Genomic DNA, 107483 nt, shown 5'->3' with positions numbered 1-107483 from the left:
TACATTGGGTATGCAAAAAAGTAGAGAAAAAAAGTAAATAAAGTACATGGAAAAAAATTTACATGGAAAAGTTAAATTTGCACAAATATATATTATAGCAAATTGGAGAGAATATTGGTAAAAAATTAATATAAATGGTACTTGGAAAAAGAAAATGAGACTATCCTTTAGGGACTTAAAATTGATCATAAAGGACGGAGGGAGTATATACAAAGATTGATATTTTGAAATACAAGTTCGTTTTTTGTTTATTTATTAAGGCCCTTTTTTGTTGAAGGAATAATTTGGCTGGAAAAGAAAAGAAAGGAAAAGGTTTTAATTTGTTCCTATGTTAGTTTGGTTTGATGAATGACATGAGAATTTAAAGGAAAGGAAGGAAAGTGTAAGGAAAACCTCTTTACAAATTTTCAGTTTTCCCTTCCTCTCAAATTTAGAGGAATTCGACTGGAAAGAGAAAATAAAAGCATATTTCCTTTCTCTTCTCTTCATTTCCTTTCATTAACCAAACATTGGAAATAAAATCTCCTTCTTTTCCTTTCTCTTACTTTCTTTTCCCCTCCTTTCCTTTCCTTTCCTTTCCTTTCTCTTCTTTTCCTTTACTAACAATGACCAAACAAAGCCTAAAGGTTTTAATGTAATTATAAATACGTATTTAGAGGTATTAAATTCAAAATAAGGCTTTTAGTACTTAATCCGTTCTTTTTTTATTGCCCCATGAGGAATTTCCCGCTTGTCAATGCACTACTTAAGTTATTAATATCTTCAATTGTACTTTTGTAAAAATTATACTCTATAAAAAGTTGATATTTTAAAAGTATATTTCGAGACGAATCTAACTAGATCGCACATGAGTACATGACTATGTTTTTTCCTATATAATAGATAAATCACATATGATAGTCAAAGAAGATTAAGTGAATAGTGTAAGTAGCAAACTGACTAAGGGCCTGTTCACTTCAGCTTAATTTCAATTAGTTCAGTCCAGTTCTGCTCCAATCAGTTCAGTTCAATTCAGCTTCAATCAGTTCAGTTCATCTCCTAATTTCCCTCTTTCATAAAATATTCATTTTCAGCTCAGCTCAGTTCAGTTTAGCTCCAATCAGTTCAGTTAAGTTCAGTTTAGTTCAACTCAGTTTAGTAAATGTGAACAAACCCTAAAACTACTCTATAGGAAATAGGGATTTGATCACTTTCAACTAGATGATCTAAACATTCAACCGTTCAACCCAAAAACTCTTAAATAGGAATAAAAAATGTGTAAAAAAAAATAACATTGATAAGATATATAGTAATATAGTTAGATGATGAATAGGTTAAGGGGTAAAAAATTGAACTACTCCCGATCTGGAGCACTTTCAATTATAAAGTAGCTAGGGTTTTGAAAGAGGTTAAAAGGGAAGGATATGTGGGATATTTTACTAGTATATTGAGTGTTAGTAATTACTACTCTCTCTGTCACTAAATTAAAAGTCTTTTTCTCCTTAATCCTTATTATGTGAGTAATAAATTAAGGAATGGAGGGAGTATTGTAGTATATATACGGAGCAAAACATTCTGAATCCAATTAGATTTATTGAGTCTTAGATATTAAACAAATTGAGCCATTTAATATTTAGGCCCTGTTCTTTTCATCTTAAAAAAATAATATTAAGTAAAATTAATTTCAGTTCAGTAAAATTAATTTCAGTTCAGTAAAAATAAATTCAATTCAGTTCAGTAAAATTCAATTTTCTTAAAGAAGAATTATAATAGAAAATCAGTAAAAATAATTTTAGTTCAGCAAAAATAATTTCAGTTCAGTAAAAATAATTTAAGTTCAGCAAAAATAATTTCAGTTCAGTAAAAATAATTTCAGTTCAGCAAAATTAAGGTGAAGAGAACGGGGCCTTAGTCTTACTTATAATAAATGTTGAAACCCACAAGGTTTTTTTTTGGACGGATTTTATGGAAGGTCGTTGACAATCTGTGATTTATACAAATTATTACTCGTATTAAATATAAATTGTCACTCTTCACCGGTATATATATATGTATAATGTAATTAAAGTTCATATTTGGTTTAATGCATAGTTGGAAATATCAACGATTATATGTATCATTGATAAATTATTTATGAGAGAGAATAGCTTGAATTGTATTGATGATCTTGGCTAATATTTATAGCCTACATAAGATAACCTACACAATATAAACTCTATCATATAAACTTCCATAAATCTATCTTTGAATATCACTAAGATATATTATTATCCTAAATATAATATCATAAGATATATATGGAAAATATATCACAATAATATATTTTCCTATATTCCTAACACCCTCCCGCAATCGTAACGGCAGTAACACGAACGTTATGATTGGAAATTCGCACTTTGTTGAAGTCGATCAAGTTGCACCTCTCTATTGATGTCACCTTCAATTTTTTTTTTATTTAAAAAAAAAACGAACTTTTGCTACCACGGCCCTTTGCTGGTGTCCATGGTCTTTTGTCACGACCCTTTGCTGGTGTCCGTGGTCTTTTGTCACGGCCCTTTGCTGGTGTCCGTAATCTTCTTTGCCACGGCCCTTTGCTGGTGTCCGTAATCTTCTTTGCCAGGCCCTTCGCTGGTGTCCGTGGTCTTTTGCAATTTTTTTTTTTTAAATAATAAATAATACGCCAAACGTGGCTTTTCTTCATCTCCTTGGAGATGCAATAATGGAGGAAGCACACTCAAACACTACAACCTAACCAAATCACATATGACCATTCATATTGATCACATACACCAATAATAACCCACGTATCACATGGTTATTCCAAAAAAAAAAAGATTAAATAAAAAAATAGAAATTTCAAAGAGCAATACTATTGCATAGCGGAAGCAAATTTATGAATCCTACCGGTGGGTTTAATATTCTAACCCACCGGCAGGGGGGGTATTTGTGTGAACGGTCCCAAGATTTAACCTGCTCTTGATACCATGATAAATTATTTATGAGAGAGAATAGCTTGAATTGTATTGATGATCTTGGCTAATATTTATAGCCTACATAAGATAACCTACACAATATAAACTCTATCATATAAACTTCCATAAATCTATCTTAGAATATCACTAAGATATATTATTATCCTAAATATAATATCATAAGATATATATGGAAAATATATCACAATAATATATTTTCCTATATTCCTAACAATCATGTAATTAAAGTTCTTCAAAAAAAATTTAAGTTCTTTACTTTTAACTTTTTGAGTACCTTATTAAGAAATCCATTATTCTCGAGAAATACTTGGGTTATATTAGCATTTGTTTTATGATACTTCTATTAGAAACTTATCACATTTTTCGCTACTTTTTCTTGGATTTTCTCAGTGGTAAAGTTCTCAAACACCATGTAATTGATGAGGGAATGTTTTGAGAGATTTTGAGTTCGATAACTAATAGACGACCTCATCCACAAAACTCCAAATGTGAAAGGTTAACATATCATTCATGAAACTAAAATTGTTGGTAAGATTATAGATCTAAATAGTACTCGTATTAAAGATATGTGTTGTTTGAATAAATTTTGCACTATTGTCCTATAAATTTATATAACCCTGTAAAGAATAGACAAAGAAATAAAGAAAGTTTGGTACCGATGAAAAAAAAAAAAAAAAAAGAAGGTTTTGCTTAGAAATAGCGAGGTTGGTAACAGGTCAGGCAATTGAATTGAAGAAAAAATTAAAAAGATTGCTCCATATAGTTCCTTTCAACCATTTAATTAGCAATTAATTGAATTTACTAGTAGACATGGAGTACTATTGAATGGATGTTAATAGCTCTGCCATTCCCCTGCTTTAATTTATAGCATTGCATCTTAAATTCATACTATCATAACATTAATATCATCATTTACTTTGTGACCCCTTCTTCAATTTTCAATCTTCTCTCTCTTACAGCTGCAATTTGTACCCACCCTTCCCTTTTTAATTATCCTTATTAAATATTACTACCCACTTAGCCTTTCATTAGCACTTTCAACATATATTAGCACTTTCAACATATATAGCTGCTTTCAAGCTCCAACCAAGATTATTATTAGTCATATTCTATGTTTTACTTTTTCTTTCATTTTAATTCGATTTAATTCAAAAAAAAGAAAAAAAAAAAAGAGTATTTTGCGTACTACTCCCTCCGTCCCTAAATTACATTCCTCTTTCTAATATTTATTCCTAAATTACATTCCTCAATAACACAATAGAGAGAAAGAGGAATGTAATTTAGGGACGGAGGGAGTACTTAACACTCTGTTCAATTTCCATATTTGCATGACATAAGAAATTACGAGTGATACACTTACATAAAATAGATGATGCGATGTAGTTTAATTACGAGGGAGAGCACATGTTTGTTTTAATGAGCCCAACAATTAAAAGAAGCAGCTCCCAAGCTGTACCCATTTGGCCATTTATAATCATGATGACTAACTAGAACAATTTATCAGAGTTATTACTACTACTCGTCACCACTTTGTTTTAATTAATCCGCGCTTTCCCTAGCTCTATAAAATCTAGCAACTTCAATTCATAATAATGTTCTAGTACTATACTTTCGTTTTCCTAACAATTTATTTATATTTATTAAATAATTAAGGAAGGCCTTTCTTAATAAATAATATTCTGATCGATATCAATAAACCATGCAAAAAGGCAAGGCTAAGGCATGTTATTTAAAGTTAATTAGAAGAAATAAAGCTCCCCGTTGACCTTGCTTTTCTAGTGTATACTTGCGTCCTACTCGTAATTAAAACTCAATAACACAACATAACTTAAAATAAATTAAAGTACATTATGAGGTTCGACTTTCCCACTTTCAGGATTTACGATTGTCGCATGTTGGCCTTTCTTTCTGCTTGCTTACAACTTACGACAATAGTACATAATATTGGTACCTTTTCGCCTTTTGCTACTCTGTTGGTTAGATTTCTCCGTTTTATAAAGTACTATCGCCTTTCTTTTGACTTAATTATACTCTCTTGCCTTAAATAATTGCAATATTATAGTCTGGTATAGAGCTGTCAATCCGGGTAACGAGTCGGTTTTGGGTCGGGTAAGACTGGGTCGGGTCAATTCGGATTAATTCCATAAACTATGTGGGTCGGGTTTGGATTGGGTCATGCTTGAGTCAGATCACGTCGAGTCATACTTCTTATCGGGTTTGGGTCGGGTTAATAACAGGTCGGGTTACATTCGGGTCGCGTGAACAATAGGTCGGGTTTAATTCGGGTTTTCACGGGTTAAAACGGGTTAGGGTAATTCTCAGGTTCGAGTCGGGTTCGGTTCAAGTCAATAATTTGCGGGTTAGAATCAAGTCGGGTCATTCTCGAGTTTGAGTTGGGTTTGGTTCAAGTCAATAATTTGCAAATTATAATCAGGTCGGGTCATTCTCGGGTTTAAGTCAGGTTCGGTTCAAGTCAATAATTTTCGGGTTATAATCAGTTTGGGTCATTTCCAAGTCGGGTCATTCTCGGATTCAAGTCGGATTATGTTCAAGGTAATAATTTGCTGGTTACAATCAGGTCGGGTCATTTCCAAGTCAGGTCATTCGGGTTCAACTAACTATAAATAGATAATTATCATTTTTATCAAGCTAATTATTTCATTTGACTATAATATATGACAATATACTACAGAGTAGGGAACTATAGTCTATAACTTAGGAAGATAATTATCTCCTTTGACCCTACAACAAATATATATTATATGTAAATCTTAAATTTGAGGATGATGCTCCTTTCTTTTGCTGGCTTGGACCGACTTGGTCCCCCTGGACAAAATGCTTTAATAAACAATAACAAGGTGGTCTAAATTGCATTTAAGGTGATTTGAAATCGGGTAAGGAACAATTTGGATTGAATTTAGGTCGGGTCAATAACAAGTCATTCGTGTCGGGTTAGTAACAAATCAAGTTGAATTTTTGGGTCGGGTAAGTAATAGGTCTGGTAAAAATCAGGTCAGGTCAATAACAAGTCGGGTTAATTTCAGGTATGGATTTTAACAGTTTGGGTTAGGAACGGGTCGGGTTGAATTCAGATCAGGTTACTACAAGTCGGGTTAAATTCAGGTTTTGGCGGGTTAAAACAAGTTAGGGTAAATTTCGTTTCAAGTCGGGTTCGGTGCAAGTTAATTAAATTGGCCATTGTAAACCGATAAATCGGTGCAAGTTGTAAACCGGTAATTGGGCGTTTAACAACAAATTGGATGGTTCCACACACCCAATTGGACTCTCGTAGGGTATTAAGGACCATAGTAAACATTTTGCCAAATTTTATTTTCGGGCAAAAAAAATTCCAAAATTGAAGGCTAATATCCACGCTTTTTGAGAAATTTTGGAGGTTTCGGTGCCCGGTGTAGAAAAGTCTTAAAAATCTATGGGATACATCTCGGGGTCATATAATGACGTTTGGAACCATATATGATAATTTATTTGTTGTCATAAATGTTCGTGGTAGGCTTGAATTAATGAAATCGGTGCAAGTTGTAAACCGGTAAATTGGTCGTTTAAATGCAAATTGGATGGTTCCACCCACCGAATTGGACTCCCGGAGGGTATTAAAGACCATGGTAAAAATTTTGGCAATTTTGATTTCCTTGCGGAAAAAAGTCAAAAAATTCCAAAATTGAAGGCTTATATCCACGTTTTTTGAAAATTTTTGAAGGTTTCGGGGACAGTGTAGAAAAGTCTTGATATTGTAAGGGATACAACTCGGGGACATATAATGCCATTTGGAACAATATATGATCATTATATGTTGTCATAATTGTTCGTAGTATGCTTTAGTTAAAAAATCCGTGCAAGTGATAAATCGGTAAATTGGCCATTTAAAGACAAATTGGATGGTTCCACCACCCCAATTGGACTCCCGGAGGGTATTAGGGACCATGGTAAAAATTTCGGCAATTTTTATTTTCGGTCAAAAAAGTCAAAAAATTCCAAAATTGAAAACTAATATCCACCTTTTTTGAGAAAATTTGGAGGTGTCGGGGCTCGGTGTCAAAAAGTCTTTAAATTCTACGATATACATCTCGGGGTCATATAATTCCATTTGGAACCATTTGTGATCATTATATGTTGTCATAAATGTTCGTAGTATGCTTGAGTGAATGAAATACTTGCAAGTTGTAAACCGGTAAATTGGCCATTTTAAATGCAAATTGGATGGTTCCATCAAGCCAATTAGACTCCCGGAGGTTATTAGCGACCATGGTAAACATTTCAAAAATTTTTGTTTTCGGGCGAAAAAAGTAAAAAAAAAATCCAAATTTGAAGGCTAGTATCCATGCTTTTTGAGAAATTTTGGAGGTTTCGGGGCCTTGCATTGAAAAAGCCTTTAGATTATATGGGATATATCTCGGGGTCATATAATGCCGTTTGAAACCATATATGATCATTATATGTTGTCATAATTGTTCGTAGTATGCTTGACTTAAAAAATCCGTGCAAGTGATAAATCGGTAAATTGGCCATTTAAAGGCAAATTGGATGGTTCCACCACCCCAATTGGACTCCCGGAGGATATTAGGGATCATGGTAAAAATTTCGGCAATTTTTATTTCTGGGCGAAAAAAGTCAAAAAATTCCAAGATTGAAGACTAATATCCACGTTTTTTGAGAAAATTTGGAGGTTTCGGGGCCCTGCGTCGAAAAGTCTTTAAATTCCAGGAGATACATCTCGAGGTCATATAATTCCATTTGGAACCATTTATGATCATTATATGTTGTCATAAATGTGCATAGTATGCTTGAGTGAATGAAATCCGTGCAAGTTGTAAACCGGTAAATTGACCATTTTAAATGTAAATTGGATGATTCGACCATTCCAATTAGACTCTCGGAGGTTATTAGGGACCATGGTTAACATTTTGAAATTTTTTGTTTCCGGACGAAAAAATGTCAAAAAATTCCAAATTTGAAGGCTAATATCCACACTTTTTCAGAAACTTTGAAGGTTTTGGGGCCCGGTGTTGAAAATCCTTTAGATTATATGGGATATATCTCGGGGTCATATAATGCCGTTTGAAACCATATATGATCATTATATGTTTTCATAAATGTGTGTGGTAGACTTGAATTAATGAAATCAACGAAAGTTTTAAACTGGTAGATTGGCCGTTTAAAGGAAAATTGGATGATTCCACCCACCCAATTGGACACCCGGAGGGTATTAGGGACCATGATAAACATTTCGACAATTTTTATTTCCTTGTGGAAAAAAGTCAAAAAATTCCAAAATTGAAGGCTAATATCCACGTTTTTTGAAAAATTTTGGAGGTTTCGGGGCCAGTGTAGAAAAGTCTTGATATTTTAGGGGATACATCTCGGTGTCATATAATGCCGTTTGGAACAATATATGATCATTATATGTTGTCATAATTGTTCGTGATGAGTTATCTGCTAGAAGAATAGAGGACCTAGAACTCACATTTTTAAGCCAAATATGAAAAAACCCTCTGCTTCTCCTATTAATTTAAGCATGAATATATATAGTACAATAGTGGAAGCAATAATATCCTAAACTAACTAGGAGACCTAGTTTGCAGATTTAACATCTGACTCCTAACCCAAATTAAACTAGGAAATACAACTTTATCACACGCATAAACTGCAGGTGAATTAGACTACTTTGACACTTATTCTGACCTACTTAAGCTTACACTCATGGACTCCAAACTACGCTTATAACTAAATTACTTCGCAAATAATCGTTCTAAACTAAAATAACATAACTACAACTTGAATTAGAGTATTAGACCACTCGATTGTGCCCGGAAACTGGGCAGCAAGCATGTCTACTCAAACTAATCCTCATCACATACCATTTCACATATACATGAACAGAATAGAAGGAGATAAAATGGAAAATTTTAAGTGATTCATATAAATAAGCGTAGATGTACACTCATCATTCACAATTGAAATGGACATAAGCATTTTCACATAGATCTTAACCTTATAGTCATAGAATTTATCCTCGAAAAATCTAGCTCTTTCTTTGCAGTCTTCCGCAGTGATACAAGTTCTATCAATTTTCGAGCAAAAGAGAACAACAAAGTCCCTCCAAAATGGATTCTTGAAAGATCTGCCAATCGATCTCTCACGCTCTAGATGAAGAGAGAGAAAGTGTACTGACAGAAGAACCCTAAGAACAATTGATCTATGTGTACCAACCAACTATTGGAAGCAATCCCTATATCGAAGATTAAAGAACTTCTGGGTTGGCAATATGAACAACCCTCCATACTTTTCTTTTTATTTTCCTTTTTCTATAATTTGCATGACTTACATCAATAACAAAAATGAGAAAGAAAAAAATCCAAATTCTTCCAACCTTACTACATACATAAATACATAAATAACACATACATACATACATACATACATTCATACATACATACATACATACATACATACATACATACATACATACATACATACATACATACATACATACATACATACATACATTCATACACACACACACACACATACGACTACACACTTAGATGCATAATCTCGCCGAGTGAAAAAATGATGTACGGAAGCCAAATATGAAGGCTATAAAACACGAAATCGAAACAATTTAGGATGTGTCGGGACCTGGTGTGGGAATTTCATGGAAAATTACGGATGCATCCCGGGGACATATAATATTGTTTCGACCCATATATGACCATTATTCGACTACGTACAAGCCCCGTGAAAGCTTATGGCCAATATAGGAGGAGTGTACGAAAACGTGTAAATTGATCGTTTTAAGGCAAATTGGATGGTTCCACCAACCCAATTGGACTCCCGGAGAGTATTAGAGACCATTATAAACATCTCGGTAATTTTTATTTTCGGGCGAAAAAATGTCAAAAATTTCCAAAATTGAAGCTATCCACGCTTTTTAAGGAATTTTTGAAGTTATGGGGCCAGGTGTCAAAAAGTGTTGAGACCCTAGGGGATACATCTTAGGGTCATATAATGCCGTTAGGAACAATATATAACCATTAAATGATGTCATAAATGTCCGTGGTAGGCTTGAGTTCACAAAATCGGTGCAAGTTGCGAATTAATAGCCTTCAATTTTGGAATTTTTTAACCTTTTTTGCCCGAAAATAAAAATTGCCAAGATGTTTACCATGGTCCCTAATACCCTCCGGGAGTCCAATTAGGTGGGTAGAACCATCCAATTTGCATTAAAACAGTTAATTTACCAATTCGCAACTTGCACCGATTTTGTGAACTGAAGCCTACCACGGACATTAATGACATCATTTAATGGTCATATATGGTTCCAAACGACATTATATGACCCTAACATGTATCCCCTAGGGTCTCAACACTGTTCACCACCGGCCCCAAGAACTTCAAAAATTCCTCAAAAAGCGTGGATAATAGCCTTCAATTTTGGAATTTTTTAACCTTTTTTTGCCCGGAAATAAAAATTGTCGAGATGTTTACTATGGTCCCTAATACCCTCTGGGAGTTTAATTAGGTGGGTGGAACCATCCAATTTGCCTTAAAACAGTTAATTTACCAATTCGCAACTTGTACCGATTTTGTGAACTGAAGCCTACCACGGACATTTATGACATCATTTAATGGTCATATATGGTTCCAAACGACATTATTTGACCTTAACATGTATCCCCTAGGGTCTCAGCACTTTACACCACCGGCCCCAATAACCTCTAAAATTCCTCAAAAAGCGTGGATAATAGCCTTCAATTCAATTTTGGAATTTTTTGACCTTTTTTTGCCCGGAAATAAAAATTGCCGAGATATTTACCATGGTCTTTAATACCCTTCGGGAGTTCAATTAGGTGGGTGAAACCATCAAATTTGCCTTAAAATAGATAGTTTACCAATTCGCAACTTGCACCGATTTTGTGAACTGAAGCCTACCACGGACATTTATGACATCATTTAATGGTCATATATGGTTCCAAACGGCATTATATGACCCTAACATGTATCCCCTAGGGTCTCAACACTTTTCGCCACCGGCCTCAAGAACTTCAAAAATTCCTCAAAAAACGTGGATAATAGCCTTCAATTTTGGAATTTTTTAACCTTTTTTTGCCCGAAAATAAAAATTGTCGAGATGTTTACCATGGCCCTAATACCCTCCAGTAGTCCAATTAGGTGGGTAGAACCATCCAATTTGCATTAAAAAAGTTAATTTACCAATTTGCAACTTGCACCGATTTTGTTAACTAAAGCCTACCACGGACATTTATGACATCATTTAATGGTCATATATGGTTCCAAATGGCATTATATGACCCTAACATGTATCCCCTAGGGTCTCAACACTTTTCGCCACCGGCCCCAATAACCTCTAAAATTCCTCAAAAAACGTCACTAGTAGAAAAATAGTAATAGGCACCCCCTATATGGCACCGGTTCAGGCCAAACCGGTGGCCAAAACCGGTCCAGAAATGGGCGGGATTTTAGAAGAAGAGAAAAGGCACCGGTTTGGCCTGAACCGGTGCCTAAAATTAAAAAAGGCACCGGTTTGAACCGGTGCCAATTGAACCGGACCCAATTCAAAAAAAAAAAATTCGCGGCTTACTTCTCTTCTCCTTCCTCTCTTTATCTTTCATTCCTTAATGTTTCATTAGAGCTGGGTTTTGAAAACCGGCCGCCTTCAATCCTTCCTCTCTCTCCCTCCACCACAACCGTCACCTTCACCGGCGGCCACCAGGGGTTTCGAAAACCGGCCGCCTTCAATCCTTCCTCTCTCTGTTTTCCCTTTCTTTCTCTTTCGAAAACCACCTACATAGTTCGAAAAATCCTTCCACCGCCCTGAGGTTGCTCCACCACCTAGCCGCGCCACCCCCCTGAGGCTCCTCCACCACCGAGCCACGCCACCAGCCTGAGTGTCCTCCTCCATTTGCCGTGAGTGCCAGCTAGCTGCTGCCCTAATTTTCTCCTCCACCACCTAGCTGCGCCACCCCCCTGAGGCTCCTCCACCACCGAGCCGCGCCACCGGCCTGAGGGTCACCACCGAGTCTCCTCCTAGCTGCTGCCCTAATTGTCTCAAGGTTTATTTTTAATTTGTTTTTTTTACATTATTTTCCAATTATATAATTATATATATTAATTTGTTTTGCATTTTGAACCATTGTTAGTAAATTAAAATTTAGGTTTGAATATAATTTTTCTCAATTTTAGGTTTGAATATAATTGGGAAATTGTGAAAATATTAGAGATTAGTAACCTTGTTACTCAATTAGTTGGATTTTATTATGTTTTAATGGTTAATTTAATGTGTTTTGGTGGATACTTTTGAAATAATTATAGAAAATATATTAACCTTGGTACTTAATTAAATAGGTGAAATTTGGTATTTTACTTTTAATGGTTAATTTGAAGTTGTTTTGATGGATTATTTTGAATAAGTTAGAGATTAGTTAACTTTGTTATTAAATAAGTTGAATTTTGGAATGTTTAAATGGTTAATATTAAGTTGTTTTGATGGGTATATTTGAATTAATTTGAGATTAGTAACCTTGCTTGTTACTAAAGTAGATGAATTTTGGAATGGGTGAATGGTTACTTTTAAGTTGTTTTGATGGGTAATTTTGAAAAAATTAGAGATTAGTAACCTTGTTAGTTTAGCAATTGTTAGTTCAATGAATGATGTGTTTTAGCTTATAAATAAATTAGTGAATTGACATGTTAGTTTAGCAATTGTTAGTTCAATGAATGATGTGTTTTTTTTAACAGATTTGTGAATTGAAGCACGAGTTTAATTAGCTTGAGGACTACATATTGAGCTCAAGTGGGTAGTTGCTATATTGGTATGACTTATAAACTTTACTTAGCTATATTTCTTTCTATTTATCCATTTAATAAAAGTTTATTCATGAAATTGCAACTTGTGTATTGTTTAATTGCAAATAAATACAACAATATATAGAATACTTGAATTGCATCATCATATGCCTAGATACCCGTTCAAGGCTTTCTCATTAGGAGAAAGTCTTGAATAGTCCCCGGTTGGGACTGTTCTTGAATGTGTACTCTCACTTAGGTGGTGAATGTATGTTTTCTTTTCGATTTTAAGGAACATCTTGGCTTACCATTTCCTCACTATGTTCTCTGGGTACATATGTGGGTAATTAATTATCTACATCGTGTACTTGGAGAACTAGGGGGAAATGCTGCCGGATTTTCCTTAGAATTGGAAAGTTGACATACATTCACTAGTGAGAGTAGACATTCAAGGATGGGTTAGGTTGGAGTGATAAGGACCCTTTGGAAACATGCATTTTTTCACTATATGAATGGTATATTCACGTTTTGTACTTGAATTTGATTTACATAAAATATGTAGCACTTACACATTATAATTATATGGTGCTATATATGTTTAGAGACAATTTACTAAATGGAGAAGGATCGTGGTTGGATGTATGGTAGACGCGATACATTGGAATTTTGGAATGGGGTTCAAGAGTTTTGCGAGAGGGCTTTAGCTTATCAACGCACACTGGGAGGCAAAGGCCTTTATTGTCCTTGTGTTGATTGTAATAATGTGAATGTGGTCGATAGTGTTGAAATCATTAGAGATCATGTATTATGTCGTGGGTTTAGGCAATTATACCATGTGTGGATTTGACACGGAGAAAGTGGAGAGTACAGTAGGGATCTTGATCGGAATGATGTGCGTGTTAGAAGCAATGAGATTCATGTGGACGAGGAATACGAGAATGATGAGTATATTGTTGATAATGGTGAGGATAGAGCCGATGAAGATCAGGCGGATGAGGTCGAGGATGAACAAGTGGATGAGATGTTGCATGGTGTTGAAGGTGAAGTGTTTGAATTATTATCGGAGGCTTCCAAAAAGCCTTTGTATCCCGGGTGCAAAAAATACTCCAAACTATCGGTCGTGCTAACACTTTTCAATATTAAGTCGAAGCATGGGTGGACGGACATCAGTTTTACTTCTTTGTTGACCGCATTAAGTGATATGTTGCCTGATGGGAATGAAATTCCTAAGTCTTATTATTACGCAAAGAAGCTCATGTGTCCCTTTGGTTTGGAGTATAAGAAGATACATGCATGTCCTAATGACTGTATTTTGTATCGAAATGAGTATGAAAAACTGCAGGAGTGTCCACGATGCAAGCGGTCGCAGTACAAGCGCATGAGTTGCAATCCTAGCACGGAGGGACCTCCTGCTAAGGTGTTGTGGTATCTTCCCATTATTCCAAGGTTTAAGCATCTGTTCTCAATACCAAAAGACGCTAAAAACTTGAGGTGGCATGCAGAGGGAAGAAAGAAAAACAAAATGCTGAAGCATCCAGCTGACTCTCCACAGTGGAAGAACATTGATTTGAAGTTTGAGGAATTTGGTAATGAAGTCAGAAATTTAAGGCTTGGGTTGTGCACGGACGGGATGAATCCATTTGGCACTCTTAGTACCCAACACAGCACATGGCCGGTACTTTTAGTGATTTATAATTTGCCTCCTTGGCTGTGCATGAAACGTAAGTATGTAATGCTTTCATTGCTAATAACTGGTCCTAAGCAACCTGGAAACGACATAGATGTTTACCTTGCGCCGCTTATTGACGACTTGAGAAAGATGTGGGACGAAGGGGTTTCCGTTTTCGATGCTCATCAGAACGAGATGTTCACATTGCGTGCAGCCCTTATGTGGACCGTGAATGACTTCCCTGCATATGGCAACTTGTGTGGGTACAAGGTCAAAGGGAAAAAAGCATGCCCCATATGTATTGATGACACATCAAGCGTATACCTGACTCATTCTCACAAAGATGTCTACCTACGGACTCGAAGGTTCCTTAGGCGTGATCACCCGTACCGTAGGCAGAAAAAGTCTTTCGATGGAACCGTGGAAAAGGATACTGCGCCTAGACCATTGACTGGTGCTGAGATTAGTGCTCGAGTGAAAGGGATACGAACGGTGTTTGGAAAATTAGAAAAAAATGTGGTCTCAGCTGCTCTGTTTAAGAAAGAATCAATCTTTTGGAAGCTGCCATACTGGAGAGAACATGACGTTAGGCATTGTCTTGATGTGATGCATATAGAGAAGAATGTGTGTAATGCTCTTTTGGGGACGCTTATGAATATCCCAGGCAAAACAAAGGACGGAAAGGGTGCACGGTTAGATTTGAAAGAGATGGGGATTCGTCCAGAATTGTGGCCTCAAGAAAAGGTTAGAAAGGGGAAGGAGCCGAGAATAGATGATGTAAATGTTTAGAAAAAAGGGAAGGAGAAGAGCAAGGGAAAGGGAAAGGCCAAAGATGCGTCAAAGAAGAAAGTTAAGGGTAAAGGGAAGGATGAAAAAAATTATTTACCCCCGGCTTGCTATACATTGTCAAGGGTAGAGAAACGTATGTTTTGTGCATGTTTGTACGGCATTAAGGTTCCATCAGGGTACTCATCTAACATGAAAATATTTGTAACCTTAAATGGAGAATTGAAGCTGACAAGTATGAAATCCCATGATTGTCACATTATGATGCAAGTATTCCTACCGATTGCAATCCGTGGTATTCTACCGAAACACGTGAGGGAAGCGATTACAAGCCTTTGTTCGTTTTTCAATACAATTTGTAGCAAATTTCTTGATCCTTGTACACTAGATGCTTTGCAAGCAGATGTGGTTGTGACTTTGTGCAAATTTGAGATGTATTTCCCACCCTCATTTTTTGACATAATGGTTCATCTGGTTCTTCATTTGGTGCGTGAGATTAAGTTGTGCGGTCCAGTGTTCATGAGGTGGTGCTACCCTTTTGAAAGACACATGGGTACATTACAAGATAAAGTACGGAATCGAGCTCACCCTGAAGGAAGTATAATGCAAGGGACAGTGGGTGAGGAGATAGGTAACTTTGCGGCGGACTACATAGCCCTTGCTCAACCTATTGGTCTTCCTACTTCTCGACATGAAGGTAGACTTGATGGTCATGGCACAATTGGGTCGAAACGAATGTCACCAGACCGAGATCAGTTCTTACAAGCACACCTTTATGTGTTGCACCATGTTTCAGATGTGCACCCATATTTAGACGAGCACATGGCTAGTTTGCGTGCCGAATTTCCATCCAAAGGTGAAAGGGCACTTATGCAGTTGCATAATAAGAAATTTGTTGATTGGTTTCGTGATCGAGTAATGAGTGGATTGAATGATACTAATGTGACCGATACAGTACGGTGGCTTGCGTACGGTCCTAGGGATGATGTCCGTTCATTTGAGGGATATGACATCAATGGGTACACTTTTTGGACCGAGGCTCGTGATTTGAAATCTTCCTCCACCCAAAACAGTGGTGTATCTCTTGTGGCATCGTCAAGGGAGTTTGCAAGTTCTAAGGATAAATCACCTGTCGATGCAGAGTTGTCATACTATGGTCGAATTCAAGAAATATGGGAGCTTGATTATTGTGACTTCACGGTTGCTCTTTTCAAGTGTAAGTGGGTTGATAATATCAGGCGTAACGTCAAACATGAGGACTTTACTCTTGTAGATTTTGGCCACTTGAATGATAGTGCGGAACCATTTATCCTTGCATCTCAAGCGAAGCAAGTGTTCTACGTAACTGACCCAATGGATTCAAAATGGTCTATAGTGCTAGCTGGCAAAAGAAGAATCCTAGGCATTGGAGATGTTGAGGATGAGGAAGAATATGATGCGTTTGATGATTCAGCACCTTTCACTGTTCCTAGACCTGTTGTACTAAATGACATAGACAACGAAGCAGGTTATATGCGATCAGACCACAACGAAGGAATTTCAGAATGAGGTATTTTGATTTAAAGTTAGTAATGGTTTCATTGCAAATATAGTTTAGTTATCATGTATATAGGAGCATAAGTAGGCGAAAATGATATATTTGTAGTTTGAAATTGCCTAAGTGTACTCATTATCATGCATATACAAGGTTATAGGACCATAAGTAAGTGAAATTGGCTTAAATAGCTTCTACTTAACCCAATTCTTTTGTTTTGTGTATGAACTAACATTTATTCATTCTAACAACCTATATTCCATATATTTAACATGTTTGTAGTTTGAAATTGCCTAAGTGTACTCATTATCATGCATATACAAGGTTATAGGACCATAAGTAGGTGAAACTGGCATAAATAGCTTCTATTTAACCCAACTCCTTTGTTTTGTGTATGAACTAACATTTATTCATTCTAACAACCTATTTTCCATATGTAGATTGAAATTGGCATTTTGTACTCATTATCATGCATATACAAGGTTATAGGACCATAATAAGTAGGTGAAAATGGCTTAAATAGCTTCTTCATAACCATAATAACTATCATGCATATACTTTACTATACACTAATATTGTTTTATGATTGCTTTGACAGGTGCTTATATCTCATGGCGGACGATCATGATCCTCCTTTAGTAGAGGACATTGACGATGATGAGTATGAGGACGAGTACGAGGATGACGACTCCGATGATAGTGATGTGCCTTATGATGTGAATAAGGAGGATGACTTGGGTGAGCCAGAGGATCAGGCTCAAGATGAGTTCGAGCGTAGGCTTGACGATTATGAAATTTCAGCTGAACGTGCACCGGCCATTGTAAATACAGCACGTGAGATTGTTGGTGAGAACCGACTCCTGAAAGTCAAGGCCAAGGACAAGATGAAAACAACACAGGTGGTGGAGGGGGGGAAAAGGCACCGGCTGAAAGAAAAACAAGGGGTCCGACGAGAAGCTTTAAGAAACCGGACGGTCCCATGGTCTTGGAGTATGACAACAAAGGCCAACCCGGGCCCAAATTTCGTCGACAATATGCTAATCAAGTTGGCTTATGTTCGCGGAAAATCCCCATTACACTTGTAATGCGGCAAGTACCTCCGGGTTTGATTCAAGCATTTTGGGATGATACAAGGGTAAGTGTGTTTTTGGCACATTTAGACAATTTAAGATACCTTAACCTTATGGTTGTTACTAAATAGAAACTAATAATCGGTTTAAATTTGTGCTTGCAGAGGCTGTTTTCTATTCCTAATGATCCCGAGAAGAGAAGGGTGTTTGAATCTTTATTAGGGGAAAGATTCAGAGGCTTTAAGACCAAGTTGACTAATCGGTGGATCTACAAGAAGAAGAAGGTGCAAACAAAGAAGAAGAATGCCAAAGAGGATAACCGTCTCCCGTGGCAAATATGGCCGACCGTGTCAAAAGATGATTGGGAAGAGTTCATTAGAATGAAGAGTCAAAAGAAAGCCATTGTAAGTTTGTGTAAATCAGATCTCAATTGAATAATAGCTTGACACTTTTTGTAGTAATGAGACTAACATTTTTTGTTTTGTAGGAACTTCGAGAGCAAAATCAAGCGAATGCAGAAAAGAAGGAATACGTCCATCGTATGGGTCCTAAGACTTTTGGTGAAAAGAGACCTGAGTGGGTCGGTTTGGGTTTATACCCTAAAGCGCTTCTAGTGGCATCGAAGGAACCCTCTAGTTCCACGATCACTACATTGGTGAGTCGTGCCGGTGATTTCTTTTGTTCTCTCCATTAGTTTGATAAGAAAACCGGAAAATGGGTCATCAAGGGTCCGGAAGCCAAATAACTGGCGGATAAGCTTGTAAGTTACCTATGAATTGTTGAAATTAAGTCACTTTTGCATCTAAATCACTGTACAAACCATTAACTGTTTTACTGACCTCATTTTCCTTATGCTATAGCTTGAGCACACTCAAGAGATGGTGGAGGGCAAATTTGAACCAAGTGTGGAGAATGACCCTTTCACCATGGCTTTGGGAAGGCCATACCATCCAGGACGAGTAGTAGGTTCGGGAGGGTCATTGCTTGGATGGAATAAGGTGATAGGTCCCGAATACACAAAATCGGGTAGATCTCGAGCCAGTGTTAACTCACCGGGGGAGTTGGATGCCAAGGTGGCATCAATTAAGGAACAAGTACGCAACGAGTTAGTTGGTGAATTGAATGCTTGGGCGAAGCTGATGAACTTACCGACTTTGCCGTTCCTCACGAGTACCCCGGTCGACTCATGTTTTGAACCAAAAGGACAAGGAGAAGGTGATAGACATGGAGGAGATGAGATACGTGGTGAAGATGTGCCACCTGAGGTAAAATCAATTGGGTTATTAAAAGTTTTAAAATACTGAGTTAATTGAGATTTGAGGTGCAATGATTGATGTACTGTTGCAGGTTCCTAATCCTACACATGCGGACTCGAGGGAGCTTGAAAATCAAACACCGCATGAATTTCCAGAGTTACAGGTGATTTGTAACCCTCTACCTTAATGAATTTCGTTATATTATCTATGCTGTTGTAAAAGTCCTATTTAACTATCTTCTTTTTATATATATACTTGTGTAGGAAGACACCCGGTGTGCACTTCTAGCCCCGGGGCATGCAAATAGTACGGCGTTGAGTTTGGTGGCGTATGGTAGTGCCCAACCGACGACGGGTGCTACGGCGGGGCCACATCATTACTCGGTTGGGATCGATTCAGTGGTTGTGGGGTTCGAAGACATCCCACTACCCGTACCGATAGAGGAGGTTGAGATAACAACGCTTTGGCAAGCTGTAGGTAGCTTCGTTGATTGGCCACGTGCATGGGTGAAGTTGATTAATAAGGAGGTAAATTATTTAGTTCTCAATTTTTGTCAGTGTTAAACCGTTAGACACTCTTAAAATAAAACCGCCAAATATTTATTTATTTATTTTTTTTTTTTTTTTTTTTTTTTTTTTTTTTTACAATATGCAAGGTCCGCCAAGTTGATTTTGAGCCGAAATGGCTACTCACTTGCCTATTTTCTTCATTTCTCAACTAATAAACTTATACATTCTCAAACCATATCATAATCACATATTAATAAGTGTTTGTCATTTGAAATTACATAAAAAACGCCAAGTTCTAAGTTTTTGGGTCTAATTCATCATAATAAAGCCATTTTGAGCCGAAATGGCTACTCACTTGCCTATTTTCTTCATTTCTCAACTTATAAAATCCTTGCATCTCAAAACAACTCATAATCACATATTTATAAGTGTTTTTCATTTGAAATTACATAAAAATCGCCAAGTTCTAAGTTTTTGGGTCCAATTCATCATAATAAAGCCATTTTGAGCCGAAATGGCTACTCACTTGCCTATTTTCTTCATTTCTCAACTTATAAAATCCTTGCATCTCAAAACAACTCATAATCACATATTTATAAGTGTTTGTCATTTGAAATTACATAAAAATCGCCAAGTTCTAAGTTTTTGGGTCCAATTCATCATAATAAAGCCATTTTGAGCCGAAATGGTTACTCACTTGCCTATTTTCTTCATTTCTCAACTAATAAACTTATACATTCTCAAACCATATCATAATTACATATGTATAAGTGATTGTGATTTGAAATTGCATAAAATAAGCAAAGTTCTTTTTTTTTTTTTGGCGCATTTCATCAAAATAAAGCCAATTCGAGCCGAAATGGCTACTTACTTGCCTATTTTCTTCATTTCTCAACTTATAAACTCCTTGCATCTCAAAACAACTCATAATAACATATTTATAAGTGTTTGTCATTTGAAATTACAAAAAAATCGCCAAGTTCAATTTTTTTTTTTTTAAATATGCAACTTCCGCCGCACCGGGACACCCGAGGGAGCCGCCCCCGCTGCTGGAACAGCGAAAGCAGCCCGCGCCGAGGCCACAGCAGCCCCGACAGGTGGCTGCCAAGGCTGTAGCAGCCACAGCAGGTGGCTGCCAGTCTGTTGCTGCCTCGACAGGTGGCTGCCATGGCTGTAGCAGCACAGGCAGGTGCTGCCGAGGCTGCAACAGCCATGGCAGCCACCTGTCGAGGCTGCAGCAGACTGGAAGCCACCTGCCGTGGCTGTTACAGCCTTGGCAGCCACCTGTCGGGGCTGTTGTGGCCTCGGCGCGGGCTGCCTTCGCTGTTCCGGCAGCGGGGGCGGCTCCCTGGGGTGTCCCGGTGCGGCGGAAGTTGCATATTTAAAAAAAAAAAAAAGGGAAATTCTCTTTGGTAAACCTCTATTTTTTATTATTCTCTTTGGTGAATTGTAAAAAAAGTAATTATCTTTGGTAAACCATATTTTAAAAAATTAAGCCATTGGTAAGATTGATGAGTGTAATTTGAGATTCTTTAACCATGGTTAACAATTTATAATTAAAAAATACTGTGATGCCTAAAATACCCTCACCCTCATTTACTTTTGCCCAACCACTTATGTCTAATCAGACATTAAAAATTGGAGGGGAGGGTTAATCGTTCAGGCTTCCAAGTTGATTTCAAAACCTTCACAATCGAAAATCTTCATCTTCATACCTTTAATCTGTGAAATTATTCGTGAAAAATTTAGGGTTTGTGACATCTATAATTTTGGGTACTCTTTGAAGTAGGTTGATTATTACTTGAAGACGATTTGAGTGATAATTCTTGAAGGTTTGATCGACAATTCTGGTTTGGGTGGCATTTGAGTGACGATCGACATCAAAGTTTGGACCTTTGCAAATATATCACCATTGAGTCAAAATTGCAGCGAGGTTAGTGTTTATTTTTGCTTAACATTTTTGATATGCTCTGTTTTTTCGTTTCGTGGGTTTGAAAATGAAATGCTGATGAATTTGTTTGGTATTTTGTCTGATTGATGATGTTAATTGGTAAAGTTGAAGTTTTTAGGGCAGATTCTGTGTATCTTGTTTATTGTTGGATTGGTTAGCTATTTTAGGGCAGGTTCTTATACAATTATTTGTTGGATGTTGTTTGGTTTGATTGATGCAGAATGGTTGATAAAATTGTGCTACAATTTCATTATAGGGGTGTTGATGTGTCAGTTGTGGTTGATGATGTTGATAAGGTCAACTTGATAGACCTTATTGTAGAGTAGTGGGAAAAAGCCAGGGATAGTAATATTGAAACACCAAAAAACCCCACTTTTCAGTATGTCTATAAAATGAAGCATGTTCAACTGCTAAGTGATGCTGATTTGATGAAGATGTTTTCAAATTTGCCTGAAAAAAGTGAGATATACATATGGGTTGGAGATGGGTTAAAAGATAGTAAGGTTGTTGCAGCTGCAAGATCATTAGTGGCTGGAAAGGAACCAGTAGCTAATCCTGTAGCTAAGCCAGTAGTTGAACTGAACACACTTACAAATAAGAAAAAAGCCACACCTAGGAAGCAAAAAGAAAAACAGTTGGTGGAAGCTGAAGTAGATAGCAAGGAAGAATTTGATAGACATGTTAACACAGTAGGGCAGTCAAAGAATGTGAGTCAACCTGAGGTTCTAAATTATAATCCAGATCAAACTTGGGCTGAGTTAGAAGCAGAGATGGAAGCAGAGTTGGCTGCAAACCCACAAACTAAGGGTAGAGGGAGAGGGAGAGGGAATGAAAGGAAAGGGAGAGGGAATGAAAGAGGGAGAGAGAGAGCTTCTATGAAAGGGAGAGGGGCAGGGACTAAAAGAGGGAGAGGGAGAGGGAATCAAAGAGGGAGGGGAAGAGGGAATGCCTTAGGAACATGGTTCAACATTTCCCCTACTCCATGGCAGACTGACCAGCCTAACCAAACAGATGACCAACCCCAAAGTGATGATCTAAACCAAAATGAATACCACCCTCCCCATGACATCATCACACAACAAAGTCAAGCCCAAACACAAACCCAATCTTTGATACCTCCTTTGCAAAACATAGGTGAGTTTGGGACTAGGGCTACTTCAGGTGAGGGTGATTCTTCTAAATCTTCTAGAGTGTCAACCTTTTTCCAAAAGAGATTACCTAGGACAACTGCTAAGAGAAAGGGGATTGTGATCAGCAATAGTCAAAGTGGGGGAGGGAATGAACAACAACCTGTGGAACAGAATAGGAGAAGGGGTATGGCTGTTAGTTTAAGTGAAGATGATGTGGACACTACTCTAGTGCCATTTGATGGTGAAGATGATAGTGAAGATGATGGCTACATACCTACTGGAATGTCAGATGAAGAGTTAAGTGGTGAGTCAGATACTGTGAGTTTAGATGATGAAGAAGACTTACCTAATGATGATTATGGGCCTATGATTGAAGACAGCTTTGACCCTTTTGAAGATGAACATTTTGAGTGTGAGAATGAGCAAGAAAATTATCTAACTAAGTTGTACAACAATGGAGAAGTGTATATTGATGAGGGATTTGGCAAGATAGTTTTGAAGCCTTGGCAGTTGTTCATGGATAAACAACACCTCAGGGATGTTGTGAGGGATTATTGCATTCAGTGTGGTTTTTCAGTAGTGATTGACTTTGCCAGCAACAAGAGGTACTGTGCTAGGTGCTCAGATATGAATTGTGGGTGGAGATTGCATGCTTCTGTGCTTCCAGATGGTACAACTTGGGCAATCAAAAGCATACAAAGCCCAGAGCATACTTGTGCAGGACTTGAAACAAGAAACAGCATGGTGAATGTCAAGTGGGCAATGAGGGTTTTACTTGAAGACATCAGGGAAAACAATGATGTCCCTGCAAAGGCTCTTAATCAACTGTTATGGAAAAGATATGGAGTGACCATGGCACAAAGTACCTTGTACAGGGTTAGGACAAAGGCTTTAGTGGAAATTCATGGTGGTCATGATGTTTCCTACAAAGAATTGCCAAGGTACTGTGATGTTATCAAGGAGCTAAACCCCAACTCATTATCTGTCTGTGCATGGAACAATGTGGGTCCTGACAGACCTATGGTGTTTAGTTCAATATTCATTGCATTTAAAGCTGCACTTGATGGGCTGAGTGCTGGGTGCAGAAGTCTGATTGGGGTAGATGGAGCTCATCTAAAGGGTAACTATGGTGGGGTTTTACTGTCTGCAGTTGCTCTTGATGGAAATAATGAAAATTTTCCTGTAGCATGGGCAATAGTTGGTGCAGAAGATGCAGACAGTTAGAAGTTCTTTTTATATCACTTGAAAAATGCTCTACAACCAAGTGGGAGGGGTGATGATTGGTGCATCATCAGTGATAGACAGAAGGTATATTATTTTCCCTTAAATTCTATAATTTGACCTATGATACAATATAGTGTGTTTACCAAACATATACAATTATTTGTGCAAGGTATTGATCCTGCAATTTCTGATATTTGGCCAAAAGTGGGCAGAAGGTATTGCTGCAAGCATTTGGTCAAGAATTTTAAGAAGGAATTTCCTGGGTTGTTGATGTTTCAACTGTTTTGGAAGGCTGCTGGAGCTTACAATCCATTCACATTCAAGAAAGCAATGGAGGCATTGCAAAAAGCCAATCCCTTAGCTCTAGTTTGGCTCTCAAAGCTTGGACCACAGTCAAGATGGTCAAAGCATGCCTTCAATCCAGCTGTGAAGTGTGACATCAACAAATCTAACTTTGTTGAAAGCTTCAATTCCACCATGGGCATTGATAGACACAGACCAGTGCTAACTCTGCTTGAAGGTAATTAACTAACCCTACTTACTTTGATATAGTGTTAAGATAACTCAGTTAGCACCAACTCTAATTTGATATGCCATGAACTTGTACTGCAGGTATTAGAAGACTAACTATGGTTAGAATGGCAACTAGAAGGGAAGCATGTGAGAACTGGAGAGATGATGTTTGCCCTAACATAATGAAAAGGCTTCAAGTGATTAGCCATGAATCAAGGACATGCAAGTGTTTGAAATCTGGAGATGGAGAATTTGAAGTGCTTGGTGGGAAGTCAGTGCTCCCTATCAACTTAAGGGAAAAGACATGTGTGTGTAATGTTTGGCAATTGACTGGGCTGCCATGCAAACATGCTATGAGGGCAATATTGCATGATAATCAAGACCCTAGGGCCTACATTAGTGAGTGGTACTCTGCCACCAGATACAAATTGGCTTATGCTAACTCTATCAAGGCCATACCAGATGTGGAGCAATGGCCTAACAGCAATTATCCAGACATTGCCCCACCAGCAATGAAAAGAGGTATAGGCAGGCCTGCTAGGAACAGAAGGAGGGAAGAGGGTGAGAAAGCAAAGGGGAAGAGGTCTAGGACTGTCAGGTGTAGAAAATGCCAGCAATTTGGGCATAACTCACAGACATGCCAAGGTGGCTTGACAGGAAAAGACAAGGCTGCCTTAGGTGAAAGCTCAACTGCTCAACCAAAAGAAAAGCAACCAAAAAAGCAGAAGAAGGGTGTATCAATGAGTCAACCACAACCAGCAAAAGTGCCCACATCATCACGGCCTTTAAGGGTCTCACCAAGGATAAGGAAAGCAAAGGGAGGTGTCTCAGCATCACAGCCAGCATCTTAGTTGTTTAAGGGAAATTTGTTCAAGCCACAACATGTATTTTGAGAATTTTAAAACAGTTATGTTGCTTATAAGTTAACTGTATGTGTCACACATTAATATGGTGTGTTTTTTTTGGATAACTTATGAATTAATGTAATGTTTTGCTTTTGAAAATTCTCAATGAAATGTGGGCATTATTATTAAGTAAACAGATTGCAAATAACTCAAACATTGTGCATAACAATAGTGGTACCAATTTCATTCAACCATAATAGAGTACATTAGTTTTAATTCATAGCCCTAATACATAACCTTCGACACAAACATTCTACTTCACCATACTAATCATAATCTAATTCATCATTTCGCAACAACAAATAACATTACAAAATACATAATCAAAGCCATCTTCACAATCAATTTGATGAAGTTCACCAATTCATCCAGCCTTAAATTAACAGCAACAAGAGCACATTCTCCAACCTCTAATTCGTCACCAACCTTGATTATATCCTGCTCCTTCAACCAATAGAAAAAATCGCATGCCCTGCACTTGTAAAAAAGTCTTCTAGGGTTCTTCGTGGTCTCTAAAACCATCACTGCAGCAACTTGGGGGGGTACACAATCGCAGCGCACATGCTTGACCCAAGCAATCCGATCGTCCATGGTGAATTTCTTAGATGAGGAAGATGACCGACTGTTCTTCATGAGGAAAATCGTGAAATTAGGCTATGAATAAAAAGGGGAAAATCGTGAAATTAGGGTTTGAATAAAAAGGGGGAAATGGTTTAGGGATATATAAGATGAGGAAATCAATTTGGAGGGAAATTCAGATTAGTTAATTAGGGTCAAATTTGTAATTAAGTCATAGGCTAACCACGGTTAGGCTTAAAATCCCAAATTCAATCATCAATCTTACCAATGGCTTAATTTTTTAAAATATGGTTTACCAAGGATAATTATTTTTTTTACAATTCACCAAAGAGAATAATAAAAAATAGAGGTTTACCAAAGAGAATTTCCCAAAAAAATTTAAGCAATTTTCATCATTTCATCAAAATCAAGGTCATTTGATCCGAAATGGCTACTCACTTGCCTATTTTCTTCATTTCTCAACTAATAAACTTATACATTCTCAAACCATATCATAATTACATATGTATAAGGGATTGTGAGTTGAAATTGCATAAAAGAAGCAAAGTTCTAATTTTTTTGCCACATTTCATCAAAATTAAGCCACTTCGAGCCGAAATGGCTACTTACTTGCTTATTTTCTTCATTTCTAAACTTATAAACTCCTTGCATCTCAAAACAACTCATAATCACATATTTATAAGTGTTTGTCATTTGAAATTACATAAAAACCGCCAAGTTCTAAGTTTTTGGGTCCAATTCATCAAAATCAAGGTCATTTGAGCCGAAATGGCTACTCACTAGCCTATTTTCTTCATTTCTCAACTTATAAACTCCTTTCATATCAAAACAACTCATAATCACATATTTATAAGTGTTTGTCATTTGAAATTACATAAAAATCGCCAAGTTCTAAGTTTTTGGGTCCAATTCATCATAATAAAGTCATTTTGAGCCGGAATGGCTACTCACTTGCCTATTTTCTTCATTTCTCAACTTATAAAATCCTTGCATATCAAAACAACTCATAATCACATATTTATAAGTGTTTTTCATTTTAAATTACATAAAAATCGCCAAGTTCTAAGTTTTTGGGTCCAATTCATCATAATAAAGCCATTTTGAGCCGAAATGGCTACTCACTTGCCTATTTTCTTCATTTCTCAACTAATAAACTTATACATTCTCAAACCATATCATAATTACATATGTATAAGTGATTGTGAGTTGAAATTGCATAAAAGAAGCAAAGTTCTAATTTTTTTGCCACATTTCATCAAAATTAAGCCACTTCGAGCCGAAATGGCTACTTACTTGCTTATTTTCTTCATTTCTCAACTTATAAACTCCTTGAATCTCAAAACAACTCATAATCACATATTTATAAGTTTTTGTCATTTTAAATTACATTAAAATTGCTAAGTTCTAAGGTTTTGGGTCCAATTCATCAAAATCAAGGTCATTTGAGCCGAAATGGCTACTCACTTGCCTATTTTCTTCATTTCTCAACTAATAAACTTATACATTCTCAAAACATATCATAATTACATATTTATAAGTTATTGTGAGTTGAAATTGCATAAAAGAAGCAAAGTTCTAATTTTTTTGCCACATTTCATCAAAATAAAGCCAATTCGAGCCGAAATGGCTACTCACTTGCCTATTTTCTTCATTTCTCAACTTATAAACTCCTTGCATCTCAAAAAAAACTCATAATAACATATTTATAAGTGTTTTAATTTGAAATTACATAAAAATCGCCAAGTTCTAAGTTTTTGGGTCCAATTCATCATAATAAAGCCATTTTGAGCCGAAATGGCTACTCACTTGCCTATTTTCTTCATTTCTCAACTAATAAACTTATAAATTCTCAAACCATATCATAATTACATATGTATAAGTGATTGTGAGTTGAAATTGCATAAAATAAGCAAAGTTCTAATTTTTTTGCCACATTTCATCAAAATTAAGCCACTTCGAGCTGAAATGGCTACTTACTTGCTTATTTTCTTCATTTCTCAACTTGTAAATTCCTTGCATCTCAAAACAACTCATAATCACATATTTATAAGTGTTTGTCATTTGAAATTACATTAAAATCGCTAAGTTCCAAGGTTTTGGGTCCAATTCATCAAAATCAAGGTCATTTGAGCCGAAATGGCTACTCACTTGCCTATTTTCTTCATTTCTCAACTAATAAACTTATACATTCTCAAACTATATCAGAATTACATATGTATAAGTGATTGTGAGTTGAAACTTATTATTTCTCAAACTATTTCAGATTTCAAATGGAAGCAAAACTTCAAAGAGAAAGAAGGTGGAGAAGCCTAAAAGAATTGATCAACCTAAGAAGAAGCTAAGTGAACAACGGTCCAAGAGTGAACAAGCGTCGAAGTTGCACTCTTCGAAAGGTTCACCCATGCCACCTACTCCACTTGTTGAAGACATTGTTCTTCAATCGCTCTCTGCTGACATGACCTTTCTTCACAACTGTGCTTGTCATTTGGTCGATCCCATGGAAGTTACACTTCCTAAGGAAATGTTCCACTATGATGAGGATGCAATTGCATGGATCAGCAAAGAAGATGTGAAGGAATTTCTACGTGGTGCAATGCTTAACATTTCCCTCATTCAAAAATTCATGAGGTACTTCAATGCCCACATAATCTATACTTTTTTCAAGTTATTCAAATTGATGGTGATTATCCTACATCTGATAAATTATTCAATGTTCATGCACGCAGAGCACTACAGGAGCACTTAACTGACACTGATTCTCCTTGTAAAGTTGGGTGGTTATGCCCCGAGCAGTTATACACCACTAGAATCATAGGCAACCCCCATGACGTGTTGTACAATGTTGAACAGAGTATAAGGGAATCAACGCGTGCGGGAGACAAGTTCATATTCGCCCCATGTTATAGAGAGTAAGTCTAACCATGTCAAATTCAATCGATTTGGCCTCATTATATGTTGACTCCTAAATATTAATTACCTTGTCTATTGTGAACTTATGTAGGGAGCATTGGAGCCTCATGGTGATTTGTAATTCCACTAACACAATTTATCACCTTGATTCAGCTCGATCATCAGAGAAGTGGCTCGTGAAGTCTATATTGCAAAAGTAAATATATATAGCAACCTAGTGATGATTATTGCTAATAATAACTAATTTAGTAATCATACGACTAATCAAATTTGAATGTACTTTTTTTTACTACAGTGTTATGAAGAAGCTACATTGTCGTGCTCCAAAGGGTCCAACATGGAAGACACCGTTGGTAATTTACATGATATTGTGATTATCTTGAAAATCTATGTTAGTAAATATTTGCTCATTTCCTTTGCATGTTTCACTGATGTGATTTGTTTGTCATATGCTAGTGCGCACAACAAGAGAATGGACTTGATTGTGCTTTGTATGTGATGAGATTCATGCTTGACATTGTGACTCATTGTACGGACACTCAACAACTTGATGAGGTAAGTCCTAAAACTTATTGAAATGCTATATTGATGTGATTTCTAGCCTTAGACACCTAATATTATCCAACAATGACATGTTATGAGAAACAAAAAGGCTATTTCACAAGAAAGGTAGAAAATGGGCTGAATAGAAGTCATATGGGCCATATTAGGGCCATTTTGTGTTAATATGCTCTTTTGATGTGATTTCTTTCCTTATACACCTATAACTAGATAATATTGACATGTTATGAGATAAATAAAGTTCATTTAATAAGAAATGTAGTAAATGGGCAAAGTAAAGTCATATAGGCCATATTCGGGCCATTTTGAGTAAAAAGCGTCATAAACCTTAATAAAATGCTCTCCTATACAATTTTAGGGCTTACACACATAAAACTACCCAACATTGACATGTTATGAGAAAGAAATAGTTCATTTGATAAGTAATGTAGAAAATGGGCTACATAGAAGTCATATAAGCCCTATTTGGGCCATATTGAGTAAAATGCGTTGTTAAACTTATTGAAATGCTATATTGATGTGATTTCTAGCCTTAGACACCTAATATTACCCAACAATGACATGTTATGAGAAACAAAAAGGCTATTTCACAAGAAAGGTAGAAAATGAGCTGAATAGAAGTCATATGGGCCATATTAGGGCCATTTTGTGTTAATATGCTCTTTTGATGTGATTTCTTTCCTTATACACCTATAACTAGATAATATTGACATGTTATGAGATAAATAAAGTTCATTTAATAAGAAATGTAGTAAATGGGCAAAGTAAAGTCATATAGGCCATATTCGGGCCATTTTAAGTAAAAAGCGTCATAAACCTTAATAAAATGCTCTCCTATACAATTTTAGGACTTACACACATACAACTACCCAATATTGACATGTTATGAGAAAGAAATAGTTCATTTGATAAGTAATGTAGGAAATGGGCTATATAGAAGTCATATAGGTAATATTTGATAAAATACATATTGTTTTGCCTAATTAATTATTTTTAAAATAATGTTTTTGTATTTCAATTTTTGCAAGGTCCAAAAGGATGGTCCGTTGACAATCAAGGAGTTTAATGAAGTTCGTGACATGTTGGCGTCTTTTAACACCTTCAACATGTAAATGGCATTGTAATTGTAAATTATTTATGTTAACTTTTGAACTATATAACTTATTATTCATTATATATGTACTTACTATTATTTGTATATGTAAGCAACTTTTTTTTTTTTTTTGTATTGCGTTTGGGAATATTTATATCTATATATATAATTGAATTCTTGTTTTTAATATTATTTTTATTGTATCTTATTGTAATAATTAATAATATTATTATTAGTTATTATAATAATAATATTATTAATTATTATATTTGATATAATTGCCGGAATTACAGGTTATTATTATTGCTGGAAACAGGTTTTTTTTTTTTAAATATTATTGCACGAAAATTGAAAAAAAAAAAACAAAAAAAAAAAATTTGGTGAATAGGCACCGGTTAGGCAGCAACCGGTGCCTAAAGTAACTACAACCAAAAAAAAAATTGGCGGGAGAGCAGTATTAGGCACCGGTTAACCGGTGCCTAAGTGGGCATATAGCACCGGTTAACCGGTGCCTATTATACCCTATGGCACCGGTTTTGAACCGGTGCCAAAAGCTTGGTTTTTGGCACCCCTCACATAGGCAGCGGTTCAAACCGGTGCCTTAGACCGGGTTTGAACCGCTGCCAAATGACTTTTTTCACCTAGTGCGTGGATAATAGCCTTTAATTTTGGAATTTTTTAACCTTTTTTTTCCCGGAAATAAAAAATTGCCGAGATGTTTACCATGGTCCCTAATACCCTCCGGGAGTCCAATTAGGTGGGTGGAACCATCCAATTTGCCTTAAAGCAGTCAGTTTACCAATTCGCAACTTGCACCGATTTTTTGAACTGAAGCCTACCACGGACATTTATGACATCATTTAATGATCATATATGGTTCCAAATGGCATTATATGACCCTAACATGTATCCCCTGGGGTCTCAACACTTTTCACCACCAGCCCCAAAAATCTCAAAAATTCCTGAAAAAGCGTGGATAATAAGCTTCAATTTTGGAATTTTTTAACCTTTTTTGGCCCGGAAATAAAAATTGCCGAGATATTTACCATGGTCCCTAATACTCTCCGTGAGTCCAATTAGGTGGGTAGAACAACCCAATTTGCCTTAAAACGGTCAATTTACCAATTCGCAACTTGCACCGATTTTGTGAACTGAAACATACCACGGACATTTATGACATAATTAAATGGTCATATATGGTTCCAAACGGAATTATATGACCCTAACATGTATCCCCTAGGGTCTCAACACTTTTCACCACCGGCCCCAAGAACCTGAAAAATTCCTCAAAAAGCGTGGATAATAGACTTCAATTTTGGAATTTTTTGACCTTTTTTTGCCCCAAAATAAAAATTGCCGAGATGTTAACCATGGTCCCTAATACCCTCCGGGAGTCCAATTAGTTGTGTAGAACCATCAAAATTGCATAAAACATATAATTTACCAATTCGCAACTTGCACCGATTTTGTGAACTGAAGCGTACCACGGACATTTTTGACATCATTTAATGGTCATATATGGTTCCAAATGACATTATATGACCCTAACATGTATCCCCTAATGTCTCAACATTTTTCGCCACCGGCCCCAATAACCTCTAAAATTTCTTAAAAAGCGTAGATAATAGCTTCAATTTTGGAATTTTTTGACCTTTTTTTGCCCGGAAATAAAAATTGCCGAGATGTTTACCATAGGCCTTTATACCCTCCGTGAGTCCAATTAGGTGGGAGGAACTATCCAATTTGCCTTAAAACAGTCAGTTTACCAATTCGCAACTGGCACCGATTTTGTGAACTGAAGCCTACCACGGACATTTATGACATCATTTAATGGTCATAAATGGTTCCAAACAGCATTATATGACTCTAACATGTATCCCCTTAGGTCTCAACACACTTCGCCACTGGCCCCAATAACCTCTAAAATTCCTCAAAAAGCGTGGATAATAGCTTTCAATTTTGGAATTTTTTAACCTTTTTTTGCCCGGAAAAAAAAATTGCCGAGATATTTACCATGGTCCCTAATACCCTCCGGGAGTCCAATTAGGTGTGTGGAACCATACAATTTGCCTTAAAACAGTCAGTTTACCAATTCGCAACTTGCACCGATTTTGTGAACTTAAGCCTACCACGGACATTTATGACATCATTTAATGGTCATATATGGTTCCAAACGGAATTATATGACCCTATCATGTATCCCCTATGGTCTCAACATTTTTCGCCACCGGCCTTAAGAACCTCAAAAATTCCTCAAAAAGCGTGGATAATAGCCTTCAATAATGGAATTTTTTAACCTTTTCTTGCTCGGAAATAAAAATTGACGAGATGTTTACCATGGTCCCTAATACCCTCCGGGAGTCCAATTAGGTGGGTGGAACCATCCAATTTGCCTTAAAATAGTCAGTTTACCATTTTGCAACTTGCACCGATTTTGTAAATTGAAGCCTACCACGGACATTTATGACGTCATATAATGGTCATATATGGTTCCAAACGGCATTATATGACCCTAACATGTATCCCCCAGGGTGTCAACACTTTTCGCCACAGGCCCCAAAAACCTTAAAATATCCTCAAAAAGCATGGATAATAGCCTTCAATTTTGGAATTTTTTGTCCTTTTTTTGCCTGAAAATAAAAATTGCAGAGATGTTTACCATGGTCCCTAATACCTTTCGAGAATCCAATTAGGTGGGTAGAACCATCCAATTTGCCTTAAAACGGCCAGTTTACCAATTCGCAACTTGCACCGATTTTGTGAATTGAAGCCTACCACGGACATTTATGACATCATTTAATGGTCATATATGGTTCCAAACGGCATTATATGACCCAAACATGTATCCCCTAGGGTCTCAACACTTTTCGCCACCGGCCCCAAAAACCTCAAAAATTCCTTAAAAAGCGTGGATAATAGCCATTAATTTTGGAATTTTTACCCTTTTTTTTTTCCGGAAATAAAAATCGTCGAGATGTTTACCATGGTCCCTAATACCCTCCGGGAGTCCAATTAGGTGGGTGGAACCATCCAATTTGCCTTAAATTAGTCATTTTACCAATTCGCAACTTTCACCGATTTTGTGAACAGAAGCCTACCACGGACATTTATGACATCATTTAATGGTCATATATGGTTCCAAACGGCATTAAATGACCCTAACATGTATCCCCAAGGGTCTCAACACTTTTCGCCACCGGCCCCAATAACCTCAAAAATTACTCAAAAAGCGTGGATAATAGCCTTCAATTTTGGAATTTTTTAACCGTTTTTTGGCCGGAAATAAAAATTGCCGATATGTTTACCATGGTCCCTAATACCCTTCGGAAGTCCAATTAGGTGGGTGGAACTATCCAATTTTCCTTAAAACAGTCAAGTTACTAATTCGCAACTTGCACCGATTTTGTGAACTTAAGCCTACCACGGACATTTATGACATCATTTAATGGTTATATATGGTTCCAAACAGCATTATATGACCCTAACGTGTATCCCCTAAGGTCTCAACACTTTTCTCCATCGGCCCCAATTACATATAAAATTCCTCAAAAAGCGTGGTTAATAGCCTTCAATTTTGGAATTTTTGGACCTTTTTTTGCCTGAAAATATAAATTGCCGATATGTTTACCATGATCCCTAATACCCACCGTGAGTCCAATTAGGTGGGTAGAACCATCCAATTTGCATTAAAACAGTTAATTTACCAATTCGCAACTTGCACCGATTTTGTGAACTTAAGCCTACCACGGACATTAATGACATCATTTAATGGTCATATATGGTTCCAAACGACATTATATGACCCTAACATGTATCCCCTAGGGTCTCAACACTTTTCACCACCGGCCCCAATAACCTCTAAAATTCCTTAAAAAGCGTGGATAATAGCCTTTAATTTTGGAATTTTTGGACCTTTTTTTGCCCGAAAATAAAAATTGCCGAGATGTTTACTATGGTCCCTAATACCCTCCGTGAGTCCAATTAGGTGGGTAGAACCATCCAATTTGCATTAAACAGTTAATTTAACAATTCGCAACTTGCACCGATTTTGTGAATTGAACCCTACCACGGATATTTATGACATCATTTAATGGTCATATATGGTTCCAAACGGCACTATATGACCCTAACATGTATCCCCTAGGATCTCAACACTTTTCGTCACCGGCCCCAAGGACCTCAAAAATTTCCTCAAAAAGCATGGATAATAGCCTTCAATTTTGGAATTTTTTAACCTTTTTTTGCCCGAAAATAAAAATTGGCGAGATGTATAACATGGTCCCTAATACCCTCCAGCAGTCCAATTAGGTGGGTAAAACCATCTAATTTGTATTAAAACTGTTAATTTACTAATTCGCAACTTGCACCGATTTTGTTAACTAAAGCCTACCACGGACATTTATGACATCATTTAATGGTCATATATGGTTCCAAACGGCATTATATGACCCTAACATATATCCCCTAGGGTCTCAACACTTTTCGCCACCGGCCCCAATAACCTCTAAAATTCCTCAAAAAGCGTGGATAATAGCCTTCAATTTTGGAATTTTTAAACATTTTTTTGCCCGAATATAAAAATTGCCGAGAAGTTTACCCTGGTCCCTAATACCCTCTGGGAGTCCAATTAGGTGGGTAGAACCATCCAATTTGCATTAAAACAGTTAATTTACCAATTCGCAACTTGCACAGATTTTGTGAACTTAAGCCTACCACGGACATTAATGACATCATTTAATGGTCATATATGGTTCCAAACGACATTATATGACCCTAACATGTATCCCCTAGGGTCTCAACACTGTTCACCACTGGCCCCAAGAACTTCAAAAATTCCTCAAAAAGCGTGGATAATAGCCTTCAATTTTGGAACTTTTTAACTTTTTTTTGCCCGAAAATAAAAATTGCCGAGATGTTTACCATGGTCCCTAATACCCTCCGGGAGTCCAATTAGGTGGGTAGAACCATCCAATTTGCATTAAAACAGTTAATTTACCAATTCGCAACTTGCACCGATTTTGTGAACTGAATCCTACCACGGACATTAATGACATCATTTAATGGTTATATATGGTTCCAAACGACATTATATGACCCTAACATGAATCCCCTAGGGTCTCAACACTATTCACCACCGGCCCCAATAACCTCAAAAATTCCTCAAAAAGCATGGATAATAGCCTTCAATTTTTGAATTTTTTAACCTTTTTTTGCCCGAAAATAAAAATCGCCGAGATGTAAACCATGGTCCATAATACCTTCTGGGAGTCCAATTAGGTGGGTGGAACCATCCAAATTGCTTTGAAACAGTCAGTTTACCAATTCGCAACTTGCACCGATTTTGTGAATTGAAGCCTACCACGGACATTTATGACATCATTTAATGGTCAATATGGTTCCAATCGGCATTATATGACCCTAAAATGTATCCCCTAGGGTCTCAACACTTTTCACCACCGGCCCCAGGAAACTCAAAAATTCCTCTAAAAGCGTGGATAATAGCCTTCAATTTTGGAATTTTTAAACCTTTTTTTGTCCTAAAATAAAAATTGCCGAGATGTTTACCATGGTCCCTAATACCCTCCGGGAGTCCAATTAGGTGGGTGGAACCATCCAATTAGCCTTAAAACGATCAGTTTACCAATTCGAAACTTGCACCGATTTTGTGAACTGAAGCCTACCACGGACATTTATGACATAATTTAATGGTCATATATGTTTCCAAACGGCATTATATGACCCTAACATGCATGTATCCCCTAGGGTATCAACACTTTTCGTCATCGGCCTCAGTAACCACTAAAATTCCTCAAAAAACGTGGATAATAGCCTTCAATTTTGGAATTTTTGGACCTTTTTTTGCCCGAAAATAAAAATTGCCGAGATGTTTACCATGGTTTTAAATACCCTCCAGGAGTCCAATTAGGTGGGTAGAACCATCCAATTTGCATTAAAACAGTTAATTTACCTATTCGCAACTTGCACCGATTTTGTTAACTAAAGCTTACCACGGACATTTATGACATCATTTAATGGTCATATATGGTTCCAAACGGCATTATATGACCCTAACATGTATCCCCAAGGGTATCAACACTTTTCGCCATCGGCCCCCAATAACCTCTAAAATTTCTCAAAAAACGTGGATAATAGCCTTCAATTTTGGAATTTTTGGACCTTTTTTTGCCCGAAAATAAAAATTGCCAAGATGTTTACCATGGTTCCAAACACCCTCCGTGAGTCCAATTAGGTGGGTAGAACCATCCAATTTGCATTAAAACAGTTTATTTACCAATTCGCAACTTGCACCGATTTTGTGAACTGAAGCCTACCACGAACATTTATGACATCATTTAATGTTCAATATGTTTTCAAACGGCATTATATGACCCTAACATGTATTCCCTAGGGTCTCCACACTTTTCACCACCGGCCCCAATAACCTCAAAAATTCCTCAAAAAGCAATGATAATATCCTTCAATTTTGGAATTTTTTAACCTTTTTTGCCCGAAAATAAAAATTGCCGAGATGTTTACCATGGTCCCTAATACCCTCTGGGAGTCCAATTAGGTGGGTGGAACCATCCAATTTGCCTTAAAACAGTCAGTTTACCAATTCGCAACTTGCACCGATTTTGTGAACTGAAGCCTACCACGAAAATTTATGACATCATTTAACGGTCATATATGGTTCCAAACGACATTATATGACATATTTGCCGAGATGTTTACCATGGTTCCAGATATCCTCCAGGAGTCCAATTAGGTGGGTAGAACCATCCAATTTGCATTAAAACAGTTAATTTACCAATTCGCAACTTGCACCAATTTTGTTAACTAAAGCCTACCACGGACATTTATGACATCATTTAATGGTCATATATGGTTCCAAACGACATTATATGACCCTAACATGTATCCCCTAGGGTATGAACACTTTTCGCCATCGGCCCTAGTAACCTGTAAAATTCCTTAAAAAACGTGGATAATAGCCTTCAATTTTGGAATTTTTGGACCTTTTTTTGCCTGAAAATAAAAATTGCCGAGAAGTTTACCATGGTTCCAAATACCCCCCGTGAGTCTAATTAGGTGGGTAGAACCATCCATCATGCATTAAAACAGTTTATTACCAATTCGCAACTTGCATCGATTTTGTGAACTGAAGCCTACAACGAACATTTATGAAATCATTTAACGGTCATATATGGTTTCAAACGACATTATATGACCCTAACATGTATCCCCTAGGGTCTCAACACTTTTCACCACCGGCCCTAATAACCTCAAAAATTCCTCAAAAAGCGTGGATAATAGCCTTCAATTTTGGAATTTTTTAACCTTTTTTTGCCCGGAAAGAAAAATTGCTGAGATGTTTACCATGGTCCCTAATACCATCTGGGAGTCCAATTAGGTGGGTGGAACCATCCAATTTGCCTTAAAACAGTCAGTTTACCAATTCGCAACTTGCACTAATTTTGTGAATTGAAGCCTACCACGGACATTTATGACATCATTTAATGGTTAATATGGTTCTAAACGGCATTATATGACCCTAACATGTATCCCCTAGGGTCTCAACACTTTTCACCACCGGCCTCAGGAAACTAAAAAATTCCTCTAAAAGCGTGGATAATAGCCTTAAATTTTGGAATTTTTTAACCTTTTTTTGCCCGAAAATAAAAATTGCCGAGATGTTTACCATAGTCCCTAATACCCTCCGGGAGTCCAATTAGGTGGGTGGAACCATCCAATTAGCCTTAAAACGGTCAGTTTACCAATTCGCAACTTGCACTGATTTTGTGAACTGAAGCCTACCACGGACATTTATGACATCATTTAAAGGTCATATATGGTTCCTAACGGCATTATATTACCCTAACATGTATCCCCTAGGGTCTCGACACTTTTCACCACCGGCCCCAATAACCTCAAAAATTCCTCAAAAAGCGTGGATATAGCCTTCAATTTTGGAATTTTTTAACCTTTTTTTGCCCGAAAATAAATATTGCCGAGTTGTTTACCATGGTCCATAATACCCTATGGGAGTTTAATTAGGTGGGAGGAACCATCCAATTTGCTTTAAAACAGTTAGTTTACCAATTCGCAACTTGCACCGATTTTGTGAATATGGTTCCAAACGGCATTATATGACCCTAACATGTATCCCCCATGGTCTCAACACTTTTCACCACCGGCCCCAGGAAACTCAAAAATTCCTCTAAAAGCGTGGATAATAGCCTTCAATTTTGGATTTTTTTAACCTTTTTTTGCCCTAAAATAAAAATTGCCGAGATGTTTACCACGGTCCCTAATACCCTCCGGGAGTCCAATTAGGTGGGTGAAACCATCTAATTAGCCTTAAAAAGGTCAGTTTACCAATTCGCAACTAACACCGATTTTGTGAAGTGAAGCCTACCACGGACATTTATGACATAATTTAATGGTCATATATGGTTCCAAACGGCATTATATGACCCTAACATGTATCCCCTAAGGTATTAACACTTTTCGCCATCGCCCTCAGTAACCGCTAAAATTCCTCAAAAAACGTGGATAATAGCCTTCAATTTTGGAATTTTTGGACCTTTTTTGTCAAAAAATAAAAATTGCCGAGATGTTTACCATGGTTCCAAATACCCTCCAGGAGTCCAATTAGGTGGGTAGAACCATCCAATTTGCATTAAAACAGTTAATTTACCTATTCGCCACTTGCACCGATTTTGTTAACTAAAGCCTACCACAGACATTTATGACATCATTTAATGGTCATATATGGTTCCAAACGGCATTATATGACCCTAACATGTATCCCCTAGGGTATCAACAATTTTCGCCATCGGCCCCAATAACCTCTAAAATTCCTCAAAAAAACGTGGATAATAGCCTTCAATTTTGGAATTTTTGGACCTTTTTTTGCCCGAAAATAAAAATTGTCGAGATGTTTACCATGGTTCCAAATACCCTCCAGGGGTTTAATTAGGTGGGTAGAACCATCCAATTTGCATTAAAACAGTTAATTTACTAATTCGCAACTTGCACCGATTTTGTTAACTAAAGTCTACCACGGACATTTATGACATCATTTAATGGTCATATATGGTTCCAAACGGCATTATATGACCCTAACATGTATCCCCTAGGGTATCAACACTTTTCGCCATCGGCCCCAACAACCTCTAAAATTCCTCAAAAAACGTGGATAATAGCCTTCAATTTTGGAATTTTTGGACCTTTTTTTGCCCGAAAATTAAAATTGTCGAGATGTTTACTATGGTTCCAAATACCCTCCAGGAGTCCAATTAGGTGGGTAGAACCATCCAATTTGCATTAAAACAGTTAATTTACCAATTCGCAACTTGCACCGATTTTGTTAACTAAAGCCTACCACGAACATTTATGACATTATTTAATGGTCATATATGGTTCCAAACGGCATTATATGACCCTAACATGTATCCCCCAGGGTCTCAACACTTTTCACCACCGGCCCCAGGAAACTCAAAAATTCCTCTAAAAGCGTAGATAATAGCCTTCAATTTTGGAATTTTTTAACCTTTTTTTGCCCTAAAATAAAAATTGCCGAGATGTTTACCATGTTCCCTAATACCCTCCGGGAGTCCAATTAGGTGGGTGGAACCATCCAATTAGCCTTAAAACGGTCAGTTTACCAATTCGCAACTTACACCGATTTTGTGAACTGGAGCCTACCACGGACATTTATGACATAATTTAATGGTCATATATGGTTCCAAACGGCATTATATGACCCTAACATGTATCCGCTAGGGTATCAACACTTTTCGCCATCAGCCCCAACAACCTCTAAAATTCCTCAAAAAACGTGGATAATAGCCTTCAATTTTGGAATTTTTGGACCTTTTTTTGCCCGAAAATAAAAATTGCCGAGATGTTTACCATTGTTCCAAATACCCTACAGGAGTTTAATTAGGTGGGTAGAACCATCCAATTTACATTAAAACAGTTAATTTACCAATTCGCAACTTGCACCGATTTTGTTAACTAAAGTCTACCACGGACATTTATGACATCATTTAATGGTCATATATGGTTCCAAACGGCATTATATGACCCTAACATGTATCCCCTAGGGTATCAACACTTTTCGCCATCGGCCCCAACAACCTCTAAAATTCCTTAAAAAACGTGGATAATAGCCTTCAATTTTGGAATTTTTGGACCTTTTTTTGCCCGAAAATAAATATTGCCGAGATGTTTACCATGGTTCCAAATACCCTCCAGGAGTCCAATTAGGTGGGTAGAACCATCCAATTTGCATTAAAATAGTTAATTTACCAATTCGCAACTTGCACCGATTTTGTTAACTAAAGCCTACCACGGACATTTATGACATCATTTAATGGTCATATATGGTTCCAAACGGCATTATATGACCCTAACATGTATCCCCCAGGGTCTCAACACTTTTCACCACCGGCCCCAGGAAACTCAAAAATTCCTCTAAAAGCGTGGATAATAGCCTTCAATTTTTGAATTTTTTAACCTTTTTTTGCCCGAAAATAAAAATCGCCGAGATGTTTACCATGTTCCCTAATACCCTTCAGGAGTCCAATTAGGTTGGTGAAACCATCCAAATTGCCTTGAAACAGTCAGTTTACCAATTCGCAACTTGCACCGATTTTGTGAATTGAAGCCTACCACGGACATTTATGACATCATTTAATGGTCAATATGGTTCCAATCGGCATTATATGACCCTAAAATGTATCCCCTAGTGTCTCAACACTTTTAACCACCGGCCCCAGGAAACTCAAAAATTCCTCTAAAAGCGTGGATAATAGCCTTCAATTTTGGAATTTTTAAACCTTTTTTTGTCCTAAAATAAAAATTGCCGAGATGTTTACCATGGTCCCTAATACCCTCCGAGAGTCCAATTAGGTGGGTGGCATCCAATTAGCCTTAAAACGATCAGTTTACCAATTCGAAACTTGCCCCGATTTTGTGAACTGAAGCCTACCACGGACATTTATGACATAATTTAATGGTCATATATGTTTCCAAGCGGCATTATATGACCCTAACATGCATGTATCCCCTAGGGTATCAACACTTTTCGTCATCGGCCTCAGTAACCACTAAAATTCCTCAAAAAACGTGGATAATAGCCTTCAATTTTGGAATTTTTGGACCTTTTTTTGCCCGAAAATAAAAATTGCCGAGATGTTTACCATGGTTCCAAATACCCTCCAGGAGTCCAATTAGGTGGGTAGAACCATCCAATTTGCATTAAAACAGTTTATTTACCAATTCGCAACTTGCACCGATTTTGTGAACTGAAGCCTACCACGAACATTTATGACATCATTTAATGATCATATATGGTTCCAAACGACATTATATGATCTTAACATTTATCCCCTAGGGTCTCAACACTTTTCACCACCGTCCCCAATAACCTCAAAAATTCCTCAAAAAGCAATGATAATATCCTTCAATTTTTGAATTTTTTAACCTTTATTTGCCCGAAAATAAAAATTGTCGAGATATTTACCATGGTCCCTAATACCCTCTGGGAGTCCAATTAGGTGGGTGAAACCATCCAATTTTCCTTAAAACAGTCAGTTTACCAATTCGCAACTTGCACCGATTTTGTGAACTAAAGCCTACCACGGACATTTATGACATCATTTAATGTTCAATATGTTTCCAAACGGCATTATATGACCCTAACATGTATTCCCTAGGGTCTCCACACTTTTCACCACCAGCCCAATAACCTCAAAAATTCCTCAAAAAGCAATGATAATATCCTTCAATTTTGGAATTTTTTAACCTTTTTTGCCTGAAATTAAAAATTGCCGAGATGTTTACCATGGTCCCTAATACCCTCTGGGAGTCCAATTAGTTGGGTGGAACCATCCAATTTGCCTTAAAACAGTCAGTTTACGAATTCGCAACTTGCACTGATTTTGTGAACTGAAGCCTACCACGGACATTTATGACATCATTTAATGGTCAATATGTTTCTAAACGGCATTATATGACCCTAACATGTATCCCCTAGGGTCTCAACACTTTTCACCACCGGTTCCAGGATCCTCAAAAATTACTCAAAAAGCGTGGATAATAGCCTTCAATTTTGGAAGTTTTTAACCTTTTTTTGCCCGGAAATAAAAATTGCTGAGATGGTTACCATAGTCCCGAATCACCTTCGGGAATCCAATTAGGTGGGTGGAACCATCCAATTAGCCTTAAAACGGTCAGTTTACCAATTCGCAACTTGCACCGATTTTGTGAACTGAAGCCTACCACGAACATTTATGACATCATTTAATGGTCATATATGGTTCCAAACAACATTATATGACCCTAACATGTATCCCCTAGGGGCTCAACACTTTTCACCACCGGGCCCAAGAACTTCAAAAATTCCTCAAAAAGCGTGGATAATAAATTGATCGTTTTAAGGCAAATTGGATGGTGCCACCCACTCAATTGGACTCCCGGAGAGTATTAGGGGCCATGGTAAACAACTCGGCAATTTTTATTTCCGGGCAAAAAAAGGTCAAAAAATTCCAAAATTAAAGGCTATTATCCACGCTTTTTGAGGAATTTTTTAGGTTACGGGGCCCGATGGCGAAAAGTATTAAGACCCTAGACGATACATCTTAAGATCATATAATTCTGTTTGGAACCATATATGACCATTATATAATATCATAAATGTCCGTGGTAGGTTTGAGTTCACAAAATCGGTGCAAGTTGCGAATTGGTAAATTGATCGTTTTAAGGCAAATTGGATACTTCCACCCACTCAATTAGACTCTCAGAGAATATTAGAGACCATAGTAAACATCTCGGAAATTATTATTTCTGGGCGATAAAAGGTCAAAAAATTCCAAAATTGAAGCCTATTATTACCCATGCTTTTTGAGGAATTTTTGAGGTTACGGGGCCCAGTGGCGAAAAGTGTTGAGACCCTAGGGGATACATTTTAGGGTCATATAATGCCGTTTGGAACCATATATGACCATTAAATAATGTCATAAATGTTTGTGGTAGGCTTGAGTTCACAAAATCGGTGCTAGTTGCGGATTGGTAAATTGATCATTTTAAGGCAAATTGGATGGTTCCACCCACCTAATTGGACTCCCGGAGGGTATTAGGGACCAGGGTAAACATATCGGAAATTTTTATTTACGTTAGGAAAAAAGTCAAAAAATTCCAAAATTAAAGGCTATTATCCACGCTTTTTGAGGAATTTTTTAGGTTAAGGGGCCCGGTGGTGAAAAGTGTTAAGACCCAGGGGATACATCTTAGGGTCATATAATGCCGTTTGGAACCATATATGACCATTATATGATGTCTTAAATGTCCGTGGTAGGCTTGAGTTCACAAAATCGGTGCAAGTTGCGAATTGGTAAATTAATCGTTTTAAGGCAAATTGGATGGTTGACAACAGGGTAAAGTTGTATCCCCTAATCAAAAGTAATTCCTAATCCTCTAACTAACGTAGATAGGGAAGTAGGGTCGAATCCACAGATAAACGAGTCTTTCTATTCCTAATTAATTAAAATAATCCAGATTATAAAGTAACCAATATATTGTAATTAAAGGAAACTAAACTAAGAAGATTAAGAGTAGGGAGAAAACAATGAATAAAAGGATCTAGGGTATAGGTTCACCAATAAATAATATTCTAGGGTAAAATATAATAATCATCATTGACATTGCATAAATAACACGATTAACAGGCTCTCGCAATTTATTAATCAACATAGATCTAACAGGCTCTCGCAATTTACTAGATCTAAGTTCTTATTGATAATAGCCTTTAATATCAAATTAACATCTGCTCGATTCATCAATTTAATATTGCTATACTTTTATAAGCCGCAATTGTAAAACGTTAAAACAATTCAATAAGAAATTATCATGCAATACCAATAATCAATAATAGTCAATCATCAATGCATCAATTAACCAGATTGTAAAGGGCTTTCGCTACGTATTACAATCACAGAATTAATTTACCGGTATTAAATCTCATCTGTCGAATCTCGACTTAACCATTTATAAATTAATCTGCCTATTGAAACTAGACCTAAACATTAATTCTCATCTGTCGAATCTCGAATCAATGTTGTCAAACTCATGCATAAAAGATCTGCGCAAATCTAGTCACAGAGCATTAAATCAATCAATAGGAAATTAATCTAGCATTGATAATTAACAACAACAAATTACCCCTTCATATTATTTATGGATCCCCACAAACCCTAGAAAGTAAACTACTCACACATAGTAGAAATTAAACTAATCAAAGCAATCAAGCAAGACATGATAAAAAGAATAAAGTAAATAACTAAGATTAAGAGAAGAGAAACCGTTACCAAAATAAATCTGGAATTAAGAGTAGAATTAAGAACAAAGGGTTTAGAGAGAGAATTCTAAAAGAATAATTAAGAGAGTAGAGAAAGAGTAAAAAGAGAGAAGAAGAGATTCCTAAAATCGTATTACGGAGGAGTATTTATACTCCGTACAAAATCCTAAACTAAAACAAATTAAAACGACGTTAAGCGTCAACTAATAAAACACACGCCCGATCGGGCGAGGCACCGCCTGATCGGGCGCGCCTTTTTGCTCATAATACAAATCTCGCGCCCGGCCGGGCGCGTCACCAGGCGCCAACAAAAGCTTCTCCCGCCCGGTCGGGCGCGCCTCCGGGCGCCAGCCTTTTTGGCCGGGCGGCTCATTTGTGCCACTATTTGGACTACGATTGGGCTCCAATTCTTCGGGCCAATCTGGGTTTCCTCTTCCGGTCTTGAATATTCGGTCCAAATTCCCCGGTATCACCTATACCGAGCCCTTAATCACCGGTTCGATGGCTCTAACCGGTCCTGGGCTATAGAATCTGGTCGTGCTTCTCCAATGCTCGTGATTGCTCCAAAATATCTCGGGAAAATACTCCAAAAGCATAAATCCCTGCAAAAGTCAACCAAATCTACGAAAACACTAGAAAACACCAATTAGTAATAAAAGTGGCTCTAAAGAGCCAAAAACACTACTAATTATGACCAAGGGACGGGGGTAAAATACTATATAAAACGGACACATCAAACTCCCCCAAGCCAAACCTTTGCTTGTCCCTAAGCGAAGATCTCATCAATGAATCAATAAATATGCTTCACCCCAAAAAGTAAAAATCAAGCACAAACGATCCAGGGTAAATCAAATAAACATGCTTCAGAGTCAACCAATCAAATCCATCAAATTACCTTTCTTGCCTAACAATTGTCAAACAGAACAAACCACAAGAGCATATAGAATTCAAGACTAGTGCTCACACACTCAACTCTCATTTTTGTGGCGAGTAAAAGATGTACTCGATCGCTCTCCATCCAACCCCTTTATGTGAACAATGCCCTCCCAACTCACACTCTCGTGTGTATAAAACAATGAACGCTCAATCCTACTAGTCGACTCGAAATATGCTAAATCATAACTTGCATTGATAAACAACACTTTCACATTCATACAATTCTATGCACAAAGGTCAGAAGGTCTTTAAAGCTTGTAATGTAAGGCTAGGGTAAAGGGTAGGATAAATTTGGGAATAAGTGAGAGAAAAGCTATGCTTAAAGGAGCCATATCCTAATAAAACCCATGATAAAAAATAACTAATGATCAACATCTCCTACATAACCAACTCTAACATCAACCAAATAAACTCCAATCATAATAAATAAACCCAACTCTTACAATTTCACTCATAAGATATAATAATGAAGTAATAGAGTGAATAAGCAAACTTATTTTCCAAACTTGAATTTTTTTCCATTGAGGCTCAAATTTTTTTCTTCTGATCAACCTCCAACTAGATCACTTGAACATTTCTTTTTTCTTTTGAAGTTCACTTATTTTTTCACATTTTTTTTTCTTTGAACATCTCTTTTTTTTTCATAATATCATGCTTTATTTTTTCAAGAAAATATAACTCTCAAACTCATCAAAAATAAACATGATCAACAACAAAACAAATTCTCAAATCCCACCCATATTGTGCAAATAATAAGCACACTACAAACTCCCTCACCTCACTCACTAATAGCTCCCCCAAGCCATGCTTGGGACTAGTAACCAATGGGGAAAAATAGGCTTGTAATGCAGCTAATAAACAACAAAAAGTCAAGGCAACAACATGGGTAGCAAGAAGGGAACAAATGTATCTACAATATCTGGAGGCTACCTAAAAGAACAAATGCCTTCGTCCTCCACAATGTGCATAACAATGAATCATATAAACATTACTTATAGTTGCAAACCAATACTCAAATTCATTGACATACCAGGAACTATGGAACTATCACACATTCCTTACCAAATCAACTAGTCAAGCACTATATTCACAAGTAGTTGGACAAAATTGACGAATGTAAAGGTTTCAAGGCAATCAAACATCAAATCATGATCAACTAATCCACAATGCCTATCATCAAATACCAAGAATCAAAACAATTTTCTCAAGTAAGGGGCACAGGGAAGCATAATTTATAATTCATTGGAACGTATTTTTGGATTTTTTTATTTTTCAATTTTTTTTGTATTTTTATATATAAAGAAAGCAATAAAACTAACCTAGAAAGCGAGAAATATAACCTAAGAAAACACACCAAAAAATAAAAGAGAAGAGAAAAAGAAAAATATCAAACCAAAATCTCCCCCAAGCCAGAATCAAACAATGTCCTCATTGGCTCGGGAACTAGCCCAACATAGCTAGTCCTGATCATCCTCATCCATCGAGCCGAAACCCGTAACTCCACTGCCACCTGCACTACCTGCACCAGAAGAGCTACCACCAAAATAATCAGCGTGAAAACTCCCCCCCGCCGGTCCCCCGAAAGGAATATCCTGCCCGTACCCGAAGAAAGAAGAATAGTCAGTGTAAATACCACGGGCAGTGGGATCCCTATCGTATCCCTGGGGTGGAGGCTGAAACCAGTCAGGGTGAATAGCGTCGTCGGGAATGTTGCCCCGACGAGCATAATCATCGTACATAGGGTAGAGAGCTCTACCCTGGTTCCTCTCTAGGTACCCTAACCTCTGGTCTAAGGAGCCTAACATCCTCCTAAGGTCAGTATGTGAATGCTCGATACGTCCTAGGGCCTGACCTATACTCTGAAGATCCCAAACTGGGTCAGAGTCAACATGAGGGACAGAATGGGACATACGAGGTGGAGATAAAGCCACCTCGGGCTGAGGCTGGGGTGGTGGAACTGGTGGTGGTGGTACCTGTCCCCTAGCGTTGGCAACTAAAACATCAAAAGTGTAGGAAGGTTGCCCTGGGGGAAAGAGGTCAAGTCAGGACTGGGTAGGGGAAAAATGGCAAAGGTTGCTCGTTCCCAGTCCGAATACACCAAAATGGTGTCTGCTCGCTATCCGGTCTAAACCACCCCACATCCTCAAAATACCTAGCAGTCATGTAGGTATCTGGTCCACAGTTAGTCAGCTGGTGGGGTCCGTCTACTACAAAACCGGCCTTTTTCACCGCTATTCGAGTGATAAGGCCACCTAAACGGATAGGGGACTTGGAAGTGGTGCTGGTTGTGGCATGCCTACTCAAATGGTGAACTATAAACCTACTTATGTTCAATTTCCCGTACCCGTACACATAATGTCCTATGATAGCTAGTTCGTTAGTTTGAGTGTTATGAGGCTCGACCCTACCTAAAAAACACAAACCCGCAAATCTTTGCCAGATTTTTGGGACAGGGTGGTGAATAGGTTTGGTACTAGCATGTTGGGGGTCGGGGGTAGGTAAACCAGTCAAAGCATAATATAAGTCACCTATTTTATAGTCCGCATGCCACTGGTGAGATAATTCATAATTTAATTCAAAAAATTTACAAAATTCTACAAAAGTTAAACTAATATTTATATTATTTAACCTGAAAAATAAATTTGGCCCATTTCTACTACTAACAACATGAAAAGTGGATAGGAATTCACAAGTAAGTTCTCGATATGTAGGATAGTGCATGTTAACAAATTTTCTCATGCCAATGTCATTCAAAAATCGTTTAACAAAATCATACAAACCAAATGATTCTAGGGTAGGGCGGTGTAACCACCGAGAAGGAATTACCTCACGACCGACCAAATGCTCTAGCCGTTCCTTTTGTTCCCGGCTCACAATCCGGATCGTCGGCCAGTACGGGAGTTGCAAGTCCAGGTCGTATTCCTCCCTCGAACTGGAGCTCCTACCAAAAATGGACCTAGCCCTCTTTGATGCCATGTTCAAGAAATGGGTTTGAAAATTTATTGAATTAAAACTGAAAAATTTTTATATGTAAGTGAAGAGGATGAAGAGAGGATCACAAATATGTAAAGAGTTTTGAATTTGGGTAAGAAATGGAGGAGGAATCTTAGAGAGAAGTTAGAGAGAATTTGAGTTTTAGAGAGAGAAAGTAATGGAGAAAGAAAAAGATAATGAGAAATGGTGAAGAAAGGGGAAGGAAAAGAAAAAAAAAATCCCGTATAAGGCTCGCGCCCGGTCGGGTCCCAGCTCGCCCGGCCGGGCGATCTGAATAATTTTTATGCTGAAACTCACGCCCGGTTGGGCGACAGTCGCCTGGTCGAGCGATTCTATTGCTTCGACTATCTCCAATTCTCGCGCCCGGTCGGCCGCCATTCGCCCGATCGGGCAATCTATCGACTGATTTTTAGATCTTCCCGCGCCCGGTCGGGCGCCCTTCGCCCGATCGGGCGATCTGTAGGCCAAAAATTCCGCCCTTCTCGCGCCCGATCGGGCGAGTCATGCCCGATCGGGTGGACAAATTAGTCCGTATACGACGAATTTCGCGCCCGGTCGGGCGCCACACGCCCGGTCGGGCAAAATTACTCGTTTTCAGATCCTTGCTCTCGCGCCCGATCGGGCGAGCTTCGCCCGGTCGGGCCCGAGACTAAATCGGCGAAAAATTAATTTTCGTCTTTTCTCCAAAATTTGGCTAACTCTTTTCCTTCAAACCTGTACAAACACTTATAGAACTCGTTAAATTCCCTCATCTCTCCTCTCATAAGAAAAAGAAAAGAAAAACTAGTCTAAAAAGCATTAAAAATACGGGTTGCCTCCCGCAAACCGCTGGTTTATCTAGGTCCCGCACGACCTCCTTACCAAGTACAATTTCTAGGACCCTTGGCCTAACGCTTGATCGGGTGGTTTCTCACCCGGTCTAGCGGTGTTCAGGCTGCGATGGGGCTTCCTAACATACCCTGTGGGACGCTAAATCACCTTATCTGGTGGATCCTCCTTGACTTGGAATGGTAGATCTTCAATGCTACGCACTAAAGATCCTTCTTTGATCGAGGATTGCTTCAAATTTTCCTTGCATGCAACACTTGCAACTCGATCTGACGGAACACTTACCGTAGGCTCGATTCGCATAACTTGCTCGATCGGTTCCACTTTTTCATCCTCGAAACCAAGACCAACATTATAGAGCGCTCTTTCTATTGCATCGACTTCCTTCTGCCATTTGTCTATCTCATCTAAAAAGGATGCAACACAAGATACCGCCTCCAAGGGATCTTTTTCAAGAGCTTGGGGCTTGTTAGAATAATTTACAACCACATTAACACTGAAACATTTCTCCTCAGTCATGGAGCTTTTAGGGGCATTATTCATACTAAAAACAACTTTATCATCCCCTACTGATAGTGTTAACTTACCACTTCTTACATCTATGACTGCCCCTGCAGTGTTAAGGAATGCTCTACCTAAAATAATTGGGGTTTGCGTATCCTCAGCCATATCAAGAACAACGAAATCTACAGGTATATAAAATTTACCTACTCTAACGGGAACATCCTCTAAAACACGTAAGGGGTATTTGAAAGAACGGTCGGCCATTTGTAGAGTTATATTGGTAGCTTTTAATTTACCCATATTCAACTTAGAACACACAGATAATGGCATGACACTAACACTAGCACCCAAATCACATAATGCATTATCAATCAAGAGATTGACAATATGACAAGGGATAGAAAAACTACCCGGATCTTTTAATTTAGGTGGAGACTTATTTTGAAGTACGGCACTACACTCTGCAGTGAAAGCTACTGTCTCTACCTCACTAATAGACCTTTTCTCGTCAATATTTCTTTCATAAATTTTGCATGTGAGGGGATTTGTGTGATCAATTCAGTAAAGGGAACTGTTACCTTCAAATCTTTAACCACCTCCAGGAACTTACCAAACTGCTTATCCAAGTTTGTCTTCAATTGACGATTGGGGAAAGGAAGTTTGACAATTGGCTTTGGAGCATTATTATTCTTGTCTGGAGTAGCCACCTTCTCTGGAGTTGTACCCTGCAATGTAGAATTAATTATGTTAGTATTATCCTTTAGCCCTGCAGGGCTATCAACTACATTGTTTGGTTTAACGGAATCAAGATTAGCATTATTTAATAAAACAGGTTCATCAACTCTAGGCTTAGAGGGCCCTTCATAGTTTGAACCACTCCTTAGAGTAATTGCAAATGCTTGATCCGTAGGCCTAGTCGGCTGTGCCGGCAGAGCTCCCTGTTGGCGGGCTTGTAGAGTAGCGGAGAGTTGCGCAATTTGATTATCCATAATTTTATTATGCGCTAGAATTTGATCAATTGTCGCATCTCTGCTCTCCATGTGCTTTTGCATATTAACCAACATTGCTCTAATTTCCGCCAGAGAACGGTCGGAAGATGAGGGGGTTTGTTGTGGTTGGTTCTTCTGGCTAGCATTGGGATGATAATATTTCTGCTGCTGTGGCGCCTGTGGTTCTTGTGGTGGTGGATTTTGAACATTAGTGCTCCAGTAGGAAAGGTATGGATGATTTCGATACCCAGGATTGTAAGTGTTGGAGTATGGGTTATTCTTCCTATAAGCTTGGAAGGCATTAACTTGCTCCACGGAACTCCTGCAATCCTGCTCCCAATGACCTACAATACCACAATTTTCACAGAAAGCCTCATTAGAATTATTATTAATCGCAGAAACATTGGCTACATTAGCAGTGCTCAGATTATCTAATTTTTGGCAAATAAAGGTTAGTTGAGCTTGCAAAAAGGATACAGAGTCGACACTATGCTTCCCCTTGTTAGCAAATCCTCTAGGATTCCCATATTGGGAATTGTGTATCGCCATATCTTCAATAACCTGACCTGCATCATCAACATTAAGATTCATAAATCTCCCACTAGCTGCAGAGTCTAAAATTATTCTAGAGGAATTTCCAATGCCGTTATAAAAGGCTTGGATTAACTGCCATTGCGCTAAATTATGGTGAGGGCATTATCTTTGTAAGTCCTTGAACCTCTCCCAAGCCTCATATAAAGATTCATCGGCTTCTTGGGCAAAGTTCTGGATCGCACTCCATAGTACTGCTGTTCTCTCTGCAGGATAATACTTGTTATAAAAATTCAAAACAAGAGTTTCTCAGTCAGTTATACCAAGTGTAGTTCTATTTAAGCCATTAAACCGCAATTTAGCTTTTCCAGTTAAAGAGAAGGGAAAGAGAATCTCCCTGATTTGGTCTTGAGTGACCCCTGCTTGCCTGATGGTGTTGCAATATTGACAATAGTCGGCAATGTGAAGATTCGGGTCTTCACCCTTGGCTCCACTGAATTGCTTCCTCTCTATCATCGTTATAAATTGAGGTTTGATTTCAAATTGAACCCCATCAAGAGCCGGAGTGGGGGTGAGATGTGGAAAATCCGTAAGCTTTGGTTGTGAATAATCACTAAGCTTCTTTGGAGCCGTCATCTCTAATTCTGCGTCTGATGATGTCTCTGAATCGCTAGAACCAGTTGGAGGATCTCGGTGATTATTGTTATTATCACCCGAATCCGCCAGGATTTGCTTGTAGAAATTTTTCTGTCTATGGAAGGAACGTTCAATCTCAGGATCGAATGGGATGTAACCTGATCTGGAACACCTGGGCATAAACAAAAACTAGAAGCAAATATGAGATTTGTCTCAGAGAACTAACGCTCTATGAGACAAAAGGGAAATAATCTAGACTACAAAAACAATCAGAAATAAAAATAAAACCGTCTCCCCGACAACGGCGCCAAATTTTGACAACAGGGTAAAGTCGTATCCCCTAATCAAAAGTAATTTCTAATCCTCTAACTAACGTAGATAGGGAAGTAGGGTCGAATCCACAGAGAAACGAGTCTTTCTATTCCTAATTAATTAAAATAATCCAGATTATAAAGTAACCAATATATTGTAATTAAAGGAAACTAAACTACGAAGATTAAGAGTAGGGAGAAAACAATGAATAAAAGGATCTAGGGCATAGGTTCACCAATAAATAATATTCCAGGGTAAAATATAATAATCATCATTGACATTGCATAAATAACACGATTAACAGGCTCTCGCAATTTATTAATCAACATAGATCTAACAGGCTCTCGCAATTTACTAGATCTAAGTTCTTATTGAAAATAGCCTTTAATATCAAATTAACATCTGCTCGATTCATCAATTTAATATTGTTATACTTTTACAAGCCGCAATTGTAAAACGTTAAAACAATTCAATAAGAAATTATCATGCAATACCAATAATCAATAATAGTCAATCATCAATGCATCAATTAACCAGATTGTAAAGGGCTTTCGCTACGTATTACAATCACAGAATTAATTTACCGGTATTAAATCTCATCTGTCGAATCTCGACTTAACCATTTATAAATTAATCTGCCTATTGAAACTAGACCTAAACATTAATTCTCATCTGTCGAATCTCGAATCAATGTTGTCAAACTCATGCATAAAAGATCTGCGCAAATCTAGTCACAGAGCATTAAATCAATCAATAGGAAATTAATCTAGCATTGATAATTAACAACAATAAATTACCCCTTCATATTATTTATGGATCCCCACAAACCCTAGAAAGTAAACTACTCACACATAGTAGAAATTAAACTAATCAAAGCAATCAAGCAAGACATGATAAAAAGAATAAAGCAATCAAGCAATCGTAGCTTTTGCATGTTTATTTAGTATTTCCTACTTGATTTAAATACGATTATGTTTATATTATTACTTCAGTTTTTCTTTTAATGGTTGTATGGTTGAATCGGGCCTTTGGGATATTAACTCGATCTTTTTTTTTTTTTTTCCTTTTGTAGCAGCCAAGATCCTCAATTGCAAAGCTTGTTATTATCATGAACAAGGATGGTACGCCACCATTTGCATCGCCTGCCCGAAATTGAAGTTTTTGTTTATAACCTGTAAAAACATTTATATCTTTTGAACTTTATGTAATTTACTATGTAGATCTGACATTAAATAGACTTGGGTTTGTAATATATTAAGAGTTAAGTAATGTTTATCAGCTTTTTGAATGGATTTAATTGTGGTTTAAAAGAAATCAGACTGGTTAAACAAATTAGGTTGTTTGGGTCGGGTCAACCCGGATATAACAACCTGATTCAAAACCCAAATAAAAAATCAGGTCAAATAAGGTCAATTTCGGGTTGACCCGAACCCGAAAATATCAGGTTCAGGTTGGAGTTTTCAACCCGAAAAGTTTAATGGATCAGGTTCGGGTTGGGGGGTAGCTGACCTAGGAATGGCAACGGATCGAATTCGGGTCGGATGTGGCTAAATCCGAATCCGATCCGTTTAGTAAACGGACCCTGGACTTGGATCCGAATCCGAGTCCGAATCCGAAAAATTCGAGTCCGAATCCGATCCAACTCGTAATTTTCGGATCCGAATCCAGTCCGTTTATTCGGACCTCCGAAATGGTCCGAATATTTTTTATTTTTTTTTATTTTTTGTAATGTCATATACCTATAATTGCTTGTATTGTCATACCAATTAAAGTATAAACATAACATATTTAAATTATAAACTAAGTTACATAACAAAATTTTGCTACAAAAAAAGCAAATAATTGTCCCAAATTATAGAGCATATGCTTATACTCTCGGATTCGGACTCGGATCGGACTCCGTCGGACTTTGCGTAGGGTCCAAGTCCGATCCACCTCCTATTCGGATTCGGATCTATTTTATCGGATTCGGATTCGGACTAATTTTAAACGGATTCGAATTGGATTTTTTCCTTCGGATCGGATCGGATTCGAATCGAACTCGGATTAAATTGCCATCCCTAAGCTGACCCAACACGAACCCGACCCGACCTGATCCGTTTTCCAGCCCTAGTTCCACCCACCCAATTGGACTCCAGGAGGGTATTAGGAACCATGTCAAACATCTCGGCAATTTTTATTTTCGGGCGAAAAAAAAGTCAAAAAATTCCAAAATTGAAGGCTATCTACCCTTTTTGAGGAATTTTTGAGGTTACGAGGCCCGGTGGCGAAAAGTGTGGAGACCCTAAGGGATACATTTTAGGGTCATATAATGCTTTTTGGAACCATATATGACAATTAAATGATCTCATAAATGTCTGTGGTAGGCTTGAGTTCACAAAATAAATGCAAGTTACGAATTAGTAAATTGACCGTTTCAAGACAAACTGGATGATTCCACCCACCCAATTGGACTCCCCAAGGGTATTAGGGACCATGGTAAAAAATCTCGACAATTTTTATTTCCGAAAGAAAAAAGTCAAAAAAATTCTAAAATTGAAGGCTATTATCCATGCTTTTTGAGGAATTTTTGAAGTTACGGGGCCTGGTGGCGAAAAGTGTTGAGATCCAAGGGGATACATCTTAGGGTCATATAATGCCGTTTGGAACCATATATGACCATTAAATTAAGTCATAAATGTCCGTGGTAGGCTTGAGTTCACAAATTCGGTGTAGGGTGCGAATTGGTAAATTAACTGTTTTAAGGCAAATTGGATGGTTCCACCCACTCAACTGGAATCCCGGTGGGTATTAGGTACTATGGTAAACATCTTGACAATTTTTATTTTCGGGCGAAAAAAAGTCAAAAAAATTTAAAATTGAAGGCTATTATCCACGCTTTTTGAGGAATTTTGGAGGTTACGGGGCCCGGTGGCGAAAAGTGTTGAGACCCTGGGGTATACATCTTAGGGTCATATAATGTCGTTTGGAACCATATATGACCATTAAATGATGTCATAATGTCCATGGTAGGCTTCAGTTCACAAAATCGGTGCAAGTTGCGAATTGGTAAATTAATCGTTTTATGGCAAATTGGATGGTTCCACCCACCTAATTGGACTCCCGGAGGGTATTAGGGACCATGGTAAACATCTCGGAAATTTTTATTTCCGGGCAAAAAAAGGTCAAAAAATTCCAAAATTGAAGGTTATTATCCACGCTTTTTGAGGAATTTGTATGTTACGGGGCCCGATGGCGAAAAGTGTTGAGACTTTAGGGAATAATTTTAGGGTCATATATTGTCGTTTGGAACCATATATGACCACTAAATGATGTCATAAATGTCCATGGTAGGCCTGAGTTCACAAAATCGGTGCAAGTTGCGAATTGATAAATTGACTTAAGGCAAATTGGATGATTTCACCCACCTAATTGGACTCCCAGAGGGTATTAGGGACCATGGTAAACATCGCAACAATTTTTTATTCCGGGCGAAAAAAGTAAAAAAATTCCAAAATTGAAGGTTATTATCCTTGTTTTTTGTGGAATTTTTTAGGTTACGGGCCCGGTGGCGAAAAGTTTTAAGACCCTATGGGATACATCATTGGGTCATATATTGCCGTTTGGAACCATATATGGCCATGAATTGATGTCATAAATGTCCGTGTAAGGTTAGGGAATTTTTGTAAATTAGATTTATTTCTTTAATTGAAATTTATTAAAAACAAAACAAAACAAAAAACAAAACAAAACAAAAACAAAAAAAAAAACCCGAAGGACACCCCAGCCAGAAAATGACACGTGTCATTGCTGGTGTGTCTTTTAGTATATAGTTATTGACTATAGTCATTACCTATTTTACTGTATAAAACAACAAAAAAGCTAATAGCTCTTTTAGATGAGTTTTTTAACTCTAAAAATGATTTCAAACAACTCCTAATCAGACACCATAAAGTGCTTTTTAAAATGATTAAATATTTCCTTTTTCTTTTTAAAAAAACTCCTAACACCCCCTAGTGATATTAGAGGTATCAATTCAGATGTCGGGGTCGAATATGATGAGGCTGGATTAAATCTGGTGTAATTTTAAACTTGAGTCATACTACTTTCGTTTTTTTTAGGAAGTTTTTTTTTTTAGTTGACACGTTTCCTTTTGGGGTAACTTTTTTACTTTGCATTTACAAGCTACCCCACTTGTTTTTTCACTCTCTCTCTCTCACTCTCTCTCCTCTCCTTAATAGTACTAAATTAGTGTGTCCATGCGAGTGAATATTGACCAGCTCACTTTGTTAATAGACATTTGGTTGCATACAGCGAGATTGGATACGGGTTAGGGAAAATTGGTTTAGTACCATTTGCTGGTTATAAAGATAGATAGGCTTGATATGATAATTGATTAGGTTTCATTTGGGCTACATACTCTTGGGCCTACAAGGTTATGTGCAGTTTTTTTTTTTTTTTTTTTTTTTTTTTTTTTTTTTTTTTTGGTTTTGGAATAGAGGTTATATGAAGTTTAGTAGCCCACTTGAAGTCTTGAAAGTTTTTTCGCATGTCAATATTTGTTATAGAGTAACAGAAATTAATGGTCAAAATAATTTGAATTGGGGTTTATCCCATCACACAGGTAATAGAAGTGGGTGCGGTGACGAAACCTCTGTTATTGATCATCTTGATAGGTTCCCCAAAAATGACCATCGGATCAAGCGTCGTTGGTTAGCTTCTTTATTCCTTTTGCGTTCTCTTCTCTTTGGAATTTCATCGCTTCAATTCAGCCTTTATCTGTTTACTTTTATTCAATTCACTGTATTACAGTTTGATTCATTGTTTTACTATCTTAATTCTGCAATTACTCGATCATATAACTAACCAAGTTCGCTTAGGATTTAATTGAATTCCCACTCTAGATATTTTCAACATGAATTTTGTGCTATGATGTTGCAATTTTTTTTGATCAATTATTAGATTTTTTTTTTGGACAAAATTGTTAGATTTTACTAACAACGTAACAAATCATTTTTTTTCAGTCAAAGTTGCATTAATATTAGGCACAATGTTTCAAAAAAAAAAAAAAAAAATATATATATATATAAAAAATTAGGCACAAAATTATCTATAATACTTTCCCTTTTTGGGATTTGGCTTATTTTAGAGATTGGAATGGCTGATTTCATTAGGGAAAGCTTATTTGTTACATCATCATTCATGGTTTAGTGTTACTGCCAAGTGCCAATTAATTTGATTATTATCTCAAAAAAGTGATTCGATTTATTATTTTGTCCCTATTTAATCCTTTTGCTTGGAAATTATGCTAAGGTATTCACTCACCATTTTCTCTCTTTCACAATTGTTCATCTCATATATTTGCATACATATATGTATAGTCTATCTTTATGAAGATTGAAATTCATGCTTGTCTTGTTCTAATTGCATGACCAATTGACTCTTCTTTCAAGAAGGTTGTGTGAGTAGTTCTCTGGTTATTGGCTACTTATACCTCCTTTCAGTTTAATATCATGTACAACTACAACTGAAATGCATTATGAAGTATGTATTCTCAGTTGTACTTTTGCTGATATGTTCATACAGTTCCCAGAAACTTCAGGTTGCTAGAAGAACTTGAACGTGGTGAAAAAGGGATTGGAGATGGGAGCGTCAGCTATGGGATGGATGAAGGTGATGACATCTACATGCGTTCTTGGACGGGTACTATAATTGGTCCTCACAATGTAAGTTTTGATTTGGTTATCACTGTGTTTTTTGCTGCCTTGTTCCTAATCATGTCTTATCGCAGATGCTTCAGTTATACATTTTCTCTCTGTTTTTAGGATCAGTGTTTTTTTAACTACTTGATGAAAGCAAATATTCCATAGGTAGTTTTCTGTGTAGAATATTTTCCTTTTAGCTCAAGTATTAGGGAGAAAGCTCTTGATGGAATTGTGTACCCTTGTCCTCTTCGATTGTTATAATCAATCCTAAATGTTTCATGTCCAAGGACCTTCAAGCTTCTTTCACTGTTACTTTGTACGCTCTCCAATTCCAACCTCCTTGTCTGCACATTTCTACTTGTTTCTACTGCCCTTGTTCGTGATTCTTCTTTTCATAAATGCCTGGGTAATGGGAGTATATTGTTGTTTGATGTAAATTATTGGTGTCTTCAATAGTGATTACTGATTAGAAACAGCAAATTAACTGTAATATATGGTTAATGTTTTTTGTGAAATTTAGTTGAAGGTTCATACTGATTTTGTATCAGAGTGTACATGAAGGCCGAATATATCAGTTGAAGCTCTTTTGTGACAAGGATTATCCAGAGAAACCTCCAACTGTTCGCTTCCACACACGGATTAATATGACTTGCGTGAATGCAGAGACCGGATTGGTAATCTTCTTCACTTCTGCCTGACTGACTTTAGGAAATGTGCAGTTTTGTCCCTCTATCCTATTGATAGTTTGATACTCAGTTTGCTAAGGATGCCAACTCAAGAAGCATGTTCATACTTTTATGTTGATTCGGAGATTATTGCAGCTGGTAGAATGTAGTTTTATCATATGTTTCTTATGTAGGAATTAGTTGAATGCCTGCCTGTGTTTATATGGTGTCATGTGGTGCTGTTTAGTCCACTTATTATGATTGATGGTCTAAATATATTTTAGCTAGCTCGTAGGTGAAATTGCTTGGTCATTCTATCTTCCTAGAGAAAGAAGGTAGTTAATTGTAAGTGTTAATGTGATGTGCAGGTAATCAAATAGGGGGCTGATTCATGCTGAAGTGGAGTAGTGTTATATTTAATGAGCCTTAAATTGTCATCTTTGGTCTTATGAACAGCATATGTGGGTGGCAGGTTGAACCGACAAAGTTTGGGATGCTGGCGAATTGGCAGAGAGAGTTTACTATGGAGGACATTCTGACTCAGCTGAGGAAAGAAATGGCTGCACCTCACAACCGAAAACTTGTTCAACCTGCAGAAGGAACTTGTTTCTAGCTGACCTTCCAAGCTGAAAATTCTTAAAAGGGCAGAAGTCTGAAGGGTCTTAATAGATTTATATAATCAGTATGTAGTTAAATTATTTTTGCCGTTGATATGGAATTCTTGGAAGGAAAAAGTGCTTGCATATTCATATTGTTGAATGTTGAGTAGAGTTTTACAATGTGATTATGTAAGACATATTTTTAACAATAAATTGGGACTCTAAAACATGGAAAGCCTTGTTGGCTGAACCATGGTCAATGCTATTACAACATCATATGCCCTTGGGATGTATCACCGGTTTTTTTTTTTTTTTTTTTTTTTTTTTACCGAGTCCCAAACCAACCTTCAAGTTGATATGATTTTGTGTATTATAGCCTTCAAATTTGGGTTCAATTACTCAATTTTGGACTTGACAATATTGTTGGCCATGTCATGCCTTTACACTCGGACCACCTGATCTCCCATGCATGTCTTGGCGTGGGCTGCTGTACTGCTCCAATAGGCTTGTGGATGGCCTTGAGTAACGACATCAACATCAGCGTGCTCTACACTTTGGCATTGTGCCATGGCCCTCCCTTAGTTTTTTCTCTTTAATACAAGTATGTCTCTTTAAGATTATCATTTAAGATTGTGTTTATAAACTTTATATTTGTAAGATGTTGGCTTCAGAGGTCCAAGGTTGAGCAAAAACGGAGGTAAAGGCAATAAGAACAGTATAAAATGTGCATTTAAAAGATTAGCACATGTTTAAATGATTAAAGTTCAATGCAATACTCCGTACAACAGATATTTGGAAAGGGAAAGTTGAAAAAAAAAAGGAGAAGCAAATTGGTTGTGTTTAGAGGTAGATCATGTAGTAAATGACAAGACAGAGTAAAAGGTGAAGCGAAGCAAAGGAGTGTTGAACAAGTTGGCATGATATTGTTAATTGTAAAATCAATTGGAATTGCAGTAGAATATAAATTGGGATTATGCATATTGATACTCCATGTTCTCATCAAAGGCAGGCTGGTTCAGTATCAACTTTGGTTTGATAGTGACATCATTATTTTGATAGATTAGAAAAAGATATCCTACGAGCATTTCACAAATGAAAACGTGCACCAAATCAACTGGAAAGAAATGAGGGCTAAATTCCAAATTACATAGAATAGTGTAGTTAATGAATAAAATAGAATAGTCAAGTGTGGACCAATAAGAAATTGATGAAATGGTCAAAAGTGAGGCGCGTTGAATATGGACATAAAAAAACTTATTATTACAAGTTGGCGACTGTGCTCTTCATTATTGGAAGCAACAAAGCAGCCTCTTCTCTTCTCTTCACTCACTCGCTTTGTAACTTCCATTTTTGACTTGCAACTACTAAGTCACTCACTCTAATCTATCCTGTATATATATATATCTCCCACCTCCCTTATCTCTCATCAATCATTTTTCATTCTTCTCTTCTCCTTTACCTCTTCATTCATTTCATACTGGCTATAATTGTATCTCCTCAGATCTACTACACTGTTAATCATTCATTACTTGATCTAATTTACTGTCTTGAAGATGATTCTAATCAGGGAAGTCTGGGCTTCTAATTTAGATTCTGAGTTTGAATTAATCAGAAATCTAATCGATGATTACCCTTTTATTTCTATGGATACTGAATTTCCTGGGGTCATCCATCGACCTGCCCCACTTGACACCAACAGCAACAAGAAGCATCCTCATCCTCGTCCCTCCTCCCGTGATCTGTACCGGCTCCTGAAATCCAACGTCGACGATTTAAATCTGATCCAAGTGGGCCTTACCTTGTCCGATGCTTCTGGTAATCTCCCGAATCTGGGTACTCCCAATCAGTACATCTGGGAGTTCAACTTCTCAGACTTCGACATAGAGCGTGATCCACACGCGCATGATTCCATCCACTTGCTAACCCAACAAGGTATTGACTTCGAGAGGAATAAGAAGGAAGGTATTGACTCCATTAACTTTGCCCAGCTCATCATGTCTTCTGGTCTTGTTTGCAATCACTCCGTCACCTGGATTACCTTTCACAGCGCCTACGATTTTGGTTACTTGATTAAAATCTTGACGCGCCGCAACCTGCCGTCCAATTTGGACGACTTCTTAGGACTGACCAGAGTGTTTTTCGGGTACCGTGTTTATGATATTAAGCATATGATGAAGTTCTGCAAGAGCTTGTATGGTGGTTTAGATAGGGTTGCTAAGACTCTCCAAGTCAAGCGTGCTGTTGGCAAGTGCCATCAAGCTGGCTCCGATAGTTTGCTAACTTGGCTCGCATTTCAGAAGATGGTTCAACTTTATTTTCTTAATAATCTCCCCGAATATCACGCTGGTGTTATCTATGGATTAGACCTCTAGAACATGATCAACAATACACATACAGTATTAATTATTCATTAATTCTTTCTTTACTCATTAAAGTAAATGATCAACTATCTTATCAACTTATCAATCAATATTGTAAACTTGTACATTACTCAAATATTTCAATATAATATTCATTTACTACATATTGTGTTAAGATCATATATAATCATCATTGGAGTTTCTTGTCTGATCCAATTCAAATATTACTTGTATAATAAACCCATGTATGGTATCATCAGTTTCATCTAGCCAGAGTTTGGATTCTTCATTGACCGATCAATAGCACGGCAAGGACATAACTGAAAGTAATTTTACAAAGAGGATGAAAACAACTTCATTTTACCAAGTACAAATTACATACAAAAACACGTGTCTAAATTTCTAGACAATTGAACCTTCCCGTGCATGATACACCTACTTAGTCAACTTGCATGCTATAAGAGACAATTAAACGTTCAAATTAGGCTGCTTAGCTTCTATAAGTTACTCGTCAGCTTTATTTTAAGATTGTTTCTTGGCATGCATTTGGTCCATCAGGTAGCTTTCTTGGACAAGTACAGCTTATAACAAGTGGTCTGCTGGTTTCATTATCACTTCCTTCAATAGGAAGATTGAGACGACAAAGCATACAATTACATCTACTGCACTAAGGCGATCAACAACAGAAGTTGCAACTTCAAATGAGAAGTAATAAACATGCCAATTGCCAACTCTGAACTACCGCAGCAGAGAACTTCTGACAGGGCTTCCTGTTTAAGAATGTAAGTTGGGTTCTACTTTAAATTGCTTGATTTCTACAAGGCAAGCAATGATCAGCTTATGGGCACTAGGGTCCATTAGTAAAAAATATTGGATATGCACAAGGAATTTCAGGTATTTATTTAACAATTACACTTGTATTATTTATGCTATGTAGTTAAATTAGTATAAGCCATATAAGTTAGGATTGGATACTTCTTCTGCTTGAATGAACGCTTTAATCCCATAAGTGAGGTCGCTTACATGAACCAACATGAGGACTTCTCAGGAGGTCACGCATCCTAGTATTACTCTCAATCATTGTGGCTCATTTCAAACTATGTGACAAAGTTTTGCACTGGCTGTCACTAGCCTACCGTAACGCTCATCCTTTATCCAAGTTTGGGACTGACAGCAGGAAGTCCACTAGCGAAGTTTTAGGATTGAATAGAGTGGAGGTAATTCGAAGAGTTAAGTTTTGTTTTGTTTTCAGCCACCAATTGATCGAGTTGGGCCACCATACCAATTATTATCATTGTGAATTAAAATTTTGAAGAAAGCTTAGAAAGCACTACTTTTTCCTTCAAGAGGTCATTGATTTAGGTCTGTAGCACGATGGCCGGTATCCATCAGTTGACCATCAACTATCCAACCTCTTCAATTTGACTACTGCTATATGATACTTCATATGTGATTATTTTAATGTGTTTTGAGTCTAAATTATGATTAGAGGAAGGTGGAAGTAAATAGATACATAGAACTCCAATCCATCCAAATTATTCTTTTTCTTTTCCTAATACGAACACATTTAATAGCTAACTAACAAGCACGTTGGCCAATTAAGTATTTTTGTAGGTCAAATAAAACAACTTGTGTAGTAGTAGCATCTATTATTATTGTTAAGCATCAAACCATCAATGTTTAATTTGGTATGTTGTCTTCGATCTTTTGAAAAATTATTAATTGTTTCAACTTGTGAGGTCAAATCATGATGCAAATATACCAACCCCTCATTAACAAGGCGAAAAATCTTATATTAGGTAGACCTACAATAACTTCTTGTGTACATGGCCGTATATAACAACTTTTAATAATTCACGGGTTTACAAGAAGTTATACTTCCTCCGTTTCTTTAGTCACATTTGCCAATGCACAATTTTAACCATTCATATCTTTAATTACCAATAAGCAAAAATTATGAAAAGTTGATATTTTAAAAATGTTTATCATGACGAATCTAACAAGATTCCATATAACTACATTTTTCATTACGTGGCACAAAACACGGTCAAAGTCCACCTTACTTAAGATTTATCATAACTTGTTTATATAGAAAGCTTTAATGCTGCCTTATTACCTTATATGGAGCGGAATTACTTTTGTCAACGTCGTCATGACAATCAAATACTACCTCCGTTACAGGTTATGTGCAACGATTAGACATTTTCCCTCTCTGCTTTATGTCAAATCGTTGCACATAACCTGTAACGGAGGTAATATAAATTTTATATGTTGCTTTACAAAAATACTATGCAGGGCCTACTGAAGGCCATGTTAGGAGTAGAACAGTTGCTTGCAAGAAGAATACAGCATGGATCAAAGTAGCACTTTAAATGCAAGGTTCAAATTAAAAACCAAAGACACAAAAAGATTAAAAACTAAATAAAAAAAAAATAATGAAAGAACTTATGTATGGAATAAGCTTTTATTCACATGATCGTTGTAAATCAATAGGTTAACAAGCAAAATTATTTTAGCTTATATCAACGGGCCGGTGATGACCGTGATATAAGGATAGGATGTATATACCAGTATAAGTAATTCAAGGTGTGGGATATGACATACTAGTATATATAGTATTATATATGCATTTATGACATTGGAGGATTTTTAATTTGAGGAAGAAACGATGGCATACTGGGAAACCTGGAAGAAGGCGCAAAGGATGAGATGGTGATGAGCAGGAGAATTAAGGCTTAGGAAACAATGGAGAAGTTGAAGGAGTTCTTCTGCAGAAAATATCTGATTCTCTGTTATCATTTCCAACATTGACTGTTGGAAATCATCGTAAGGATTCTCAGACTCCATCACCACTGCAGTAGTGCTAATACTATCAGTAGTTTGCCTTTTTTGATCCTCCATATTCCATCTCCTTGAAGCGGATGGGGATGCTGCTGAGGCAGAGGTCGTCGTAGTAATCATTTTCTTATCTATATTCTCATTATTGCAACTGTGCCAATTATATGAGAGCATGGAAGAGGTGGAAGGGGATATGGAGACGTAAGTCTCTTCATCATTGGAAGAGGAAACAATGGATGATCTAGGCTTCATTTTGGGTATTATGGGTTTGGGCTCGTAGACATGAGTAGCATTGGAGTTGGTGGTAGAGGCGCAGCCACAGCCTAAGCCTAGGTTCTTGAAGAGTTTCTTCCGCTTGAATGGGGACATGATGGATCAATCTCGTAGATCCGGAGATGAAAGCTTATAAAGGGGATGGATCGGTAGGAGGTGGGAAATGTTGTTGAGTTAGCTGTTGAGTGCGGAGTAAAGGGTGAAGAGTGAAATAGAATATGAGAAGAGTAAGAAATAGGAGTGAATTGGAAGACATATACTATGATGACGAACATGAGGTACATTTGACTCCTTTTTAACTTTACATGTAATATAAGGCATCTGTTATTAGTTATTACTCTCTACTATTATTAGATTTACATTTATTTTAGCCTAGAACTAGCAACTAAATTAAGCTACAGTGTACTGTATATACTATATAGTATGTCGGTATATCTTAGCTTGTTCAAGGGTTTTTGTCTTACAAGGTTTTTCCACTTTAATTTGATAATTACACCTCAAAGAGATGGACTTAAAACTCATTTATCTAAGCCATCATTATTCTTTCATATTCGACCTTTGCTCTTACACATGCATGCTCTTTTCAGTCTTTTGTATATTAATTTTAAGCTCCAGCTTGAACAAGCCTTCAATTGTCATAAAAAAGCAACTAGTTTTGTGCCCGTGCGATGCCCGGGTTCGTTGTTTATTGAATTTTAAGATAAATTTTTAATCTATATGTCAAATTTTAAAATATATCGTTGATACAAAATTAGTTAAGAATTGATGTGTTTTTGTGACAATTTTAACTATGTAGTAGACATGTAATGATTAATAATAATAATATTGGTGAAAAATATTTCTTGACCCGTAACCTGAAATAATGACCTGTTTGAAATGACTTGTGATCAGATTTGATTGACAATGACTGGTCTACACACAGTAATAAAATTATATTAAATTGTGAAGTATATATTATTTAAATTGATTAGAATATATTTTAAATAATGGATGTGGTGCATTTTGAACTAATTCCTTCTCTCTAAAAAAAATATTATGATACAAAAAATAAATTTATATGATAATTTATGAGAGTTATAATCTAATTATATTTTGAATAAAATAATAATTCAATTTGTACATATGAAATATTGGTACTTTATCGAAAATAAAACTCTAAATTAACAATTTTATCCTAAAATTCTATCGAAATTTGATTGAAAATAGAATTATAAACTATTTTTTTTATCCTATAAATTAAATTCTATATAATTCTATCCTACGTGGCGTGACACTTGGCGAAAAGTTGAAACGCCAAGTGTCGCTGTCTCGTCGCCTGGCTAAAAGTTTAGCTTTATATATTAGTTATATGATTCATGTTTTTTTTAAGTATTAGTAGTGCATCCACTTAATTTAATAAGCTTCCATTCTTTCTATAGAAGAAAAAGTAATGTTGGAGAGATACAAATATTTTGTGGTTTAAATAATTATATTAAACTAATAGACATTTTTCGAACTTACAGCGAGCTTTGACCTAGTTACAATTTATCGTGAACAAACTTATCAATGAATTCAAACAAGTTAATCAAGGGTATTATTAAGTTTAAACGAGTTATTCACGAGTATTATTGAGTCGAACATGATATTGCATGCTCGAGCTTTAATTTGTTCACTAATATTCAAGAATATTATAGTTCGTGCATATATATATCCCTCATTTACACCACTATGCTATGTACAATACATATTAAAATTCAATATTTAGAAATTAACCTAATATAATGCAGAGTAAATTATTGTCCATCTAGTGATATATAATAAAATTCACCTATTATAATAATAACTTATAACTCCTATAAAATCGAGCTACCCAAAAACCATATACAAAGTTGCCGAAAAGGGTGCGTTCAAAAGTTTTAATCTTGATGTTTTTTTTTTGGAACATAAAAGTTTTGATCTAATTAGATTATGCCCATATAATTAAAATTAATACAGATCAGAATTTAAATTAATTTACATAGAAATTGTAAATATACTTAATTCAAGATATAATAAACAACAAATAAATCAAAATAATGATCAAATTGTTAGCAATTGACGAGACAAAGAAACACTTGATTATTTATTAGATAAATTTCTATACATAAGTCTTAGAATAAAATTCAAATTGAATGGGAGACTAGCTAGGTTAAATTTGAATACTAACATACATCTAGTTGTTAGCAATTAACCTACTCTAAACAGTAACGACAGTGGTAGCGTAATTAAAGAAGATGGAGGACTACTTATCCTCGGCAGCACCGAAACACATACCTATCATTCTCTTGAAAAATTTGTTAACAAAATTCATCTTCTTTGAATTGGAAGGTGGTTTGGAGTGAGGTGTCAAAATACGATCTTGGTTAACGATCAAGTTTGTTTCAAAGTCGGGCGAAGGACGTGCCAAAAGCTTCTTCCACCATGGAGTTTTTTTAGTCGAGCGGGGTAGAATGTCTCTGAATGAGGTGTAAGTATATATCTGCGGCCTTCTTCCTCCACCTCGATTATTAAATCTACTACTTTTTCTTCTCAATCTATGAACCTTCGCAGTCGAAGAATCATATACATCTGCACTCGAAGAATCATATACATCTTGTTTGTAATCAACGAGAAGCATTACTCTACTTCTCCTACCCATCTTTATCGGCATACAATATTATCGATCGGTTTTGATGGGAAAGGGAGTGAACTAACCTCAGTGAAAAAATTCACATTGACAAGAGTTTTATAGAGAAAAGAGGAAAAAGATAAACAACCAATATTAAAAAAAATATAGGTGTAAGAGGTAAAATAGGAAACAAATATATAACTAAAACTATATACTAGAAAATTCCTTCAAAATTTATCAAAATTATAACAATTTTTTTGGTTACGTTCAATGTACTATATTTTTTTAACCTAAATTCTAGTAAGTTTATAGGAATAAACTAGATTAAACCCCGTGCAATGCACGGTTGTTAAATAATTCTAATGACAATAAATTTTACCAAAAATAATGGATATAAATATTATAAATAGACTTAGTAATAAAAAGTATGAAATATTGTGAAAGAAATTAATTAAACATATATAATAGTTATAATGGGCAATTTGATATTTAAGGACATTTATTTTAGATTTTATACAAACTAAAAGTCATAATTTAATTACAATAAGTTTTTTTTAGTAAGTGGTTTTGGAGGGAAAACATTTTACAATATTTTGCCAAGTGTTCTCTAAGTTTCGCCTTTAGTATAATGTAATAATTGATGATTTTGTACGGTAATTTTTATTATAAACAAAACAACATGAACAATAATTATCTCAAGTTACCTTGTAATTATTTTAGGTTAGTTTCACGTTCGATAGACTATACTAGAGCTGTCAAAAGTTGACTCGACCCGAAATATCAACTCAAACCCCTTTATTAACCGACCCATCTGAACCCGAAAAAAATGGTGATCCAAACCCAACATGACCCAACCTGAAACCAACCCTAGACCCGAGTTGACCCGAGTATGTGAGACCCGAACCCGAACATGAACTGACCCGGAGATGACCCGACCCGAATGTAACCCGTAAATTATTGACCTGAACTGAACCCGAGTTGAACCGAAATTGACCCAAACCCGTTTTAACACGTCAAAACCCGAATTTAACCCGACTTGTTACTAACCTGACTTGAATTCAACCCGACCCATTCCTAACCCGACCCGAATTTAAACCAACCTTTTACAAACCCGACCCGAAATCAACCCGACTTGTTATTGACCTGACCCAAATTCAACCTGACTTGTTATTGACCCAACCCGATCGAATTTTACCAAACCTATTACTAATCAGACCAAAAAATTAAACCCGATTTGTTACTAACCTGACTCGAAATCAACACGACTTGTTATTGACCCGACCTAAATTCAACCCAAATTATTCCTAACCCGATTTCAAATCACCTTAAATGCAATTTAGACCACCTTATTATTGTTGATCAAAGCATTTTGTCTAGGGAAACCAAGTCGGTCCAGGCTAGCAAAAGAAAGGAGCATCATCCTTAAATTTAAGAGTTAAATATATATATTTGTTGTATGGTCAAAGGAGATAAATATCTTCCTAAATTATAAATTATAGTTCCCTAGTATATTGTCATATATATTATAGTCAAAGGAAATAATTACCTTGATAAAAATGATAATTAACTATTTATGGTTAGTTGAACTCGAATATGACCTGACTTGAAAATGATCCGGCCTGATTGTAACCTGCAAATTATTAACTTGATCATAACCCGACTTAACTTTGAGAATGACCTGACTTGAAAACGACCCAACCTGATTATAACCCGCAAATTATTGACTTAAACCGAACTTGACTTGAACCCAAGAATGACGACCCAACTTGAAAATGACCCGACCTGATTATAACCCGCAAATTATTGTCTTGAACCGAACCCGACTCAAATCCGAGAATGACCCAACCTGATTTTATCCCGCAATTATTAACTTCACTACAAGAATATAATCTTTTCGTAGCGATTATTTTAACCTTTAGTATCGATTGTAATTGCAACAAAAAGTTTTCCCAACGAATGGTCATTCGATACAATATCCCCCGTCGCCTTAGCCTTTAGTAGTGGTTTTCAATATCGCTGGGGTTGACCTCAATAATCGATACGAAAAACTACATTTAATCGTGGTGATTATTGTAGCGATTACAATCGCTATAAATGTTTAACTCATTTTCTTCAAAAAAAAAAAAAAAAAAAAAAAAAAAAAAAAAAAAAACATGCGTATGATCTTTACAAGATTCGAACATACAACTTCAAACTCTTATATTAAATGTTTCACCAATAAGCTATGACATATTTTATGTATTCTTTGTCAAACAATATTTATATATCTAGTGTTGAAAAGACTTTTCGTATCGATTTTTAGGATTTAGTGGCGATTGTAAATGATAAGATTTCTCAAAATTATATAAATGTGTAAAAATAGTGTTGATATGTATTATTATGTTTTCCGTATCGATTTCATATGGGAAAACCATGGCGATTGTAAAAATGATACGACATGCTTAATTATTTCACAAACATACTTGCATATTGTAGCGAATGTACAATCGCTACGAAATTATCGCTACGAAAAGAGATTTTTCTTGTAGTGCTTGAACCGAACCCGACTCGAATCCGAGAATTACCCTAACCTGTGAAAACCCGAACTTAACCCGACCTATTGTTCACCCGACCCGAATGTAACCCGACCTGTTATAAACCTGACCTAAACCAGATAAGAAGTATGACCCAACGTGACCCGACTCAAGCATGACCCAACCCCGACCCGCAAAGGTTATGGAATTAATCCGAATTGACCAGAACCGAGTTGACCCGACCCACTCTTACCGACCCAAACCCGACCCGTTTACCCAAATTGACAACTCTACCCAAAACCTCCAAAATTTCTCAAAAAGCGTTGATATTAGCCTTTAATTATGGAATATTTTTACTTTTTTCACCCGCAAATAAAAGATTTCCGAAATGTTTACCATGGTCCCTAGTATCCTCCGGGAGTCCAATTGGATTGGTGGAATCATCCGATTTGCCTTTAAATGACCAATTTACCGGTTTACAACTTACACCAATTTCAGTAATTCAAGCCTACCACGAAAATTTATGACAACAAATTAAATAATAATGATCATATATGGTTCCAAACGACATTATATGATCCTGAGATGTATTCCCTAGAATTTCAAGACTTTTCGAAACTGGGCCCCCGAAAACTCCAAAAATTCTCAAAAAACGTGTATATATAAGCCTTCAATTTTTAAATTTTTTGACTTTTTTCGCACGGAAATAAAAATTGCCGAAATGTTTACCATGGCCTCTAATACCCACCGGGAGTCCAATTGGATGGGTGGAACCAACCAATTTGCCTTTAATAAACGGCCAATGTACCGGTTTACAACTTGCGCCGATTTCATTAACTCAAGCCTACAACAAATATTTATGACAACATATAATGATCATATATGGTTCCAAATGACATTATATCACTCCGAGATGTATCCCCTAAAATCTAAAGGCTTTTCGACACCAGGCCACGAAACCACCAAAATTTCTCAAAAAGCGTGGATATTAACCTTCAATTTTTGGAATTTTTTTTACTTTTTTTCGCCCGGAAATAAAATTTCCAAAATTTTTACCATGGTCCCTAATATCCTCCAGGAGTCCAATTGGGTGGGTGGAACCATCCAATTTGCCTTTAAACGACTAATTTACCGGCTTACAACTTACACTGATTAGATTAACTCAAGCTTACTACGAAAATTTATGACAACATATAATGATCAAATATGGTTTCAAATGACATTATATGACCTGAGATGTATCCCCTTAGATCTCAAAACTTTTCGACACCGAGCCTCGAAACATCCCAAATTTCTCAAAAAGTGTGGATTTCAATTTTGGAATTTTTTCTTCTTTTCGTCCGGAAATAAAAATTGCGGAAATGTTTACCATGGTCCCTAATACCCTCCGAGAGTCCAATTGGGTGGGTGGAACCAACCAATTTGCCTGCCAATTTAATTACTGCTTTACAACTTGCACGGATTTCATTAAATCAAGCCTACTACAACATTTATGACAACATATAATGATCATATATGGTTCCAAACGGCATTATATGACCCCGAGATGTATCCCCTAAAATATTAATACTTTTCTACACCGGGCCCCGGTAACTCTAAAATTTCTCAAAAAGCGTGGATATTATCCTTCAATTTTTAAATTTTTTAATTTTTTTTTCTCCCGGATATAAAAATTGCCGAAGTGTTACCATGGTCACTAATACCCTTCGGAAGTCCAATTGGGTGGGTGGAACCATCCAATTTGCCTATAAACAGCCTATTTACCGGTTATAACTTGCACCGATTTCATTAACTCAAGTCTACCATGAACATTAATGACAAAAAATAATGATCATATATGGTTCCAAACGGCATTAAATGATCCCGAAATGTATCCCCTAGAATTTCAAGACATTTCGACAACGGGTTTCGAATCCTCTAAAATTTCTCACAAAGCGTGGATATTAGCCTTTAATTTTGAATTTTTTTTACTTTTTTTCGCCCGAAAATAAAAATTGCTGAAATGTTTACCATCGTCCCTAATACCGTCCGGGAGTCCTACCGGGTGGGTAGAACCATCAAATTTTCCTTTAAACGACCAATTTACCGGTTTACAACTTGCACCGATTTCATTAACTCAAGTCTATTACGAACATTTATGACAACAAATAATGATCATATATGGTTCAAACAACATTATATGACTCTGAGATGTATCCCCTAAAATTTCAAGACCTTTCGACACCGGGCCCTGAGACCTCCAAAATTTCTCAAAAAACATGATTAGTCTTCAATTTTGGAATTTTTTTTACTTTTTTCCGCCCGGAAATAAAAATTGCTGAAATATTTACCATGGTCCCTTATATCCTCCGGGGGTCCAACTAGGTTGGTGGAACCATCCAATTTGCCTTTAAACGGCCAATTTAATTACCGGTTTATAATAACTTGCACAGATTTCATTAACTCAAGCCTACTACAACATTTATGACAACCTATAATGATCATATATGATTCCAAACGGCAATATATGACCCCGAGATGTATCCCCTAAAATATTAATACTTTTCTACACCGGGCCCCAAAACCTCCAAAATTTCTCAAAAACATGGATATTAGCCTACAATTTTTAATTTTTTTAATTTTTTTTTTCTTCCAGATATAAAAATTGCCGAAATGTTTACCATGGTCCCTACTACCCTTCCAGAGTCAAATTGGATGGGTGGAACCATCCAATTTGCCTTTAAACGACCAATTTACCGTTTTACAACTTGCACCGATTATAGACTATAGTTCCCTATTATATTTCCATATATATTATAGTCAAAGGAATTAATTAGCTTGATAAAAATGATAATTATCTATTTTATAGTTAGTTGAACCCGAATATGACCTGATTTAGAAATGACCCGACCTGATTGTAATCTGCAAATTATTGACTTGAACATAACCCAACTTGGAATGACCCAACCTGATTATAACCTGCAAATTATTTACTTGAACCAAACCCGACTTGAACCCGAGAATAACCAGACTTGAAAATTACCCGGCCTGATTATAATTCGCAAATTATTGACTTGAACCGAACCCGACTCAAATTAAACCTAAGAATGACCCGACCTGTTTCTAACCCGCAAATTATTGACTTGAACCGAACCCGATAATTACCCTAACCCGTTTTAACCCGAATTAAACCCGACCTATTGTTCACCCGATCCGAATGTAACCCGACCTGTTATTAATCCGACCCAAACCCGATAAGAAGTATGACTCGACGTGACCCGACACAAGCATGACCCAACCCAAACCCGACCCGCATAGGTTATGGAATTAATCTGAATTGACCCGACCCGAGTTGACCCGAATCACTTTTATCCGACCCGTTTACCTGAATTGACAGCTCTAGACTATACGAAGTTCGTATAGTAGTTTTTGTAATTTCTTGTTCTTGAATTTAAACCCAAGTTGTTATTATTATTATTATTATTATTATTATTTTCCAACTTTGACTATATATTATTGTTATTTTATAAAATAAATTATTTGAAAAGGAACATAATATAATACTACCTCCGTTTCGTAATGTTAGTTTTGCTAAGACCTGATAAATGGGTCATTCGGGTCGGGTCACTTTCGGGTCAGCTAACATTCGGGTAGGGTATGGGTCGGGTCGGGTCGGGACAATTTCGGGTCGGGTATGCTCCAATCGGGTCAAGTGTGTTCGGGTCATACTCGGGTCAGCTCAAAATCTAGTCGGGTCATGTTCAGGTTGTTTCATTTATGAATCAAGCTCAAATCAATAATTTTATACGGAGTATTTATTTTGTATTGTTATTGTTATAATGAAAACTATCAATTCAGTTTATGAGCTTATGAACAATTTGATTTATTTTGGTACAAGATATTTTAAGTTCAATTATAAGGTAATTTTAGTTCAGAAAATTTTTAAATTACCACCCAAAAATGTAACCATTTTCGATGTAACCACCTGTTTACTTTTTTATTTTAAATTACCACCCCTTAAATTAAATAAATGCTCAGATTACCACCCATTTCAAAAATCCGATGGATTTTCCGTCTGTGGGCCCGACCTAACGCTTATTTTGACCATTTTGACTGATTTTCCCCCCAATTTTTCTCTATAAAAACGCTCTCCTAACTTCAACTCACATTTTTCTCTTTGAAATTTGGTAGAATTTGATGAAGGAAATGTGAATTAAAGTTTAGAGAGTATTTTTAAAGAGAAAAATCGGGGAAAAAATCAGTCAAAAGGACCAAAATAAGTGTTAGGTAGGGCTTATAGACGGAAAACCCACTGGATTTTTGAAATGGGTGGTAATCTGAGCATTTATTTAATTTAAGGGGTGGTGATTTAAAATAAAAAATTAAACGGGTGGTTAGTTCGAAAATGGTTACATTTTTGGGTGGTAATTTAAATATTAACCTTTTGGTTCGGGACATTTTGGGTATCGGGTCTGTTCGGGTCTTGGATTTGTTCGGGACAAATACTTCGGGTCAATTTCGGGTGTCCGGTCATGTTCGGGTCAACTCTATTTTCGGGTTGGGTATGGGTCAGGTCGGGTCATTCGAATCTAGTTTCGTTTATGCATAACGGTGCAAATAATTGATCACAAATTTTTTTTTTTAAATTTCACACTAGTAAAAATTTGAAAAAAAAAAAATTACATATTAATAAAGTACTCATCAATCCGAATAAAACTAAACCTTCACATGACTATGTTTGTTCTTCTATATAATGAGAACTTTAGAAAATTCCCTCTAATTTTTAATAGTCAAAAGACATTAAATTAGACTATGGACTTGGACCAGTTTTAATTTACTGAACTGAGCTGAATTGAACATATTGGAGCTGAACTGAATTGAGTAGAACTGAATAGAGCTGAAATGCATTGTTTATGAGAGAAAAAAATTAAGAGCTAAACTGAACTGAACTGAAATTATACTGAAGAGAACAAACCCTAACATTAAAATACAAAGGGAGTAGTCCAAATCTACAAATAAAAACTTTATACGACGCATAAGAATGAAACGTGGTATTCAGAAAACCATATGGGCCGTGAAAAAGTTGGGGATCCGGGCCGCACAAAGAGCGTTTGTTTCCATCAAACAAAAGAAAAGAGGAGTTTTAATTGAATGTGAATGTATGGACACCAAGTAACGCATCAGTATTCATCAAAAATGAACACAGCTTCTTCTTCTTCTTCCTCTATCCTTTCTTTCTCTTCTTCTTCCTCTTTCTTCATTAACAGAACACCCTCTACAAACAGAGCATCCTGCGTTTCTTCACCTCAAAAATGTTCATCGTATCATCAGAAGTTTCAAGTAAGAGCTGTTAGAGATAAAACTAAGGATATCCCAACTTCACCTCCTTCTTCTTCGTCAGCAGATGATGTTACTAAGAAATATGGACTTGAAGCTGGTCTCTGGAAGGTATTTTCTATTATTTGTTTTTTGATTTCTGATTTTGTCAATTACTCGTACTGCTACACTCGTCTTCCTACTCTTATTTGTCTCACTCACTCAATTTCATTGATTCGCCTATTATTGTTTTATGGGTTTTTGCTCGATTTCATTCTGGTTTTAAGTATAATAGTTTAATTAATTAGAACAATCTTAATTGGTGGTTGTTTAGATTATATAAGTGGATAATCTGAGTTCTTTATTTTTATTTTTATTTTTTATATATAAAAAAAAAAGATATTCAGTTCAAAGGAAGATGAAGAAGGGAAGAGACAGAAATCAAAAGGAGAAGAAGCGAAGGAGTTGCTGGCAAAATATGGAGGAGCATACTTGGCCACTTCAATCACATTGTCTCTGATTTCCTTTACATTATGTTATGCTCTTATTAATGCTGGTGTTGATGTCTCAGCCTTGCTTCAGAAGGTATCCTCAAATTTATTCCAATGTAATTTAGTGATTTGTTTTTTTAGGAAAGAAATTCATTCTGAATTCTAATCTATATTTTCTCTGAAAAAAAAAAGGTGGGAATTGCATCAAATGAAACAGGAGAGAAAGTAGGGACATTTGCCCTGGCATATGCAGCTCACAAGGCCGCATCACCGATAAGGTTTCCGCCTACGGTTGCTCTTACTCCCATTGTTGCCTCCTGGATTGGCAAGAAAGTTGACAAAGATAATTGAGCTTTCCTCATCTCTTTGTACATCTTTCAAACATCCTATTTTCTTCATTATTGTGTAATTATATAGAGTATGTTACTTGATATATATGTATGGATATGGAAATTTCTAGCAGAGTAAACTCTTTTGACACAGTTGTAACTTTACAATTCACATAAATGAATCCCATTTTCTGTCAAATATAACATCACTGGATGAAACATCAGCTGATGAACATACGTATTAATTTACACATGATAACAGATACAAACTCAATAATCAGATAAACAATCTCTTATTTTTAAAACATTCGAACTGGGTAAAGCCGTACAGCTAGCCAACAATGTTATTTCCTTTGTGAATTGGCATTCCTTGAAAAATATAGATGTTCAACCTGATTCAAGAACTGTAAGCTGTCTAGAAAGGGAATACAATTTTTACAAATCGTGCCAGAAGCACTGGCCTATTTCAAGCATCTCCATACAAACTACAAAGAGATCACTGGGATCTAACAATCTATTGCTGTCAACAATTGGATTATATGAAGAGCTTACTTACTCTATTCACTAAACCAACAAAGTAATTTACAGGCTACAGCTACAGACTAACAGCTAAAGATGCCCCAGTTTCATTCGCTGTTAAGCGGTTATCTCTACCGGCTGGCTGTACAATAGATCAGGAACAATCTCTCCCTGTCAACTCACTTTATGCACAGAGCAGTATTGCACATGATCTAGCAGCTTCCTTGACTCCATTTTATGCCCAATTCTCTGGCTGAATCAGAGAAATAAGGAAGCTCAGTTCAGTTCAAGCATAAGCAATCAAAATGGAGAACATCGGCAAATCCCTCAGAACTTCATGTTAATCACCTCCCCGTCATGTTATTAGGTAGCACTTCTGTAGCACTTGGAGGTGGGCTTTGTGGTTGTGGTGTGCCAACATTGGCCACAGCATAGTCTTCATGGATAGTCCCTAATTCATTCCATTCAACTCCAGCTATCAATGAGTTAGGGAATCAAAGTTCATGTTTCTTTCTTCAGAAACTTGACAAAATTATATTTGATACAACAAAATGAAACATAAGTAAAAATAAAATTGAAAGGATACAGTCTGTTCTCCACATATCAGTAATGCTGACATCACCATCTGACAGTAACCAATAATCTGCATCACTCTGCAAAGGAAGCGCATGGAAGGACAAAATTAACAAAAGGGAACACTTTATACTTCTATTCAGTTTGCAAGGAAGATTCAACAAGAAAATTTAAAAAAAATAAAACCCATGCTAGAGCACAAATTAGATGGTGCATCACCTAGTCAAATGACAACTTATGTTCTTTAGTACTTAGCTATACATTCTTTGGATTTTAAGTATATGTTCTATTACTTTATATTCTTCTAATATGGGTCCTGTTCTTTTGATTTATGAACTATGAAGTACTAATAATAATTTTTTAAAACTAAAGTTAAAGATAATATGTTCTTTGGATTATGAATTTTCAGTATTTAGTAGGGGTGAGCAAAAATTCCGGGTACCCGGAATTGGAACCGGAACCGGTTAGGAACCGGCGGGTCCGGAACCGAGATTGGACCCGGTGGTTCCAATTCCGGGTAATAAATTAAGGACCCGGTTATAACCAATTCCAATTCCAATTATCAACTTTTTGGACCCGGAACCGGTTGGGTACCCGGTCACCAATATATCCTAAACTAAATAAATTTTAAATAATAAAAATATGTTAAATGTATCTAATTTGTACAATAAAAAAAGTATTATTAATACCTAACATGAATACAAATAGCTTAATGCATATATAAATATAAGTATTACACACTAATAATGATACTAACTAAAATAAGAATTATAATTTGTATTATTATTTTAACAATTACATACATAAGTGGGTACCCGGAACCGGAACCGGTACCCGGTGGTTCCAATTCCAATTCCTAAAATTTAGGACCCGGTTAAACCAATTCCAATTCCGGTTCCAAATTTTAGGACCCGGTTCCAACCAATTCCAAGTCCGGGTCCTAAAATTTTGACTGGGTACCCGGTTTGCTCACCCCTAGTATTTAGTATGTTTTGTTTTTGTTTTTGTTTTTGTTTTGGTTTTTTTTTTTTTTTTTTTTTTTTCATGCGTGGAGATTAGACATGTTCTTTCTTTGTTTCCTTTGGAGTTCACGTTCCTTCGTTGTATTCTTCTAGGGTTCATGTTCTTTCATTTTAGCCCTTGTGTTCATGCACTCGAGTGCAAAGGTGCGCAGTGCTCAGGGTGTACAAACCGATAACAAACAGATCTCATGTAAATCTAAAACCAACATTTTTTTTTTAACGATAAGTAATGAAATCATGTATTAAACTTACATCAACTTCAGGTACTATCTTCATGATTCCACTCACGAAGTCCTGCTGATCATTGGCATCCGAACAGATTCTGTGTGTTTCTTGTCCATGCATTTCAGTCTCATCGTCTCTGCTTTCTTCCTTGGCTGCAGCTGTAGTGCCTTCGTCACAACCTGAGGTACTAGGCATACTTAGCGGAGGCTCAGCACCACTGATTTCCTCAAACTTCTCTTCAAATTGACTACATAAAGGTCAAATAAAGCAGGTTGAAGAAATCTAAAAAGCACCAAAGCTGGAAAGAAAGCAGATAGCAAGGAAGCCAGGGAGAAGGCCAAGATAATAATAATAATAATAATAATAATAAAAAAAATAAATAAATAAATAAAAAAATAAAAAAAAAATAAAAAAATAAAAAAATAAAAAAATAAAAAAATAAAAAAAACTGGAAATTTGGCTCACAAGTTAGCCTATTATATTAATGCATGAAAACTGGTCAAACCATCCAAAGTCCAAAACAATCATTTGAGAAGCTAAACAGATCCATCAGCAAACCTCATTGTGTAAACTTGAAAAACAAGAAAACAGAAAGATAAAAGAGCTGTGCTCTTGGTATGAGAATTTAAATTCCAATGACCTATTCATTTTTCTCTGTTGCTTTTTTTCCTAAGCCACAGATGAGAAAAAAAGACGGATACCATTATCCGGTTTGATTCGGAAGCACTTTTGTCTTAACCCTTCTAAAAATTATTTTGACTAAACAATTCTGTTTATACAGATTACAAACAAAAGAATTAGAGGCATAGAAAATACAGAAATCATACCAGAAACGATTAACATCTATTGACAAAGTACAAATAATATCAGAGACAAAAGTATTTTAGTTAGACTTAAGGTGCAAAATGACAAAGCTATGCACCCTAGGCATAAGCAACATTAGAAATCATACCTGACAAGATAAACATCAATAGGACCCATTGTGCTCCTAAGAACTATTCTGTATCTTCTTTGTTGATAATCAACAGCCTATACATAAAACATGTAGGCAAAGGGTACTTCAATAATGATAATACAGGGTAAATGCACTATCTAAAAAAATTGATGTAATTAACCCCTGAGCTTGCCTCATCTGGATCTGGAACCTCCAAAGTTGTGCCATGCGGAGCTTTGATTGCAATCAGGGTTTCACTCTGTCAACAGCCACAATTACATATTATAGATAGCACTAATAGCCGCAAGCTCTAATTTCAACTTTAAGGAATATCTCAAAAATGAATAATAAGAGACCCACTGAAATAAGAGGAACAGTAGACAGCAAACCTGAAAACAGGGTAAGCCCTTTATGTCCTCCTCCGTTACAAAAAGCCACCTACATGGTGCCATATACAAATGGTAAGAAAATGAGATTCAAAAGGTTGCTTCCAGCTGAGTTAATGTCAGAATAAATTACATAAAGATGAGAATGGGTATGGAGGTTGAAACATTACTTCTGATTGTTTTCGTCTTCACTCATTTCCCTCAATCTTTCTTGCATTTCTCTGCAAAACATTGGAGAATCAGTACTATTTAAGATGGGGAAAGAAATATAAGAAGCTTCTCAAGCAGACTCGTGATGAATTAACCTTATCTGTTCATCTAATCTGCGTGCTTCCATAGAAAGGTTTTCAACATCTGCCTGCAAGAAAAAAAAATGTAAAAGACAAAATATAAGCAAACAGCTTATAGGTCTTTTCTACTTTGCAGCAAACATACAAGCAAAAGACATTTTGGAAGAAGAATATTTATACCTGTAGACTAGTGACACTATCATCGACCTCACCCGGCCTTGAGACATCAAGTCCCCTGTTCAATTAGTCAAACATTAGCTCAATTCTCCAAAATAAGGACCCATATATATATATATATATATATATATATATATATATATATATATATACGCACAAACATATGTCAAGTCATACATACTTCCATTGTATCCTGTTCTTCAGCTTCTTTTCAATGAGACCAATGCCCTCTAGAACATTGGTAATATCATAGATACGCCTCTTTTGAACCTGAAGCATACACAAGTAAATAACAGATCACTTCAGGAAGAGCAAAGCAAGAACCAAGTGGAAGCAAAGCAATGCCACAAAAAATCACCTCTAAAGTATCAGCAGCTTTGTTTAAATCAAGAATACCATCTTCTGCGTGCTTGATTAAATTGATGAACTTCTTCGTCAAAAGTCCTGGAACAGGGAAAGTAAAACGTTATCATCAGTCACGTCTCTAAAGCAAGATGATATGCAGCAAAGCCAAGCCAGGAAAATAACTCTGCTGAAAGCTGAATTATTGATAAAATGAAATCAGTGTCAAGTTAATTACCAAGTGAGCTATCGTAGCGGCAAGGACCAACTGGAGTTAAATTGTTGCCTGGGGAACCTGCAAAGTTGATGTTGTCAACTACTGTAAGGGATAGTGACTACACTATCCCAGCTTGAAAAATAGTCAATAAAGAAGATACTTGTAATTTATTCAGGAGTTGAACATCATGTTATAACGCGACACCATAACTACATCAGGCCATTATAATTAGTCTATGAAAATCATAATCACATAATTTCTTTTGGAGCAGAGCTCCACCATACTAATATGTATTGCCAAATCATATCAGGTTGACCCCCCTTGAACAGTATAAACTACCATACATAAGGACTTCAACTTCAATACTGACCAATATTTGACATGGGAGTCTGAGGCCCAGCTCTATTGCACTTGCTAATCCTTGATCCTCGTCCCTTGCCAGCCTTTCCAGATACAGGTGTCTGGAGAGGGCTACTAATTACTTCAGTGTATCCCGGACTGGTCGTCCAGTCACTAGACTCGGCATCATATTCAGCTGCATCACTCTTCCGCTTCATTGGCTGAAAGCCACCAACATAGTATAAGCCAAAAGTTGGCATATGTACAAACATGAAACACCAATGACAGGATGATACAATCCTACACTAATATGCAATGGAAAAGGGAGTAATGCAAAACTAAAGACATATTACAATATCACATCTCACAAGACAATCCACTAGAAAGCTGAGGACAAAAGCATTTGATTTAGTGTCCCAGATTCAAGTATTGATGCTTATCATTATGAATGTGTTGCACATGAAATATCAAGAAAATTGAGGGAGTACTTAGCACCATAGTAGCCTGGATCACCTAACCCCTCCCCCTCTTCCAAAGGCTACTGGTACACAGCCCAAAACACAATAGAATTCCCTTACTGCTCTACCATTAATAATAATGAAAAAATACACTCTTCCTGACTGAAAAAAAAAAAAAAAAAAAAAAACAATAAATCCTGGTAAAAACAATCCCAGAAGTTTCAAATATAACCAAGAACTTGACAAATAACAAATAAAAGCTAAACATCAATATCAGGATGCAAAAATTGTCAGTGGTGATTTTACCTATAGTCGCATAATTTAGGTTGGGAGCCAGAAAGACTAAGCTTTTATAAAAACCGCAAAGTCAAACGAAATTCTAGCGCTTTCATAGTGAAGATGCTAAAAGGATGATAGAGCAGAAGTTGCAGCAATCAAATTAAGGCATGCTTCTTCTTCCAGTCACGCTTCTCATCACATCGATGACTTTAATGTCATGAGTTTGAAATGAATATCCATAACAATGAATGTATCTAACAACAAAATTATGACTAGGCACTAGTACAGTGATACTGCCCCCAACTGTTAGCTGAAAATTTGAAAAGCGTTTATAGCTATACAAAGGCTTAATTCTTAATTTAGGTTGCAAATACTAGCATCATTGTTACTTATCTTCAAAATGTATTCGTTCAGCCAGTATGTGAACATACCACTAATGTTTAAAACATCAATTTTGTAGTTGAGTGTGAAATAGGAAGCAAGCAACAAGTCATTTGCATTTTAAAGAGGAAACAAAATTGTGGTATTAGCAGAGATACAGCCAACCCTAAGTTGGGTCGCAGCCGATACGCCATCAAAAAAATACTAAGTGCAGGACTTTGAAACAACATCAGAACAAGTAAATTAAGACGAAACCCTTAGTTCAATTAAGAAAGAGCCAGAAACAAATCTACTTGCCAAAAACAATTAGGTACCAAATTAGTTTTGAATATGAAAACAGAAGCAAGATCCCCAAGTCAATTGTTCCAAAAATAGCATTCGAAAAACCCATGTAAAAACAAATTAAAGAAAAAAAAAGGGGGGAAAATAAAAGTGAAAAAAAAATAGAGGAAAGAGACTAACAGGAGTCTTGACGACAATAGTTTCGGTGTCGGGAGGAAGAGGAGCACGATTGTCGGAGAAACGGTGGTAGTCACCAGGCGGTGGAACAAACGGCGGCTTCATCGATGTAAAGGGAAGCTGTCGCTTAAGAGGCTGCGGCTGCTGTTGCTGCTGCTGCGATTGGTGGTTGGTAATGGTAGCTTTAGGCGTCGACATCGCAACTATTTCGCAGCGATCGAAGCTTCAAGCTCAGGGTTTTTAGGGGGGGAAAGAGGGAATTGCGAGGGTTTTAATTTGTTATAGAATCAATGAAATATAGAGAGGATAAAAGTGAGATAGGAAGGTGGTTCGATCGGAGGGAAGGAAGAAGAGATCTGAACGGCGGGAGGAGGGCGGAGGTGGCGGCGGAGGAAGTGGTGGTGGGAAAAAGGGAGGAAAGAGAGAAAGAGAGAGAAAACGAGGGAAGGGAGTGAAGGAGGGAATTTGGTTCGGATATAGATGTGGAGGGAAGCCACTTCCCTTTTCCGTTTCCCCCTAATACTTCAACACTCCCCTTTTTTTTCTTTTTTTTTTTTTTAATTCATTAGCTTCGCCTACTACCTTCTTTTCCCCCCTTTTTTGGTTTATTTTAATTTTGGGCCTTGTTCATTCTCTCCCTCGTTTATTTTTCTGTTTGGCTGGCTCGCATATGGAGCCTGGAGACGGTTCTACACTTCTACATGTGTTAAAATTACTGCTTATATCTATATTTTTTTTGCCCCATGTGATTGTGCACGGCCTTTAATATGTGTTTTAATTCGTCTATCTCTTTATTTCTATACACGTAAAAATTATAAAAATGTGATATTAATAAAATATACAATGAGACAAATCTAACAAGATTATTCCGAACTATATTAGCTTTTATAGATTAACGGTAATATATGGTCAAAGTTTTCAAATTTTAACTAAGAAAATGATAATGGGGCAAAAATAAAGGAACGGAGGGAGTTTTTAATCAAATTAATATTATTTTCATCACAAAAGTTTCATATGTGGCTGATTATATCATGTGGCTGGAGTTACTTGGTTAGAGAATACTCGGTCGATCAAGGGTTACTCTGTCAAGAGTTACAATTCTATTTGTTTTCTTTTATCTCAATTCCTTGTGCCAAAGAGAGAGGTTCCATCAATTAAGGTGGAGTATAGAAACAATTTATACAGTAATGAAACTATTTTCGATAATTAAGGGCTTGTTTGGATTAAAATAAATAGAAAATAACTGCCATTGCTCTTCTATAACAAAAGGAGGGGGTAAAAATATCACAGCAAGCATTTTGTAGAAATCTACTTGTGCTAACTCGAGGGACGGAGGAGCCAAGGTTAGCCGAAAGATGGTTATCGGTTTAAGAATGTGAATCTGCTTTGTCTACAAACAAGTATGATTTAATAACGCTCTGGAATGTTTCAGTTTATGCTCTTTTGAAAGAGCTCGTCAAGAAACAACCAATCTATTCGCACCAATATTGGGGGAAATAACATTGACTGTTGCTCCCGCAATAACAAAAGCTGCAAAAAAAGACAGCAGCAATAAGGCGAGGTCTCTAATTCAAGTCTAGGATGGCCCAACTGCACTCAGGAAAGAAGACAAGTAAGCAGTAGAGCCTTGGTTCGTATGGTAGCTTGCTCCAATCACCTTACAAAATTTTCGTCTTCGGCTTACCAATAATTGATGGTTCACTACTTCACCGTTCACCCCCTTTTTTTTTTTATCAATGAATAGATCTAACCCGATCTGATCAACTAAAGTTAGGTTCAACTATGACACCCTTACACTCTTTAGTCTATAACATAAAATATATAAATGATACAGGTACGAAACTAATTCTATTAGAAAGTAGATTTCAAGAGCTTTCCAATGACATATTATAAGCATAATTACGACTTCGAAATCAAAAGTTATGGGTTTCGAAAAATCAGGTTTTTTGCAGGAGTAGAATTGGTATAGAATCATAGAATCAGTATCGATTTCACCGATTCTATGAGCGATTCTACAGCATAATGATTCTACCAGCGATTAACGTCGTTTAGGTGGATTAGGATCGTAGAATCGTACAATTCTACAATCCGAATCGCGATTTTTAATGACATTGGTCATACTAAATTACTAAGTCTACGCGAATCCAAATCTAAATAGGATGTTTTTCGGATCGGGTGTAGCTTTGAGTTTTTGACACCTCTAATAAGGGCTAAAGAGTAACTGACTAATTGGTGTAAAGAAAATTACATATATATTTTTTAAAAAGCCTTCTAGTCCAATTAACGTGCACTCTCTCTCCTAACAACACCGTAGCAACTAACAAACATTCGGTGCCAATTTAGGATATCTGGCAAATTTGCCTATTTGGTAGTCACTAGTTAGTTACATATTTTTTTTTAAAAAAAATAAAAAATTAGTAAATATGCATTGGGCTTGGGCTTCTATCTCTCCGATCAATCATTTCATAGCCCATTACAAAGAGTGGGCTTAGATCTCTGCTCCTTTGTTTGGCCCAGAAAAAACCCAATTTAAATAAAAAAAAAAAGAGTTTTTAAGAAGCATATTCATGTTATGACTTATGAGGCCTGATCTCTTTCTTCCCTGTTGACTGACCTGCATAATCTAAAAGATGAAGAAATTTATAAAGTCAACTTCATTGAAGCACTTGTTTACTTCTTCAGATCACACAGAGTTCCTAGTTTCATCTCTAATCCTAAATTAGTATCATCCAGTAATTATAATCTACATCTCCATTGCTAATAGTCAATGGTTGAGCATATTTTGCAGCTTACTCAAAGTTCCAACAACTACATAATGACAGCAGTTGAAGACACTGACCGTTCTTTATTTGTTGTTACAGTAATCATCTACACTGGCCACAGCTGAAGAACAATTACAATCCTTCAATCATCTCACTTCACCAACTGTCAAATGAAGGAGGGTCTATCCAAAATCTCGGAAAATACTTAATATTCATCCCAACATCCCATGCCATGACTCTTCAGAGATTGATAGGTAGCTTGGTTGGGATTAAGCAATATATGATCAAAGTTTTAAGTGAATACCCAAGAGAGCTTGCATCTCTAAACCCAGTCTTATCTCCCGGTTGAGTCCGCAATAGCAGGAGGCACTCCCGTTGCACTGGTTAATAATGATAGTAGGCTTTGTGGCTGCTGCTGAGTGCTGTTATCCTCCACAGCATAATCTTCAGGAACAATCCCCAATTCATCCCAATCAACTCCAGCTATGTTAGGTCAAGGAATCCAGTTGCAAGATTCTAATAAACCTGGTGACACCAAATGAAGAGCAAGAGAGTACTTTTCATTTTCAAGCCACTTTTTTCTGTTAGGATTCTGGCTTTTATACAACTATATCCTTTATTCGGGGACCAGGGAGGGGGAGGGGGTTCAGAAATCAGAGATTAATAGCTAGATTTCACTGAGGTGATAAAATTTTGAAGGATACATTCTGCTCCCCACATGTCACTGATGCTAACGTCAGCATCTGATAGCAACCAGTAATCTGCATCATTCTGTGACCAAACGACAAGGATTATATTATTAGCTAATAATCTAATATCCAGCCTATGCAAAAGTAAATTTAAGAAAATACATCTTCAAAAATATACTGTATAATATATAAAAGTTCTCAAATAAAACTAACTTTAATTGACAATCAATAAGCTTGAAGTTTAAACCTACATAAACTTCAGGTACGATCTTCATGATTCCACTTAAGTCCTGAGGGGCACAGCCATCTGAGCTCATCCTGTGGGCATCTTGTCCATGCAATTCTATCTGTTTGCCACTGTTTTCGTTCTCTGCCATGGCATTTGAAAGATCATTACAACCTGAGGTACTTGGTAGGCTTTGTAGTGTCTCTGCACCATTGGTCTCCTCGACCTTCTCCTCAAATTGACTGAAGATAGGCAAAAGAGAAAAAAAAAAAAAAAAAAAAAAAAAAAAAAAAAAAAAAAAAAAAAAAAAAAAAAAAAAAAAAAAGCAAACTATTTCAAAGTTGTTGAGATTGCATTTAGGTCACAGAAGACAGAAGAAAACAAACATGGAAAGAGGAGTGGAGAGAAGGCCAAGATGAAACAAAAAGCAGAGACCTCATTTTGCATTCCTCTCAAAGTAAACCTTAGAAGCCACTAGCTGACTGTCTTTTACTTGTAATATCTCTTATTTTGCATGCAAAGTGATCACAATGGCAAAATTACAAATAATATGAAGTGACAAAGAAGATAACAGGAGCTCTACTCTATACTTAAGTAAGTTAGTTGCATGAATTTTATGCTGAAATATAGCAATTCCCTCCACTGCTTTTAATCTTCTACGCTTTAAATTGTATGGTCTTTAATACAGACCACATATATATTTCATAAGACATAAAATTGATATTTTGAAAATATATTTCAAGCCAAATCTTACAAGACCTCACATACTATAGGTTTGATGTTTATAATGTGAGTTTTTACAGTCAAAGTTTCTAAAAGTTGACCATAAAAGTTTTTTATTAAAGACAATGGAAAATAGCAATGAAGCAACAAAGGCCAAGAAAATCAGGAGGAAATGGTACCTGACAAGATAAACATCAATAGGACCCATAGTACTCCTTAGAACTATTCTGTATTTTCTTTGAGGATGATCAACACCCTGATAAACAAAATGCAGAGGAAGCAAGTACCCTCAGACATATATCAGAAGCATTACTTGACAAACATATTGTATTTACAATCATATGAACAAACCTCATCTGGTTCTGGGACTTCCAAAGTTGTACCATGTGGAGCTTTAATTGCTATCAAGGTTTCATCCTGTTGTAACCACAAAACACAAGTTACAACATTAGCAAGCATTATTGTTTAGTATAATAAGAAGCACAGCTGTGAAGATACTTGGAGGAAGTTGATGTGTGAGTGACAGGACAAACCAAAAACCACACCTGAAAACAAGGTAAGGCCTTCATATCCTCTTCACTTACAAACAGCCATCTGAAAGATTTTAAAAAAAATTATAAGCATCCAAAGATAACAATCTTTGATTGATTGAAGGAAAAAATTGGGGAGGAAACCACGGGGGTGGCGAAACAAGGGGAGCCTACTTTTGATTATTTGTATCTTCAGTAATGTCCCTCAGTCTTTCTTGGATTTCTCTGCAATAGTTTAGAGACTCAGTGCTAATTTGAAAGAGTATAGCTAAATGACGAAGAAAAAAAAAAGCAGACTTGGGAAACAATTAACCTTATCCGTTCATCTAATTTGCGCTCTTCCATAGAGAGATTTTCTATATCTGCCTGCATAGTGGGGAAAAAGTTTGCACAAGACTAACATAAAAAATTGACCACACATCCGTATAGAGGAATGAAGCAACAAAATATAAATTGTGTAAATGTATCATTTAAGTTGGCATACCTGTAGACTAGCAACACCATTGCTAACCTCACCTGGCCTTGAAACACTAGGTCCCCTGATTAAATGATCAAAATTCTTCATTATATACAAATTATATTGGTTGAGTTCATTCAATAAAGAATCAGAACCAAGAGGAAAAGGCAAATATATATTAGTGATTTGATTCTGTAAGTTATGCATACTTCCATTGTATTCCATTCTTCAGTTTTTCTATGAGACCGATGCCCTCTAGAACATTAGTTATATCATAAATCCGCCTTTTTTGCCTATTCTGGACCTGAAACTCACAAAAAAGATTTAAAAAGCTGCTCCTGAGAGTTAAAAAAACCAAGAGCATGTTGCAAACATTACCTCTAAAGTTTGAGCAGTTTTCTTTAAATCAAGTATCCCATCTTCAGCTTGTTCAATCAAATTAATGAACTTTTTTGTTAATAGTACTGAGAAAACACGAAAATGGTATCATCAATTGATTTATTCAAAATCAAAGTTCTAAAACGGACTACAATTCAAGTTGGGCATCAAATATGCTTGGTATAAACAATATAATATTAAATTATGCTGTAGGTTGGTACCAAGAGAGCGGCCAGAGCGACAAGGACCGCCTGGAGTAAGGTTTTCGCCTGGTGAACCTGCAAGCAGACGTCAGCTTACATAAAACATACTGATGAATCGTCTCCAAATTTCTAATCCACAAAAGTAAACCAAACTTTGATCTGATACATATATTGCTATATAAGTCGTCATTTGAATGCTCACCAATCATTGACATGGGAGTCTGAGGATGGTCTATGTCGCATGGGGTATTCCTTGAAGCTCGTTGTCCATTTCCGCACTTACCAGAGACAGGTGTCTGAAAAGGGCTGCTAAGGACTTCTCTAAGCCCTTGAGTGGTTGTTCTGGAAGTAGACTCGGTGTTGTGATCAGCTAGTTTATTCTTACGCTTCTTTGGCTGATTGACACCATATCAAGCACTTAAAAATTAGCAGATTATGGCAGGAGTATTACAATGTAATTCTAAATAAGTTTTAACCCAATATTGAGTTGTGTCTTCTGCAATGGAAAAAATCGTGAAACACTTAAAAGTATTTAATAATGTGCAAGAGGCAATTCTAAAGTAATCCACTTTAAACGGATATTTGTTGCTACTTCCATACTTAAGAAAAATATGGACACAATACAAACATTAATATAATGCTGATTACAGATTTACAGATGGAATAGGCTACAAGGAATGGAAATGTGCACATTGCAAACATATTACTAAAGACTGATTTTGGTAAATGCAACACAATGTAGTGTATATGACATCAAGAGAGAGTTGAATGCTGAATTACAAAGCAATATATCCAGGCAAATGCTTTCTTACTACTTATATGATCAACTGATAATGGTTAAGTCACTTTCGTCGTCTTCATGGTTACAATATTGAACTTAAAGATGACACGTTGAACAACATTGTGAAGATGCAAATGGTTATATACCGCAAACAGCAGTTGATTTGCGAGTTAAGATAGAAGAAGCAACTAATATCTGGGGCTAAGATGATCAAAATCAAGCATGAAGCAGGTCAATTTTACTATTAAACAAACTGAATTCACATTAGCAGGGTAGTAAAAATTAAGTAATTGGAAGCAATACAATTAGTTGTGTATATACTAAATCAACAATCCAATTATATAATGTAGTACTCAATTGGAGTTTTTAGATAAGAAAACCAATCAAAATTAATGATATTTAAAAAAAAAAAAAAAAAAATTGCACCGCCAAATTGTAGGAAAAAATAGAATCGAAAACAATAGTGGGAAAAAGGCAAATTAAAAATAGAGTGGTAAATTAAGCTGAAAAAAGTAGGGAAAGAAAAGATCCCCAATTGAATAGTAGTTATGAGGAAGAATAAAAGAAAAGGAGCAGTGAAATGAAGGGAAAGGGTACAAACAGGAGTGTTGACGACGATGGCATCGGGAGGAGGAAGAAGACGATCGGAAAAGGAGTAGTAATCGCCAGGTGAATCAGCAAAAGGCGGCTTCATCCGCGCCAATAAAACAACCTCTCTCTTCTCAGGAACTGCCTTGCGAGTCGCCATCCAAGGCGGCGTTGAAATTGAAACTGAAATTGGGGGTTCAATTACTTGGGCTTTTGCTGGTGAGAATAGCTGCTGAATACCAAGGGACTAGGGAGGGAGGGAGGGAAGGAGGGAATTTGGTTCGGATTTTAGATGTGGAGGGAACCGTACTTTGCAACTGTCCCCCCCACCCCTACCCTTGTTTTTTTTTATTACTTCCTAGAGTTCCTACCATTTTACTCCAAGTCTTAAAATTTCACACTACTTCATATGAGTGTATGCTTGAAGACTATCATATTCGCAAAAGTTAATATCATAGGATTATATACGTTCGTATCTTATCATATTAATTACAACTGATTATCAATGTATCAAATTACTAATTATGACAATTAATCGTACATTTTGGACAACATACACTTACTTTCTATTATTAATGAAGACTACTAATTTGAATGTCACTCCAACTAAATAGATAGTCACATTAGCTAAGCTACCCTTGTAAACTTTAACCAAACCGCGCAAAACTTACACCACAAACGATACCCTATGCAAACTACATTTAGATGAAACAAACCAAACATAAATCATTTTTTTAATGCATAAACATGAACCATATATGATTGTAACTAAATCTTTTATTTTAATATAATCCCTCCCCACATATTAGTATGCTCTTTTCTTAATTAACCCCAAACTAAATCACATAATCATTACCTAATAAGTTGGAGATTTGAAAAAAGTGAATAATTTCAAGGACAAGTTATACAAGTATAACTTTAATAAATTAATCGATCACAATTAATATAACTTCTACATTTGATCCTCCAATCCATGCCACCACTTTTTATAAAGAAGTGATCACATGTATTGATACAAAATAATCTAATCAGATTTTACTCTTATGGTTGTCTTATGAAATTTGATAAAATTTTTTTCTACCATATAGGTATTATATTAAAATTAAACAGTGAACAAGCATATGATATTAATATATTAAAGGCTTGTTCTCATGCAATTATTTTCAGTTCAGCTCAGCTCTAATAAGTTTAGTTCAGTTCAGTTTAGCTCTAATAAGTTCAGTTCAGTTCAATTCAGTTAATAAGAAAATAGGCCGCCCTAACACTAATTAAGGGTTTTGTTGGGCCAAGTTACATTTCTGGAAAAATAAAATCTACTTCATGGAAGTAGATCTTCATAAATTAGAAGTGTATGTTTTGAAGAAATAGAAGTATTAGGTTATAAAACTCATATTAAGTACCTACATACACCCTCTAAAAGTTATGTTAGGGGGTCTAAGAAAGTTGTTTCTATTTCTTAAAACCTTTAGGGGCCGTTTGGTTGGGGTTAATCATCAAAGGGAAAGGGAATCAAATGTGCTGATTTCCTTTGTTGTTGTTTGTTAGGCATTTTTTCCAATTTCCTTTACCCTCCCCATTCCCCTAAATCCTTCTAAGTTGATTCCCAACCCCCCTAGGTATTTCCATTTCCATTCCCATTCCCTAGCAACCACATCACCACCATACAACCACCCTAAGCTACCCACACCATCGGTAAACCAAGCCATCGCACTTCCCCCACCACTCGGCGCGCTTCGCCGCCTCTCCCCGCCCTCGTTGCCTCTCCTTTCCCTTGGAAAACTTCACCAACCTCGAAAACCACCTTCAATCTCCCTGTAAAACCCCCTTCTCTAACCCCGTAAAACCCCTTCTTTCTCCCTGTAAAACCGTTCTCTGACCCTCCCCCACCCTTGAATCCCTAGTCGCTAGGGTTTCCACGGTGGAGGGAGGGTCGCACGATGGTATATGGGGAGGAAGAAGGGGTTTCTAGGGTTTTTGGGTGAAGTTTTCCAAAGGAGGCGAGATGTTTGGGGGGGGGGGGAGAAGGGGCGGCAAAGCGCGCCGACTGGTGGGGGAAGCGCGGCGAACGGTGGTGCGGCTGGGTGGTGGCTGGCAAACGTGGAAAGTGACGGAGATATGTTGTGTGTGGTGGTGATGTAGTGGGTTGATGTGCGGTTTGATTCTCTTTGTTTTTCTTAAAACAAACAACATACTAAATTTGAGGTATTTTCATTTCATTCTCTTTCTTTTCCTTTGTTCATTCCATTCCGTTTACCCTGTGCGAACTAAACGGCCCCTTATTATTTTGTCATGTTTTCGTTTCTAAAGCTTTCAAAAACTTGGTCAAAGCTACTTAAAAGAGTGAAGAAGTATTTATTAGATCTCAACATACTTGTTCAAATTTTATAAAATAAGGAATCGAATATAAAAGATAAAATGGTCAAAGAACATACAATTATTATTAATTAAAAAAAAAAGGAAGGAAGACTAGTCAATTAATACTTGGTGATTTAGACTAATCACTTGGCATTTCTTCTCAAGTTTTACCAAAACTACCAACGAATATCCACCACGGTGACCCTAAATGTCAAAAGTCTCCAAGTACATGGTAAGGACAATTTGTACTATTATCATTGTAGTCATCATCTAACACCTCTTTTTCCACGCAAGCAGAATTATTTAATGCTTAGTCCAACAATTAAGTAATTTGTACATATAATTACAAATTAATAGAAGATGAGTAGTATAAAAGAATAGCTCATATTAGTATATGCTGGATGATTATGCTGGACTCGGCCCTCTTCCACAAAACATGGCATTTATCAAGCCAAGAGATCTTGGTGGCAAGATTTTGAGGAAGAAGGAATGTCTACCATCACCACCAAGCTATGTTAGATTATCTAGAACCGACGACAACGACAACGAAGATCATCAGAGAGACGATAGCAATGAAGGAGGAACCCCCAAAGGCCATGTTCCGGTCATGGTCGGCATGGAGGAGAAGGATGTCAAGCGATTTGTGGTTCCGACTCGGTTTATGAAGGATCCTTCCATTGTTACGTTGCTTCAATTATCTGCCGATGTGTTTGGTTATGATCATCAAGGGGTGTTACGGATTCCTTGCCACCCTGAAAATTTTCAAAAAATTATAGATAAGCTATATAAGAAAAGATAGATATCGATCTTGTCTTATACTATGATATGGTATGTATGTATTAATCTTATTGGGTGTTACTCGTGTATTGTTGCTACTATATTTGGTGACATATGCTAGATTGATGTATGTAACTTGTTTGAATTGGTTTTCCAGTTTTTATTTCTAGCTTTTTTGCTCTAGTGTTATACAATCAGATTACATAGTATAATACTGAGTTCTAGCTAGGTTGAAATTATATACTACTTCGTACCTGCTCAACTTTTGGTTTTGAGAGGTTGATGATGTATTTCTTTTGTAATATTATGAGAAAACCTTATTTAATCCGTTTCTTTTACTGCATTTATACAATTCTCATTTTTTTCATATACTTTTATAGTTCTATCTATTAATGTATGTTTTCTAAATACTTGGTTATATATATGTAGAAATTAATGAACTTCATATGTTTTTTTTTACACCTTAATTTCCTATGTTAATATAAAATTTGCACTGCCAGACTGCCTACAAATTAAACTACTCATCAGCTCTTTACTATTTTGGACATTGCGTGTATTTTAAAAAAAAAAATTATACTCTATTTTACTATAGTTATTAGGAAAATTTGCAAGATGCAGCCATTTAAAGTTCGTATTTTGCAAATTGCAGTCATTTAAAAAAAAATTGCAAATTGCAGCCCAAAAGTTCATATAAATTGTAATTTGCAGTCCGATTCAACTTTTTCATCGGTTTACAAGTTGAAAAATTTTCGATTAAGGTTTTAGGGGCCATTTTAGTTCTTTTGGGACTAAATTAAGCTCGAAATTAGCAAAAAAATAACGCAAGTATCTTGTTTTGCATAACAAAAATGTATCGATTTGTAGGAAAATGTAAATATGAGACACGGTTATTTTTTTGCTAATTTCGAGCTCAATTTGGGTCCTTAAGAACTAAAATGACCCCTAAAACCTTAACCGAAGATTTTTCAATATGTAAACCGATGAAAAAATTGAATCGGACTGCAATTTACAATTTATACGAAATTTTGGGCTGCAATTTGCAAAAAAAATTTTAAATGGCTGCAATTTACAAATTTTCCTAGTTATTACTTATTACAGTATGAAATATTGTTGATATCATTCCAATAACCCAATTTCTGACCCGCTTAATTAGAGCAATATTTATATTTAGTTTACAGTTTTAAGTTTCAATTATTTTTTATATGTATTTAATCCTTCAATTGAGTTAATTGGCATGATTGGTTAATCAGGGAAGAAATAATTTAATTATGTAAACTATCCACTCATCTCAGCAAAGATATAAAATTATGCATTTCCATATGAAGTATGACCCCCTCTCGCCCGTCTGGCATCTGCCCGCCCACCCGCCCATATTATGTATATGTATCTATAGATTTATGTACGCTATTTTATTTTTTATTTTTTTTTTGAAAGATTATGTACGCTATTTTAATAAGGATGATTATCAGTTTATCACCAAAGAAATCTCCTACAGTATTCAGCTATTTTCCAAATCTTCTCCGATATATTGCAGACAAAAGAATGCAGATTAGCGCAATCATAGTTTCTTACTTTGCTTTTGGTATATGTTCTCTTGTATGTTCCTTTGAATTCGACCTGCTTTTATACTGTTTACTAATATATAGCACGCAAATGATGTAAAGTCAATAGTCAAGCTGCTTAAACAGCAATTTTTGACCATCTAGTAAGACAATGTGTGAATCCTCCAACTTTCCATTTGACTTATTATTGATGCTTATATGCTTATCAAGTTATCAATCATGTATTTGATCGTTTAATTTAGCAACTACTCCGTTGTAGAAACATTGCATATATACTACTAGAGTAGTTTTAATGCTAAGACCATGGATCGGTTACGAATTATGATACCAATTAAACTACAAAAAAGTACTTAATTATACCGTTATTTGTGGTTGTGGGTTGTACGCTCGGGATTTCTTGACATAGTGGTATGGAGAACGTGTGAGTAGTGATCGGTTTTTTTGGTTGGCAGGCTCCATGCTTCACGCTGATAAACCTCTTCAGTGTTTGCTCCAAGTGCGGTAAGCCTTGGGCGAGGTATGGTCTTCTGTGTTTAATTCCTAATGACGGTATTGATGTCCCTATAAATCTCTTGTTTCCGCCTGACATCCTTTGGGTGTTTGGTGGACCTTGTTGCAGGGTTCGTCCTCCAACCTAAACGGCAAAAACCAAGCGTTGTTGCTCATGTGTACGCTCTCTAATTGTGCCCTGGGATGCAAAATGTTGAGGGGAATGGGCGTTCATTTGTGGCAAACCCAATTAAGCGTTTTACGCTAAGCATGAACGACGTCTGTATACGAGTTGACTCTCTCCGTTAAAAGAAAGAGCTCATGCGTGCCAGTGTCGAACGAGGACTGCTACCTGGTCGATCCTGCCAGTAGTCATATGCTCGTCTCAGAGATTAAGCCAAGCATGTGTAAGTATGAAATAATTCAGACTGTGAAACTGCAAATGACTCATTAAATCAGTTATAGTTTGTTTGATGGTACCTAATACTCGGATAACCGTAGTAATTCTAGAGCTAATACGTGCAACAAACCCCGACTTCTGGAAGGGATGCATTTATTAGAAAAAAGGTCAACACGGGCTCTGCCCGTTGATCTGATGATTCATGATAACTCGACAGATCGCACGGCCTTTGCGCCGGCGACGCATCATTTAAATTCCTGCCCTATCAACTTTTGATGGTTGGATAGTGGTCTACTATCACAATCACTTTTGGGTCGACCTAGGCAAGGCCGTTGACCACTCCGCATAGGCGCACAAGGCCTTCGGGTTTTCACTTGCCACGCAAGCAAGTGCATGCTTGATTCGGGAAAAACAAGCCAAGTGAGGCTAGAGTAGCTCACTACCATGTCTAAGGCATGTGAGCTTAGATCATGGTGCTAGCAAAGCCTTGGTCAGCTAGGCCTTGGGCCTATGGCTAGCACGTGCGCACTAAAAGATCCTCGAAGTGTTTGGATGAGCAAAATGGATCCGTAACTTCGGAAAAAGGATTGGCTATGAGGGCTGAGCACAGGGGTCCCAGTCTCGAACCCGTCGCCTGTCGGCGGACTGCTCGAGCTACTTCCGTGGCGAGAGCAGGTCGCCGCGTGCCTGCCAGGAGATGGACTGGGAACGGTCCCTTCGGTGGCCTTCCCCGGGCGTCGAACAGTCAACTTAGAACTGGTACGAACAATGGGAATCCGACTGTTTAATTAAAACAAAGCATTGCGATGGTCCTCGCGGATGTTAACGCAATGTGATTTCTGCCCAGTGCTTTAAATGTCAGAGTGAAGAAATTCAACCAAGCGCGGGCAAATGACGGGAGTAACTATGACTCTCTTAAGGTAGCCAAATGTCTCGTCATCTAATTAGTGACGCACATGAATGGATTAACGAGATTCCCACTGTCCCTGTCTAGTATTCAGCGAAACCACAGCCAAGGAAATGGGCTTGGTAGAATCAGCGGGGAAAGAAGACCCTGTTGAGCTTGACTCTAGTCCGACGGCTTGTGTGTAGGTTTCACATACTTTTACAGCTTAATTTTTACCTGTATATATGTATATGTATGTGTATATGAAGCCCATTACATGACAGAAAAATCATTTAACATGGTCAAGATACGATCGCTGATTAGTCAATGACATTAAGCAACTACTATGCATTTTAAACTAGTATGATGCTCAACATTATTTTAAATGTATAAATCCTCATAATCAGTCTCATTCTCCAATAACAAGGACGCGGTTAGCTTACATTGACCCTATTATATTACATCCGTACATTAAATTAGTTAATTATAGATAATTGAGGAATGCATAAGCATAACCTATCATCAATCACCGGCGTTCTATTGATAGCGATCGATAGTCATCATATGCGACTAATTACCTATTTAAAATAAATAAATAAATGATAAACTGACTATATATAACTGTTAGAGATATGAGATATTGGAAAATATATGAGTGATATATTTTCTGTATCGATCTTATTAGAAGAATAATATATTTAGCTTTATTTTATATTAAGATATTATTTACAGAATATATTTAGGTTGATTCGAGCATATATTTTAAACCATTGATAATATCTTAACATAAACCATTGTTAAAATTTTATTCATCTAAATAATATCTTAACATAAAATAAATTTTACCTAAAATTTCGCTGTGCAATTTTTTTCTTTTTTTTTTGTGAGTTGATTCGAGCATGATATGAGTTTGGTTTTGCTCCAAAATAAAACCAATAAGAGATTTGAGTGTAGTTAACTCTAAAAAACCAATAAGAGATTTGAGTGTGATTTACTCTGAAAGACCAAGATATTTGAGTGTGGTTTACTCTGAAAGACCAATAAGAGATTTGAATGTGGTTCACTTTGAAAAACCAATATTTTGTTTGATGATTGATGGATTCGAAAAGAAAAACGTTCTCATCATTCAACAAGTGAAAAATTTTTTGAAGGTATGTTAGAGATATGAGATATCGGAAAATATGAGTGATATATCTTCTGTATTGATCTTATTAGGAGAATAATATATTTAGGTTTATTTTATCTCTAAATATTATTTAGAAAATATATCTTTAGGATTTATGATTATAGTAGTGTATCTTTTAAGAATATTGTTTCCTATCTTATGTTCTCTTTGGGCTACTCCATCAAAAAAAAAAAAAAAAAAAAAAAAAGTTCTTGTCAATTTGAGGCATAAGTTGAAATAAGTTTATTTTTTTAAATATATATTTACAAGTACATTAATTGGACTATACTTCATTGGTCTAACAATACGATCCCAACTTCACAAGTTTATTTTTGGTTGGTTGTTATTATTGTGGAATTAGTTAGCATTCTTCCTTGCGTTTCGTTATCATTGATAATGCTTTCAAATATAGTATACGGAGGGAGTAATTGTTAATACTACCTTCGTTTTTTTAGTTGACACCGTTTGACTTATACACAATTCACACACTACACTTTGACTCGCTTTTGTGATTTATAAATACGATAAAATATAGTCATGGGATCTTGTTTGAATCGCCTTGGTGTATATTTTATTAATATTCACTTTTTATAATTTTACAATGTTTATAATTTGAGTAAGCGTTAAAAACAAACGTTGGCAAGCGTGATAGTATGTTATTGTACGTGCACTACAATGATGCACACACAATATTATTCTAGAAGAGCTAGAAAAAAAAAATCTAAATTGTTATCAAGTGATTTGGCGTGGATATATAATCGGTTTTGCAACTAACTGTCTAGTTAAAAACTAATGGATAAGGTATTATCAAACTGCTATATGGGGAGGGTAATTAATGTTCCGTACAATTGTGTTAATAATAGCATGCTACAATTAAAGAGAATGGTGAGGATTATAGAGAAAACAGGAGAAGAGTGAAGGTGGAAGAAAATGAGAAATCAATGTTGAAGGTAAAGGAGAGAAAATACATAAATATCGATAGGTTATTCTAGAATGCATGGTGGAGAAAATTAGAGAAACTTAAGCCTTGTAATTAACCACATGTAAGGGAGAGAGTGTTCAATTACTTTGCCATTAGCATAAATATAGGGCATGATAACTGAATAATGTTAAACACGTACTCCTCAAGATATCAAATATATATTACTTCTCATTGATCCTCACAAACAAAAAGTAGAAATAAGGAAACAAAAATAAAACCCCAATCAAAAAGAGTAAAAAAAAAAAAAAAAAAAAAAAAAGGAAAGAAAATGAAAATGACGAAAATGTTATTTGTTATCATGAGTTGCTTAATATTAGGGAAGAATAATGTACTAGTATTAGGGGAAGGCGAAGCAGGTGCGGGTGGGCAAAACCCGTTTGGGTTCCAATTACCTCAAATTGGTGGAGAACAGCAAAAATGTTTTACATCCTTTGAAAGCGAGGGTAAACAAAGTTGCTTACAAGACTTGAGTAACTCATTCCAAAGCCATCAGATAACCTTGTCTCAATCTTGTTGTTCTTTCCTTGCTCAAATTGATGATGCTTGCAAGTCTGTCGTACACTTTGAAAACCCCTTTTTTGAATCCCTTGTCAAGCAACACTGCGCTGAATCCGCTGGCTCTGTGGAAGGTACAGGTGCAGACGCAGGTGCAGGTGCTGCAACTGATGGTGCAGCTGCATCCAATGAGGGTGCATCAACTGATGGTGCATCCTCAGCCACAGGTACAGCTGATGGTGAATCCACGCCCACAGGTACAGATACAAGTGCACCTACACCGACATCTTTGGCTACGCCTACAGACACAAGTGATGCACCTACTGCCTCTGAATATAGCGATCAATCAGGAGGTAATGCCACTCCAGCAGATGGCCCAACTTTAAGTTGATTAGAGAGATTACTACACACATACCGTATACTATCTATATCATGCAACAATAATCTTTGATTATCGTTTATCATAATGTAGCCTAATTTTGATAATAGTCCTTAGTTTATGTTAGCATTACTAGCACTATAGTTTGAAGTTGCATGGCCAACGTAACTTAGCAAGCAGTGAGTTCAATATATTCTTGATTTCCACAGTTCATATGTGGATGTATGCTTGAGTTGTAATAAAGTAGACCAAACATTGCAAATGAAACTTAATAATGTGGAATAAACTAAATTCTTTATCCCAATTTTTGTCTACTTATATAATCCATCAACCAAGTTACAGACATAATTTCGCTCTTTTTGGAACCAATATGGTGTAGAATTTGAGATGCTGCAACAGAATTTATAAATTCTTTTGAGAAAACTGTCATGATTTTCTTTTAAAAAAAATCTGTCAATGCAATTTAAAATCGGTGTAGATACTACTGTAGAAATTATTCTTAGGAAAGATGAATATGGCATTCAATTAGACAATTATAGCCATAAAAGTTGGCACTACATGACATGTTAGGTATTATCAGGACTGTAACAAAATAACAATTCAATCTACTTCAAAATTTTAATCCTCTGTTTTATCTGAAATGTTTAACTTAATTAGACTTCAGAGATAAAAGGCAAATACTAGTAGTCTAGCACTACATCCAAACATCAATCAGTTTTGTAACCTATCCCAACATAAACTCTAGCACCAAACAATAATATAACAAGGGCCAAATAATCTCAATCCACAAAAATTACTGGACATACATCTTCGCATCTACCAAATAGTGTCCGGCTGATAACTACCAACGATTACAATCCTTCCTATAACCTGCAGGAAGTTCTGAAGAATAGTGGCCCCTTCCTCTACCTCTGCCTCTACCCATAAACTGACGAGGGGTATTTGCATAGCAAGGCCTAAACTGCATTGATGATCCCTCACCGCCTTGGGAAGAGAAACTAGGCCTTGTCTGTGATACTGGTCTCCAAGAGGCATTTTCATCTCGCACCACATTACTTGAATGCCAGAAACTATTGTGTGTGCTGGTATTACATGTTCCATTGTATGTTGATTTACTTGTGTAACTATTCTGTATTCTCATATTTTCAAAGCCCCTACTAACATTTCGAGGGAATGTTGATGTAGACTGTATGTTCTCAGATCGATGCACATACTTCAAATTGTCATTATTGCGAGGTAGGTATGAATTTGAGCTGATTCCTCTTCCTCTACCTGCACTTTCAAAGCCACGACCTAGGCCAGCAGTTTTGATTGTAGTCCCAGCATCAACAGCTGCATTCTTATTGTACCTTTCAAAACGTCTACAAAAATTATTGTTATTTATTCTCTTCCAAATCAAGTCAAAAAAAAATGATGAAATGCTAATTTAACATACCTAGTGATTGGGGGCCGCCTGCCACTATATTCATGCCAAGGAATTGTCTCCATGATGTCATTCTCAAATACTTTCTGTCATATTCACTTGTTAGTAATCGGTTTGAAGTTCAGAATTTTTTTAGGAAACATTGAAATAAGAACCTGAATGGGACGCTGGATGCCTTCAAGCAGGCGAGGTATCTGAAAGCGTTCAGCAGGCAACTCAAAATTGAAGCACCTGATGACATGAAGAAACTTCAACTAAGAATTTGATGCACATTACTACTAATCAAAGAGCTAGATGTGTATATGCAAAAAAACCCTCTTCTTTCAACTAACATGATATCGTCTTCAATTGTTGTTTGCTGCTGCAGATAACACCCCAAGTCCCCTTTGAAACTAAGCAAAAGAATAAAAGCATATTTAGCATTGGGCATGTAAATTAAGCACTAATATATGCTTAGTATATGATCAAAGAAAATTAGTAGTAGTAGAAATCAAAACCTGTTTGAATCCCTTGTGAATGACTTGTTAGTTGTCTGAACATTTCTTATAGCTTCACTCTCCTGCATAATGTAGTTTACTTTTTATTATCATGAAAGCAGGGAATCCTTCCAAATTGCACCAATAGATTATAAATCTTACCCTTAGCTTCACCTCCGCTAGTTTGGTGGCATTCAAGAGTTTTTTCTCATCTATGAAAGGAAGCTTACAAATACCCTTTCCCACACAAAAATAAAAAGGCACATTTGCGGATTAGACAACTTTCCGATATCATATACTCCTTTAACATATATAAAGATCCATCAATGCATTAAGAAAGTGGGGAAGATATGAAGAAACAATGAATACCTGCCACAAAAATCTTTTACCATCCACATCAACTTCAAAATCTAAATCATTGAAGTGGATTAGAATTCAGTAAATTCACATTTAAATATCGTATATGGTAAAATTAGTGAAGTTTGGCGACTTTTTACCTATAGGATAAAACTCAACGATACTAGAGCAGCTATTTGTCATCAAATCTTGATAAACAGTTGGAAGTGCATGTGCACTGCAAAAATCATTAGTGAGTTACATCCAAAATCGCGTTTGTTGCTCATTTTAATCTTGAATTAAAGGACTGGATCAAGCAACAGTCAAGAATAACCTTTTTGGTGGAAGCACGGCCATTAACTGGTCAAATGGCTTAAATGGAGAACCCTTTTCAAATCTTACTTTAACACTGGCTAAACCCTTTAGATCCGAAGCAAAAGGTCCATAATAGTTTGGATAAAACCTATAGTAATGCACTTATGGGATTAAGGATGAGTTTTGATAAAAATAAGAAAAGGCAGGATATTTCACCAAATTTAATTATATAGTAGTAGGTATTTTCCAGTGGTGTTGTGTTGCATTACCAATCCCAAGATGGTACACCAGAATAATAGTAAAGCAAGACCCAACATAGTCCTTCTGTATACTTGTGAACCTGCAAGCCAACAAGCCAGCCAGATGATGTTCTTCTACCTAATGAAGCAATTACATAATCATTGAGCTGAGCAACATCAAAATATCACTTACTATTTCCTTTCTGACATTTTCCATTTTATTGGAATCTTCCACATTGAATTTATGTTTATAATATCTCAGCTTCCAACCCAATGAACCTAGTTTCACCTGAACAATTGTGAAGTTGACTATTATTAGCAACAAAAACCAATCAGATCAATATGAAACTGATCAAGTTGTGGTACAAATTGCAAGTGTTACCTTATCTGTTCCTAAATTGCCATTAGACTTTTTACGAATGCAAATCTTCAGCCTCTCATTCAGCTCCTTTGTATTTCGTAACATCTAAGTCAGCCATTTAGACAATATTTTGTCAAGTGAAACAAATTGTTAAGCAATAACGTATTTCCTTAAGGTATATACATGGACATGACAAAACTTGAGGCATTCCATTTAATAACAATTATCAAGAGTCGCCAGTCAAGGACACATAGGACAACATGACTTACTTCCTGAATATCTGAACTTGAGTTATTTTCTGAAGTGATTCCAGTTTCGTGTTCCATCAGATCCGTCACACCAACCTCAAAATCTTCTTCATGATCATGTTCACTGGCATCCTGAGAAGTAAAGAAACATGTAAATATCTTACAGCATTGCTTTATATAAGATGAAACCTTGCATAGAGGGACGTATAAATGGACTCAAAATTGTGGATGAAATAACGCACAAATTCTAATAATTGAGCAGAGATCCTTCTCAGTCTTTTGTCCCTTATCTCAGTCCGTTTCTTGAAGATCTTTTCTTCATAACTTCCAACATACAAAATAAACTTCTCAACTCTCTTCAGCTTGACGTAACCAGAATGCTTTTCATTCACCTGACCGGTTGAGATTCAAGGTTGTATAAATTAGTAAGTTGAAAAACCAATATATACTAAACGAAATTCTACTTCCAAATAAACTTCTTACTCTTTGCATATCAACCAAATATCCACCTAGATTTTTGAACTCCTTCTTATAGATATGCATGAGCAAGTCTATAGCATTCTGTCATTCAAGAGTGAAGAGAAAATCATCAATAATAATTTATTAGTTGACGAGTAAAATTCTGTTTTTTTTTTATAAAAAAAAAAAATTGTGTAATGCTAACCTCATGTATATCCAAGGTGGGCATGTGAGGCAAGAAGTCATTCCCAACAAAGAAACACAAGAACACAAAGTCATCAATAATTCGCTCTATGTCATAAACAAAATTTTCTGGTGGATCATCTATCTGTATGTCGAGCTCCAAATATTCCCTCAAAATCCAAATTTGTAGAAACTGGAGATTAAAACATGTAGTGGTGAGGTTTAACTGAAATAAATTAAGTATTTGTGACGATTATTACAAGGTTAAAAAAACATTGTTACAAACCTGATAGTGTTGAGGTTGAATAAGCAAAGATAGCATTTTATCACCTCTGTCAAAGAAAGGTTTTGGCCTATCCCCGCTTGATTTGGCCAAGGAATGCTGTGTAGCATTCTGAATACTTGTAATAAGTGTTACTTCAGAAATAGGGGCCTGTTCTTGGATTGTAAGCACATCCTATAACATAACACAATTAATAAAACAGCAACATAATAATAAAAATATAGCACTATGCAAATAATCACAATGTGTACGTGAAATATCTATATCAATTTAGTTTTCTGCACAACATTTTTGCATTGCTATATGTTTTCAGATGAATTATGTATTATACATGTTTATCTCCTATATCACTAATTGGGCACAAAGTGAGAAATAAAAAATTTAGGAAAATATATTATTACCTCCCTTAAAATTGAAAAATGCAATTCATGGGTAGCCAATGCAAGCATTATCAAGTCTGCATCCTGAAATAGTTTAAAGTGATTGAACCGTAGAGAAGAAAATGGAGTTACATAATTAGTGTATGTACATGTATATACCGTACCAGTCCATATAGGCAGTGCCTTGTATTGGGATCATATCCTGGAAGGCTACGCTTAGTGCGTATAAAAGAAGTGATTTTGTGCTCTCCTTCACCGGGAACAGTATCATCAGAAAGAATAACCTGACATGATACAAAATTTGTATAAAGCGAATAATGAAGTAGTTGTTGATATGAAAGCGAATAATAATATACCTCAAGTGGGGACCAAAGAGGATCATTCTTAAGCTTTTGACGGATATACAAGTTCAAAGCCCTAGACAAGTCGTGCATAAATTCAGTTCCGGGAGTGATGACATTAGAATCTGATACTTGAGATTCTTGCTTCGGCAACACTTTTTTTCCTTTCCTTCCAAATTCATCCCTTAGCCTCTTTTCTTCTGCCTCCTAGAAGTTGCCATAACACAACAGAACAGTGAACACTCTGTTCATTTATTTTCAATGTTAACAAGATACAAAGTAAAAGAATGTATGGCGGCATTAAGGCTCACAGCAATGTCACTGTCTTTAGCATTCTTGAAGCGACGAGCGCGTTGTTGGTTCATTTTGGCCCTAGGTGCAACTCCATCTACACAAGTATAGCAGTGGCACAACATGAGCATGCAATGCAAACATAGGTGGTATGAATTATGAGAGAATTGATATGAAAATACACAAGAAGCGAAGCCACTGACCAATAGCAAAATAGAGTAATTTCCGGGGTCTTACTATACTGATTAGACGATCTATGCAAGCATAGATATTTTCAAACACTTGTTCAAATGTGGTGGGAGTAGCAATCTAGCATATTCAAATTAAAACATGTAACAAACATGAGAAATAGAGATTGCTAGTGATCAATTACAATTAACAAATGATTGAGGAACTAACAAGATGAGGAGGATGAAAACAAGGATGGATGATTCCATTCATGTCAAGATATAAATTGTCAAATTCCAAACCGTTGGGGTTTTTGTTGTTGTTGTTGCTATTGTAAGGCTTGTGTTCTTCAATGGCGTTAACAACAATTTTAGGATACTTGTCAACTAGCCATCTGTAAAACGCTGGAACTCCCATTGCACAAAAGGGATCACAAGAGAAGAGATGAGCTCTAAGCAAAGAAAATGAATGGAATTATATAGGACGTATAAACTTCTGAACTATGGTGGATGGGCAATAAATTACTCCATAGTTAGCCAAAAAATATGGCAGTTTCCCTTTTAACGAAGAGTCTATTCACGGTTTTCTAAACAGGCGTGTGTTACATTACACATTCATATTTTTTTTTTTTTTTTTTTTTTTTTTTTTTTTTTGGTTTGATTTAACATAACTTAAGACATAGGAAATAACAAAATAATGGTAGAGATTAGACTGTTTAAATTTTACAATAAAAAATGTCCATCCATTATCCTTTGCTTCATTAATTGTACAATCTAAAGTTAGGATTCTGCTAATCCGAATCACTCCATTACTTAGAATTAGATAGTTACTTCACCACATTACACCAATTTGTAACTACACAATTAAAGGTTGGAGAAATTCATCCAAATATCCAATAACTATGTATCCACTAACTTCCCAATTTATATTTTTATAAAAAGCTCCATTATTTGTAGTAAAAAAGGTGGTGTATATTGGTTTTCATTGTTGTCGTGTTGGAGACCCAATATTAAATGCCCTTAATGTAAAACCAAACCGAACCAAATCTGTGACAACACTGTTATGTAAATCCAATCAAAAAGCCCATATTCTAAAAGGCTGAAAGCAGAGTCATCCCGTTTAGTTAGTCTTTGCTAGAAAGGTCCATCATCAACCATACATCAACGATAGGGGTGCTAAACTTTTAAGCCGACCCGTATATTGGTTACTGAACCTATGGAAAGATTGGTAACAAAGGTAAAAAAAAAAACAAGAGTTTTATTTGAACTAGAATTTTTTTTTCGTAGAGTAAATATGCTTAAAAATAGATCACTCTACAATAAACTACCTACAATAACATAAAAATTTTCAACTAAAACTAATTACTCGTACTTTAAAAAACTCTTAAAATATGTGCTTTAATAGGAATACTACAGCTGTCAAATCAGGTAAATGGGTCGGGTCAACGCGGGTCGGGTTTGGGTTGGGTCATGCTTGGGTTGGGTCATGCTTGGGTCGGGTCACGTCGGGTCATACTTCTTATCGGGTTTATGTCGAGTTCATAACAAGTCGGGTAACATTCGGGTCGGGTTTAATTCGGGTTTTCCCGGGTTAAAACGGGTTAGGGTAATTCTTGGGTTCTAGTAGGGTTCGGTTCAAGTCAATAAGTTGTGGGTTAGAATCAGGTCGGGTCATTCTCGGGTTTGAGTCGGGTTCGGTTCAAGTCAATAATTTGCAAATTATAATCAGGTCGTGTCATTTTCATGTCGGGTCATTCTCAGGTTTAAGTCGGGTTCGGTTCAAGTCAATAATTTGCGGGTTATAATCAGGTTGGATCATTTCCAAGTCGGGTTATGTTCAAGTCAATAATTTGCAGGTTACAATCAGGTCGGGTCATTTCCAACTCAGGTCATATTCAGGTTCAACTAATTATAAATAGATAATTATCATTTTTATCAAATTAATTATTTCCTTTGACTATAATATATATGGCAATATACTAGGAAACTATAGTTTATAATTTAGGAAGATAATTATCTCCTTTGACCATACAAGTATACAACAAATATATATTATATTTAACTCTTAAATTTGAGGATGATGCTCCTTTATTTCTTTTGTTGGCCTGGACTGACTTGGTCTCTCAAGACAAAATGCTTTGATCAACAATAATAAGGTGTTCTAAATTGCATTTAAGGTGATTTGAAATCGGGTCAGGAACAATTTGGGTTGAAGTGAGGTCGGGTCAATAACAAGTCGTGTTAATTTCGAGTCGAGTTAGTAACAGATCGGGTTGAATTTTTGGGTTGGGTAAGTAAAAG

The 107483-nt window shown here is 36.4% G+C and overlaps 7 protein-coding genes, 1 non-coding gene and 1 pseudogene across 8 annotated transcripts; 6 read left to right on the top strand and 3 right to left on the bottom strand.

The window, feature by feature from the left end:
* Positions 1-24046: 24046 nt before the first annotated feature.
* Positions 24047-25290, top strand: LOC145625561 (uncharacterized). The gene is made up of 2 exons (XM_081678568.1): positions 24047-24446; positions 24539-25290. Exons 1-2 carry the CDS (start codon positions 24047-24049, stop codon positions 25288-25290), a joined length of 1152 nt encoding a protein of 383 aa, XP_081534694.1.
* A 26489-nt stretch (positions 25291-51779) lies between these two features.
* On the top strand, positions 51780-51886 carry LOC145625772 (small nucleolar RNA R71). Its single transcript, XR_014110676.1, has one exon. It is a non-coding gene; the product is annotated as a small nucleolar RNA R71 (small nucleolar RNA).
* A 5224-nt stretch (positions 51887-57110) lies between these two features.
* LOC145624719 (ubiquitin-conjugating enzyme E2 variant 1D-like) lies at positions 57111-59845 on the top strand. The gene is made up of 4 exons (XM_081677812.1): positions 57111-57270; positions 58145-58284; positions 58812-58937; positions 59401-59845. Exons 1-4 carry the CDS (start codon positions 57246-57248, stop codon positions 59539-59541), a joined length of 432 nt encoding a protein of 143 aa, XP_081533938.1. The 5' UTR covers positions 57111-57245; the 3' UTR covers positions 59542-59845.
* Positions 59846-60820: 975 nt separating this feature from the next.
* On the top strand, positions 60821-62049 carry LOC145621326 (putative CCR4-associated factor 1 homolog 11 pseudogene; annotated as a pseudogene).
* A 13141-nt stretch (positions 62050-75190) lies between these two features.
* LOC145624718 (uncharacterized) lies at positions 75191-76392 on the top strand. Its single transcript, XM_081677810.1, has 3 exons — positions 75191-75564; positions 75832-76017; positions 76116-76392. The coding sequence occupies exons 1-3, from the start codon at positions 75274-75276 to the stop codon at positions 76272-76274; spliced, it is 636 nt and encodes a 211-aa protein (XP_081533936.1). The 5' UTR covers positions 75191-75273; the 3' UTR covers positions 76275-76392.
* A 174-nt stretch (positions 76393-76566) lies between these two features.
* Positions 76567-83408, bottom strand: LOC145624717 (transcription factor E2FB-like). Its single transcript, XM_081677809.1, has 14 exons — positions 82857-83408; positions 81308-81497; positions 80959-81015; positions 80737-80822; positions 80560-80648; positions 80382-80436; positions 80217-80269; positions 80082-80132; positions 79915-79963; positions 79719-79784; positions 79544-79620; positions 78619-78838; positions 77358-77424; positions 76567-77246 (listed from the first exon to the last, which is right to left on the bottom strand). The coding sequence occupies exons 1-14, from the start codon at positions 83049-83051 to the stop codon at positions 77116-77118; spliced, it is 1386 nt and encodes a 461-aa protein (XP_081533935.1). The 5' UTR covers positions 83052-83408; the 3' UTR covers positions 76567-77115.
* A 2084-nt stretch (positions 83409-85492) lies between these two features.
* On the bottom strand, positions 85493-90508 carry LOC145621317 (transcription factor E2FB-like). The gene is made up of 14 exons (XM_081676059.1): positions 90204-90508; positions 89024-89216; positions 88840-88896; positions 88619-88704; positions 88450-88544; positions 88268-88322; positions 88097-88149; positions 87958-88008; positions 87799-87847; positions 87605-87670; positions 87433-87509; positions 86556-86772; positions 86320-86386; positions 85493-86098 (listed from the first exon to the last, which is right to left on the bottom strand). Exons 1-14 carry the CDS (start codon positions 90348-90350, stop codon positions 85950-85952), a joined length of 1362 nt encoding a protein of 453 aa, XP_081532185.1. The 5' UTR covers positions 90351-90508; the 3' UTR covers positions 85493-85949.
* A 2431-nt stretch (positions 90509-92939) lies between these two features.
* On the top strand, positions 92940-93344 carry LOC145625560 (auxin-responsive protein SAUR71-like). Its single transcript, XM_081678567.1, has one exon. The coding sequence runs from the start codon at positions 92940-92942 to the stop codon at positions 93342-93344; it is 405 nt and encodes a 134-aa protein (XP_081534693.1).
* A 7177-nt stretch (positions 93345-100521) lies between these two features.
* LOC145625559 (5'-3' exoribonuclease 3-like) lies at positions 100522-105651 on the bottom strand. Its single transcript, XM_081678566.1, has 23 exons — positions 105415-105651; positions 105219-105324; positions 105036-105112; positions 104740-104931; positions 104548-104667; positions 104405-104467; positions 104007-104177; positions 103743-103913; positions 103562-103639; positions 103321-103470; positions 103100-103210; positions 102852-102935; positions 102663-102758; positions 102500-102570; positions 102250-102378; positions 102077-102153; positions 101949-101989; positions 101742-101816; positions 101601-101662; positions 101436-101495; positions 101259-101334; positions 101116-101189; positions 100522-101029 (listed from the first exon to the last, which is right to left on the bottom strand). Exons 1-23 carry the CDS (start codon positions 105598-105600, stop codon positions 100522-100524), a joined length of 2778 nt encoding a protein of 925 aa, XP_081534692.1. The 5' UTR covers positions 105601-105651.
* Between the last annotated feature and the right edge of the window lie 1832 nt (positions 105652-107483).

This window comes from Chenopodium album, chromosome 3, assembly GCF_948465745.1.
Source record: "Chenopodium album chromosome 3, dcCheAlbu1.1, whole genome shotgun sequence".
Lineage (NCBI taxonomy): Eukaryota > Viridiplantae > Streptophyta > Magnoliopsida > Caryophyllales > Amaranthaceae > Chenopodium > Chenopodium album.
This window is presented reverse-complemented; position numbering and strand designations above follow the sequence as displayed.

Excerpts from the sequence above, each read along its gene's own strand:
- LOC145624718 (XM_081677810.1), top strand. The coding sequence starts at position 75,274 with ATGTATGGACACCAAGTAACGCATCAGTATTCATCAAAAATGAACACA. Across the intron at positions 75,565-75,831 it reads TTGAAGCTGGTCTCTGGAAG|ATATTCAGTTCAAAGGAAGA; the intron begins GTATTTTCTATT and ends TAAAAAAAAAAG. Across the intron at positions 76,018-76,115 it reads TCTCAGCCTTGCTTCAGAAG|GTGGGAATTGCATCAAATGA; the intron begins GTATCCTCAAAT and ends GAAAAAAAAAAG.
- LOC145624717 (XM_081677809.1), bottom strand. The coding sequence starts at position 83,051 with ATGTCGACGCCTAAAGCTACCATTACCAACCACCAATCGCAGCAGCAG. Across the intron at positions 81,016-81,307 it reads GACTCCCATGTCAAATATTG|GTTCCCCAGGCAACAATTTA; the intron begins GTCAGTATTGAA and ends TCAACTTTGCAG. Across the intron at positions 79,621-79,718 it reads AGGTTCCAGATCCAGATGAG|GCTGTTGATTATCAACAAAG; the intron begins GCAAGCTCAGGG and ends TTTTATGTATAG.
- LOC145625559 (XM_081678566.1), bottom strand. The coding sequence starts at position 105,600 with ATGGGAGTTCCAGCGTTTTACAGATGGCTAGTTGACAAGTATCCTAAA. Across the intron at positions 102,936-103,099 it reads CAAGTTCAGATATTCAGGAA|ATGTTACGAAATACAAAGGA; the intron begins GTAAGTCATGTT and ends TGGCTGACTTAG. Across the intron at positions 101,335-101,435 it reads ACAATTGAAGACGATATCAT|GTGCTTCAATTTTGAGTTGC; the intron begins GTTAGTTGAAAG and ends TCATGTCATCAG.
- LOC145625561 (XM_081678568.1), top strand. The coding sequence starts at position 24,047 with ATGATACAATATAGTGTGTTTACCAAACATATACAATTATTTGTGCAA. Across the intron at positions 24,447-24,538 it reads AGTGCTAACTCTGCTTGAAG|GTATTAGAAGACTAACTATG; the intron begins GTAATTAACTAA and ends CTTGTACTGCAG.
- LOC145625560 (XM_081678567.1), top strand. The coding sequence starts at position 92,940 with ATGCTGGATGATTATGCTGGACTCGGCCCTCTTCCACAAAACATGGCA.
- LOC145621317 (XM_081676059.1), bottom strand. The coding sequence starts at position 90,350 with ATGGCGACTCGCAAGGCAGTTCCTGAGAAGAGAGAGGTTGTTTTATTG. Across the intron at positions 89,217-90,203 it reads CCATCGTCGTCAACACTCCT|CCAAAGAAGCGTAAGAATAA; the intron begins GTTTGTACCCTT and ends GGTGTCAATCAG. Across the intron at positions 86,099-86,319 it reads TGACATGTGGGGAGCAGAAT|CTGGAGTTGATTGGGATGAA; the intron begins GTATCCTTCAAA and ends GACCTAACATAG.
- LOC145624719 (XM_081677812.1), top strand. The coding sequence starts at position 57,246 with ATGACCATCGGATCAAGCGTCGTTG. Across the intron at positions 58,285-58,811 it reads CTATAATTGGTCCTCACAAT|AGTGTACATGAAGGCCGAAT; the intron begins GTAAGTTTTGAT and ends ATTTTGTATCAG. Across the intron at positions 58,938-59,400 it reads TGAATGCAGAGACCGGATTG|GTTGAACCGACAAAGTTTGG; the intron begins GTAATCTTCTTC and ends TGTGGGTGGCAG.